The sequence below is a fragment of the Mixophyes fleayi genome, chromosome 3, assembly GCF_038048845.1.
Source record: "Mixophyes fleayi isolate aMixFle1 chromosome 3, aMixFle1.hap1, whole genome shotgun sequence".
Classification (NCBI taxonomy): domain Eukaryota; kingdom Metazoa; phylum Chordata; class Amphibia; order Anura; family Limnodynastidae; genus Mixophyes; species Mixophyes fleayi.
Genome location: NC_134404.1, coordinates 58,705,102 through 58,840,830, shown reverse-complemented (window position 1 = coordinate 58,840,830; position 135,729 = coordinate 58,705,102). Strand labels below are relative to the sequence as shown.

Genomic DNA, 135,729 nt, shown 5'->3' with positions numbered 1-135,729 from the left:
ATTGGTGGTGACTCTGCTGCTGCTGATGGCAATACACCTACCCAGTATGCTGTCACAGTCATGTATTCTTTTGTTTGACCACTACAGCTTGTCCAGAGGGGCGCTGAGAGGGGGTGAGGGGGTGAGGGGGTGAGGGGGTGAGGGGGTGAGGGGGTGAGGGGGCAGGTACAAATTACCACGGCCCAAACCTGCGTGTGGGGCCCAATGTCCCCTTCACTATGTAACCACGTAGCGGCGGCACACATCTCCTCTATTACTATGTGTGGAGGGGGCCCCAAATTCCTCTTGGCGGCCCTGCTTGTGCACATATCTGTAGTCAAGTGGACATTCAGTACAATGGTATTTTCTAGGGAGTGAATTACTTTTTGATTTACCTCACGGTACAGCTGAGGAATTGCTGTTTGGTAGAAATTGAATCGATATGGAATTTGGTAGCGTAGAGACATGAACTCAATTTATTGGATAAAACCTAATGCATTGATGGCGGAAACTGGAAGCACATCCAATGCTAACATTGCTGTCATGACTTTAGAGATCTGCTTGGCAAAAGGATGCTGACTGTCATACTTTCTTTCTTCTTTCAAAGGCTTGCTTCCCAAACAATTGTGTAAAACTATGCTGCTTACTCTTCTTGGTCCTCTTCTGTATGAATGTATTAGCCCTAGCAGCAGCAGCTGTAGCATACAAGGGATGTCTCTTAGGAACCAGGGATTGCATTAGGGGAGCCAATGGAATTGGAAAATTGGATGCTCTACCTACTAATAATGAGGAGGTTGATGATGAAGGTGTTGACCATGAGGATTGCATGAAATGTCTTTGGCTGCTACCTGATGCTGGGCTGCTTGATACTATAAACAATTTGCCACCTTTTAAAAAACTACTTAACTGAACTTGCTGCAAATGATGTAACAAGAAGTGCCTAGATGACCTACGTCCCTATCTCTACTTATTATACTTTCCTCAGGATTCTGCGAATTCCCAAGACTTCAGCCCAGTGCCGGAACTACCGGTAGTGTGGCCGATGGGGCCCACTGCTGCCATCCAGGGGCACAGTGTGATGGTGAAGGGGGCCAGAGAACACAGCGTGATGGTGAAGGGGGCCAGAGAACACAGCGTGATGGTGAAGGGGGCCAGAGAACACAGTGTGATACAGAAGGGGACCAGGGGCACAGTGTGATGGTGAAGGGGGCCAGAGAACACAGCGTGATGGTGAAGGGGGCCAGAGAACACAGCGTGATGGTGAAGAGGGCCAGAGAACACAGTGTGATACAGAAGGAGTCCAGGGGCACAGTGCGATACAGAAGGGGGCCAGGGGCACAGTGCGATACAGAAGGGGGCCAGGGGCACAGTGCGATACAGAAGGGGACCAGGGGCACAGTGCGATACAGAAGGGGACCAGGGGCACAGTGCGATACAGAAGGGGACCAGGGGCACAGTGCAATACAGAAGGGGACCAGGGGCACAGTGCGATACAGAAGGAGTCCAGGGGCACAGTGCGATACAGAAGGAGTCCAGGGGCACAGTGCGATACAGAAGGGGACCAGGGGCACAGTGCGATACAGAAGGGGACCAGGGGCACAGTGCGATACAGAAGGGGACCAGGGGCACAGTGTGATACAGAAGGAGTCCAGGGGCACAGTGTGATACAGAAGGGGACCAGGGGCACAGTGTGATACAGAAGGGGACCAGGGGCACAGTGTGATACAGAAGGGGACCAGGGGCACAGTGTGATACAGAAGGGGACCAGGGGCACAGTGTGATACAGAAGGGGACCAGGGGCACAGTGTGATACAGAAGGAGTCCAGGGGCACAGTGTGATGGTGAAGGGGGCCAGAGAACACAGCGTGATGGTGAAGGGGGCCAGAGAACACAGCGTGATGGTGAAGAGGGCCAGAGAACACAGCGTGATACAGAAGGGGACCAGGGGCACAGTGTGATACAGAAGGGGACCAGGGGCACAGTGTGATACAGAAGGGGACCAGGGGCACAGTGTGATACAGAAGGGGACCAGGGGCACAGTGTGATACAGAAGGGGACCAGGGGCACAGTGTGATGGTGAAGGGGGCCAGAGAACACAGCGTGATGGTGAAGGGGGCCAGAGAACACAGCGTGATGGTGAAGAGGGCCAGAGAACACAGTGTGATACAGAAGGGGGCCAGGGGCACAGTGTGATACAGAAGGGGGCCAGGGGCACAGTGTGATACAGAAGGGGACCAGGGGCACAGTGTGATACAGAAGGGGACCAGGGGCACAGTGTGATACAGAAGGTGTCCAGGGGCACAGTGTGATACAGAAGGAGTCCAGGGACACAGTGTGATACAGAAGGGGACCAGGGGCACAGTGCGATACAGAAGGGGACCAGGGGCACAGTGTGATACAGAAGGGGACCAGGGGCACAGTGTGATACAGAAGGGGACCAGGGGCACAGTGTGATACAGAAGTGGACCAGGGGCACAGTGTGATACAGAAGGTGTCCAGGGGCACAGTGCGATACAGAAGGGGACCAGGGGCACAGTGAGATACAGAAGGGGGTAGCATTTCTGTAGCCTGACTTGAGCACACATAGTCGGGTTCACTCATCAGCACTCAAACAGGTTATAGTTGAAGGGGTAGAAGACTAGAACCTGAAACTTATAAAACAATTAATGAGAACACTGTTACAAAGCTCTAGTCTTTTAGGTGCTACATACAGATGTAGAATGAACTGGGAAAGTGGTAAATGCAGCTCAACCAGTGATCTATCATGTTCCTGCCTTCCGCTTACTGTAAATTACAGCTATGGTAGCAACAATTTCTCCTTTGCATTGTTGTTACCACATCATGAGGTAAATGTATTAACCTCCGGATTGTTGAACTCCCGCAAGTTCGCCGTCTTCAGCGCTTAAATTTAAAGTGGCGCTACCTTGTAAAGGGAAACTTCCCTTTACAAGGCAGCGCCGCTTTAAATTTAAGCGCTGAAGACGGCGAACTCGCGGGAGTTCAACAATCCGGAGGTTAATACATTTACCTCAATGTGTCTATTTCTGTCACGTGTTTATTTATCGCACAGGTTAGTGGTTTAACAGTAGACTGAGAAGAGGCCCAGCAAGTGAGAGGGGGGTCACGTCTGATAAAGACTGGCAAGTAGCAGGGCATGTGGGCACAGACTGGTGAAGAGGAAGGAATGTGGGACACAGAAAAAAGAAAAAGGCCAAAATTTCTACAAACACATGGAATAGCTAACAACCATCTTTACATACTTTTCTTTTTTTCAACACAAAGTTTGAACTCAACAATGAATATATAATTTTTGTGGTCATATGTCTCCATCTAGTGCCCAGTCAGTGTATTGACAATAAACAGACATCTGCTTCAGGAACAATGTAGAAAAGAGATAATACATGCAATTAAATCACCAAATTTGCATTCTGATGGGTGTATGTTGAGTGGCACATCAAGTTGCGTCTGCAGGGCAGATATGGCTAATTTAGAGCTTTGCGTATCTCTCTGCAGATTTTACGGTTGAGTCCAAGCACAATTACTAACACTATATTAGGACACTTTCCTCCTGTCATGTCAGCGCACTATAGAAAAAATAATTTAATATACGTAAAATAAAACAATCAGCTTTAGAATAAAACGTAACATTTATTAATTTAAAAAAATAGCAAAGATCTATAAAACATTTCAACAATCTTGGGCAACCAGCACCTAAATATAATCAAATTTCAGCCAAGAGTATATCTTATGGCACTCAGTTGTTTCTGGATACAAGCACTTTGGCAGAATCCACTCCTCTGTGTCCAGCACCTGTGTATGAGGAGAAGCAAATCATATAGTGTAACATTATACATTGAATGCCTGTACATACAGCATTTCCCTGTGACTGGGTACACCAGGCAGCCAGGTACCAGCTATCACCCAGGCACCAGCCGAATCACTCCTCCCCCAAATAAACAAGTAAAAAAGGTGGAGCTCTTAGTGGTTAATGTTGTAGAAATAAAAGGGCCAAAGGATAAATGTCTGCAGTTACCAAGTTGACCGTGTGACTGCAAATTACTTCGAAAATAAATTAGGTCTTTCCAAATGCTAAAAGTATTGAGGAAGTACAAAATGCACACATAAGACTACTATAGAAAAACGCGGACATGACAAGCACACCGATGCAACAGGTACAGATTCAGTCAGGACTGCCAAGAGGAATTCAGGGATCCGGTACAACAACTTCATGGGGCCCCCTTATAGTTGAGAATGTAAAAAAAAGCTTGCGGCGGCACAACTACTGATTGTGTTCATACAATTGGGGGCGTGGCTATGCATCATTGGGCGTGCCCAGGCCACCCTCCTACAGAAAAAAAACCTGTATTGTTGTGTACACCATTGTGTTCATTCACCAAAAATTGGGATTGGCCCACTAGAATCACAACATTTCACAGACTCTGCTGCTCTCTCCTACCTGTTCTTCTCACTTTCACCACCTGTGGCTGCAGGTTTCTTTAGTTGCGTCGTCTCTGGATCCTGGAATGTTGGGGGCCCTATTTGGAAACAAAAATGGGTACATTTAGAAAATTACAGCCAGGTCCAGCATTAAATCAATACCACCCACAATTAATAATTAGGCCTTCCTCCAGCCCCAATATTAAAATAATAGTATTCACATTTAATATTTAAACCTATTTCCCTCCCAACAAACAGCCCCAGCAATAAATTAATGGTATTTACATTTCAGAAATATACCCATTTCCCGCAACTATCACTGCCATTAAATAATTCATAGGCACATTTAATAAAGAGACCTCATTCTCCCCAAACTCACCCCCACATTCAGTAGCCCCCAAACCACCCCATCTTAAATAGTCCCCACTATTGTGCCTCTCTCCCTCCTTTTCCTCATGCTTTCCCTCTATCCCCCCTTTTCCTCATGCTGTGCCTCTCCCCCCTTTTTCCTCATACTGTGCCTTTCTCCCCCCTTTTCCCTCATGCTGTCCCTCTATCCCCCCTTTTCCTCAATCTGTGCCTCTCCCCCCGTTTTTCCTCAAACTGTGCTTTTCTGCTGTCCTCCCTTTTTTTTTACTTACCTCTCTATTAGCTTCTTTATTTTCTTTTCTTCTGTCTTCTTTCTTGGTCCTCTGACTTGATGACGACATGCCCGACATTCAGTGTAAACCGGCACTGCGATCACGTGAGCATGTGTATGTAATTTTTTTTTATTACTACCCTGCTCCCCCCACCAACGAAGGGGCGGAGCCCCCCACCCCCACAAAAAAACAAGTTTAAAAAAACAAACAAACCCCACAAACACCCCCCACCCCCCCTGGTTCCGACCGCAGTCAAGGGTGGGCACAAGACGCCCTTTTAGCAGTGGGGCATTTTCATAATATGAAACTATTAACTACATGTTTTCCATATATGTGCTTCCATGTGCTGGGACTCAATAGGTGTGTGTCATACACCAGGCTCTCAGGTCCTGTCACTTATCCCTCCGCTGTCTTTCCAAGCTGACCCTGCGGTCCTCAGACTCTGATGGTTTCAGATCTCTCTGCAAGATGCTGCCAAGTCTGTCTCCACTCCAGAGATCCCTTTAGAATCAGTGTATGGATGCTGCCATCTTGGATTCAGTCACATGATTCCTCTCAGCCAATCAGGGAATAGCAGCCTCCACTCCAGGTTTTCCTCCAAAATCAGTTCCTGGGAGCTGCCATCTTGGATCTAGTCATCTGATCCATCTCAGCAACTCAGAGTGCTGCTTCAGCACAGGTGACCGCAGTCTCCAATCATAAAACAACAACCAGTATAAAGCCCTTACCTGTTGCCAGTGGAATGTTGGAGTCTTCAAATGCCAACCTGGTTTTCTTTATTGGTCCAGCTCAGACACTGCAGTCTGCATTTCTGTTTCAGTCCGATTCAGCAATCCAGTTCCTGCCTGGTCTCCTCTGCTAGTCTATCACCACCTGTACCAGTCCTTTCATTTACATGCATAGGAGCATAATCAGGCCACCCAGGCAGCTTTTTGTAAGTAGTCACCAGCCAACTCCAGAGACACAACCCAGTCTGGGTACAAACAGAGCCTCAAGCATGACAGTGTGCTTTTGCGTGCTGGGACTCCATATGTGTGCTTCCATGTCACTACTGATGAAATTGGATGTAGGGATGCTTATCAGGGGCCCAATTCTGCACTATCTTCAGAGATTCCAGAATGAGGTGGAAGCCTGAACTTGCAAATCGCCTGTGTCATATATCCCAAAGACGCTTAGGTGGAGCTTGTAAATGTTCTCCCTGCAACTGGACCTGAGGCTTCCCTGCTGCTGTTGCTCCTCTCCCTCCACTATAAATTGCAGCAAATACACCGATACATGAACACAAAAAAAAAATTGACACAGGTCAAATAAAAACAAAACAAAAACATTTAATAGATGTAAACTGTGTACATAAGATAACTATAATGCAGAGAACTTATGGTGAAGACATGTTTCTCACTTATTCTTCACATTGTGTGTGGTATTTCAAGCAAGTGAATATAAGCACTTATACATATGTATGACATTGTTGCAGCATATATGATATGTATAAAGCTTAGAAACAAAAATGTATCTTCCTATTGGAAGTAACCTTATACAGAAGAATTAAAGAGCTTTAAACAAAAAAAAATAACATTTATCCTATCATAAAGATCTTTACAGACACAGCAAAGAGAAATCTTACCTGTCATATTACAACTACAGCATTGATCATATTTTCCAAATAATTAAACCTCTATAAAATAGAAATACTACTAAATAGCAAGGAGGTTTTATAGGCAGATGCATGCGTTACACCATCACACAGATGTGTCACAAAAAAATGCTCATCTGAGCCTATGTGACTTGTGTGTGATACTGTGATAAGTGGTTAATCATTGTAAGACCACCTTATCTAACTGAATTACTGCACAGCTTTCCCTACTCTGCAATCATCCCTTTAGTGAAAAAGTCAAGCCAGCCATAACTATTTTACCTTGTACAGTCCATTGACTTCAGCTTGTACCTCACTACCCATTCTCGCAGGACTAAGCGGCTTGGGCAGATGTGGTGTGTTTACCCCAGCCAAGTGTTTGGTTCCAATAAGCTGCCAGTACCATAATACATGAACCCCCCCCTGTGAGGTCACTCAGAGAAGCAGTGTATATGCTTTACACAGGCGGGGGGGGGGGGGGGGGGAGGGGCTGTAATTCACACCAGGGTGTGAATCACAGTATGATCCACAAGTTAGAGATGCTGTATAGGCCATAACTCTCTTCTTGATCATCACCTAAGCATCATTTTCCATTCAATGAACAGTGCAGAGAATTACCTATGCACATATAAGAAGCATCCCTGGGGAACATTAATTAATTTGGCACATATTTAATTTCCATACTTCCATTGTTTAGCTGATCTCCAAACGCTATATATTTTGGGTTTTTGTATCCATCCGATTGAGAAAATACAGTAGACATCTCACGTATGAATTATGATCAACGTGGAATTTTCTTACTTGAAAACATAGATCTGACTGGGTGTAGTACCTATTTACGGTACTGACTACCCCGACAGAAGACATGACGACATGAGGACTCCGGCTGAAGAGGAGGGCGACCTGCCAAAAGAAGTACTTACCGGAATGCAGATGTCTTCAGATGACGATTCGCTGTTTTGCTGGCTCCCGAAAATGACATCATCCTCAAGCGCGACTGCCATTTAAGGCGGCGATGGCCAGAGCCGCCTGTCATTTATGACAGGTAAGTACTATTTTAGGGGTTAGGGGTGTTAGGATTAAGATTAGTACCCTAATCTTAATCCTAATATCCATAATATATGGCTGGCCCCATCTACACAGTTAGGGTCTGGTACTGCAGCCCTGGAAGGATTAATGTCAAGCATAGCGGCACAGGGGGGTTTAATAACTGGCACTGCATTGCCTAAAGTGTTAATTTCTTTATACATTGTTCAGGGCTGTACCCCTACTGTAAAAAATGCATACATGTATTTTAGATTTTTAATAAAAGTTAAGTTTTATCTTACCCTGGTAGTGCCATGCAGATGCCAGTTTGAGTACGCTGTACATTAGATAAGCTCTATGCCCTACCTCCTACATTTTCCTATTATTACAAATAAGAAGCACCATATTGGTTTTTCATATTTGTTATAATAGGAAAAATCTGTTGGTAAAGAACACAATAGCGCTGAGGAGTGTCACCAATAACAAGGATCTACTGAACTACCATCTCTATCCAGATGCTGAACCCATTGATCTCAACTGTCATTGCTGTTGCCATCTCTGTTCAACTTCTGGACTCACTGTGATTGCTGTTTCCATCTGTTTGGCTACTGGACCCACTTTGCACAACTGTCAGCTTTCTAGACCATGTGTCCAAGCTGCAGATTCTGCCTACTTCATAATATTAGCCTGGGGTCATCAAAGACGCCTCCAAATCAATCATTGCCCCGCACAACTTGCATTCATTGTTCTTCTTACCTACCCCAGGGGCAAAAGCAAGATTTGTAGAGGGAGGTTTCCACACCACGCCACCAGTGAGCGTTACCAGCATCCATGGAGCATGGTTATAATATTAGACAGTGCTTGGCTGTTCTCCAACTCTTCCTGTCCCCATAATATACATGGGCAATGCTGTGTGGACTACTGTTAGGCGCACGCAGCTCTCCCATCTCAAGCAGAGCCGTGTGGAGCAGGGGCAGGGTCTAGCCACCTCAATTATACAGTGCCCCAGGCTTGGAGGGGTGTTTCCAGGCACTAGGAAAGCCCCCCTCTGTTTGCCTAGGTACCCTAGCTAATCCATATTCATCTACATCTCTCTAGTCGCTTCACCATGCACCTAAACTATTTTATGTTTCCCCTACTCAATTTCACCACACATCTCTCTAAACTCCTCTTTTCTCTCCAGCATCCTATTTCTCCCTCCCACATTATTATTATTTCTCCTTCACTTCTTACCTCTTCTCTAGTCTGTACCCATTAACGGTTTCAATTTCTCCACCCACCACACAATCTTACAGAAGCAGTAACAAACCTCACTCACAAATCATCCTTCTTACTCTCCTTTCATGGCATTATCTTTAGGACTATATCATCCTTCACCCGTCCTGCAACACACACCTCTGTCCACATTGCCCCTTCATCACTTCACTCACCCCTAGTGAACACTCACGATCTCTTTTTCTATTTAAATTCAATAAGTTTAATAGCCTCACCGTCACCAAAATCTTTCTTCCTCCCTGCTTCTATTAGCTGATCCAGGTCCACTTCACTTCTCCCACACACATATCTGAATGCTATCAAAATCCAGCAAACCTCAATCCCATCATCTGTTTCCCATCTCTTCCAAAGTCCTTTACATGTGCCCTTTGGAATGAACGCTTTATTTGCAACAAACTTACCTCCATATACGACCTTGTCTCTCAAACAACCTCAACTTTCTAGCAATAACAGAAACCTGTCTTACACAATCAGACACTGCTTCACTTGCAGCCCTTTCACATGGTGGTCTCCATTTCACCCACACTCCCAGACCTGGAGGCAGACAAGGAGATGGGGTTGGACTGCTTCTCTCCCCACAGTGCACATTCACAGTTCTACCAAATGTTTCATCATTCACCTTCACATCTTTTGAAGTACATGCTGTTAGGATTTTTAACCCATTCTCTATGCGTGTTGCTGTCATCTATCGCCCCCCTGGACCACACCAACAATTTCTTGAACACTTCTCTGCATGGCTCCCTCACTTCCTATCTACGGACATCCTCACCATCATCATGGGAGATTTCAAAATCACTATTTCTAATCCACGTTTCAATGCTGCTTCCAAACTACTCTCTCTAACCTCCTCACTTGACCTCTCCCAGTGGATTGAATCTGCTACTCATCAGGATGGCCACTGTCTTGATCTTGTTTTCTCGAGACTATGCTCAGTTTCTGATTTCCTTAACACTCCTTTCCCCCTCTTGGATCATCACCTTATTAGCTACTCGCTCATGCCCAGTTACTTACCACCCCACTGTTAAACTCTTCCAAGCATCCTCATACCTGCAGGAATATTAACTCTATTGATTTTCAACAGTTTTCCACCTCTGTTCAATACCTTCTCTCTCCAATTTCTGCATTATCCTCCTCTGATAGGGTAGTACCTTATTTTCACCAAACCCTAGCAACTGCTCTCGATCAAGTGGCTCCAGCTACTCTTCATACTCCGCATAGTCTTCGTTGTCAACCGTGGCACACTAAAGTACCACGAAATCGACAAAAACTTTCTAGTAAAGCAGAACGTCACTGGCGTAAATCTTGTACCTCTGATTATTTCATCACATATACTGCTATCTTCCACGCCTATATAAATGCTCTGGACACTGCAAAAGAAACATACTTCCAATCTCTCATCTATGCTCAGACTTCTAACTCCAAATGCCTTTTTAACAAATTGAAATCTCTTCTCAACTCCCTCAACAAGCAATCAGCTCAATTCCTTTGTAGCACCCTCTGACACTCTTTCTTCATTTGATCCCACAAATGAAGAGGAAGTTTCTACTCTCTTCTCATCTTCCTACTCTACCTCCTGTCCTCTTGATCCCATACCATCACAAATTGGTAGGTCCCTGTTTCCTGTGATTATTCCACCTCTAAGTAAAATCTGTAATCTCTCTCTCTATACTGGTATTTTTCAATCACTATCTGAAGCACACAATGAGTACTCCTATTCTGTAAAAACAAAATTCGGACCCAAAATCTCTCTCAAATTACCGCTCCATCACTCAGCTCCCATGCCCCTCCAAGCTTCTTGAGAGAATTACCTACACTCAACTCACACACTTTCTTACAACAAATACCACTCTACAGAGACTGTGCTGACCAAGGTTGTCAATGACTTGATCACAGCAAAATCTAAAGGCAATTACTCCCTTCTAATTCTCCAGAATCACTCTGCTGCATTGACCACTCTCTTCTCACACACACTCTACAATCCCTAGGCCATGAAGGCACTGTCCTATCATGGTTCTCATCCTACCTAATTGCTCTTTCAGTTTTAATTTCTCTGGATCCACCTTTGTTCCGCTTCCTTTATCAGTTGGAGTCCCACAAGGCTCAGTCCTAGGTCCTCTGCTATTCTCTATTTATACCACTTCTCTTGGAAAACTAATAAGCTCCTTTGCATTTCAGTATCATCTCTGTGCGGATGATATATAAAATTATCTATCCTCTCCTGATCTCTCACCATCTGTGTTGTCTCGCGTAATTGACCGTCTCTCTGCCATTTCATCTTGGATGTCCTCTCGCCAACTCAAACTCAATCTTTCAAAAACAGAATTAATAATATTCCCACCCAAAACAAAAAGGCTTCCTGTCTGACATTTCTATTTCTGTTGATAACATGACCATAAAACCCTCCTTTGCTCCCCACATAGTCTCTATATCTAAATCATGTTACATACATCTAAAAAGCATTTCCAGAATACGCACCTCTCTCACACAAGATACTGCAAAAACCTTAATTCATGCACTCATCTCCCGCAACGACTATTGCAATTCCCTCCTTACTGGTCTTCCCCTACAATCTATTTTGCCCGCAGCGGCTAGATTGATTTTCCTTGCAAACCTTCCTCTGCTGAGCCACTCTGTCAGTCTTTACATTGGTTGCCTGTTTTTGAACAAATCCAATATAAAATTCTTCTACTAACATACAAGGCCATCAACAAAAAAAATTGCACCGACTTACATCTCCTCACTCAAAATATCTCCCAACTCAACACCTCCATTCTGCATCTCTATTCCACTCATTACATCATCTCATTCCGGGTTACAGGAATTTTTTCGGGCTGCACCCACGTTGTGGAATTCTCTCCCTCGTACAATAAGGCTTTCCTCTACTCTTCAAACCTTCAAGTGTCCTCTGAAAACCCATCTCTTCAGACAAGCTTATAATATTCCTCAACCACCATCTTAACATACCTAGGTTACCCTATTACCACCCTCTACACGGCTAACACAAGACAACAACCCTCTGACCAACATTGCTGTGTGATTGATCATACAGCCCATTCAATACTTTTTATATTTGTATTCTAGCTGGACCAATGTGCAATATGATGTAGCACATGCCCTTGTGTATCAAACTCCCATTGTCCGAAAGATTGTAAGTTTGCGAGCAGGGCCCTCTTACCTCTCTGTAAGAGGACTCTCCACCAGGGTTTCTACAGGCATATGTCCATTCTTTGCAATGTTTTAATTGTCCTCAGACATTTCAGCAGACCAATCAATAGCTGCCTAATCAATATTACCCAGTATTGTGTTATTAATGTTTGTCCCCAATTGCAAAGCACTACGGAATTTGCTGGTGCTATATAAATAAATGATGATGATGATGCATGTCTTCTTTCTCTCTCTGCTCCTAATGGGTGATGGTCATCTTAACCCTGGTCAAACCCCACTATCTGCTTACGTGTCTCATTCAAACACCTGCAAAAGCCTCACCACACTAAGCACCACTGGAGGATTTCTCTGTGCAAAGCAGATTATCTTCATTATAAATTCATCCTTTCATCTTTCAGCACTGTCCTTTCATATGCCAAGTTACAATACTTAACTTTCCTAACATTTACCAACTCTTTTAAACACCCATTGCCTATTTACCACCTTCCCTCCCTCAGAGCCCATGATTTTGCCACCTGCTTCAAAGACAAAGTTGACACCATTTAACAAGCTAATCACTCATGCCAAAATCCTGCATACCACACCCACCTTCTCCTCCACTTCCCAATCCACCCTCAATTCTCTGCACTCATCTCGCCCTACAGACCTGCTACCTTGAACCTATTCCACACCAACTTCTTGCCTCTCTGTCCCCCACGGCATGCCCGCATCTAGATCACATTTTTTAATATGTCTCACTCCACTGGTGCATTTCCATCCTCCTTTAAACACCAATCATCTCACCAATCCTGAAGGAACCATCTCTTTCTCCAGCCTCTGTCCAAATACAGTCCTATTTTTCTCCTGACCTTTGCCTCCAAATTACTTGAATGACTCCCATCTTGACCTTATGCAACTGGGCTTTCTTCTCCAACATTCTACGTAGACTGCACTCACAAAAGTGATTAATGATCTTATTACAACAAAGTCTAGAGGTAATTTTTTTTCATACTCATCCTTGTACCTCTCTGCTGCTGTCAACACTGTTGATCACTCTCTTCTCCACATTCTTCACTCCATTGGCATGCATGACACTTACTCTCTGGTTCATTTCCTATCAAACCACGCCTTCAGTCTCTCTACCTTTGGCATATCTTTTTCTGCACTTCCACTGTCAGGGACGCACAAGGCTCTGTTCTCGGTTGTCTGCTTTACTCACTGTACACCTTTTCTATTGGTTAACTAATTGACCTACAGCCTCCAGTACTACCTCTACAATGACGACAACTAAATCTACTGGTCCTCCCCTGACCTCTCATTCTGTACTCTCTCATGTAAAGGTATCTCTGCCATCTCCAGTTGGATGTCTCAATACATCCAACATGTCCAAAACTGAGCTCATCATCCCTCCTTCCCTCAAATCTTCCTCATTATTAATACACCACAATTTCATCAGTCTCTCAGATCTGTTGTCTTGGTGTCACAATTATTAGCATTTATTTATATAGCAGAAATCATATTACAGAGAGCTGTACAGAGGATATGTAGTCATTCACATCAGTCTCTGCTCTATTGAAGCTTTCAACACACAGATAGGACACTAATTGGAATCAAACGCATTAGCCCAGCATTATGTGACAGCAAGGTTGACTCCTGTGCCACCATGCACTCCATCTTTTCTTTAATCGTTACATCTAGACTCTCTCCTAGTCCTGTTATTTCCAACTTCAGAATATTGCCAGAATACATCTTTTTCTTACCCAAGATGCTACAAAAAATGTTATCCATTCTCTCATTTCCCACTTAGGCTACTGCAATCTCCTCCTATCTTGCATTCCTCTCTCCCCCATTTATCCCCGCTTTAATCCATCTAGCTCAATGTGTCCTCCAGAATCCAATTCAAATGACTTGCTCTCACCTACAAAGCCCTTAATTAAACCAGACCTTCACACATCTCAAATATCATCTCAAAATGCTCTCCTTCTTGACCTCTTAGATCTACCTCTGACCTGCACCTAGCCTCTGGTTGCCATTTCTCACGCCCGGCTTCAAGGTTTCTGTGCTATTACCCACTTATGGAATTCCCTACCACATCGGATCAGACTTTTCCAAAGCCTTCAAATCTTTAAATGATCTCTGAAAGTTTACCTTACTCCCACATACATTACCCACACCTGTGCACACACAATGTTTCTAATATCCACTCTGAGCCACACTCACTCCTCATATTCAATTGGGCATTCTTCCAATTAGATTGTAAGCTCTTGTATGAGCAAAGTTATCCTTTATCTTTGTTTTCTGTTGTGCCTTTATGTTGTCTAGCTTGTATAGCCCTGTTTTATGTATATCCTGTGTTCCCCACTGTCTCACACTGTAGAACACTGATGCCTTACAAGTCAACACTAAGAACAGCTAATAGTGATATGCAGCTATTAAAAGAGCCATTACATATGATCAATACACACCCCACTTCTTGTAAGAACCTACACAATGCCAATTATCTGCTGTAGTCCTGTGACCTACAGATAAAGGTTAAACAAACTGACTGCTACCCTGCAGTCCTGATTCTAAATACGCAGTCTGGAGAAGCCAGCCAGAGTCATCAGCAAAAATGTGCTGCAGCAGCCATACACGATACTAAGAAGTAGTGGTTTCAGGAGACAATAAAGAAGCATGGTGGTGGCAGCAACAACTCACCAGCAAGTGTCTGTTGGCCGAGTGCACCAGTAGGAGTGGTCAGTAATGACAGGATATGGTTGGTAAAAGGAACCCGAAGAAGAATTAGTAAAACCACTGGTAGAAATGAGGACAGGGTGGCAGAGTAAGCTCACCCTGCAGTTTATAACTGGTAAAAATACAGAGACAAATTCCCCAGCAACACTAGTGTAAGTCAGTAAAAGTTCTGCTTTTCTAGTTTCTAATAAAAATGCAGAATTCTCTGTTACACAATTTGCAAATGCTTGATAAGTCACCCGCCACTTCACAGTGCTTCTGCTAATAGGGTGGTCCTCTCTCTTAACAATGAGATTCACTATATACCGGGTCATATATTCATGCATTTTTAAATTGAGAGCTAACTTGCCAAGAGGAACCCAAGGAGCCTCCAAGTGACAATAGAGGACCAGCACTCCCCATCAGCTTCTGTTACCAGAACATGCCTGTCAAGCAACTTCCATTTCTGTATAGTTTATAACTGATGCAAGCAATGGTTTATTCCCAGGCAGCTTTCGAAGATCGTTTTGAGAGAGCCGAGTACAAAGGAGTAACAGCAGCAAAGTGGGACATACAATGAAATGTCCAAAGCAGATACTGAATGATGAAAAAGGCACAGACATGATTGTATGAACAGCACTGATCAGAGGTGTAACAAGCAGTCGGTGAAAGTGACCAAGAGGACAGCCCAGCAGCAAACAGAGTAAGAGTTGCAGGTATCTCCCAGCTCTTGCTCACAGCTGCTCTTCTCCACAGCATGAACCAGAAGCGCTGGTTTCCTCAAATCCCTATCAATGATAGGGTAGCTTGGCTAAAGATGCAGCTGATGGCCTAATGAGACAAGGTGTCTCTGGAGGAGCAGATGCTTGTTATCCAAATGAGTGTGAATAAGGTGGCACCACAGTTTGCAGAGCCCATTGAGCAGCTACCGGATTAGGATCCCTTCACTTTACTAAGTTTGAGGATGGTGTTGCAGATATTGTTATTTGCAGGTGTTTGTAATGACCAGCATACTACATGATTTTTCCAGGAAGGAATGGGTACAATATTTGGTCCCCGCACTGCAAGGACATAAACACTGGAGTCCCATCATGATTTGGCCATATGGACTTCATGGAACATGAGGTGATAGCAAAAGGAGCAATCCAAAAATTCTATGCTATTACCCCCAGAGACCTATAGGCATAAGTATCAGGATTTAGCCAACACTGAAAAATTTTGTCAACCAGTAGTATTTTGTGGTGAAATGGGTGGATGAACCAGCTGCCAAGACCCAGGATGAGGTAATAGATTTGATCTGCAGTGAATGGTTTAACTGCTGGCGTTCTACATTGGAAATAGCTGCCTGTTTGGCAGACATGTGGTAGATCAGTCACAGTAGTATCAGTCTAACAGCTATATGCAAAGGGCTGTATGAACAGCAGAACCCAGGGAGCTACTTGAGACCATCGGAGCCCATGCTGTTGAGTAAGTAGGTCACCTAAGGATAAACTGTCCCACAGCCCAAGAACCTCAGTCTTGTGCCCCTAATGCAAGTGCTGGAACCCGGCTTGTTTGTCTGACCAGCGGAGGTGATCCTACAGTTCCCACTCTAGTTAGACCAAAGGACTGTGGCATGGAAGTTAGTGACTTTGTGGAGTGTCACTTCCATCACCCAGCACAGACGAAAAACCAAGCTGCCAGAATACAATCACCAGGCACTACCACAGTATCAACCAGCCCAGAGGAAGACTCCAGCTACAAGATCATCAGGACTGCCTCTGGAGAGTTGTCACTTAGCAATGCAGAGGGTTTGTTTCCAGTCAACCTAATCCTGTGGGTTTGCTTAGTGATGCTCCTGCGCCTAGTGGGTTTCAAGCTCCATTGGTGTTTAGTGATAATCACCAAGCCCTCCCTATGACTGAACTTAGTATTTCCTGTAACATTCCTGTAGCTTCCCTTTCTTCTATGATCTGACTCTGGGAGGCCTGAGACTTTCAGGGATGGGGGTAGGGAGTTAGACCTGGTGGAAAGAACTAATGTACAGGGTAGCCAGAGCGATAGAAGGGGATAGGTCTGTCAAGAAACAAATTTAACTGGTGGTCCCAGATAGCTTTTGCATAAAATTGTCAATTGCCAACAAAATACCTATGGCCAGATACCAAACACTTGTCAATATTTCGTAACTTTTTTCAAACAAGTGGATGTGGAGGTTATCTTCCTCTGCAAAGTAGATCAGTGAAGAGGTACATCCTCACTGTGGTGGATTATGCCACATGGTATCCTAAGGCTGTGGCTAAGGCTGCAATCACTCAGAAAAAAAGGTAGTGGATATGCTGCTAGGAATATTTATTAGAGTAGGGTTCCTGATCTCATCAAGGGACGCAGGAGTTAATTGGCCCACTGTCTCTGGGTAAAGTATGTAGTGAACCACCTATGAAGTGTCATTTGAAAGTAATGGTAGACAGCAACACAACATGCAGACAGGTTGAAGGTGTCCACCAAGCATGTGAAATTGATAGCCGTAGTTTGCGACTTACCTGTGGAGAAACCAGGCAATGATTTACTGCCTGACCTCCTCAAGCATACCAAAGGTGAAGTTGGTGTACAGGAAGTCTGCTGGGGTGAGCAACTTGATATGCATAAGAGGGAGCAGCTGGAGTCAGTGCTACAGTCCTCTAGGACCCAGTTCAATAGGAAGCCAGGCCAGACTTCCTTGGTGATGCACCAGGTGGAAACTGGCAAGCATGGGCAGACTATGCTGTCCACATACTGTCTCTCACCAGAGAACTATAGAAGAACAATAGAGCTAGGTGTGGGCATCACACAGTCCATGGGCATCCCATCCTCCTATGTATTGGCACCAAAGAGGACCAGATAATGTGGTTTTCCTTGTGATTAGCATGGGGTGAATGATACAACAACATCCAACATAGATCAATTGCCCCGTATCAATGCTTTGTTAGATGACTTGGTGAGAGCAAAGTAACTTTTCACTCTTGACTTGAGTAAGGTGTTTTGGCAGATACCACAGACTTCAGAGGCTCGAGAACAATTTGACAACGTGCCAGCCACCTTCCAGCACCTGGTCAGGCACAAACTAGAAATTGAGGAAGATCAGCTACAGCATGTAGGGAAATTATTAGGCAGACAAGTGCCAGATGAGAATATTTGAGGTGCAATACCTGATGCATTGTGTGGAGGGAGGAAAGCTTAGGTCAGAACCAACGAAGACAGACGCCCCAGTCCACAACCCAGACAGTTACTGCCATTAATTGGGACTGCAGGGTACTACAGATTTCTCCCTGACCTTCGTGCTCTAGCAAAGCCCCTGAGTACACAGGGAACAGACTCCCCAGAGTTGTAAAGTGGACACCTGCTAGCAAGCTGCCATTCCAATAATTGAAAGAGGCCTTGTTTCAAGCTCCATTGCTGATGGTGCCAAATCATAACAAGACCTGTATGAACAACAATACAGATTTGGAGCTATATTTAGCCTGGAGGGGCTGGATGGGTAGAAGCTGCTCCCTGTGGCCTAGTTGAGCAGAACACTGCTGAACCAAAAACAGATCTTGTGGAAATATTTTGGGTAGGAGCAGGGCCGGTGCTAGGATTCGCGGCGCCCTAGGCAAAATTTCGCCTCCACGCTCCCCGCGCCCCCTGAGCACACTAAATAAAAAAAATAATTAGATTTTATTTACCTTTTCTTCCTCTAGCTGCTCCTCGCGATGCATGCTGGGAGGGGAGGGGAGGGGGGCGTCGGGAAGAACTTTATTCACACTGTCTGTCAGCGACAGACAGTGTGATACTTCAGAGGCACCGCCGGACAGACTATCACATGATCACTGACATCAGTCAGTGATCATGTGTGAGATGCGCCGCGGACATTGAAAAACAGCGGCGGCACCCCGCCGCCGCTGCACTTCTCTCCCGAGCCGCTGACTAGATTAGAAAATCTAGTCAGCGGCGCCCTGCAGGTCCCGGCGCCCTAGGCAACTGCCTAAGGTTGCCTAATGGGAGCGCCGGGCCTGGGTGGGAGATTAAATGTAGCCAGGCCACTGAGAGCAATGTTACCATGTATAAAAACATACAATGATGTTTGGTGGCCAAGTAACAGGAGTAGCAAGTAATTGAAGGTTATTGATGATAGAAGGATCGCCAAGACCACAAGACATAGTGGCAGAGTAAGCCCATCCTGTGACAATTGGTTGTTTGCTGATAGATCACTGCTGCAGATCCGCTGGGAACTTTGTCGGCTTCACAAGTAGTGCGTCAAATAATAATGGTATTTATTTTTAACCAATAGAGTGTAAGTGAAGAAAAATGGAAATGTCAAAGAAAAGGGAGATGAAGATAACATAAGAATTAGGGGAGCAATAAATAATAAAGACAAGAAGGGATTGTGGAGAGTCTATTTCAAATAAATGATAAAAAGGTATTTTATTTCTTTGTACTTTACAATGGGGCACTATAGGTATGTGTGTGGGTTTCCTCCGGGTGCTCCGGTTTCCTCCCACACTCCAAAAACATACTTGTAGATTAATTGGCTGCTAACAAATTGGCCCTAGTGAGTGTCTGTCTGTCTGTGTCTGTTGGGGAATTTAGATTGTAAGCCTCAATGGGGCAGGGACTGATGTGAGCTCTCTGTACAGCGCTGCGGAATTAGTGGCACTATATAAATAAATGGTAATAATAATAATAATAGGTCCTAGCAAGGTAGTTCTAAAAGGGCAATTATGCTCTGGCATCCATGGGTATGCTGGTGTTTGTAGTTCTACAAGCACCAGCATAACCAAGCAATTAACAGTTATCAGTGCTTGCTTGGACGAGTAGTGCCACATAGTAAAATTAAATTTAAAAAATATTTTTTTACCCCAACATCCACTATTTGAGGTGTGGAGATGAGCCCCAATGCTATCAGCATAGGGTTAATTTCTTAAGTTCTTATTTTAACACCAACTGCCCAGAGCCAGGAGCTGGCACAGTGCCTCTACCCATGAACATGTACCCCCTCCAACAGCTGCAAATGTTACATTTTATTTAAAATAAAATCATGAGTTGATGTAGAATTTTGGACCACACGTTTACCTGCTTCCTATTGTTTTGCAGTATAGTTAAAAGTTAAGCCAAGCAGGGAAGTAAGTGCAGCATATGCTCAAACAAAGTCTAACAATAGTCCAAGAGCTACAGGTTGGCAACTTATGGGCATATGAGTTCAAAGCCCTATAATTGCATGAGCAGTGTGAGCCTCACTTCAATTTAAACACAGTTTTATGGCCTAAATGTACACTTAGGGGCATATTCAACTGTCGTCGGAAACGCAGATAATCTCGCTCTCCGCGCACTATTACCGTTATTACGGTAATAGTGCGCGGGAAAAACCGTTATTACAGCACCGAGCTCCTGGCTCTGGGCAGTTGGTGTTAAAATAGGAACTTAAGAAAAAAAAACCGATACATTTCAAACAAAATCAACACAGTAATTTATCATCATATTGTTGCTATTTGTTCAGCTAGAATGCTAATAAACATTTGGAAAAATGTTTTCCAAGTAAATAAAAAAAAAAAGAGTGATGCATTGGCCGGGAATCGAACCCGGGCCTCCCGCGTGGCAGGCGAGAATTCTACCACTGAACCACCAATGCTTTATACTTAGGCTGTGTTCGAGTGTTTTAAACAGCTGTCTTTCTGTGTTCACATGCTAACCATGAAAGCACGCCCACAGGACATTATGGAATGGGGGAAGTTAAGACGCCCGGCTAGCTCAGTCGGTAGAGCATGAGACTCTTAATCTCAGGGTCGTGGGTTCGAGCCCCACGTTGGGCGCATATATTTTTTTTTTTTTTCCTTGTTCTATAGTGAAACAAAAGAGACTCCCCATGCTAGCTGTGGACTTTCATAAAAATACAAAGTCAAACAAATTCTACATCTTTTCTCTACAAGAAGTTTATCACCCAGAATCTGAATAAATGTTTTTTTTTTTGTTTGTTTTTTTGTTTTAAACTTTTGAAACTAATTTTGAAGTGATTTTTTATTGTTCAGCATATTCCAGCAGTATGAGAAGAAAACAGAAAACTGTCCATTTCACAAAGAATATCAAGGAAGGAAAACATAGCAATAGAAACACATGATATTAAAATATTTTGCTCTTTCTTTATTTAATGACCTATAGATGTGGTCACACTTTGGGGGGTTATGGCACAGAACAGAGTAGTGGTTTCTGCAATATCTCTACATTGCATGATCCTGTCTCTGATCATAGAAATTTAAAGAGTGTGGAAACTAGACAAGGTAGAAATTGCTTACATGTAATGGAAATGAGGTGAAAGCTAAATGACACGTTATTCGTCACAGACAAAAATCATCATCCACATTTATTTATATAGCGCCAGCAGATTCCGTAGCGCTTTACAATTTAAAATGAACTATATCACTGCTGGAGCAAACATCCCTGCTTGCCCCTAGGTGGCGTGATGTTATTGCATAACGTATTGACAGAAAATGTGCTTCAAATGCATTCCTTTGATGTGTTTTCTATTTTTGTTGCTGGTGGTGGGTAGGGGTTTCCTTCTATATCCTTTAACTACTTCCTTACATATATTCTGATTAAAGTAGTTGTAAAAACAGCTCTGCATCTTAATACGCACTGACAGACCTTCAGTATATAGTGTTATCTATGCATGCAGAGTAAACTGAGAATTATACAGGGCTGTATTTTGCAAGTCTGAAATGGTGATACTTTTTCCAGCAAAGAGCTCAGACTAAGTTACTACTTACCACCCAGCTAGCAGTTTTTTCTGTGTTTGAGTAACATTTGTACAGCACACAGCAAGATTTTTTTTCTGATATTATAGAAATCACGCAATTCCAACAGCTGTGCTGGTTTTATAAGTGTTGCACATAGCCAAGTTAATCTTGCAAAACAAAAACACACATATAAAAAATAGCCACATTGACAACATTTAACATACTGCTTGCAATAGCTTAAATCACTCAAGTTCAACAATCTTGAATTATTATAATCCTTAATGTAGTACCATTATATTCTGCAACGCAGAACAGTTAGAGAATACTATTCCAACACATCAGCCCCTGCCCTAGTGGAACGTACAGAATACAATTTAATTTGCTTACAAAGGGGAAATTTAGTACAAAGCCAATAAACCTACCAATTACTGTCTTTGCACTTTTGCCAACATTGGCAATAGAGAAATATTAGGCCATGTCAATGTACACAGGACACACTTATGACCTCTCTCTTTTGGCACTGTTCACATTATGGGCATCATTTAGAATTAGGAGTCATGTCTTAGGCCAACTCTAAATTTCAGTGCAAAAATAAAGCTAGCTGTATTTGTGAGCTACACGCAAAAGCATCCATGAGTTTCCCTGCATCAAAAAGATAAAGGCATTTGCACCCCCTTGCACTGCAACATGGTGTGTCCTAGAGAAAATGTGCTCCATTATTTATTTTTTTTTGCTTTGATTCTAACTTTAAATTAGTCCTTATATACCCATCTCATTATTGGTATTATGCAATATCACTAGTGTCACAGGACAACTTTTAAAGTATTTAGTGATAGACTTTATGGAATGTATAGCTATCAGTAGGTAGAAATCAAACATAAAAAGAGCTTTATACAAGCAAATTGTGTTGTTCCATAGATTCACATGGGCTCCATGTTTTTGTATAGTTAACCAAATCCTCAGACTTCTAATAACGTGACCTTAAGCATATTGGAAACATTACTCATGTATAAACTCCATCCATGCATTAATCAGATGTTATGCCACTTGGACGCACTGTTACAGAACTATGGATAATAGTACATTTTAACATGGCAGAAAAAGCAGTAAAACAGAACAAACTTCACAAAAATATTGCAGGAGAATAAGGTTCGCTGTATAAAAGAATGCGTGCCCATATGATTTCATTAACTTTTATCGAAAATGCTTCCTTAAGATAGTCCTTAAAAAAGAACCACCTTCCTTCAAGGCTTTGAAAAAATGGCAGTTCAGTGACCGGGAAAACTTGCGGCTCAGACACTTACCCCAATGGTGCCTCTATAACTGTAGATAGAAGAATTTTTAATTCCAGCAATCCGACCTCTTGCGTCAAGAACACAGATTGGATGGACTGCAGAATCCACTGAAGAGAGTGCAGAGCAATCTGACCTTTTCTAGAATGGACAGGTATACAGGTGGCAGAAGGACAAGTACAATATGAAAAGTATCATCATCAACATTTATTTATATAGCGCCAGCAAATTCCGTAGCGCTTTACAATTGGGAACAAACATTGATAAGACAATACTGGGTAATACATACAGACAGAGAGGTAAGAGAAACCTGCTCGCAAGCTTACAATTTATAGGACAATGGGAGTTAGAAACACAAGGGCATGTGCTACATCATATTGCACAATGGACCAGCTAGAACGCAAAGGTAAAAGTATTGAGCGGGCTGTGTGTGTTGCAATGTTGGTCAGAGGATTGTCTTGCGTTAGCAGTGTAGAGAATGGTAATAGGGTAATCTAGGGAAATTAAGATGATGGTTGAGAAATATCATAACCTTGTCTGAAGAGGTGGGTTTTCAGTGAACGCTTGAAGGTTTGAAGATTAGAGGAAAGTCTTATTGTGCGTGGGAGGGAATTCCACAAAGTGGGTGCAACCCGGAAAAAATCCTGTACCCGAGAATGGGAGGATGTGATGAGAGTGGAGGAGAGACGTAGATCTTGTGCAGAACGGAGGTGTCGAGTTGGGAGATATTTCAAGACAAGTGAGGAAATGTATGTCGGTGCAATTTTGTTGATGGCCTTGTATGTTAGTAGAAGAGTTTTATATTGGATTCATTGATATACAGGCAGCCAATGTAGAGACTGACAGAGTGGCTCAGCAGAGGAATAACGGTTAGTACGGAAAATCAATCTAGCCGCTGCATGCAAAATAGATTGTAGGGGTTCAAGTCTGACTTTGGGAAGACCAGTAAGGAGGGAATTGCAATAGTCGATGCGGGAAATGAGTGCATGAATTAATGTTTTTGTGGTGTCTTGTGTCAGTAATGTGCGTATTCTGTAAATGTTCTTTAGGTGTATGTAACATGATTTAGATATAGAGTTGATGTGGGGAATAAACAACAGTTGTGAATCAAAGATTACACCTAAGCAACGAGCTTGCGCGGTGGGATTTATGGTCATGTTATCAACAGAGAATGAAATGTCAGGCAGGAAGCTTCTGTTTTTGGGTGGGAATATTATTAATTCAGTTTTTCAAAAGATTGAGTTTGAGTTGGCGAGAAGACATCCAAGATGAAATGATAGAAAGACAGTCAGTAACGCGAGACAACACAGATGGTGAAAGATCAGGAGAGGATAAATTTGTGTATCATCCGCATAGAGATGATACTGAAATCCAAAGGAGCTTATTCGTTTTCCAAGAGAAGTGGTGTAGATAGAGAATAGCAGAGGACCTAGGACTGAGCCTTGTGGTACTCCAACTGATAAAGGAAGCGGAGCAGAGGTGGATCCAGAGAAATTAGCACTGAAAGAGCAATTAGGTAGGTAGGATGAGAACCAGGATAGGACAGTGTCTTCAAGAGCTAGGGATTGTAGCGTTTGTATGAGGAGAGAGCGGTCAACAGTGTCAAATGCAGCAGAGAGATCCAGGAGAATTAGAAAAGTAATGGTTATTATATTTTGCTGTGATCAAATCATTGACAACCTTGGTCAGCACAGTCTTTGTGGAGTGTTGAGAGCGAAAGTCTGACTGAAGAGGATCCAATAGGTTGTTTGCTGTAAGAAAGTGTGTGAGGCGAGTGTAGACAATTCTCTCGAGAAGCTTGGAGGGGCATGGGAGCTGGGAAATGGGGCGGTAATTTGCGAGAGAGTTAGGGTCAGAATTCTGTTTTTTTAATATGGAAGTAATCACTGCATGCTTGAATAGTGATGGAAAAATACCAGTAGAAAGAGATAGATTAAAGATTTTAGTTAGAGGGGGAATGAGCACAGGAGACCGGGACATACCAATTTGTGAGGGAATGGGATCAAGAGGACAGGAGGTAGAGTAGGAAGATGAGAAGAGAGTAGAAACTTCCACTTCATTTGTGGGACCAAATGAAGAGAGTGTCAGAGGGTGCTACAAAGGAATTGAGCCGATTGCTTGTCAAAGGAGATACCATTTCAAGCCTGATCTTATCAATTTTGTCCTTGAAATAGGAAGCAAGATCCTGTGCACTGATGTTAGTTCGAGGATTTGGGGCAGGAGGATTCAGAAAAGCGTTAAATGTGTTAATGAGGCGTTTGGGGTTAGAAGCCTGAGCATAGATAAGAGATTGGAAGTATGTTTGTTTAGCAGTGTCCAGAGCATTTCTATAGGAGTGGTAGATATCAGTATATGTGATGAAATCATTAGAGGCACAAGTAGGGTCTCTGGACTGTGGACCTTCACCATTTTCTTTAGTTGGCTAAGCTGTGGTGCCATTTAGGGTCAGGATGCTGGCATTTATTAAAACGACACACACAGTGGGCCCTGGAAATTGCCGACCACAGAACAGTTTACAGCAAACTTAAATACAGAGTCAAACGTACCAAGTTCCATTAGACATGAAGGAGCTGTGCAATTCTATACATATGGATCAGACATATCAAATCATTTTATTCATTTATGTCACATTACAGGGGATTTCCTTCCATCAGACAACTGTGCTGTGCACAATAGTCTTACAAGTTTAAAAAAAATACACTGCTTTATCTTTCTGATTGACATGCGAGTGTAACTATGGATGTTTATTAATCTAGACAAGGTTACTTATCTATGTAATTAAAGTATGTATGCATTCTATGGGGAGACGTATGTGGGGTTAGACGTGTGTGATTTCTGCACTAAGTGGGATTTTCTCACAAAGTGGACGAAAATGCACAGTTAGACAACACAGCAACTAATCCTCATCTTTCTCTTCTCTTTTCATCTTCAGGTATGTTCATCCATGCTGCTACTACTACTACTCTGATCATTATTCTGTGAATTTCATCCCTGCAATCTGTGTTTAAGTATGTTCATCCATGCTGCTACTACTACTACTCTGATCATTATTCTGTGAATTTCATCCCTGCAATCTGTGTTTAAGTATGTTCATCCATGCTGCTACTACTACTACTCTGATCATTATTCTGTGAATTTCATCCCTGCAATCTGTGTTTAAGTATGTTATAGGAAACTGTTATCTGTTTAAACTTAGGTTGGCACAGTCTTTTATTGCTGCCTAATTTATGATAGGTATCTGGCCTCTATCCTTTCCCACAAATGTTTTCTTTTCCTTTGATTAGCTGACCAATTAGCACATCTGTAGTGTATTCCTAAATTAGACTGACTACATCCTAGCTTCATTCTATGGGGAGACGTATGTGGGGTTAGACGTGTGTGATTTCTGCACTAAGTGGGATTTTCTCACAAAGTGGACGAAAATGCAGTTAGACAACACACTTGGACAAACATTGGACAGCATTTGACTTGCTTTTACTCCCAGCAATAAGCAACATCTGCCACAGCCTATTTCTGCACTACTTGTCTATTTATATGGAATACTGCTAAGAGGTAATTCTTAAAATACCCTTGCTTTTTGCTTTTACCCCTTTTATCACAATGTTTCACAAATTGCTTTTCTTAGTCTCATTTCATGGCATGATCTTTAGGACTGTGTCATCTTTCACCCCTCCACCAACACACAAATTTGTTCATATTGCACCTGCATTACTCCACTCACCTCTATTTAACACCCATGAACTGTTGTCCTATTTATTATCTCTAACAAGTACAGCCTCCACCTGTCGCCAGAAAATAAAAGGCCACACATCTTACAATCCCCTTGCCTATCTTTCGCTCACTCTGCTTCTATTAGCTGGTGATATATCACCTAATCCAGGTCCCCCACACTCCTCACACACACATACATCGGAACACTACCGTTCTATAGCAAACCTCAAACACATCACCTGTCTACCCTCTCTTCCCAAGTCCTTTAAATGTGCCCTTTGGAGTGCACGATCTGTTTGTAACAAACTTACCTCCGTTCATGATCTCTTCCTCTCAAAAAACCTCAACCTTCTGGCAATAACAGAAACATGGCTCATGCAATCAGACACTGCCTCACCTGCAGCACTTTCACATGGTGGCCTCCATCTCACCCACACCTCCAGACCTGAAGGCAGACAAGGAGGTGGGGTTGGACTACTTCTCTCCCCACAGTGCACATACACAGTTCTACCAAATGTCCCATCACTCACGTTCACATCTTTTGAAGTACATGCTATTCGCATTTTTAATCCATTCTCCCTACGTGTTGCGGTGATCTATCGTCCCCCTGGAGCACACCAACAATTTATTGAGGATTTCTCTGCATGGCTCCCTCACTTCTTATCTTCAGACATCCCCACCATCATCATGGGTGACTTCAACATCCCCATTCATAACCCACCTTCCAAAGCTGCTTCCAAACTACTCTCTCTAACATCCTCACTTGACCTCTCCCAGTGGATTGAATCATCTACTCATAAGGATGGCCACTGCCTTGATCTTGTTTTCTCTAGACTATGCTCAGTTTCTAATTTTATTAATACACCCTTCCCCCTCTCGGATCATCACCTTATCAGCTACACTCTCACCCCCACTGCTCTAACCTCTCTACTGTCTAACTCTACCAAGCCTCCTCATACTCGTAGAAATCTTAATTCTATTAATCTTCAACAATTTTCCACCTCTCTCCAACACCTTCTCTCCCCTATCTCTACATTCTCATCCCCTGAGATGGCAGTACCTCATTTTCACCTAACCTTAGCAACGGCCCTTGATCAAGTGGCTCCAGCGACACTTCATACTACACGTCGACTTCGATGTCAACCGTGGCACACCAAAGCAACTTGAAATCTTCAAAAACTGTCCCGTAAAGCAGAACGTCACTGGCGTAAATTTCGAAGCTCTAATGACTTCTTCACATATACTTCTGTTTACCACTCCTATCGAAATGCTCTGGACACTGCAAAACAAACATACTTTCAATCTCTTATCTATGCTCAGGCTTCTAACCCCAAACGCCTTTTCAATACATTTAATCTTCTTCTCAATCCTCCCACCCCGAACCCTCCATCTACTATCAGTGCTCAGGATCTTGCTACCTACTTCAAGGACAAGATTGATAAGATCAGACTAGAAATGGTATCCTCCTCCTCAACAAGCCATCAGCTCATTTCCTTCCCACTACCCTCTGACACCCTTTCTTCATTTGACCCCACAAATGAAGAGGAAATTTCTACGCTCTTCTTATCTTCCTACTCTACCTCCTGTCCTCTTGATCCTATTCCCTCGCAAATTGGTAGATCCCTGTCTTCTGTGCTCATTTCACCTCTAACTCAAATCTGTAATCTCTCACTCTCTACTGGCATCTTTCCATCACTATACAAGCATGCAGTGATTACTCCTATTCTAAAAAAAACAAAACTCCGACCCAAACTCTCTCTCAAATTACCGTCCCATCTCTCAGCTCCCTTGCCCCTCCAAGCTTCTAGAGAGACTTGCCTACACTCGCCTCACACGCTTTCTTTCCGCAAACAACCTGTTGGATCCTCTTCAGTCTGGCTTTCGTTCTCAACACTCCACAGAGACTGCGCTGACCAAGGTTGTTAATGATCTGATCACTGCTAAGACTGAACGCCATTACTCTCTCCTAATTCTCCTGGATCTCTCGGCTGCATTTGACACCGTTGACCACTCTCTTCTCATACAAACGCTGCAATCCCTAGGTCTTCAAGACACAGTTCTATCCTGGTTCTCATCTTACCTCTCTAATCGCTCTTTCACTGTTAATTTCTCTGGAGCCACATCTGCTCCGCTTCCCCTATCAGTTGGAGTACCACAAGGCTCGGTGCTAGGTCCTCTGCTGTTCTCTATCTATACCGCTTCTCTTGGAAATCTAATAAGTTCCTTTGGCTTTCAGTATCATCTCTATGCGGATGATACCCAAATCTATCTATCCTCTCCTGATATCTCGACATCTGTGTTGTCCCGTGTAACTGACTGTCTTTCTGCCATTTCATCTTGGATGTCCTCTCGTCAACTCAAACTTAATCTTTCTAAAACAGAGTTAATAATATTCCCACCCGCCAACAAGAGCATACCTGACATTTCTATCTCTGTTGATAACATGACCATAAATCCCACCCCACAAGCTCGCTGCCTAGGTGTAATCCTTGATTCACGCCTATCCTTTGTTCCCCACATTGACTCTATATCTAAATCATGTTACATACATCTAAAGAACATTTCCAGAATCCGCACATATCTCACACAAGACACTGCTAAAACCTTAATTCATGCACTAATCATCTCCCGCATTGACTATTGCAATTCCCTCCTTACTGGTCTTCCCAAAAACAGACTCAAACCCCTAAAATCTATTTTGCATGCTTCGGCAAGACTGATTTTCCTTGCAAATAGCTATTCCTCTGTTGAATCACTCTGTATGTCTCTACACTGGCTGCCTGTCTTCTACCGAATCCAATATAAAATACTTTTACTAACCTACAAGGCCATCAACAAAGCTGCACCAACATACATCTCCTCTCTTGTCTCAAAATATCTCCCAACTCGGCAACTCCGTTCTGCAAAAGATCTGCGTCTCTCATCCACCCTCATTACATCCTCCCATTCCCGGTTACAGGACTTTTTTCGGGCTGCACCCACTCTATGGAACTCTCTCCCTCGCACAATAAGACTCTCCTCTGTTCTACAAACTTTCAAGCGTTCTCTGAAAACCTACCTATTCAGACAAGCTTATAATATTCCTCAACCACCATCTTAACCTCACTACTTTTAGCCTGTTACACAATTTCACACAAGACAACTACCCCCGGACCAACATTGTTGTGTGACAGGATCATTTAGCTTATGAGTCACCCTACCTTTGCAGTCTGGCTGGGCCAAGATGCAAAATGTATACTTAACCTCATGTGTCAATCTCCCATTGTCCCATAGATTGTAAGCTTGCGAGCAGGGCCTTCTCACCTCTTTGTCTGTTTTACCCAGTTTGTTTATTAGTTTATTACGTTTGTCCCCAATTGTAAAGCGCTACGGAATATGTTGGCGCTATATAAATAAATGATGATGATGATGATGATGATAATCTAGACAAGGTTACTTATCTATGTAATTAAAGTATGCTTGATATATCGACCTTGGTGAACATCACATAGGGAAACCAGGACAAACAATGTACTTGGTGACAAGTACAAAGCAATAAACTAACAGTGTCTAGGGGTGGTAAACCCTTTAGTCTATTGATACTGCATTAATGTAATTATAGTTTTGTGTTCCTTGATGTGCTTCAACTGTGTGCCAATAAGCACAAGATATTTAATGTAACTTAGTGGTTACAATAGCAAAGTGGCATTCTGTAAGAGTCAAACCTAGATTTATGAATATTATTAGTACAAATTTTTATTGGTTCTTATAAAAATAAAAAAATAAAAAAAGGGGAATTTCTCACATTTAATTTAAAATGTAAAAGTAAAATCTCATTTTACATTATAGGAGATGGAAAAAAAAAAAGTTTTCAGCACGAGGTCATCATTTAACACAGAGGTGTCCAAAACAGAGTCCCCAATACCTACCGACAGGTCATGTTTTCTGTCTGTAAAAAAACAGGTGGGATAATTACCAAACCAGACAAATAGATTAACTAATCCGTGCATAATTAAAGGAATCCTGAAAACATGGGACTGTTGAGGGAGTTTGTCCACCTCCAATTTAACAGGCACATGGATTTCACAGCTCAGTAACCAAAACCAGTGAAATGGTTAAAGGTCATTCCCACGTAACATGGAGGTGTGCCTGGATCACTTCTAAATAACTTATTGCAGATATTTATTTTAATTAGGAAAGCAGTGCACCACTGTATATCACTGCAAATGTACTGGTATTTTTTTAATACTGTATTTCAGTATAGGAAATGTATTGATTTCTAATATGTTATGCCAGGATAGAAGGAAGCCTGTTTTGCTAAAGGCAGGAAATGCGAATTAAGTCTTTTCATTTCAGAAGCGACAGACACCTGCTTTAGCCTAAATGCTCAGCAGGGGGTAGTTACCTGTATCCTGCCTTGTTCAAAGATAGACAAACTACATGAATAATGCCAACAGCAAGTTTCAGAATATCTGATTTATATGAATGTTGTAAATTAAGTTGTGTTAACTCCACGTCTAGAGAACCATCATATCCTGCTGTTTAGTCATCTGATGGGATACCGACATTTCGGGGCCTGACCAGATCACATGTGTCAGAATCTGTATAAAAAGGAGCTCTGTTTGACCATGTAATGTGTATTATTTTCCATCTGAACTGTGGATGATCACCAGTACCACAAACTGGTGTGTAAAATTCCTTGTCATGACTCTCAAGCATAAAACCATCACTGCTTGAAGATTCTGCCTTGGACTATTACCTGCTGTAGCCTGTGACCAATAGATAAGCACTTACATTCTAATCTTTTCCCCGGCTGTCCTGTGTTGAATCCAGCGTCTGTGCCAATGCTCAGCAATCCTGATCCATAGTAAGCGGTCAGCAAGCACCAGCCGAGGTATTACAGCAGTTACACCAGCTACCCCAGAAGTACGTGGGGTTGCCGCAAAGGAGCCCAGTGGTGGCAGCCGTATTTTCATTTAACTAATGCGCTGTTCGCATTCAAAGCCGGCAAGTGCCTGTGGCAGGGTGAAACCAGTAGGAGTGGACAGTAGCAGTCGATTACTGACGGTGAGAAGGAAGCAAAGATAAACTGTGCAGTAAGGACTCTTTCATTCCCCCCCCCCTCCCCCATACAGACTAGGTGGCAAAGTAAGCCCATCCGGTCACAATCTTTCTATATTACATAAGCGATGATGCTGCATTTATAAGTAAATACAGTAAATATTTGTATAAACAGCAAGTTTTGATATCATTAGGAAAGCTTAGGAATTGCTTGCACCCTACTGCAAAGGGCTATGGATATTCGCAAGATCATCCACTTAAAAGGCAGAAACAAACAATGACTTTTGTATACACATTTTTATTCACAGAAGGCTTTTCATGTAATTTCCTTCAATGTATAATCTTTTAAAATAACTACATGACACCGTGTACAGAAGTCACCTGGGATCCTCTGGCTCAGAGGCAGCTGTAGCCATCAGTGGTGAAGTAAGTACATAAAACTAGTGATCATTGGGAAGGCTATTGGGAATATGAAGCATAAGAAATCTCACACCACCGGAGCTGCCCAACTTCCATCTGCCAGAAGTGTGGGATTTCTCTATAGAACAAACTATTATGTAATACGATATTTATAGTCCTGAAAGCTTGTCCTTTTAGTGACCATGACCGTAACTGGACAGCTCTATACCCTACTGCACCGAGACAAATGAGAGAGAGAGTACACTATTTACATAATGTATTATTGGAAACTAAAGATATATTTTCCAGAACACATTCAGCTGAGATAGAACCACACACTGATGATATGGAACATCTAAAACAGCTGATGATCTCTTTGCAAACAATATACTAAGTAACAAGTAGCTTCTAATGGCTCAGATAGTCTGACAATGATAAGAGGTGCAGTACCCCTTGTTTAAAATATAAAGCTCACAATTGGGCCCAACACAGGTCAGTCATAAAGGTCAACTGACCTCCTGTGTAACATTAAATTGTTCCTGCCCCCTGCATAAAGTCTGGAGACAGCCATTTTGTGGAAACCAATATTCACACAGAATAAGTTATTTTGTGGACTAACCGAATATTTAACACTATACAGCATATCAATTTACTAGGAAGCAGTGACATTTCTAAAGCCCTAAATGCCTGAGTGATGTATCTGGTTCCTAGTAATTCGAGGAACTACAGCCTCCTGAAATGGATTGGTCCAAAAATGGCTGCCTCTACTGTATTTAGATAATAGGCACAATTTAAAGGATTGATGGCCACACATATATGAAATAAATAACCAGTCTCTTCTCAATATAAAAGTTTATTCTTGTGTGTGAATAAATCAGTTTCATATATTTAATTTAAAACCCAAGAAGCGCTGCACCTCCATCATGCAATATATTCTGGGGTTGTTTTTTGTCTCATTCACCAACACACACAAGATTCTGGTTCTGGTCTTTTAAATCAAATAGTAGATACTACAAGGACATTTTTATTTGCTAAAAGCTCTTGACTGAAGGGCAAGTCTAAAACTGAGAACTAAACCTAATGATATGGGTTACATTTTAGAGCAAAGTGAACATAATACTTAGCTTATTAATGGGATTAGAGGTGAGGGCTTTAAGGAGATCAGTGCTTGGTGGGCAATATCAGGAAACCCTCGTCACAGACAGGAAGTAATAGGTAATACAGTGATGTATGTCCATCTGAAGGACTACTTTTGACAGCAATAAATGTACACACAGTGGAGGCAGCCATTTTGCAGGCAGAATGAATATTCATCCTTTCCATTCACTAGGAACTAGTGACATGACACTGAGGCATAAAGGCACCAAGTGCTTCAAAACCATTGTGAATATTGGTTCTGTACACAAAACGGCTGCCCAGTTGTGTGCAGGTGACGGACAATGTGATTTTCAAGAGTAAACTTGCTCCTTCTTTGGTGTTGCAGTTGTCCCCACACAGGAAGAAGTGACCCCTGTTGCTCATTTCAGCATGTCAAGTGCATCTGGCATTGTGTATAGGGAGGGGGAAATACTTGGGACACCACTGTGATACTGCTAAGCTAAAATAAGATGGACACCACCACTGGTAGCATCTACACCATTACAATCATCTTCAGGGTATCTACACAGAATAAGGAACGCCACAGGATAACTACTTTACTACCACTGCTATGTCGTAACAGTAATGTACGTAAAGATTGGGTGGAAAAGATATTGTAATAGTGACTTAAATTTGATAAGGATTATACAATTTATTTTTTTAAATGTAATATTTGATTTATGGTACCTAGATTTGTTAGTGTCTCTCACTAGGGAAGATATTTTAATAGACTAAAGGCTTTGGCACACATTAGAAAAATACAATTAAAAGTAACCAATGCAAATACAAGAAAGTTGTTTGTTTTCTCTGGGTTGTGGAAAAAGTAAAATAATATTGTAGGCCCATGCTATATCAGTGATGTCTTACCAGGTATTAAACTGCAAGCCCCAAAACACCCTGCCAGTCACAGACAAAGGATGATGGGCCTATAGGTTAATAATAGTTAAGGGTACCACGGGTTGCAAAGACGTTATAGAGGTGGCATTTAAAAAAAAAAAAAAAAAAATAGTTATAAAAGCAAAGTAGTAGCAATTGCCAGCAGTGTGAATTAACAATATCTGCTTATCAGAAATACTCTAGAGCTAGGGCAAGCTACAGAAAGAGGTACAAGACCTTGTAGGTGGGTGCATTAAATATTTGAACTAGCACCTGAACTGGAAGGCAGCCAATGCTTTGTAAACAAATAAATATGAAATGTTTTGGATAAAAATAAGAACAGAACTAATGAAGAAACATTGCTAATAACACGGTGCCAGTCCGATACATGGCAGGTAGGGCAGAAGACATGGGTATAATTCCACAGTGAAAACAGCATTTGATCCATGTTGATGATGCCCATTGGATTCATATAGTGGACAAAATAAAAAAGCAGCATGTAGATGTGATATGTGGCGTTCTGGTGTGATCCTCACAATCGCATTGCTTAGAACCCCAAATGCAGAGGTTTTACATTTCTCAGTCTGATATGTTACAATAGTAAGGCAGAATTGAGAAAGAAAAAAAAAAGGGGGGGGGGGTTATGCACAAGGTTGGGGGGTATAGAAAGCAAATAGAAAAATTACATGAAAGAGTATAATCCAATTGATAATGAGGAAAGTAACGATATAGAACACGTCCTTCTCAGCAGGGCGAGGAGATGCCTTTGGTTCTATTTTGGGGGTTTTCAGTCTGTGGTTGTTCAGTCAGTCATTCAGTGAACGCACCTAACCTGCAGTTCCATCCCTCACTTCTCCCCGGCATTCTCAAGACAAAGGCTTGATTAGATAGAGTTTCTCTCCCTGCTCGCTGGTAAAAATTGGGGCCTTTTTATAATGTTCTACCAACTCCTCCATGGTGGTAAACCTGCGTTGGCCAATGCAGTACACATTGTCTTTCATCTGTACTTTGAAATGCTTGTTCTTGCCTTGGGCTTTCAATGACACCGAGAAATCATTTGGCTTTAAAAGGAGGAGAGAGAAAACAATTAGAAGTTGTTGGACAAAGGACAATTAAATCAAAAAACAGAGACAATACTTTGTGAACTGGAATGAATTGGATGTCATCTTAAACCCACAGACTGATTGTAGGGTCGTCCACCTAACATCTGTTTATATCAGCGGTAGTACAGACGTTGCTATGTTAAAGCACCAGAATGGTAGTTCAGATACTACCATGTAAGTAAAATGTTTCTAAGGCTACGTACTCACTGAAGTGTTCATTACAGTGTATCAAAGCTGTGCAGCAACACAATGCACAATAGTAATTTGACAGGGCCCTAAATGAGCACTACCACAGAGATTCATTATATTTACGGAGCATGTGAAGCACTGCAGATAAAGTGAAAGCATACCAAAGGTCCATTCAATCCCATTTTTAGGAGCTCTACTGTAGAATAATTTGTGATTGGTAGAAACAGTTTACAAATATGTTAGGGCTTGTACACATGGGCATTAAAATATTAAACACAATAGTTTTAGAGTAAAGTATATAAATGTTGCCACATTGCAGCATATATCTGGTAAACAGCCAGGTATTTGCAGCACAAAACACGACAGATGCCCGATAATAATACAAACTATGTAGAACATTATCTGTCATATTTGTAACGGAGGTCAGAACATGACTGCTATTGGCCTGTTTTCAACTGCACTAATGTGCCCCAGTCACACTGGATCTTTTCCAATTGGCCACCTACATGTGTCCAAATTAAACATGGATCCTGCGACCTGGAGCTTGCACCTAGCAACAGAACTAGCCTGTGCATGCTTAAGTGTATCTCTGATCATTATCCTTCTAGCTATAGAAGGGAACAGATTTTGGAACCTGAAACCACATGCAAATCAAAGTGCTACTAAATCAAGCTGGGATGTGACAAGGAGCAGCAGGATTGGCACTATGCACCTATCATGGACACTGTGCAAGACAGCAGAGCAGGTATTAGAGAGCAAGAGAGAAATTGGAGACAAATGTGTGCTTTGACCCATAGCAATAAATCAGCTATTAGCTTTCATTAGTCAAACTACATTACACTGCTACATGAGGCTAACCAAATGACTGCTATGAAGTAAAGCACATCTTAACACATGTTAGGGCAAAGAGTAATTAGGGCATCTAGACCCGACAGTCTGCAGGTAACGTAGAGTTTGCACACATGGTCATTTGAAAAAAATGCTAGTGTACAGTGATCAAGAAAACTGTCAATTAGTCCTATGCATTCAATGCACTAAACAATGCATCCGGAACCTTAAAACACTGCCACAGAACGCCACCATATTTTTACCCCACGTTGACACAAAGTGAAGACTTGTCAGGGAGTGTATCTACAGGACCATTTGGCTTACATTCGTATTTGTACAAACAGCATCTCAGTGTATTTATGTGCTTTGAGAACATGCCTTAAAACACTTCAATTTAAGCCCTTGTGTACACAGGCATTAATCTGGATGTACACCCTAGCTAGCTGCTGCTTTGAACAGCATTTCTCTTCTCAAACCCATTGCGGTCAATGACATAAATAATCTACCATTCAAAACAATCATTTGGCACCATCTGTGGCAGTGAGCACACCCTCCTATTCGCTCTTCGAATCAACTCCCAATAGATATCAAATGAAAGAAAAAGCAATGAGGGTCAAGGCTTCTTTAAGGATAAATAATCTGCATTTTAGAAAAAGCATTGCTCCATTTTACTGTGCATTCCCCTATTTTTGAGAGATGAAATCACCAGTCTGCACATCTTACTCTACCCAGCAACTCAGTAAGACTGTACAGGACCTCGCTCCCCACACTCATAATTAATAACCCCATGTCAGCCTGGCTCAGGGTAACCTGCACGTATCCAGGGAAGACACACCAACAGTCTTACCAGCAGGAAAGAGGAGGGGGTTAAAATATTTTAGATATTTGATTCTGACCTATTTTGTAGGATTTTTCTTGAGATTTTTATTTATTTTTAGAGGTTAAATATGCAACCTAGGCACCCAGAGTGTGTGTGTGTGTGTGTGTGTGTGTGTGTGTGTGTGTGTGTGTGTGTGTGTGTGTGTGTGTGTGTGTGTGTGTGTGTGTGTGTATGTATGTATGTATGTATATATATATATATATATATATATATATATATATATATATATATATATATCTCCATCTATATTGGTAATCTAGCAGTGTTTCTACAGGAGCATTATACAATTGGGGGCCTAATATATGCAGACCTTTATTTACACACCACAAACCTATCATAAGGTTTGAACGGAGTTGCTTAAATTGCTGTGTGCTAGTCAATTAAAGCCATCGATGCTAACACGTAGGTGGGAGACAGGAGCAGACAGAGGAATACAAATGGCCGTACCCCAGAAATCATAAATCTGATCAGTAAGGTACTTGTCTGATACACTGCCGTATAGTATAGGGCAGCGGTTCCCAAAGTGTGCACCGCTGTCACAGGGGTGCCGCGGGCCAGCCATAGCAAAAACAAAACCGAAAAACATACCAATCCGCGCAGCCCTGGGACCCAGCATCCACCTCTCTCACGCAGCGTGTCACTGACTATCGACATTCAGTGACACGCTGCGTGAGAGGTAGATGCTGGGTCCCGGTGCCGCGCGGATTGGTAAGTTTTTCTGTTTTGTTTTTGCTATGGCTGGCGCGCTGCAGAGGGGGCAGAGCGTCTGGATGCAGAGGGGGCAGAGCGTCTGGATGCAGAGGGGGCAGAGCGTCTGGATGCAGAGGGGGCAGAGCGTCTGGATGCAAAGCGGGGCATTTTTGCATACAACTAAATAAGTATTTCTGTCCTGACCTAAATACTTATTACAATTTTTTGACACAACTACAAAAATAATAACTGAGCAGTCCTGTTTTAGGAGGGGTGCCTTGAAAATAATTATGGAGACTAAGGGTGCCGCGAACTGCAAAAGTTTGGGAACCACTGGCATAGTGGCTAGATATACTGCCATATAGAACACAGTTTAGATTGCAGAGGGTTTGCTCTTTGATTGAACTAATGGGTCTATTCTGCATACACCTTCATAAAGCCTTTTATTGTAATGCTCAGCTGAAACAAGACCTTGAAAAAGTTAAATAAAAATAAATTACAAGTTATATATGGACCTACAACACAATTGTGTTCACTCCTGCTTTCTTATTTAATCATAACTTAAGACAATAGATGTAGCGTTAAAGAATATAAAGAGCAGTACATGGCTGTCTTATCTGCTATAAAAATCAATTACAATACAAATATAACAGCTTTAGCATTCAAGAAATGCTATTTACAAATACTGGTTAGGTTATACCCAATATTTAAATAAGGATAAATGTCCCCATCCTTTTTTCTGGAACAGGTGTGTATGATAATCCGCTGACTCCCCAAGAGAATACAGGTGTTTTCTAGTGAGGTGTACTTTACATTGATAAAAACATGCAGAAACAGTAATACAAGTCAGAAAATCGGACATGGAGAATTTGAAATAAATTAAAGAGTCATATGATTAATTTGTTGGCCTGTACTTGCCCTCCTGCAACTTGTACTAAATGCCAGATTCTTTCTAACTTTCTTCTGTGTCTTGCAGCAACTAGTTTATGATTTGTTATCGTATGTATATATTTTTGGATCCAATGCAGAGAGTACAGTATTGGGGAGTTTGACTGGGGTGGTACACATGTCAAACCGTAACGCAGGTGTCCTAAGGCGAGCTCAGGGAGGACAGAAACCTTCCGTGGAGCATATTTAATAGGATTATTTAATTAAGAGGCACGTCTGAAATTTAGATACAAAAACTAGAAAGAAGCATAAATGTATTTAGTAATAGTTGCAGAAATGTATGTACAAACCAATACATTAAAGTCACTTGAAAGCATTATGGAAAGAGTGGAGCTTAATAGCATAACACCATGCCTGCTATCACAAGGCCCACACCTGTGCAGTGAGAAGGCCCATCCAACCATGTAAATTTACTATTAAATACTCTGGGTCAGATCAGTTACCATACACAATGCACAATGCACAAAGCTCTACTGGAGAAATGGGCTCTTCGGCTGCTGTTGATCCACAATGTCCTAAGGCACCACTTACAAGTCATGTTTGGAGTCTGGGCAGTATTAAGGTAGGGTAGGTTTGGATCTCCAGCTGCCGGTAAACTCCCAACATAAACGTGCAGCTATAAACCAACCAGCTTTTTAATAACGAGATAATCTAGACTAATAGCAGGTATACTTACACACAATACAATGTATCTGCTGAAACAAACACAATTCTTCTGTTTAACAATGTACATTATATAGATATAGTAGTTATGCACATTACCTATTATAAAATTAAGCACAAAATGAACTCTGACCACTTACCGAAGACTCACTATCTCTAATTAGGAAGTCCCCCTCATTTCCTCGCTCGTTGAGTGCCATTTCTGCCTGGTGTCGTGTTACCTTTCCATAATACCACTGGTTGCCAGCAAATCGTCCAGAGACAGAGGGTCCAATGTAGTCACAGCGTGGCGGTAACGGCTCATAACCCGAACTGGGCTGAAGGTTCTGCATTATAGTGACGTAGTTCTTTGGCACCAGGCCTACAAGACCATTGCTCTTCCGGCATTTCCACCACTCTGGGTCATTCTCTGGCTTCTCAATAACATCCATCATTTCACCCTTCTCAAAATTGAGCTCTTCCTCATTGGACGAGCTAAATGGATACAGGGCCTGGACAACATGGAGTGAGCGGCCATTATTGAGGTTGTTGACCACTGCTGCCAGTTTTTCAGACAATGTGCTCACTTGGTCACCAGAAGGGCTATCGCTCTCTTCAGTCACATAGTTAGATGGAAACCAACCTACACGTCCATTGTAACTACCCCGCCACCAACCGTCACTGCACTTTTCCATTACAATCACTTTCGTGCCTTTCACCAAGGACAGTTCATCTTCCCTCTCCGCCGAATATGTGAACTTCACGTAAGCTGGCATGTTAAGGTCATACAGGCGCTCCGTGTCAGGGCAGCTTTCATCAGCAGTGGAAGAGGAATCAGGCATGTTTGGTTTCCTTTTTACTTTTCCAATACCTGTAAATAAACACAGAGTCAGAATACTTTTATGTATTAAGCAGCAGTCTTCTATATGATGCAACCACTTTAAGGAACAAATCTTGTTTCCTATTAAAGGTGTGATTCACACAGATTCAGTTATAGGATGCATATAATAAATGGAGTCTCTCCTACAGACGGAAGCATCCCATCTTTCATAACAGATCAGAGCAGCATTACTACACATTAAGAATACTGAGGGGGAAAAGAAAAAAGTTTGAATAAAACTAAGCATGTACTCTTTAGTAAAAGGGAAATAATAGTTGCTTTATGCAACCATAGATATCATTATATAAAGCAGAAGCCGAGCTGCATAGGACAACATTTTGAATTTATTAATTGCGTATGACCAAAGCCCTCACTGACACGCTCGTGGAGCCAGCACATTCTCAAGCCAGAGAACATACACACAAGTATTCAGCTTCTTACTCCCCTCAGCATGAGTTTGTGTACACCATGAGCTGAAAGTATCCTCTGATCTCTAAGGTAGGCAAAGTATTTATACACAGTCTCACTGGCATGCACCAACTATCCTGATTTTGGTGTTTTTAGCTCTTGCAAAAAGTGTCAGGAACCAAAGCCCTGACACCAATGTTTATATAAGATTACTGGCATTAACTGTTCACTTTAGGCTGTTTTAAGATGGAACCATAGATTGTAAGCTTTCGAGCAGGGTTCTCTTACCTCTCTGTCTGTATGTATTACCCAGTATTGTTTTATTAATGTTTGTTCCCCCATTGTAAAGTGCTACGGAATTTGCTGGCGCTATATAAATAAATATTGATGATGATGATGATTATGAACTAGCATCTATTTCACGGGTGCTCCACCGGGCTGTTTTTACTTGCCACCCCTCTCTTTGAGCCAAATAGAATCCTAGTATAATATAATAAACCATTGTTTCCCCTAGTAGAACATGCACTATGTAAGCACTACAGCCAGCAGTGTCTGTGTGTTAGACCACAGGTCTGACCAGTCCTGGTAGGTATGGCCAATACCCTCCAGCATTTTTCAATATTATTATAACAATTGCCCCCACCCGGCTTCTTAATGCCACCCAGCTCACAAAATTTTCTGGGGAGAACACTGAGACTACTACTAAATTCTATAGCCATGAGTGCCAAAATTCATTGACACAAAAGGCACAGAAGAGATACTAAAACATAAACTTGAGATATCTGCATGGTAGAGCTCTCTGCACAGCGGGCATCTAGATCACTGATCCAGATAACAGCAACCTCATACCACAGCATGCTATTAATCTAACCAGCCCAATGCCATGGACGTTTGTAACAGAAGATCAAAAATCCTGATGCCCACTATTTTCAGTGTGCTGAGCAAGCCATGAACGCAGTAAACCACTGTCACACCACAAAGCATGCACATTACACTTCTGTGTAGATATCTCAAAGAGCCCTCATGTGCACTTGGAAAAAAAAAATCATGAAAAACTAAAAGCACAAAGTTCTTTAAAAATTGAGCAAGAATCCATGCAACTGAATCAATGGGTAAACACTTGTTAACACACAGGGAACAATACATGCTGGTGCCAGAAAGCAGTGATATGAAGTGAGATGTTATTTTTATACTACGACTATTTTCATAGATTATTTAACGCACATAAAGCGTGCAGGTTGTGAACTATCCCTTAAGGTTTGAAGAGTTGAACGTGTGAACATTACATTACAATTATGTTTAAGATTTCAGATCCTTGCCTGAAAGCAAATATGACATTGGAGCGTTTTAAAATTATGAGCCATAAAAGGAGGTGGGGATTTTTTGGGCAATGCATATAAATCAAATGAGAACATGCACTTTTTTCATTTGTTTTTAAATATAAAACAAAATAAAATGTCACAATTTATAGAAATTTTAAAGAGCACTCAAAATGCATATAAGTGTGACAAAAAAAAACTACAAGTCAAATGCATTTCACTATGTTCATTGTAATTTTTGCATATGGAAACGTGCCAAACATTAAAATAATGCAAGAAACAGTCAATGATAAAAAAAACAAAAAAAAAACAGCACTGCGAGTGCAACTATAAGTGTGTTTATGATTAATACAGCTTGCTGTGCACCCATGTGGACGTTCCCTAAACTTCTGTAAGGTCAGGTCATATGCACTAATAGCCATCTGCTGCACTAAACTTTATCTGATAATCTTCTGTATTTAGGCTTGAAAGCATCCACAGCCAGGTTTGAGGCTTCTATCAGTCAAGACCAAGCTGGGCGTTCAGCAATATGGATGAGCCATTAACACAGTCACTCCCTGGTTTGTATTGACATGGTTCTCAGCAGTGTTCTTACAACTGATAATCACGCACTAGAAATCCTGCCTTCGTGTCTTAATCAAGCCGGATGCCTTTCAGCTGTTTAACATTCAGTTGCTGGAATCATTTCAAGCATTCCATCCTGAGACTTTAATGTCTTCTTCCTGTTGTGCACAGTGGCATCCTGCTTGAATCCTCAGACAGAAAAGGGTTTTGGTTTTTTTTTTAGTTTTTTTCTAAGAGACCTGTTCTTAGCCTTCAGCTGTGCTAGTTTGTGTACAGGTACAGCCTGTGGATTATGGAACCAGCTCAATGTATGAAATTCCATTCAGTGTGCGGAAGAGCTGAACTGCACCAGCGGTTTTGATCCACTGTTGCATTCATGCAATATTAACCCACAGTTGTATCTAATTTACCTGCCAAAAATCACCAGTGTAACCCAGCCAACAATGTTGTGCAACATGCAATCTTGCCAGGGAAAGCCCGGCCATGTCATCACTAGAGTTTCAGTAAAGATAAAAAAAAGCCACAGTTTTAGCAGTCTACTAAAACACTGTCCATGAGAGCGCTGAAGGACGGTTCTTATGGCACTTGGTTGGTGTACTAGAAAGGGGACTGATCTAGCAGTCTGATTTAGTTTTTTGTTTAAACAGATACAGGTGTCCAGCCATCACATTTTCTATGTAATTGCATGAGTGCCCTTAGGGATCAGAGGTTACCTGTGTAGTGCAGCCTAAACTAACATTTACTCATTCACTTGATTTCCACTAATGAAAACGTGCACAGTTCTACCCTATGTTGGCACGAAAGGTGGTGCTTAGACACATTTGAGAAGCTGTTCCACTCTGGCTGAACTGCATCCCTCAGAAGACAGCACACTGGACCAAAGGTTGTTCACCACTGCCTTTTACTAACAGACTGCCAGGATTTCTACTTATAAGGCTTAACACTGTCCAGTGGATATCCACATACATAACTTGGTAGTTTACTGCCCAATGGACAGCCAGTAAATGCTGTTCTTTCGATGTTTGATATGATTTGCTCCAGGACATATTGGAGGGGGGGATTCAATTTGGCACGCATTGCAACAATGTGTCTCCGGAAGATTCCGTGGTGATACATTGTGGCAGAGTTTCTCTCGAATCCCTGCTTGTTTTCCCTTGCAAGGATAAAAAAAGCAGAGGTTCTGCACCGTATTGGCCAGCAATGTGTGCAGCTGGACACCGGGGTGATGTCCAACAACACTGCATCAGCAATGGACTTCCCCCACAGAATGCCGATTTCACATAGACTGGGGACCTCCCCGATTCCTGCTGATCAGGGGATTACATGTTCACTGGTTGAATCCTAAAAAATTGTCATGTATTAGTCTGGGAGTGTCATTGATACTAAAGCCAAAAGAAAGCCTCACCAGGACTCAACCACTAAGCAGGTCACCAGCTGGTACTCTGATATATAGTCTAAATAATCATCACAATTTATTTATATAGAGCCACTAATTCCGCAGCGCTGTACAGAGAACTCACTCACATCAGTGCCTGCCCTATTGGGGCTTAGTCTAAATTCCGTAACATACACACACAGACTAGGGTCAATTTGTTAGCAGCCAATTAACCTACCAGTATGTTTTTTGGAGTGTGGGAGGAAACCGGAGCACCCGGAGGAAACACATGCAAACACGGGGAGAACATACTAACTCCTCACAGAGAAGGCCATGGTCGTGAATTGAACTCACGACCCCAGTGCTGTAAGGTAGAAGTGCTAAACACTAAGTAAATAATGCTTCTATATCTGATACCAAGATCATCCAGATGGCCTTCAGCAGCTACAGTATGTTGAAGCAATATTAAAGACTAGTAATAGTTACTGTGAATGTTACAAGTCCATTTTTACTTTTTAAATCTAATGTATATTATTTTTCATAACAGCAGATGTCAAAGTGCCCAGATGTAATGAATATATGTGGGAGCCCTAAAAAAATTCTCAGTACACATAAGGAAAATTATCTTCTACTGAATCTCCATACAAACTTCACATTAGGAGAGTTTCGTAATGAAAATTTGGTTATGGGAACCTTCATTGTTTCATTTATTTCTGTGGGCTCGTCTGACATGTGAACTCTGCTACTCTGCTCTGGGGATTAATAGGGTAGAAGTTTCTCATGTCCTTGTGACAGTATGCTGACACTGGGGGTGAGCAGACTCGAGAAAGCCATAGGGACACGTTGGGGGAGGATCACAATTTTACAAGTGTGCAGGAGCTTGGGCAGATTTAGGAGAAAATGTCAGCTTAAGAAAGTCCCGGACTTCCAATGTAAAAAGCAGGGTTTTTTTGGCACTTAAAATTGCCTTAAGATGTAAGTATTAAAAACAAAACAAGTAACAAAAGTGTTAAAGGACTGCAACTAAAAAGACAGACATCTTAAAAACAATTGCGTCTAAGTACATAACTAAGGGGAACAGAAAACGAAATAAGCCAGAAAAGCTAAGCAGTAACTGTACACCATAAAGACCTTTCCTAAGACTGAAACAGTAGAAAAGGGGATGGGTACATACAGTAATCTACAAGCGGTGCTGAATACAAAAAAAATAAAATCCCTGTCCAAGTTTATCAAGTGGGCTGCATAAAGGTTATAACTAAATACATACTTGAAGGCACTAAAATTATAATTTAGTGTTTTATGAAAGAGCTACTTTTACAAATACATTTAAAATTGGTTACCCACTGACATTGCACTTGAGTCAAAACACAGGTATAAAATCGCATAATAAAAAAACCTCATATCATGCAAGGTGTAAATGTGCCCAGGATGCAGCACTTTTCATTTCAATAGTCTATTTCAATGGGATCCCCAGCAGGTGCAGTACATAAAGAAGCCCAACGTAAATTAAAAGGCAAATGAAAATATTGTGAGAAGCACAAGTTTAAAACGAACACAAAAACAAAAACCCTAAAACAAAAAGGAAAAAAAAACAAACACACAGGCACAATGCAACACTCTCCACAATTTCTACAACCAGTTCCAGCGCAAGACAGTATGTGCTGCCTCCCCATTAAAGCAGGGTGACCATGAGCGTGGGGCCCCCCCTGTATACAGTGGGAGCCCCAGGCTAGACAGGCCAGTCTGTTTCCCAGGAAACCCTCAGTGTGGTTGAGAAATGTGATTTTGCTAAGCTGACGCCATCTTGTTGCCTAATAGCCATTTTGTTCTGTTATAGCTTAAATACAATTAGATGCACCTGTTTTGTAGGAGTAATTCATTATTTGCAAGGCTAAAGCTTATAACCTTGGACATACCAGACAGGAGATAAGCCAGCACCCCCCTTCCTGGGGAGTTCTAGTGTGGATAATGAGAGAATATACTAACATCTGTGTGAAGGGAACATGAGTAGTTAAAACCTTTTGGGGCGTAGTTTTCTGTAATACGTGATTTTTGCTATATAGATAGGAACTTGTAACTAATAAAGCAGAGTTTATTTGTACACTCAAACCATGCAGTGTATTTAATTCTCTCTAGCTGATAAGCTCATAACTAATAATCTGACACTTACAGGTGAACAATCTGATATAGATTAGACATGGTGAACCCTTGTCACAGCAAAATCAAGGTAGTAATAAAATGGAAATAAAAACAGACTATTATAATAACGAAAGTAATACTCCCCAAACCATCGTTCACCAATAATAAAATTATTCTTGTAACCCAAAATAGAAAACCACTGCAAATAAATAATCCATAAGAAACAAGACAAACTGCTCTGCTTGGAGCCCCACTGCAAAATGAGAGAAAAATTAACTAGCCAGGAGTGTCAATAGCTGCTCGGCCAATCGCAAGAGGTTTTAGACAATTCCCACACTATGCAGGTCCATTCATGTCAATGGTTAATTCATTTCCTTGGGGTCTGTCCATGTAGAGTACAACTCCATGGAATTAAAAGGGTCATAGGAATGAGTAGTCCATTGATATGAAGAATACAGCACAATACTAGTTAAACCCTAGTGGGTAACACACTGCATACTCAGATCAAGGGACTTTTTCCAAGTGTGGTGACAAGTGTCCACAGCAACAAATATGCATGCAGAAGGATGGAAAGACCCGTCATTTTGGGCCCATGCATGCTACAATCTGCGACCAATTAGCCCAATCACTTACCAAGCTATGATGCAGTAATAGGACTTTTGAATATACATCTGTGAATGCTACAGAACATACAGGAACAATCCAGGCAAGCAAATAATATTTAAGTTTTTTAGTAGTTTAATATAACTACCTAGAAGACTGTCTTAAGTCTTATTTATAAAATATGTCATTTACCTTTGTACTAAACCTGAAGATCAGCAATTCTATAACCTTGCTAGAGAGCTATAGAAAACCACCTTGGTACAATTACAACTTGTATAAGTTCTGCACAACATTTTATAGTATTTATCCTACCCAGAACTGCATATAAAACTAAGCAGCAGAAAGGGACCTTCCCGTCATAGTAGTGTTGAGACTGCTGCATTCTGATTTCTGGCCAAATTTGGCATGTACGTTATACCCCGTCCTACTGCAAGTAAGGTCATAATACTGGGTTATCCAAAGTTCTGGAATCAGCAGCCTCAGTACACAAATTCCAGGGACTGAAGATCTTGGCCAGGGAAGCTCGTGCATATCTACAATGAGATAAAGGGTGGAATTGACCTACAATGACAATGAAGAAAGGAGAATGGACCTGAACATCCCCAGAGGCAGGGTGGGCAGGAGGATGGGAGGCAGGAGAAGTAAAGTGAGGCAGCAGGAGAAGTAAAGTGAGGCAGCAGGAGCCAAATGGGAGGAGATATCCTGATGGATGCAGTCAATAGGTATTGTGCATGTCTAATTTGAGGCAGTTAAATTAATAATTCACACCTGTTAACACATTTTTAAAAAATGGCATGCAATAGTCCAACAGGTAAGACTGAATTTGAAAATAAGCCAACTTATCTAGCCAAAAAAACATTGGTGTTGGTGGGAGACAATCATGCCTTCACATCTATATGCACACTATGCCCAGAAATCCGAGCAGCTTAGGAGTGATGTGGATTGAGGTACCAAGAGCACATACTTATGTAGGCCCTCTGACATACCAGGTGAGCACATCATACACAAAAATACGAGAGCCCTATGGAGGCAACGATATTTAGCATCTAAAAAACTACATAAAAGCCTAAAAAGAGGGAAATCCAATTGTGTCAGATTCTGGGGATTCTGAAGGTCTAATTTTATTAGAAAACTTATGGGAAGAAAATAATGTGGAAAATGTCAGTATGCAGGAAAGCCCTATATTTAATATCTCGAGTCAGGTTACATGCACAGAGGTGCCAAGATTTAAAAAGAAATCAGAATTCAGGTCTTTTACCAGGATACCCTAAGGGATTTTAGGGATATTTGCAAGAACGGTGTGTCAATTGGGAGGAAGGCCATGGGGATAAAGAATTTGTCTAGAAGAGAAAGGAAGGCCCTTAAAGACCTTCAAGAGGACTCATTACTCACTGTCAAACAGACTGACAAGGGGGAGGAGGAATAGTTATTCTGAATAGAACATATTATATTAAGGAGGCAATGCGACAGTTACAAGACTCTACGTTTTACCGTTTATTGAAAAAGGATCCCACTACGATATTTCAAGTACCATTGAAATCCCTTCTGGATGATGCTTTAGTTGAAGGTATTATCACAATGGGTGAGTGTTTTTTTGGTTCCTACACATCCGATCAGTCCTATTTTCTATTTACCCAAGATTCACAAGTCACTCACTCATCCGGTAGACCTATTATCTCAGGTCTAGGTTCACTTACGTCGAATCTTTCCTCCTATGTAGATCATTATATCCAGAAATATGTTACTATGCAGAGATCTCATATTAGAGATACCATGCCTATTTCTTAAATTAATACAAAATGTTCAATGGATAGCTGGTTTGGCATTTTTGACCCTAGATGTACAAGCACTTTCCACTAATATTCCACATAAAGAAGGGTTGGAAGCCATCAAAAGAGTATCGGGAAGTGATGAACAAACTTAGGCTAATCACAATTATTTTCTTCTTATGGCAATACAATTCATTTTGACTCCATTATTTTCTTTTTGACTCCATGGTATATTTAGTTGATGGGAATGGTCATGGGCACCAGGTTTGCACTGAGTTATGCCAACCTTTACATTGGGGAGGAGGGGGGCGGCGTGCGAGGAACGCTACCAGTGGGGCAGGCCATTCAGGGTGAAAAGGTGCTCTATGGCCGTTATGTTGATGATCTATTTATTATATGGGAAGGTGGATATGAATTGGCACTACAGTTTGTTGCATTTTTGAACTCAATCATAATTTGAAATTTACTCATCAATATAGCTCAACAGATACATTTTCTGGATGTGACATATTCAGTTCAAGATTACCAAATTATATTCACCAATTATCAAAAATTGGTGGATTCAAATGTATATCTTCACTATAAAAGTGGTCATTATCGACCCTGGTTAGATAATATCCCTAAGGGACAGATGAACACAATACATAGAAACTGTACAACTAGAAGACTTTCAGACTCAGGCCAATATTTTACAACAAAATTTTATAGATAGGTTACCCTAAAACATTGATTGAGGAAGCCAAACAATCAGCACAGAATAAAAACAGATCAATTACTGGTTCCCAAGAATCAAAGGGAAAAGAGGAAAACATGGAAAGATGATAATCTCCCATTCATTTTAAAATTCAACAGTAAATCTTAGAGTTAAGAAAATCAGAGATAATGATAAGATCCTACAAAATGATAATGTTTTACGGAATGTGGTAGGATATGAACCAAAAATTGTGTTAAAAAAAAAATTACATTTTGAAGTGCCTTCTGGTCCCAAGTTTTCTAAGACCTCAAATTGAAGTTTTCAGAGAGGACATGGATACCAGATCGACTGAATGGTTGCTTTAGGTGTAATAAAAATGCTTGCCTCACTTGCAAGCACATTGAAAATGGAATAAAAGAGGTTAAGTCAACCACTAATGGTACTGAATATAAAATCTCCCAATTTATTAACCGTGTAATTTATGTACTGAAATGCCCCTGCAGCCTTCAGTATGTGGGCAGAACCACTCGCCCTTTAGTAATATTTGTTTGATGTACTCAACCTATTTTTCAAAGGTGTTATGACACATGGACTTTCAAGACATTTCACTGAGAAACATAAGAGGGATCCATCCAGAATTAAACTTAAAGGGTTGGAGAAAATCATTGCTACGGTTGGGGGGGAGAGATAGTTACAGGAAATTGTGCCGTGGTGAAGTTATGTGGATTTTTAAACTTCAGACCTTATTTCCAGAAGGTCTAAATGAGACAAATGAATTCAATGACAATGATCATGCCCATACTATCGTTTAATGATAACTGTTTAGAATGAACAACAAAACACTGACAAATGGTTTTACATTATTAATGTTGAGTGTAGGTTAAATGAGTTTTTGCTTTTTTTTTTTTTTTTCAACTATATCTGATACAAGATTCAGTATGTGAAAAGATGATATTTAGCAATATACATAATGTTTATATAGATATCTGGCACAATTAGATATATATGTTTTAAAAAAAAAAAGTAGAATTTATATAGATATCAAAGGCAATATTTGTGTTTTCCTTATAAGTTATAAAGTGGTTATTTAATATACGAATGAGAATGTAATACTATTGAAACTATACTGGGACGACTCGCTGCTTCCTGGTGCTTGGACTAATTAAACTTAATTAGGTACCAAATGATGAAGATCCAATCAAATTCAAGGATAAGCAGTATTAAAGGAATGCTACGTAATGCAAATAAAAGGCTTGAAAAAGTCCACAAGCAGGGTGGACGAAACGCGTTGCCGTGCTACATTGTGTCCGACCTGGTGTGCAAACATATCGGACTAATTGTCTAAAACATTATCGATGCTGCCATAGCCTTATCTATTCGATACGGTCTGCAAACTTGAGAAGAACTATTTTTTGTGGAGAGCAGTTGTATCCGGACAATCGGTGCGCACCTACTTCAATATTGAATCGATCGGCTGGAGACAGAGACAGAGGAGACGAGCTGTGATCGGAACAGAGATCACTGTGAATGATCGGATATATAAGTGCAAGTTGATGCTAACATCTGTACTTTTCAGCATGTCTTTGGACAAATGCTATTATCTCCGGGCAGTGAGACACTCTGGACTATAAGACTATTAATCCCATGCTATTTGCGAATTTATTAAGGATATTATATTGGCGTTTCACCTTGATACTTGTTTGGACCTATCAATGTCTGTTATGGTTTCATGATTGACACCTAATTACAGTGCTAGTCGGACCATTATTTAACCCATTTCGAATAGGGTTATATCTATGCATATATATGCACTCAGTATTGTGTATGCCCCTATATTTTTATAGGGGTATACTGTTATACCCTGTATAGTCTACTGTTTGTACTATGTGCGGCACAGCGGAAACCTTGTGGCGCCTAACAAATAAATGATAATAATAATAATAATAATATAGGTTTTTTATAGGTTTGTTATGCATTTTTTTACATGTTTTTATGAGTGAATAAACTGTTATATTTTAATATTGCCTTGGATATTATTTTTATTCAATCTATTGATATACATCAATTGATATACACCTGATGTACTCTCACCTTTCAGCGCTGTACACACCCAGTTTTTCCTTTAGATCATTTCCAAATGCACATTCTAGTTTTACTGAATCATAGCAGCAACATGTACCTAAGGCTCATTAGTTAACTTCGTAAAACATAGTCAGTCACTCACTCGTGAGGGCAGCCAGTTGTTCACAATTGATCTAGACTAACAATCTGATATAGAAACAGTTATAAAATACAGACTATTAGAACAGAAAATAGATTACAATGTTGAAACAATCATAAAGCAGTGTAATCAAGAATGGGCGCTGATGTATCGCCAAAAAGCAGCCTGAGTCAACATATAAAGAGCCACCTGCTCCCCAAAAATATGTATGACAAGGAAAATGATAACTCACAGTGCTGAAAGGTTCACATACATAAGAATGTCAGCATCTAACATGGATAGCTGTAACATAAGAAGAAAATATACATAGAGCAGTAAAGTCCCAATATTTATATGGGGATATTAAAGATGTCCTCAAAGGTGATCCCTCTTCCAAATGTGTTCTGGGTGGCCAATTAGTGGACATGTGAGGGGGTCCCCATAGGGTATGTGCTTACAAGATGGTTTCTTTAAAATCTGCACATCAACCAAATTCCTGGTGGGGAACACCGGATCCGTCTCCACTGTGGACTCCAGCAATAAAACACGTGCACAAAAAATAAAATCATAGCATAATACCATTTATTGCAAATGATTCAATTTATATAATAAAGCAGAGAAAGGTCTGCTTCTAGGAGCGTACCTCACAGCAAAATATAAACAGCAATGTTGCCTATAGACAGGTGGAAAGCATATTCCACAAATACTGGTCATAAATGTTTAAACATAAGTCTCCACAATTTTCAAGGTCCAACTTTAAGTTCAAGTAATGTTCTTTACAAAGTAACAAATATATGTCAGGAACCCCTCAGCAAGTGTGAAATCAGTGTAGCAAATACAAGTTAAACTGTGGCACTAAAAAAAATGAATAAATGAATATTTCATGAATTAAAGACAAGCCCTTGGTTTCCTTCCAAGGTTTCAGGCTCTCGCACCTGACCATTTGTCAGACAGATTAGCAGCAATATAAACACCTGCAAGCAATTGGACTACTAAAATAAAGTCTTTACACTCATAATTGGTGTTATGCACACAGTAAAGATACAAACAAATACATGGCTGTGGGTACCAGGGTGACAAAGGAACAAGGAGTGACCAAAATAAACAGACACTCAAATATGAACACAAATAGGTATGGACGCATAGTACAAATTGGATTTTCAGAGAGAATTCAAACGATAGTGGGTAATATCCCTTAATGTGACATTACATACAGTCATGACACAGTAAAGGCCTATCCTCAAATATCATATCAAAACAAATATGAAACAAAATAAAATGTCACAATTTATAGAAATTGTATAATAAAGAGCACTCAAATGCATATAAATTGGACCAAAAAAACTACAAGTCACATTCAATATGTGGCACACACAATGCAATATGTGGGTTCAAAATGCTTCGCTTTACTTAATATTAACAGTGTCACCAACTCTAACTAGATGTGGACATGTCATTGTAAATTAAGTGTTAAAGGTAATAAAAAAAAATAAGGGAATATGTAGAGAGCATCCCATTGTAAATTTATACACATTGCAAGCCTCCTGTGTACTTTATGGAAAACACTAAGAGACATCCCACATGTAAAATGCGCTCGAATGAGGTAAAGCTTCGCCTGCGTGTGGATGAAAAATGTGATTATTGTAACATATTAAAGCACTGTGCACAACCTAAGCAAGGGAATGTCCCAAACAATGGTTATCTAAAGAATAAGTGTGCTTTACCCAGAACACTGTAGCGTTTAAATGCCTAGAAACACAACCCATAACACCATAAGTTTAATGTATATTCAGGCAAAATATGCTTTTTAACAGCCACACATTTAAAGCCATAATTGCAAATTAAAGTAGACATGAGAGATGGTGGTAAAATACATTACTCAGGGTTGAGCTGAATATAGAAAGTGCATCTGGTCAAAAGTATTAATGTCACACTGCAATACAGACAGTAGAATCCCCATCCTAAGGGCATATGATCTCAAACAAGTAAAAAAAAAAAAAAAAAAATTGAGTTAACTGGTCTGTGTGTAAGAATCCACACTGTACATTTCTGCTCAGCAGGTATACAAAGCAGTCATTCAAACGCTGTCTGTGCAGTTAGAGATGCACCTCCCTCTTACATGGCAACCTGCTGCAGAGGAGTGAAACAGCATGGACGCATTTAGTTAAATATAAGCACTCAAGTTATTTCATGTATATTGTTCAGTTTAGTAATAAATGTTAGTTTTAAATGATGGTTTTGATTGCTGTTAAAACAGATATGAATTTAAGACCATATAGTAATACTTAGGACAGAATGTAAACATTTTTTTCCAGCTTTATATTGGTAATGTGAACAATCAGTATCCAATTAAATCTATGAATTTGGAGACTTCCAACACCAACGGTGACCACCTCCCCTAACTACAAAGAATTATATGCCCATGACATTGTCCTCTGTCACAATGGTTGAAACTGTGATTAATCCAACATTCTGAATAGTCTCTCTGCCTCCTAAACTCAGCTCATCTCTAGGACCACACTCACAACTTTCAAATTTGCTACATACACAAATTGTGCAGAAGTGCCAGGTTACATAGTAAAGCTTCTACCCCCCCCCCCCCACCCCCAATGATCTGTCACCCTCAACATATGTGCATTATGTCCCATATGTTATATGCAAATGTATCCATTTCCCACCACTGCCTTTCCTCCCCCTCTAAACAGCTCAAATACCAGCAGCACTTGCAGCTTCTGGATTCTAAACAGTTTCATCACCTGCTTCTGATTGGTGGCACAGTGTAGAGCCAAATTTGTCCTAGAAAACGGTATACTGGATGCAATTCACCAATGTTTTAGTTACTCTCCACAATTTCTGAAATCATATTGCAGTGACGCATACAAAGAACAGAAGACAGCAAGTATTTGCAGGCATGCAAAGCAGGCCATGGCAAGCTATTACAGGACAAATATTAAACTGCAGTATAGTTAGCGGCATATCAGGGCAGAAGATTGCATGATAAAGCATAATTGATGTGCTGTTACTGAGTGGAGTAATAAACAGTGAAAATATTGACTGTGATAAAACCTGAATTTACGCATCGTGATGCCACAGTGTCATGCCCAAATGCACAGCAGGTTTAATCTGCCTGGGCTCACAGATTACCCACTATGACCGAATTTCACAAAGGGGGGGGGTCTAATTACCTGGTATTATGGACCTACCATCCTCCCTCAAGAATCTCATGAGGAGCTGCTACCTGGTTTGACCATGCTCATCCACTAAACATTGCAATTCCAGGCATGGCTCTCCAGGACACACTGGCTGACTGCCTATTTTGGATCAAATATTCCTATAACAAAAGACCCTGTAGAACGGCATGCTGCGCTTACACACGTGTTAAACAAGCTTCTAAGTTGTGCTTCTTTATGTTCACCCATGATACTGGAATTGGTATGGCAATATTTTTGGAATCCTTATTTGGACACCACATCGCTGTCATCATATTGTTGGTTAGAAAACAAACCTTGACTACAGTCCTCGCGCTCAGTGATGTTTGGACCATCAGGCAGGAAATCTATTATGTCATAATAGAGTCCTATCTCAATCAGGGGGCCATTCATTGTCCCAGCTGAGTGATCCCACATTGTAACTCCTTTCCTGCAGCCTACAGATGTTTCCTGTTACCGAGATAACCTCTCATCGGTTACTTGCAACAAACTTATTTATGTCTCTGCTCAACTACTGGTTGTGTTGTGTATGTGCTCATGCCATAGTGTGAATATCATTTTATAGAGTGCACACTGGTAATAGAGGACACCTTTGGAGAACTGAAAGGCAGAAATCCTATCCATCTCCTCACAGCAGGGCTGAAACAAAACAAAACATGGGGGCCAAGTAAGCACAGACCACCGACAGGTGACTGCCAGTGCATAGCTTTAAGGTAATATAACTATATGTTAATGCAGGGGTCAGGGAACTTTTACACCTTTAACCCCCAAATATATTTAGATACGCCAACGTTACCCCCTTGATTTGAAAGGAAGGAAATCGTATGTTAATTATTGGAATTAAAAATTTTATTGAATCTATTCAAAATTTCTTTGAAAGCTTCAACTTCAGGTTTTGGAGAAATGATGTTGCTTCATTTTTGATGCGAGAGCATCAATATTGGGGCATTTTGATGTCAGAGCCATTTGGATACAGTCTTCAGCGTCCAATCGATTTCTCCGCTTTGTTTTTATGTTCGTTAGAGTGGAAAATCCTTGTTCGCAAAGGTAGGTTGTTGCAAAAGGCAGCAACTTTTTGACTGCCTCCTCATGTGCAATTTTGAATGGCTTTGCAGCTGTTGACATCCAAAAATATGACAGATCTGCTTTGTTTTCAAATGCAATACGTGCTTCATTATTGCATTGAAGCTCAAGAAGTGCCTCTGCCAACCCTTGAGGCTCTTCTGGTACAACAGCAATTTCACATTTAAAGGGGTCTACAATCCAACTGACAGCATGTGACTCGGCAGCATTACCCCCAGGAATTTCATTTTTTCCCCATTTGGAGTAATTTACCCCTGTTCCCTGACCACTGTGTTAATGGGTACCACACACTACCTCTCTGAAACTACAAATGGCTCTTAGATTATGCTACTTGCTGCTTTGCTCTACATCAGAAGGCGGCTGGTATGTCAGGGCATTGCTGGGGCTTGTAGTTCCACTACTTCAGAAATCTCATTTTTCCCCCCATACATACCCACTTTACACACAGAAATCCGTGAATGGACAACTGGAGCAGAGATATGAAACAATATGTATTTATCTCTCTCTGCCGAGGTGTAATTAAGAAAATTAAGGGAGACTATAAACATGAAGCCAAAGAGAGAAAAAACAATAAACAAAAAAAAAAAAAAAAAAGAAAAAAAACCAACCAGTACAACTGATCTGGTAAATGAATAAACAGTCCATTTAAATTGCCAAATATATACAGCTAGTAAAATTCTCACAATAGCACATTTGGTATCGGCAGAACGCGATCACTGGCAGGTTAGGAGCCAGCATTAGGATCTGCACCATCACCTCGTCCATGCGTGAGATCATAACCAAGAGCTATCCAAAAATGCATAATAACAAATTATTTCCAGTCTGCTTCTCCACCTCATGTCAGAACTGGCACTATTCATTGTTTCTACAACTGCTGTTCCTGGGAGCCCTATGAAAGGCAAAGAGTTCAGTGTGGGGGGGTTGTACGGAGCTCTGTCCACTGGAGGAAAGCCATATGTTACAAATTACTAATCTGGTTGAAACTTCCTCATTGGGGTCTCTGTCATAGTGAACTGTACAAAGCAGAATTAATCCTAAATAGTCTCACGCAAAAATTGCTTAACCCCTTCTCTGTGCCTCTTAATCCTGCCAGGAGCTCTGACTTCACATCCACTTCCTGTCCACAACTGGCTGCCAAAGTCTACTGGAGCCTTGCTCAGTGTCTCAAAGCTTTAATTAAAAGGACCTGGGTACTGCTGAATTAACCCCTTGTGTGCAACCCCAGCAATCTGACAACCTGCACTACAGAGGACTGATAGATTTGTTATTGCAAATGCTGAAATCGTGTAACAGCAGTAGCAGGTACATACTTTGAGGTCAAATAATGGTGTTGTGCCCACCACTGCATAATAAGTGTTTAAAATGTTAGAACGCAGAACAACCTATTGTTGAAAACATGTTAAAAACACATGACAAACATTTTCCCCCAGCACATGTGAATGAGTCCTGTCTGACTGATCCATATTTGTCTAGCTACAAAAAAAACTCTAAATAGTTTAGATAAGATAACAAATCCCACCACACAGAACTGTCTGCAGAAATTCTAACCTACCAGAAAGCATGACTCCACTCTACCTACTCCCAAGAGCTTGTATAAAGAAAATACAACATTAACAGTTGCAGATCCAGCTAATGACATTTCACCTGCACTCATTTCAACACAATATGTGACATTCTGCTCTCAGCACTAAAACAAGGAGGGACATTCTCAACCACAATGCACTGGGAAGGCTGCGATCAAACAGAAGCTTTGTTCAGAGGGTGACGGGTGGTTATAGAATACAAATGAGCCAAAGGCAGTATATGCTGAAGAGAGACTGATTCTCAAGACGGGCTGACTTACTGAACCAGTGTCTGAAGAGGTTTGGAAGATCCATCCTTTCTATCCACAGCGTCTGCTCTCTGAAAGTTGTGTCTCTGGAGCACAGCCTGAAACTTCCTGCTCCTGGGGTGGGGGAAGCTGGAGAGCAGCAGTCACATGACCTGGCCCTTCCTACGGAAGCACAATCAATTCTTTAGCCTATCCTACCCCTAAATTAACCCTAGAGGTTTCAGGATGGCCAAGAAAGCATTCTTAATTGGATATGCTGTTTATAGGATTTTTTTTAAGGATCAGTAAAAAACTATTTCTTTTATTCTAGACTACAAAAAAAAAATAAAAAAATTTTTTTTTTAAAGCAGGCGGAAAAAATATGTGGTACTCCAAGCCCCAGCATGCCCTTGTCATCTGTAAGTACACGTCATCTACTGTTCATTTATTGGTTTGAGCATTTAAAAAACACACCTAAATAAACGGTTTGCATATGCTACAATACTAAAGTGTTTTCAAAGATCCCATACACAAGATAATAAATAAAAATACATATTTTTTTTTCAACCATCTACTAATCCATGCCAGCATACCAAAATGTGATGCGACTTGTACCAAATGAACTAAGAGGTTGACTGATGTGCAACCTACAAAATATCTAGCAAAAGCGTGCAGCGACATAGACACTACTATAGAGCAGCGACATATTGCAAATTACTGTGATAGCAAAGTTTAACTATTCACTTCAGTGCCTGCCAGAGGAGCTTACAATCTAAATTTCTCTACCACAGGTAGCTGCACAGACACTAGAGCCAGTTTAGACAGAAGCCAGTTAGTCAGGATGTTTCTGGACCATGGGAGGATCCGAACCACTGTGCCCCCAAAAATTTTAAGTTGTAAGCCAGTTTCTGTATTACAGATGTAGGATATTATTAATAATTGTGCCCAGGTACAATAACCCCCTCCCCTTCTCTAGATGATAGTGATGCTTCTGATCTAATACAGTTCGTATTATGTCAGGTACTTCAAGCGACAATCTTGTGTCAAAACCATTAGATTTGCATGATTAAAATTGCTTTTAAAGAAATATACGTTTTAGTTGTGTCCCAAAAACCTTACAACCGGGTCTGCAAAATTATACAATCTGGCCATACTGCCAATAGATCTATTCATTAAGTAACCCAGCTATATGTGATTTTTTGTTTACTGGAAGGGTTGCACTTGGCACCTTTAGCAGTATGGGCTTAGCATTAAAAAGGTTAAAAAGAAAACATGTTGAACAGCTCTGCTATTATTTCTGACAACTGGTCACAAATATTCAAGGGGGTAGGAGGAGACCGTGCAAGGTCACAGGATGCTGACCTCCTGGAGGTCTTGCAGCTTGAGGCTGGAGGCCGACTTGTATAAACAAGTAAGATAACAGCCTGGATGCACATGGCCTGGGGGAAACCAGAGGATCAGTCAAAGTCAAACTCAACATTAACAGGGATGCCGATTTGCATGGCTTATTTGCATGATGTCAAGCAAGTGCACAGCAGGTATTTACTAACACAATGCAGAAACAATCCAAACCAGTGATCGACAAAGCTGCTACCAGAATCTGTATGTGTCCAGGCAGAAAAACAACTTACCGTATATACTCGAGTATAAGCAGAGTTTTTCAGCACATTTTTTGTGCTGGAAAAGTCCCCCCTCGGCTTATACTCGCGTTATGCTCCAGGACCACAATGAAAGACCAGACCAGCGTACGGAAGGAATCTGTGGAGAGTGACTTGCAGTCTCACCTGAGAACTGAGAAGCAACGGCGAACTAGACTATTGCAGGACGACTCACACCGAGCCACAGCACTGTGTACGGCTTGTTACCTTGGGGACGCTCAAGCGTCCTGATGCCGGGCGGACGTCCTGATTCTCCAGTGGTGGAAGTGCGCATGCGCAAGCGTGTGACGTGGTGCTGCTGATCAAGCGGTTGTGAAGCTAAAAGTCCACAGTCTGAGTTTGCGTAATGAATACAATCCAACGAGTTTTACCCTGGCGACTTCCTCAGGGATCATTGTGGAGGATATCAATGTCTCTCAACATCTGACCAGTTTATGGAAGGAAATTGTGGAGAGTGACTCGCAGCGCTATCTGACAATTGAGCTGTAACGGTGGCACAGATTCTATTACCAGGCAGTCTATGCGGAGTAACAACACTTGCCCACTATTCACGGAGGGAACCTACGATATTTACTTATTGATGTAACTGTATTGTAACCTTTTGTTAATACCGAGTTTGGATATAACCTCTGATACTGAAATATACACAGATCACAATAACTTAGCTCGTGGGTGATAAGGACTCAATCGGTTAAACGAGGAGGACTCGAGTCATCAAACATACTAGTAGCATTTACTACTCATTACTCAGGGAATTGGAAACTCAGGATTCCGTGCTAGGACTGTCTTATTATTAATCAGTTTATACTATACAAGTTTTCTATTTGAGGACTGTCAGAATTTACCAGTAGCTGCTGCATTTCCCACCCTAGGCTTATACTCGAGTCAATAAGTTTTCCCAGTTTTTTGTGGCAAAATTAGGTGCCTCGGCTTATATTCGGGTCGACTTATACTCGAGTATATACGGTAACACATGCTTAATTTGCACTTTGAAAGGGCGTGTTTTGTGCTTGTAGGCATGCCAGACCAGTTGCGTTGTGATACACCAATACTATAGGCACTAGAACCATCTATTACATGTCATACTTGGGGCTAACTTAGACGATTCATTTAAGACTTAAATGATGCAGTGCAGTATTTCAGGAGGTGCAAATAGGGGGTTGGCGAGATGAAACTCATGGAGTTATTAAAAATAAAATCCCTTTCAATTTACTACAACCATTTAGAACACTTTCCATCATGCACATTTTCATATATTATTCATTATAATATCCATCATTGTTTTACCACATACTGCCATTATTCTCTAATTGGCGTATCATATTATAATTTCATTCATAACATATACCTTATTCAATTTATTGGCAATAATAATATACACTATATTGTTACCCATTTCCTCATATTACTTTCAGTATCGGTGTTCTCCCCAGAAAATGTTACCACCTGGGTGGGGGCAGTTGTAATACTTTGGAGGGTATTGTTTAGACCTGCCAGGACTGGTCAGACTGGTGGTCAGTGGTCTAACATACACTGCTGGCTGTAGTGCTCACATAGTGCATGTTATACTAGGAGAAACAATGGTTTATTCTATTATAATAGGACTCTGGTGGGCTCCAATAGCTGGGTGGCAAGTAAAAACAGCCAGGTGTAGCTTCCGGGAAATAGGTGCTGGGCAGAACGCTGAACACACACACACACGCCGTTAAAAAAATAAAAAGCTTGTGCCTCAGATTTGCTTATTTATTCTGTATTGGTATAATAAGGGACGGGTCTTAGGCTGCCAGTCCAGGCTCCGGTTTTCTTTTGCTTTGTATTATTACACTGGTACACAACAATTTAACATGGGGCTGGGATGCTGTGGGAGGAAGGGAACCCACTTTTTGGGTCCCCCACCCCATATAGAGGGGCTCTAGGGATTTAAACTAAAAATTAGAACCATTTATCCTAAGTTAATTGTGTCAAACTTTCCATTTGCTGCTCATTCTGGTAAACATTTTCAGAGCCTATTCATTTACAGTGAATTTCTGTGGTTGCAATAATTGTGCAAAACTACAGGAAGAATCATAGAAAGTTGTAGGTTTGCCTGTCTTTACCTGCATAACGTCCTTAAATAAAAATATCAAGATGCTACTAAAAAACCAAATCTCTCTCTAAACAGAAAATAGCAAAAGATTCACTAAAGGTAAAAAAAAAAAAAAAAAAAAAAAAGTTTAAAAACACAGCAAAATGATGAAATGTGATCTGGTCACAAAGATCATCCACTCAGTCATGAAGGGGTTAAAGAACCCCAAAATTTGCCTGAGAATCTCCTAACACTTGCATGTCCAGATCCTTGCACCATGTTGTACTAATATAAGCATTGTATACAATATTGTGCTGTTCTAAATAGGATACCGGCAGATTAATGGTGCACCATGAAGAGAAGGCTGGATACCTGTTTTGGTTTAAGTGTGCCAAAGACTAGACACAGGACATTATAAACCCTGTTCATTTAGGAACTTTTTTTTTTTTTTAGGGGATTACAATTTCTTGACAAATACAGAGGACAGAAAAATGCACCTGTATAATGTATGCAAGCACTAACCAAACTCCTAAATCCTACTGTCCATAACATCACAGGTTTCTTTGGGATGATTCACGGCTTGGTACATCACAGCAACACATACCTCAATATCCTGTACATAAATGGTTCTCTAGCGCCTTCACAGGACTGTTGTACAGTAATTCATCTGGAGAGCACCAACATAACACACATACAAAAACAGCCACACTAAACCACAACAGGCTTTCTCCACTCTGCTTTACCCGCAAAAAGGACATGTTATGGGGATTCCCATATGTGGCAACAAGTTGACTAATAACTAACCCAGTAAAATCAGCGTGGCTGGATCACTTATAACTTATTGTATAAATGTATTTAAATTATTAGCACAGTGCGCTAATTTATATCATTGCAAATGTTCTGATTTTAATACTGTGTTATCTTTGTATATTAGAAACATATTGATTCCTGATGCAATAGGCGTGTGTGTGAAGACGTGTTTTTGCAGCTGTCTGAAGAAAGGACCCCATGTTAATCTCATGTTGGACATTTTTATCTCAGTAGCCAACAGGTCTCTTCAGCCTGAAAGCCCAGAAAGGGGATAGTTACCTGTGTCCTGTCTTGTTAAAAAGACAGACAAACTAGATGAATAATGCCAACAGCAAGTTTTAGAAAATCACAAATTAATGTGAATTTTGTAAGTTAAATTGCATTAACTCCACATCCAGAGAAATATCACAACCGGATGTTAAATCATCTGATGTGATATCAGACATTTCGGGGCCTGGTCGGATCAGGGGGCGGGGCTACCCCTTGACAGCATGTGTTTTAGAATCTGTATAAAAGGAGCTCTGTTTGACCACGTAATATATAATTTTGTCATCAGAATTCTGGATGATCACCAGTACCAAAATCTGGTGACTCTTGAGCAATAAATATTCACTGGTTGAAGATTCTGCCTGTGACTATTACCTGCTGTATCCTGTGACCAACAAATAAGAGCTTACATTTTAATCCAGTGGTTCCCAAACTTTTGCAGTTCGCGGCACCCTTAGAGTCTCCAAATTTTTTCAAGGCACCCCGCCAAAATAATTACAAAGCAGTCCTGTTTTAGAAGTAGTTGGGTAAAAAAATTGTAATAAGTATTTAGGTCACGACAGAAATACTTATTTAGTTGTATGCAAAAATGCCCCCTCTGCCTCCAGGCACACTGCCCTCTGTCCCCCCTCCTCCGCCCCGCGCCAGGCGCCAGCTATAGAAAAAAAGAAAGCAAACAAACTTACCAATCCGCGCGGCGCTAGGACCCTGCAGCCTCCTCTCTCGCGCAGCTGTCACTGACGTCGATATTCAGTGACAGCTGCGGGAGAGAGGAGGCTGCAGGGTCCTAGCGCCGCGCGGATTGGTAAGTTTTTGTTGGCTTTCTTTTTTCTAGGGCTGGCCGGCGGCACCCCACTGACAGCGCCGCGGCACCACTGGGAGCCGCGGCGCACACTTTGGGAACCGCCGCTCTAATCCATTACCTGTCTGTCCTGTGTTGAAGCCAGCGTCTGTGTCACTCTGCCCGCTACCCAGCAATCCTGATCCATAGTAAGTGGTCAAGACGTACCAGCCAGCCCACAGCAAAGAGGCTTTGCAGCAGCTATACCAGCTACCACAAAAGTAAGCAGTTCTGAATGCCGCAAAGAAGTCCAGTGATGGCAGCCGAATTCTCCTACAACTATTGCGCAGTTGGCATTCGCAGTCGGCGAGTGTCTTATAGCAAGGTGACATCAGTAGGAGTGAGTGGTCAGTAACAATCAGTTACCGACTGTGAGAAAGACACCAAGATAAACTGTGCAGGAAGAACATCCCTCCATCCCCCTACAGACTGGGTGGTGAAGTAAGCCCATCCGGTCACAATCAGATTTAACTTATCCACAATTAAGGAAATGCTCTGAAAATTGGGGTTACTTGAGGACTGGTAGCTGTCAAAGTTGCCATTAGAGAGACTTTCAGCCATACCTAGTCCCATTAGGATACAATCAGATTATCTTGCGGACACCTATGTTACAGTAAAGGAAGAAAAATAATCAAAATACAGTTACACTACAGGCTGTCCCCAGCGATACCTAGACTTAGGTACTCAGAGCAAAAAAGATTACTTAAGTTTAACATTTCTGGGAGTCATTTTATAGCTTGTTAGACTTCAGCAACCAATCAGATTCTGTCATTTTGTAACATGTACTAAATAAATGATAACTAGGATCTGATTGGTTGTTATAGGCAACATCTCAGTTACTAACCCACAGTTTAGTAAACATACCCCCAGGTCTTCACTTTTGAATTATATACATTTGGTTTAGACAGTGTTTAACAAAAATAAGTATGTGACATCCAATTTTACACACAAATCAGATTTTATGAACATGTACAAAGGTCATTCCTAAAACTGTCATCAAGAACAGAGAATCGTTCACATCCTACGTTGTCATTTACTGTCCCTGTGAGATTAGGATTTAGAAAAAAGCAGGCACATGGGAGACACTGACAAATGTGGTCAGATGTCAGCAGAACAGAACGATCTGATCTCAATCACAGCCTGGACTTGTTACATGTCCCTTGGTCACCAGCATGTAGCGCAAAGTACAGTAGTCACTGGATGCTGATAGCAGCCATATGGAAGTGCTTAGTGACAAGTCAACTGTTCTCCATGCTGGCCAGTTAAAAGGACCCAACCATGTATATGGCCAAAGGTATTTTAATTCAAGCTACAACATGCATGTAAGTGGGTTTCTTTGAGCAGGTAGTAATAGCGATGGGAAGCAACATACAGCGTTAGCATACGGACTATTACCACTTCGTAATAGGGAAAGATGATCCAGCCTTACTAACGCACAAAATGAGCAATTGCTTTGTCTGCATCATCATGGAAAGTCTGGCTTGGTATGTGGCAGTAAATGTCATGTATTCATCTTTCAGTATTAGATTTATGTACATCAGTGTTTATTCTTTTGTTTTTTTAGTTCTGGACCTAAATTTTTCCCTCAATTGTTTAAAATTGCATTTTTATGGTTGCAAATACCAGAGCAGAGCAATCATTTTATTAATTGTTTGCCACTGTACGAACAGAGTGTAATAATAAAACAACGTGATTATCAATGGTTGGACTCACCCAACGTGTCCTTCAAGTTTTTCACAATGGAGGCCTTCCGGGCGCTGTTTTTTCTCTCTACGTAGTTTGAAGGCACAAAGCCGGTTTTGTTCATGGAATTGCGCACACGCCACCAGGATTTTGAGTCGTCCAGGAGCAAGAGCCGCTCATTCTTTTTTATATCAAGTTCCTGATCTTGCTGGGCCACATAGTCAAACTTAGCCACCACAACCACCTCTTCTGTTGTCATCTTGATGGAACTGTAATGGGGCACACAGAAAATAATCTGCAGTGTCTGTATCATACATATGCATAGAGCTGAACATGTAGGTCATGAGCTGTATATTCCCTGCTTAATAAATTCCACAAAGCACAGCTTTGAGGAGCACTGGAAACAATATTGCTGCAGTATCGGAAAGTACTGCTCTACAATCTAGGTTCTCAATCTGTGGCACATGTACCCCAATGGGTATCAGAGACTCAAGGAGCACTTTGGGCTATTAAATAATATACAAAAAACACCACTGACCAAGGGGCTACAGGGCCTAATGGAACACAGATAACAGGGTACCTGGAAAGATTTTGTTAAAGTATGTGTGTCACCATAGAGTGCAGGCAACAATTTTGCGGGCTGAACAAATATTTCTAAGGATGCAACCTGTCCGTTCACTAGGAATTACTGAAAACGCAGAAGTCTTCGGAACTTTGCTGATGTCATTACTTCCTAGTGAATTGGTGGCCGCGTTCTTAGAAATATTGGGTCATCGTTTCATTGCTTTATTTAGGTAGGGAAGTAGAAAGTATTTATTAAAAGAAGGTGGGGGTGGGGGTGGCAGTGGAGAGATAGACAACCAATAATGTATAGCAAGTTTAAACCTCCAACATTAAAAATGTATTACATAAAAGGAAGTAGAATAAAAAAAATAAAAATAAACAGGGGCTTTTTCTTTAACCTCATACATTCTTCTTTCAGTATGGGCATTACTTAAACTACATAGTTCTAAGCCAGGCGTTAATATATTTTGATGACTATAACCATGCTCATCTGTAGGGGCCCTTTCCCCTTTAGCACCTGGGGCCCTTGTTATATGGGTGGAGAGGGTTACTGAGCGGTACGCTTGTCTGCCTTGCCCTATCCCAGGATTTCAGCGAGGGACCCAGTTTGTTGGAAGGGAGGAGTAACCAGCCCGTTTTCTTCTTAGCATTGTTTGCAGTGAAATACAAGTGTCTAAGTTTCCTGTTTCTGAGGCTAATCAGACATTACTGAAAATAGCTGTCTCGGGAAGTGGGGCAGAGGTTCTCAAATTTGCTGTGTAACTAAGGGCACTATTAAAATTTTATATCTGGAAGGAATTGCCATCGTCACCAAATTAACAAAATAAGCCTAACAATTACTATAGCGAAAAAAACTTGAGTAGGCTTTATATAAATATTTATTAACATTGGTATACTCAAAAGGACCTTATTATTATGCTGAGAACTTGGTAATGGTTTACCTTGGCTATAACACCCCACCCTCCAAAAACGGTCACAGGTTTCCTAGGATTTCTCCCGTGTTAGAGTGCCCTCCGGTTGTTAGAGCCCCCGGACCTCCTATTTTTTCTCTCAATATGTCAAACCTGAGACAACCGTCTTGCGACACTTACTGGGGACAGAAGCCACTGCGTTGCAAAGGATGCTGGCAGCGTCCCCGGCCATTGTGTACAACTCTAACTGCCCATCATGGCTCCTGCACCATGCCACTATATGGAAGTATTAGCCCATCAGCATCACCCAGACTCTGGCTGCACATCTCTGTTGTATAGATGTATAGACACTTGAACCACACACTCACATAGTGCACGATAAATAGGATAGAAGCCTATGTAGTTCTATATGAAATACAGAGGGCAGAAGTCCTTATACAGACAATTTCTAACATGCTATGTGAGGTGTAATTTTACTCTGCAGTAAACAAAATATATAATACGACCAATGACCTACAGTCCCTGCTTCACTTTCCAGATTGCTTAACCTCCACAATTTTCTAAGAATATTTTCACAACATGTGGATAGATATCTTAAGGAAGTAAGACAGTGTGCTGGAAGAACCTAAACCACAAGTTGAGCAATGCAGTAATGTAGAGGGGAAAAAACACAATGTATCAAGTTTGTTTCAAAGAAATGCAATTGCACACTGTTCTGTCTGCAATGAAGCCCATACACAGAGTAGAGGTGGCTGAGCAGCACTCCATTCTTTGAACTGAATGTAGTCTTGCTTTAACAATACAGCACATATTTCAAAATTGTAATGAAATGGACATAGTCTAGGATGTGAGCACATTGTGCTCATTTTCAAGTAACAACAAACTTAACATTAATGAAATTATGCAGCAACACAAAATATTATCTGATAACATGTGTGAAGAAAATGAGCCACTCCATAGTTAAAGGATACCTCCATACAAACAAAATAAAAAAATAAAAAACCCCACACATGTTAACGCTCAGTTGATCTTATCTATTCGGGCCCCCATTCTCTGTTCCCCACACTTCATTCCACTTGCCGAACAGGTATCATTGCCCCTCCCAAGTGAACTCTGGATTCAGCTGACTGGTAGCAGTGCATCAACACAACCTGGCTTTGTTTCAGACATGCCGAGCGAGAAGGGGAAAGTGGAGTGTGGCATGGGATAGTTAGAACGATCAGGGACCCAGGCAGCTCCAGCAAACAGTGCTGGAAGATAAGCATGTCTAACTTTAGTTGGGTGGCGTTATCCTTTAAAGCCTCATACACACTAGTTAAAACTAGCCAGTGAAGAGCTGGATGAACCAAAAACAAAATCTTCTTATATGCAAAAACATAGGCTTTAGATTCAGTGACATTCTCCAACACCTGCTCTAATGCTAGAGGCAGTATCTGGAGAAGCTCTTTGCATCTTACTAGAGCCAGGGACTCTACCTCCTCTATGGAAAAATCAGGCAATTAAATGCCAAGGTTTGCAAAAGGGGAAAACAATCATCACCTACACAGCAGAACACAGCAATTTATTGTGGCTTCCAGCTGTTACACTGGAATCAGTGAGGTCCTTGTTTAGCAGCACACCACTGCAAATTCCCCAAGAAGTAACTGTACAGTTTGGTGCAAATGTATGCTATACCTGAATGAAGCTAGTACCAATCAGAAGACAGACTAGAACTGATCCGATAATATTTAATCACATTGGGTAAATTAGCTTCCGGTACATCCAGCTAGAGAGCACTTGCTCTGCAAAGGAGTAATTTGCTGTGACATGTAACTGCTCCCTCCCCACACAATCAATACAAACCTCCCAATAGTCCCGATCTGGTGGAACAGTCCTGATTCTAGTGCCAGTGCATGGCCTACTTGTAAAAGCATGTGGCTTTGAGATAATATGTGCGTAGTTTGTAGATCTGGGTGTTGCTTTTGGTAGAGCAAGAGTATATTTTAATCCAGTTTTGCCATCTAAAATGCTGGGAGGTATGCTAGCACACAGATTCAGTTAGCAAATCATACACGCAAAGTGTTTTTAGTGAAATATCCACAGATTTTTTAGCAAAAATAAGTGTATATTTTTACCATACTACCAGTAAAAATGCACAGTCGCGATGTTCTCAGGAATAATTGAATCTACCACAGAGTATAAAAAAAAAAGGCATCTTTCCCCATTCACTCCTGCTTCCTGTCTCCCCTATACAGTACTTAAAATAATACTACTACCTAGCCCTGCTCCCACATAACTTGAGAGCTAAGTGACAGTTCTTGTAAATGCCAAGTCATGCCCCAAGTGACTGTTGTGCAGGGCCCAGCTCCTAGAAAGCGCTTCCCTGTTATGTGGTGCGAACAGTCACTTTTACACACAAATATATCCAATATCACACAACACTACTTACAACACAGAATCCCCCACTACCAATCACAAAAATACTACACACTGAACTGTCACCCACTTCCTGCACTAATATCACTAACCCGTTATATCAGACATAATACCATATACTTATTCTGGTTATTATTCCCCAAACACTGATGTTTACCTATAAACCTACATGTCAAACTTATATCATACCACATCAAACATTACACTGTACTGGTTCAGAGATCAGTGAAAGCCACTGAACGGCTGTATTAGGCCATGTAATAATCGCAGCATGTTAGTTATGACCCCCTCACCATCCAGTTATCCCACAGGAAGACAACTGGGTCACATCTGAAAGTCACAGAACTTCAGTTATCATTACATTTAAATTGCACTACTATCCTACATTTAACCTAGCTGAAGTCACCCTTCCCCTGGATCTATTGTTAGCCCAGGCACTTTAAATATTCTCCACGCTCGGAGTATATACCTAGCAGAGGTAGCAGCAGGGTTCTCTGGCAAATGGGAGCATCCCAGGAAGGAAACCCCACAGTAACTAGTTTCCGGAGAGAGCTGTTGGAGGGAAAAAAAATTAAACTAGACCAAAAATGAATTGTCTGGACATATAACCTAACTAATGAAACGCTGCACACTAAACAACCACCTGCCAGTGAATCTGGGAATATAAAGCTGTAAGTAAACAATTAAATCTATACAAAACTTCCACTCCACTTGAAGCACCGCTGTGTCTAGTTACATTGTCTTACCATAGCAGATTAACAGTTACAAGTAGAGTAAAAACAACAACAATATGGGAACATTTATCTGGACAGCAGATACTCAAAAAGACTCAACAGAAAGAATAAAGTAAATAACTGCAGCTGTTTGGTGCATGTGTCACACACAGAAACTATCCCGGGGAGTTTCCTCCTACAATTACTATGAGGAACACAGATATACTTGTTTTGAGAAAGGGAATACCAGAAGCAGTGTGGGTAGAGACATGGGGCAGCATGGTGGCTAAGTGGTTAGCACTTCTGCCTCACAGCACTGGGGTCATGAGTTCAATTCCCGACCCACGCAAACACAGGGAGAACATACAAACTCCACACAGATAAGGCATCTGTTCTCCCTGTGTTTGCGTGGGTTTCCTCCGGGTGCTCCGGTTTCCTCCCACACTCCAAAAACATGCTACTAGGTTAATTGGCTGCTATCAAATTGACCCTAGTCTCTGTGTGTGGTAGGGAATTTAGACTGTAAGCTCCAATGGGGCAGGGACTGAGGTGATTGAGTTCTCTGTACAGTGCTGCAGAATTAGTGGCGCTATATAAATAAACGATGATGATTATGGGTCATTTTTAACAATTTTATGCATGTTCCTCCAAATAACAGAAAAAATTGTGCTAAATGTTTTGTTTTTTTTAAAAAAACCCTCAAGAATTCCAGAAAATACTGTACTAGTAGTATTTTCGTTGACCCAAATTAACCCATAATAGAAAGGACAAAAAAATAGGCCTTAGAAGGGCACAAATCAATTACTCATGGACATAAGATGAAAGGAGGCCTTCAAGCATTGAAGCAGTGTTTGTTAAATTAGGTCACCAATAATTATCTACAAACAGTGATTTCAACAGATAGAACATTGGATGCGCTCTCTCAACAAAATATCAAAGCCATCATTATCATTGTAATGAAAGACAGAAAATAGGAAAAGCATAAAAAGTTTGCAGAAATGTGTAGTGTCATTGAGAACCAAATTACACCCCTAATGTGGTGTAAAACACTAGAGCAGGGCTACTCTGAATCATGTATTCCTTTATGATGGTAAATGTTTAACAAATACCCCACTACTGTGAATCCATTTGTCCAGTGTACCCTGAATGTGTATGTAGGTTTGCTATGTAACCCATGTCTGCCTAATTACCACCCATCTAGAGAGGTCAGACATGTAGCCTCTTTCTATACCCCATACATTATTGTCATCAGGAAACTGCTCAACACCACCATGAGAAGTAGGGAGACTGGGGGGGGGGGGGGGGGGGGTGGAAGATTTCATCTCTGGAGGACAGTAAGGCTGCTATCTGGGGTGTCCTCTGGAGTGTGAGATTCCTGGTGGTCACTGTCCAGCATAGGGGAGGTGTGACATGATCCCCAGATCTGTGTATGTGTGGGCACTACGAGATCAGGCATACTGACAGCAGGACATGACCCGGCCGTACTCATACAGTTTCTTTGTGTGATGATACAATTATATTTATCAATGAATGATAAAACTTGGCAGTATGAAGCATTGGCAAGTCCTAACTATAGGGTGTATTTTTAAGGGCAAATCTTACATTTCATATAAAGCTTTGATAACTAACTCTTTAGACCACTTTGATTAGTATTGATCTAAGGATGATACAAAGAGAACCCGGTGGCCACGAGTAAAATGAATGTTGTGAAATCTGATGCATTAGTGACATGAGATGTAGTGTGTCAAATTGACATTAGTATATTGGAAACCAGGGTGCTAAAGTGAAATAAGCCAACTTGTATCCTAAAATACCAAACGATGTGTCTCCAGACTACAAATTATCAACTGACCTGAGCAATCTAGCTTCAAAAAAAAAAAGAAAAAAAAAAGGTCAGGAAAGCCGCCAACACGTTTAGTACATATCTATTACTTTTGTAAACGTGTGTATATGTTGTAATGCTGGCGACACTCAACATTTTTTTGGCTTGTAATATTCAACGTCTGGCACCCACAGACAAAACTGTTGCCTACCCTGCTATAGATTATAAGCTTGCATACAGGGCCCTTTTCCTCCTTGTTCAAAAGGAAACAGGAATTTTATTTTAAACAGATCTGTTTTTATTACATCAATTTGAACTAAGGATTAACTAGTAAATGTGGGTGTTTAGTGGTATAAAGTACAGGACACTCTTCCCAGCACCCTGCATTCCATTTCTCATTAGAAAACAAAATCCAACACAAATGTGTCTGGGTCTTTCAATGATGAAGGGGGGGGAATAACCAACCTGAGCAGTTATATCACTTGCTGGTAACCCAGACCTGGACAAATATATCCAAGTTAGAGCCAGGATCAGAGATTCAGAGCAATCAGTTCTGTGATTAAATATTTGCAAACCATGCATACATTGTTGGTGCTGGAGCTGCTGAGCACTATTTTACTACCAGATAACTCTTAATTAGAAAACTTTGGGCCCCAAGACACTAACCAGCCCTACACTCATTTTTTAGTCAATGTTTTCTTAATCAAGGTAACTGTTGACAATGATAAAAGTAAACTTAATACCGCAGCTGTTAAAATCATTATAGAGAAAAGTATTAAACTAAATAAAATCGGTCAGACTAAAAGGTGCCCATGCCCTCTTCAATTTTTACAGGCAAAACACAACATCCATAGGTTCAAAGACACTGCAGATTCCAAATCATGAAACTGATGGTCAGTCACCCAATGTTGTCAGGATGAATGGTAAATCTTCAAAATATATTTGTAGTCTTGCTATACATTAGTCAGTCTCTATGGATATGTTTAACCAGAATAGACTGCAGAGCAATAAAACGCATACCTTCGCCACATCAAATCTTCCACACTTTCAAATTCAAAAGACCACCTACAAAGAAAACGGTAAGGATAAATAATCTTCAACTGAACAAAATACGCAACACTACTTCAATCCGTTAAGATTCATCTTAATGGATTGAGGAATATTTTTTTTTTTAAAAAAAAATAGAAGAAAAAACAATGTTTATTAAGCTGCAGTGAAATAGCTCAATGATTACAATTGAACAGTTAAACTATACTAGTTTCATTGTGTGCCATGAACACGCAGCCTATCAGTTCACTAGGAACTAATGACATCACCGAGACACAAATAACTAATTCTCATGAAGGCTTCAGTGCACAAAGTGGTTGTCTCCACTGTGTAAAGGAGACTGGGGCACTATAAAAGTTTTATTAAGAATTTTGCAGTTCATTTGTCCACCCTATATCATAACATTGGCAGGGTAGAAGACAAGCCTCACTATGTATGCATTACGGTTCACTTCAGACATCTCATTGCCTTACACTGTAAACCAGAAGGCTGCATCGCTATGTCCTGCTCATGAATTGTGTGATCTGCAGGATAATTGCATAGGTGTGTGCTCAGCTTTACTGCGTCCTAACTTACAAGCCAGTGTACACCAAAATAAAGAAATTGTCAATTATTTGTTTAAACAAAATTAGTTTATTTGGACAGCACACAGTGGCACAGCAGTTAGCATTGGTGCCTCTGCTTTATGGGTTTGACCTCAAACATGGTGCTATTACTAATTATCATCATCTTTTATTTATAAAGTGCCAACATATTATGTAGCGCTGTACATTAAGAGGGATCATGATACAAACATACAATGACTTCAAACAGAAGGCACAAATGGCCCTGCCTAATTTGGTTTACAACTCTAGAAGTGTGGTGAACAGTGGATGTATAAAGCCACAGAACAACAAGTGTAGCTGGTGGCGGGGAAAGTGTGTGTGGCTGCTACCAGCCACCAACAACACAGCCATTGGTATTTCTATGCAGCTACTGGCATTATACAGTTGGAATGAGGAGACCGTGAAAGATGGAAACATGCCCTTTGTATATAGTGTGAATCTCCTCAAGGAGCTGGGGTTTCCTCTCACAACCCAAATACTGTTCGCTTTAGAGCTAATTTTGTCAAAGGTATTAGTGTGTCCACCTAAAAGTATGTACATTTTTATTCCCAATTGGACAGAGCTCCATATGTCTGAATAAAGTTATCTGCTTATAGAATTTGTTGCCACAATGAAAGGATGAAAATGTAATCATGTAACGTGTCCTAGTTTAGAGAAGTATAAAGTATTCCAGGAGACATTTATTCTCCCCAAACACAAGCACTTTCTGATAAGCCCCATCCGTTTAACTAGGTATTACTACACACAAATATGTATATGTACATAGCCCACGCAACAATTATATACAGCACTCAGTGTCTACATAGTAAAACGTTAAATAACTTTTCTTCACAACCACCAGGTGGCGAGAATTCACATAAAGTAGAATACGAGACATTTAACGAATGCTAAATTACCAAACTGGGAAGATTATACAGAACCCAAAAATAGGTTTTGTTGACACTCTGCAGGTTGTCGAAAGACATTTACTGTGCACGAATTAATTTGCAAATATAAATAAGCACAAAACTATTTTCAACAAGAATTTTAGCACTACCACCATCACTGACATTATCCCTGGAAAAATGGATTGAAGGCAGAATTTACACACAAAAAAAAAATAAAAAAAATTATTTGCCCCTTCCTTCTCAGGAAACAGTGGTTTTGCTGACTAACATTTCAAAATGATATAATGGAAATAATTTTACACTAACGATACATTGACTATTGCGAGCATCTCTAAAAATTGTTGGGAAAACAAAAAAAAGGTGTGTCAGAGAAAAGCAAATTCTTAGCCCCGTTTCAAATGACCTAAAGCTTGTTGTTCAACAAGCCTCAGCACGACTTGTCAGCCAGTAGCCCACAACGCATGCTGCAGAAGCAGGTAACCCAATTCTGTTCTACCATTATTATTATCTTTTACTTATAAAAAGTTCTGCAGCTTCATTCTAGATCCGTATTCTTCAACGCTGGTCCTCGAGAACACCAAAATATATCATTTTCAGGATTTGCTTCATTGTCAATTTCTTTTCTGCAAATTTCCCAGCTGTTACCAAAGAAGGAAATTTTGAAACCACGACATGTAACGAGAGCTATAAGAAAGGATCCCAGAAACCCCAGCACAGATGTATAGAACCTTTTTTGCTGCTATAACTCCCAAAAACATGACCAGCATAGCACAAATACCTGCAAAATTGCTCTTCTGTAATTCACTTCCATTTCACCAGACAATTCTGACAGCGCCGAGTCACAAAAATGAATTACTGACATCAGATATTGGCAGGTGTCTGACATCACACAGGCTGTGAACTACTAATAGAAACAGTTCGACAACATCTTTATCAGAAGTCACAATAGAAAAATTTTTCTTTTCTCAGTCATTTAAAAACTTCCATTACCACTTCTCCTACTCCTTTGTTCAATGAAAACCTCATCCGTTTACCAATCCCCCCTCCAGAAGTGTGTGCTGATAGAATATCACTATATATGCACATGGGTGACTGGATTATGCAAATCCAAAAGTAGAAATCAAAAAGTACAAATCTAGCCTTACCCACACCCTTGCAGAGTTGGCGGGTACCGAGATGGCTGTAACAGGACAGAACTGTAAACCATGCTGAAAAAGCAAGAGAGACAATCTTCTCCACTGGACGATTATAGACATTGAATCTGGGCTTTGCACGAGCGAAGACAAGTATGTTTATGTACATTTATGTATTACCTGAGCTTGCAAACTGCAGCTAGGAGACCTTCACAGTCTACAAAGCGAGATAGAATGAAATAAGTGTTTAACCACAGGAACTCCCACCTTCTGCCATGCTAGCATCACCCAAAACGCAGGTGCAAAGTAAAATGAAAACTGGGTTCACAAATGCTTCATCATGCACCTGCACTTACACATTACTCAAATAAAAGCAGGAAGATGTGATAGAGGAGAGGCATTCGCCACACTATGGGCATGGCCTGCATTCCACACTAAGACTACACCAAGGGGGGTATTTAATTGTTAGCGAGATCCCCGGAAAACGAGCGCTCTAAAAATATTAGCGTTAATACGGTAATTACTCGCTGAATTTCATCTCACAGCTCAGGGAGCTGCGAGATGAAATTCAGCGAGTAAACTACCGTATTAACTGTATTTACGTGCATATTACCGTATTAACGCGAATATATTTTGAGCGCTCGTTTATCCGGGGATCTCGCTAACAATTGAATACCCCCCCAAGTGTTTCCTTCCAACAGCGACAGAACCCGGCTCCTATCCAGTTCTCTTTTTTGTGAAGTTTTTTTTTCTGGTAAGGGCAACAGGAAATAACTGCTTCACTTGATTACTTGTACATTCTCCATACACATTATATTTCTTAGAAGAGATTACAGAAGAAGTTACTGTAAACTCAAGTCAGCTCGTGCCATCTCATTTCAAATCTATGATCAAATTAGACAGTATGATAAATTAAAAGGAGCTATTAATTGGATTATAGTTCACATTATCTTCAAAGAGGCATGAAAGAGAAATTCATTTTTTTTCTTATACAGCATTTTTTTATAGAAAATTTTCTAAGTATAAAATGTGAAAACAAAACATTTAATAGTGTAGAAATACTGCTAAAAGGTCCCATATCCAAATAAAAAAAAAACAAAAAAAAAAACCAAAAAACGACATGACAGCTAAGGATCTCTACATCTATGTAACAATGCGTTCACCGTGGCCAAACTGCACCATATTTACCATCTTCTATTGTTGCAGTTTCCCCACTAGATGTCCAGCAGTGTATAAAAGATTTTCCAGGGCCAGTGTTTAATAGATGTGCACTGTATTAGGGATGTTATGAGAGCTACTAAGTTAGTATAAGAGGTATGCAGGACCAGGAACAGACTGCCACAAATGAAAGAAAACCCCTACATTCCAATCATATGAGAGTCTACTAACAGCTCATGCCCTGCAATAGTTCATATATTTACTGCTCAGGTTTATTTTATTTTTACTCACATGTTTTGTTCTCTCTTTAATTAGTAAGTTAAGTACATTTTAAGCATGCATCATTTTCACCTTCATCTTCCTGCAACTCATCTCCTTTTCAAAATCACTCTGGAGAGATAACAAGTATGGCTGCCAGACACAGGCTCTTAACATGGCATGTCATGTGATGGCAGAGGGGGGGGGGGGGGAGGATGTAACAGTGAAAACAGAGCTCAGAGAAGGGGAGATATGTTAGGAAGAAGGTTGCATAGCAATAGTCTATGCATACCATTAAATGTTACTTGTCAAACACATGAAGCGGTTCAGTTACACCAAAACAATCTTAAAGATCAGTCACATGACCGAGATAAACAAATATAATATAGTATAACAACATACAGATCACTATTTCTTACATTTGTGGTCTCCATCATCACCAGATCAATGCCACAAGACTGGCAGAAAGCAGATATGGAACCAATCTTTGAAAAGGGATCACAATCAGTACAAAGAAATTACAGACCTGTGAGCTTGACATCTGTTGCGAGTAAATTAAAGGAAGGTATGCAGTTCTAAAACATACTGTAGAAAATAAGTGTTGGTATAGTTTCATAAAGGACCAGTAATGCGTAACAAATAGGATTACTTTTTTTTTTTTTTTTTTTGAGAAGGTAAGCTTGAAACTGGATCTTGGAAACCAACAAAAGGTAGTTATAAATGGAACAGGTTATACGCCACCCATAACTCACTGTGGACAAGTTTCACTATTGGGCCTTGTTCTTAAAAATTGAATGTTGACCTTGTAGATCAGTGATGGGCAAACTTTTTCAGGAGCGGGCCAATATAATTTATTAAAAAACTCAAATATCTAAATATATAATACAAATTTTTTGAATGGGACGGGAGGGTGTTATACAGCAGTGTTACCTCTATAAGTGCAGCGATCGTACGGACACAACACTTATTTTAGCAGGTTGTTGCAAATCCGTCTTTATGGTGAGCCACTAATACCCCATTCATACTGCACCAAAAACCCGGGTTTTTGCAGGGGCACGCTGAAATAGTCCAACCCCAAAATCCTGGGTCTAAAATCCCAGGACTTAGACCCGGGATTTTGCGAGGGGTAATTCCCGGGTCTCACCATTCATACTGTAAAAAAAAAAAATGTCAATGTAAAAAAAAATGATTTTAATTAATAAAAAATACATAACAAATGTTTACTTTACTTATTTTCAGGGTTGTCAGGGTTACCTCTGGGTACTAAAATGAGTGTAGTCCATTAGAAATGACGTCATTTTAGTACCCAGAGGTCCCCCTGACAGCCGGCAACGCACCGGAGACACCGCTGGCTGAAAATAAGTAAAGTAAACATTTGTTATGTATTTTTTATTAATTAAAATCATTTTTTACACTTTTTTTTTTTGCAGGTGCAGTATGAACCCGCCCGTCCCGGGAATCTTCTTATCTATACTGCCCTGTTAACCCGGGATATTGCCGGGGCGGCAGTATGAAAGTGGTATAACTGACAACACAGCAGCCAATCGAAATCCGTCTTAGTATATAGCCAAACCCATCTCTTCTCACATGACTTTCAGCCATTAGGGGACGGGCAAGTGTTTGAGTGATTGACATACGAAGTGTCCTTTTAGGAAGGAGGATGAAGTGTAATGGAGGAAATAGCTGGGAAGGCATAAAAATGAAGGTTCTGACACACAGGGTCGGCCCTAATAATTTTATGCATATTTGAATGAAATTTTTTAGAATATTGGCGGGCCGGATAGAACCTCTAAGTGGGCCGGATCTAGCCCATCACTGTTGTAGATGGTCTAAAAAGCAAGGTATCCATAATTGCTGATGACACTAAGCTATTTAGGTGTACCAATGCTGGCTAGAAGAGTAACTTGATACAAAAATATTTTGGTAGATTAGGGTTGTGAACAGTTAGGTCTTGGTAATAACTATACTAATTACATATTAAATAGGAAAACAGGAGATGGAAGAGGACTGATAAAGGGGAGAAGCAGCTGCAAAGGTGAATAATAGAATCTTGGAATGTATACGAAGAAGTTAAAGTAAAATACCACACTTTAAATATATAAATAATCAGAACAGGATATTATGGGGGGTGATTACTATATTTGTGAGAGGTTTTTTTCTAATTCTGTGAGGTTAAATTGACAAGTGCTGCACTGGAGATTTTGTTTTCCTTCCTGTGGACCAATTACAACACAGTTGCAATTTATGAAAGGCAACACTTGATTGACATGTATCTTTTTTTTTAACCATGTAATGGCATGCAACGGGAATATGTACAGTGCACTCTTAACGCACTACATCTACAGCTGAACATAGGAGAAATACCAAGAAAAAAAAAGGACGACTGGACTCAGCAAAACATGTTACAAGTTAAAAGCGCTAATAACATACCAGTAAGTCTTACATATTACTTGCTCATACTTCAAGGAGTGGTCTATGCTCTGTACTCACTAATTACATGACAACAATGCTAGAAATTCAGGTCTGAATGTAAACACAGTGACAGTTTATTACATTCCACGTATATCTGTCTATTTTATCTCTCCATAAGGAACTCAGCAAATATCACGTACAGGAAACTCCTTTCTGTTGATATACAGTGTAGAATATTTAAAAAATGTAAGTTAGAAATATAAATATATCTTCTAAGATCTTAACATGATCAGCATCATCACAGCTGCAATCACAATTTAAGAAAACTGCTACTAGAGAAACTCAAAAGCAAGGAGACCAATACTGCTGCTAGTAGAATGAATATATTATATATACACACACTCACGGCGTTGGTGAGGAATTTGTTGGAAAGGTCTTCAGTTATTCTGTTACTATTTCTTCAATAAGATGTTTAAAAGCTTTTAAATAATGAATAAGGCAGTGGTGGGCAACCTGAAACACTAACTGCACATTACCCTTAATCTCAACCAAAATTGAAAATACATTTAAATCAAAGAAAGACACTTATATGTAATAAACTAGCAGGGGTTTTAAACACGTGTTACAAGCTATAACAAACAATTCCAGGAAGGAGCTGGGGCCACAGGTGAAGTCTCGTGGCTCTAGGCCCCCCTGTTGCTTATTACTGGCGAATCTATGTAAAAAAGTGTGTTTTAATAAATGTACACTGCAATTAGGATTTTACTTAGGCTGCACCAATGTTGGATTTATTCTAGAACTACATAGCACAGACTAAATCTAGTTGAATGCACACAAATAACTTTAGGACATTTGCAAGACCATCTATATTTTGAGGCAGCCATAGTTTCTCTCTAATTTACATGTTGACCATTACTTCCTTGTATCCACAAGCTGATTTAATAAAAAAGTGTGTGTATTGATGTATTCATTGTACAGAACATGTAGCTCCCCTCCTTGATTATTTCACAAGCTTCAAACTTCAGAAGCACGATGTAATACAATTAGATTAAGTGCCCCTGTTTAATTTAGGATATAACTGTGCTGCAGTGGTCAGCGACAAACAATAGACTGAGGAGGAAGTAAAAACATATAGTTCAACCAGACCAAACACTAAGGAGTGAGTGTGTCAGATAGATATGAGAGACGGCACCCTGTCACTATCCAGCTACAATGGAACTACAAGTCCCAGCACAGTAGTTCCATAACAGGGGAGACAGGTTGCCTCTGTTGTATATAATGCTGTCTATCCACTCTTTTTCCATTTGTTTGTGATAGGGGTGCATCATGCAAACAAAAATAAATAATGACCGCTTACCCACCTCCTACAAACTCAACAACTAGCCTCAGAATTAGAGGTCATAGGGATCCATAGGCAAACAGAGGGGAGGGGGGGTTCCTAGTGCCTGGAAACCCCCGCTCTAAGCCTAAAGCACTGTATAATTGAGGTGCTGGACCCTGCTCTCGCTTCACACAGCTCTGCTTGAAAAGGGAGGGCTACATGCACCTAACAGTAGTACATGCAGCATTGCCCATGTATATTATGGGGATTGGAAGAGTTGGAGAGCAGCCAAGCACTGTCTAAAATTATAGCCACGCCCCCATGCATGCTGGTCACGCCCACTGGCGGCGTGTTGTGGAAACCACCCTCTACAAATCCTGTGTTTGTCTTTGGGATCTGATAATGAATATGACACCCAGAGTATCAAGTTTCCCGTAGCTCCTATGTTTTCTCGGACAGCCAGGGAAAGGAATGGGTGTGATAAGGCGGGCCAACCCCAACCTGCAGTAGCAGTCTGTGATTGGTCCTCCCGCTCACACAACAATACATGATCCCGGGTGAAGCTGCAAATGGCTCATTAAATCTTTTTAGTGTGTGATAACGCTGCTTTAACAAAACAAAATATTTATAGTACCAGGATGTGTGTTTAAATACCTTAAACAGTGAAAATATGGTCAACGGCGTGGAGAGAAGCAAAAGACTCCTTTATTTACAAACACTGTAAATCCATCTGTAGAAAAAGAACAAAAAACAAATATGTTGCTATGATTCTGTGAACATACAAACAATCCTCCATGAGATTAAAGCTCAATCTGTAAAACTTCTATTGTAGTCAAAAATTACACATTAAATGCATTTCACACAATACTCCATGCCAATATTAAGGGTAGTTCTGGATCTGGAAAGGTTTCACAAAAACAATTGTTAACAGGGTTTTTCACCTTTATATTCTAAGTATAATCTAATGCCCTAATTCAACTGTTATTCCACTAATCGGTGTATCCATGTCTTTCACCATAGCCTTTACATGATCAAGGTAGAGGTGTTATTGTTGTTGCTTTTGGACAGTCTTGTTGTTAACCACAGCGAACAAAAAATAAATAATCCAGGAAAAAGCATAGTACTTTTTAAATAATGCATAAACTAATAGCTTTACATTCTCAGAAGATGGGAAACTCTTCACTTGGTTAAGTAAATCAAGTAACGTTCCATTGTTTGTAACAATGTGGCCTCTGAAAGGCAGTTTCACTGGAAAGGATGGATGATATTGAAGCCATATGAGAGTTCTACATACACTAAATACAAATATGCAGATAAATAAGGCTCTTTGCACAGAAAAAACAAAAAAAAAACAAAAACCAAAACATTAAAATATGTCTTACTGAACGAATAGTAAAATAAAATGGTGGCTTCCTTTTTAAAACATTAAATGCAATCTATCTTTACTCAAACAATGCTTTAGTGAGGGTCCCAAACCATCATCCATCTCATTTACAATTGCTGACAGACTGTCAGAGTTGGGACCCTGCTCAATACAAGAGATGACGGAGGGTCCTGGGGTGGGAATCCCACCAAATTATACTTCAAGGGAATAGAAAGCAATTATTTTGAAAATAGGAAGAACCTCTAAAATAAACAAAGGACATTTAAATAAAAAAAAAAAAAAAAGATTACATTATTTTATTGATCTTAAATAAATGAGACAGTTAATCTGAAAATACAATCTGTTTGTAGGTTCTCTCTTTGTATAAATGCCAGGAGACTGTTCTCACATAGCTGGGAATCATGAACGGAGCTCCATGATCACTTCAGCTATCCGCCAACCCATCAAGTCTGCACTCTAGATAAATCTCATAAGAACATAATGAACTTCTACCTGCAGTTTAGAAGTAGAATACATGGGATGAAGGATGGGGCAGGGTGAAAAAACATATTGGAGCGTTCGAGGGCCTAGATAAACCCTCTGACAAAATCAGTCCAGATTCTCAATGCAGCCAGATGACTTATCGCTAGACATTGGCCCCTCCTTACAACATGTGCATAATAAAGAATAGCATATGGTCACTATGGAGAAAATATCTGCTAACCTAAACAGAATATCCCATAAACGTTTTCACGTGTAACCTTTGTTACTACAATACCAATTTATTCCTCCAACTGCCACTACCGGACTGTCACCTTCCTTGGTAGCATTTACATATTTTCACTCACATATTTTTGTTGATATTACTTATGATACATTCATCTACCTCAGGCCTGCAGGGACCGCAGTCATTAGTTGCCCTTCCCTTCCTCATACGTCTATATTTGGCATAGAGAGGCATTCAGCACTATAGTGTGTGGCACCATTTCTTGTCTTATGATTATCACCTTTGCTCATATTCTCACTATTTGCCTGTTTATTTTGGTTTTCAAATATTAAGTTTAATAAATACTAAGTTTATAAAATAAATCTTAAAATAAATATTTAAAAATTGTGTTTAGTTTAACTAATGAAAAGCAAAACTGCAAATGAAACGGTGTAGAGCTTTAAAACTTGCACACTGGGAGAAAGGTCATTCCACAAGAGGCATTAGATTGGGATTTGTACAGCAAGGCTCATATTCTTTTGCACTATACTGCTGCACTTATTTTATGGAGATGGAGGTCACCAGGTATAATGTTAAATGGACGTCTGCACGAGCAGGGTCTTCCTGTAACACTGGACTTATGTGGAAGCAATACAAACAGGGGGGTCCATTTTCAGGTGTGTCCACCATCATCATGTGTTTGGTAGACACTTTATCTTGGTCTCTCCTCTGTATCTATTTCCTCACTCTGGTAAAGAGAGACTGGACAGAGAACAGCTCAAACCAGAATTGCATGGTTTCTGCACTCATTACAAAACTTAAATATAAAGAAAGACATGCTGCAATATCTAACCTAGCTAGTTGCATAATGTCACTTATACAAGCTACATTACCCAGTGCGTGTAGCAATCTTTCTGTACTCTTAACAATAGTCAGGTTGAAATAGAGGGAGCTGTATAAAGACATAACGAATTAAGCCTCCAATTTAGCAATAAAAATAATGTATTACAGTCACAATTTCAAAGCTCGCCATGTTACCCCGAAATAGTAAGAAGCATGAAGTTACTGCACTACACTCGCCATCATCATACAATCAGGCATATCTAACACTAGGACAGCCTATGATGAACCACCATCCATTCTACCACACAATGCCATTCTAAAGGATCTATAACATATTCCGGTGTCATCACACGCTAGTAACTGCATGTAACATTCCATTGTGTTGTGCATGTCTGGATTTATAATGCAGTATTGGGAAATTGCAGCATTTGCCAAATTGTCAGAATCTGCAAAAACATCAGAACTTTGCCTGAGGACCTCAAATCATGACATGCAGGATTTGACCATATTTCTTATTGAGCTTTGTTAACTCGCAGTGCTCCCTGGATAATGGAGGTGAAAAACAAGTTTTAATAAGTTTCACAAATATCACACGAAGGAAACACAAGAGACTTCTTTCTCTCCACAGGCCTTCCAGTGTAAACCTGCGATAAACAAGTTGGTAGGATATACCAGATTTGCACTTCACAGGTATCACTCAAAAGGAAGAGGTCCCAGACATCTGGTCATGTGACTCTGAAAAATGGTGTGGGGATAGGGGGGGGAAACTATTGAAATATTTAGTATGGATGGATGGACGGACATTTAAAGGGTTAGCTGCACAAGCTTTCATGTCCTGTAGCTGGGGCTGTTTGTGTGGGATACCTCACACACCAAACAATCAATTTATACCTTTTAAAGCAGCTTAATAAAAAAACAAATGCTTTCTTTGTGATCTATCACTGCAGAAACAAAAGCCAAAACTAAAAATGAAAAATGTATTATATTACAATGGAGCAAATATGTTCTAACCATTGCCTTCTTTGTAGATTAGAACACTATGATAAGAAGTCATTAAACAATGAGCAATTTCATATAATCGTTTACATTGAACTGGAGGGCAAGCACTTGTCAGTAATCATAAGATTAAACATATACCGAAAGAAATTAAAGTCCTGCATTTCAAAGATGTGTACAAGCCACAACAAGCAGAGGGAAGGCCAATAGTGATGGGCAACCCGATATACTTGTGGGGCACTCCAACCTTCAAAACCCATCGCTCATTCAAAAATGCCCCCACTTGCTCCTCTATTTTAAAATTCCACCAGACACTTGACCTCTCACTTACCACAAAATGCACTCAGATGCCCATATGTAATCCAAACCCCCCCCCCCCATGTGCCCATCAGAACACCCACACTTTCACAGCTGAAGTCTGCAGAGGAAGGAGGGCGCACATACAGCACAATCCACTGCCACCTCCTTTGGCATGCCATGTTACCTCCCTGCATTGTGCAGAGCACGCAGAAGACTGCTCCTGTTAAATCTTATTTTACGTTCTATAACTTAGCAGGCTAATAAGTCATATTGGGAGAAACCAGCTGGGGATGCAGGAGAAGGCACGATGGGCCAGCTGTTGTCCACCACTGTTCTAAATTGTAAGGAAGCACGGCTGGACATACTTGTTCAAAGGTTACAAACCACAAACTTCTACGGGGGGGGGGGGGGGGGGGGGGGGTAACCTTGTGCCAAACGTACGTGCCGATGTACAAACTTGTTAGAAGTGCGTTTTCACAACACATACCAACAGTACCCGAAACATGTACTAGCAGCGTAAAATTTTCCCTGGAGCTTAGCAGCAGTGCCGGACATTTACTTGACATTAACTCACAGCATCTACCCGTCTGTGCCAATATGGTGCCCAACAACTCTGCCCACCTCTGGCGGCGAGCATGCCTGCAGTGGTCAAGACACTTCAGCAGATCTCTATGCACTCACCCTCTGCTGTGCTTGCAGTGCATTCCAACCACACCAGCAGCACAAAGGCAAACCTGTGCATTTTGTCACTTAGACTTCATCAGGGGTGTGGCTTCCCGAACCTGATAGATCTCATAGTGTATGCTATGCAAAACAGATTTATCCCGTTATCTCTACCACTATTTAAAATCAGACATTAAATAAAACGAACATAACAAGTAATTGCTATTTCATTAAGTTGAAAATGTTATATTTTTCACTTTAAATAAAAGCCACCAATTACACATGCTTTGATTTTTGCTTAAACCAAGATTAATAAAATTGATGTAAATGGACAAATACTACACTACATTATTTTATTGTATTTGGAAAGCAAAGTGAGATATAAAGTAAAATAAGCCAACCGGACCGCACTGGTGAGTATTCTGGCACTATGCAAATACATCTTACAAAATAATGTCACATGGACATCCCAGTTTTATGATTTGATTTAATTTGACAGCTTAATGACTGTAAGTGATCAGATATTGTATTTACTTTGGTAAATGAGCTTAAAGGGCAGGCAAAATAAATATACCATCCATCAAGCTGCTCACTATGTCCATTCACATTAAAGATTCATTCATAAACTATGGTGACAAATATAGATATATATAGCTTTTTTTACATTGTTACCAATGTAGTGTACGTGAAAGAATATAGTCCCCTTATGTCACCTTTGCGCAAACCAGGATAGAGAATTGTCTTGGTGTCCTCTGTGCTCCGTTCTGCTCACCCACAGGTGGCTGTCTCTCATTGTCACAGCCCCCTGACTATTAAAGTGGGAGAGTTGGTTCCCCCTTCCCCCACAGAAATTGCGCACAGGGAACTATGTAAAAAGTACTTTAACACAAAAAGGAAAGTGTTTTTGTAAACTGTTTTGTATTTGGGATCCGATGCATTATTTTCTTCTATATTATGGGAAAATGTCCAGTGTAACTAGAAGTCAATTTTTACAGCTGCAAACCAAAAATAATAAACGTTCATTGGAAATGGTTTCATCATGGACACGTGGATATTAATCTCAGCAAGAAGTCTGACTTCACTCAGTCTGGAGTTTATTAGCAGCAGGAAACACATCTTCGATCAACACACCATAAACCATTTACTCTTATTAAGGCTATTCATTTCTTAATATATTTTATTTAAGTTCACTTAACTGTAAACAAAAAAGCTTTCTGAAAAATCTGTGCAAATTTCTAATCTTTTGTGCAAACACAAGGAAAAAAAAAATGAAGAAAATGTGACGATCAGCCAACAGCTAAGTTACTAGAAACGTTAGAACGTTAGAGCATTAGAGCAAATTTGCGTTCACCAGATACTTGAACATCTTAACACCTTCAACCCTGCAAGTCTGACTTCTATAGGAAGTCACTGGTGGCATCATATGGTAAAGTGAGTATGACTGCCTGTACAAACAGAGCATCCCGTTTGAACACTGTATATAACATGCTAAACGTTTCTTCCACAGTCATCATACCCACCAGCTGTCAGTGGCACGTAGAATTACGCAAGAGCACGTGCAATATGTGATCCTGCACATTTGTGGGAATGGCCTCACATGGCTCACTGTTTCACAACTTCCTGCATGAAGACTGACATGCCTCATTAGGTATGTTTTAGGTTTCTGTAAAATGTTCCAACCCCGGACACAATCACATTCATTAATGAGTGTGCATACCAACATATTACATAGGAAAAGCCCTTAGAAAACACAAGGTGGTTAACACAAAACCCTACTATAGGAGCTTACTGCAACAGAAGCTTTAGCCCATGGATAAAGCCCTCTGGCCTATGTCTTATACAAGAGCACTGATAACATTCACGTGAATAAACGTTAATCATTCAGGAAAGTTGATTTGGTGATGTCACACCTCAATTTCAGGCTATTTTTTGCACAATGACGAAATTGCCTAATGAACATTTAACGTGGCTTCAATCTGAAATAGCTGATGGCAATATCTAGCACTCTGTGGCATAGCAAATGTAAATGCAACTAACAAGCACGGTCACGGAATGGGGGGACATCTCTACATATTTGTCCATGTTGCAAGAGGACGTAATATTGTATTAACTGGAATTGCAGGTTTACTGTTCGTCTGAGTGGCGACTGTAACAGCTGTTTCTTATTGCACATAATGACAAAATGTTTCTGAAATACGGTTTGTGTTACGTGGCATTTGCAGTGTAAGCATTCTTAAAGTTGTAAAACAAACAAGACTGCTTTTCTTAATCAAATGACAATGAGGCAGTTAATTATGGGCAGAGTCTGCAGCAGAAATCTAATACTCTAAGGCTGGCAGTGACCAACAACTCCTAGTACACAAATGACACTGCTTTGTGGAGCAAGACTACTTATTTCTATTTCTTCACAATTTAATGCTGGCCTGTCACAAGCAGATCATTCAACTGAATTGTCAAATGGTCATTTATGGGCCATTATTCAGAGGAAAAGTGCAAGTTGCAGACTCCGATGTAGCAAAGTCAGCTAATGACCGAGTGCTCCTACCAATGTCAGTCAATCCAATATATCAGCATGTCTGATTACATTTCTAGCCACAAATAGAGCAGTACTGAGATCTCAACAGATAAGATTACCTTCACTGGTGATGAAATGAAGGGTCTTATATTCTCTAAAAACACTCCATTGTTCTGGCACTGGTGGGTTAATTTTAAAGGTCCAATATCATGAGATACACTTATCTTGTACCAGTAACTTGTACTATGCAGTGTGATCTTTCCAGAGATAAGATTGTCTGCTACATAATCTTAATTCTGGACTGATTTTGCTAAACTTTAGGAGCAGCCCCCCTCCCCGTAACTTCTACCCCATCCCTACCAAGAATAGTGGATATTGCGTACAAGGAAACCTGTGCAGACTCAGGACATCTAAAGCAAAGAAGCGGAATCAAAGCAACGGATAAAAATGTGCTCAGTCTTCGTATATGTATTATACAAGTACTTATCTGTGCCACGGGAGCAGGCTGCTGCATTATTCTTTCCAAGGAGCCAAGGAGGTTGTGATTAATGAGTGGGGGATAGAATGATTACAATCAGGGGTAAATAAGGATGAGGAGGAGTAGGGTTGGAGGGGTGGGGTAGTGATGAAGACTTGGGATGGAGAGGCAATAGTTGGGGATAGGTATTAAGGACAGGTAAGTAGATTAAAAGGAAGGTGATGGATATAAAATATACACATGTACATTACTCAAGCATAAAAAGAAGTAGATGAAAAAAGCAATGGAAAGTTTAGAAGTAGAGCCCACAAATATATCACTTTGCTTCCTTTAGTAGAATCAAGTGTCACTGGATAAACCAAAAAATAAGTATTTAAGTGTGAAAGGTCTAACAACTTAAACCTGTTGCTTACTATGGGAGAGTGCAGATTAATTATTGGTGCGTTATGTGTAGACACCCTTCCACACCCCTACTTAATATAAATACCATAAATATGACAGCACAAACTTTTCATGTGTGTCATAGACAGCCAGTAAAAAGCTATTTTTCCCATTGCTGCTACCTTCCCAAATTGAGAGGATTTAGACTACCAGCACAAATCTATTAACACTGACTGACCATGTAATTCACCCAACGTCCAGAAAAGAAAAGTGTTAGAATAGATATTTACACAGAGTCATCTGCATAAAGCTGGATAGAAAAGGTTATTTAGGTTTGAGAAAAGCTCGTTTTAAACAAGTTGCTAAACTGGAGTTGGCCTTTAAATGTAATTACTTAGTAAACAGAAAAGAAGAAGTGGTGGTAGGAATTAAGAAAAGCACAGACTACGTTGGGGAGAAAGCGGGGCATCCTCGTGTATGCTGAGGGCGACTTTCACAACCTCAGTATCCATTTTCCAGACATGACAAGTTCACAAACCGCTGATCTTCGATGAAAAAATGTTTAGAAGTGTTTGTTAAAGCAAAATTTGGTTTTATTATTCTCTCATGGCATAAACCACTAATATGTCCGATATATATATCTATATATCTATACACCCACCAGAGTTTCTGCTTTATATCCAAACACCAGTGGAACACTTAAGAATGAGCCTGGTGTAGGGGTGTATTAGGACACCTACCAAACCATGGTCACTACCTCTCTGTCCAGATATTGAAGATAAGATTTCTGTGGCATAGTTAAGTAGTCATGTAATCGTACCATAATTTCACGGCAGCTTCTCTTCCCCTTCCCAGCAATGAACAGTCTTCTGTAAGTGCAGTCATGTAATTGGGTGCTCCATACCAGCAGCAGAGGTTATCCTCTACATAGTACCATTACATTTCCCTGTTGGAACATTCGTAATATTTTATGGGAGGAGCATTACAAAGGAGAAATCCTATGATGTCACTACGACCTCCTCTTTGTAATAGACGAGACCTGAAAAACTCCTATTCTGTCAGTGTGCAGTAATAGATGATGCACACATTGGATCTAGAAGTACTGGCAATATGGAGGACAGTCCTAAAGATTTCACCTGATTTAAAGAAAAGAAAAAACTCTAGCCTTATTTTTTAATACAACTCTATCAAATATTTTATTAAAAAAAACACAAAAAAAAAAAAAATCACTATGCAACTAAAAGAAAGAACTATAAGTTCCCCAAAAACATCTAAAATCCACCACCAGATTATGAAATAGTAAACAAGCTCAAAGTAACCTCAAAAGATGAAATTTAGCCTGGTTAGGGGTAACACCATAAACTATTAGCTAGTAAGGAATAATGAACAGTTCCAAACTGAAACTTAGCCTCGACTCGTACATAGGCAACAATCACCTAAAATACTACATGGAAGTCGGTCACCCACGTACAGCATGGGGATAGCTTTGATAAACCTCTGCTTGCTCTCCTCAGAAGATCTATGCTTTCCAGGGCTGTCTAACCACAATGGGGGTGGGAGGAAACGGCCAAAAGACTGAGCAGACAAGTTCCCAGTAATAACAAGGGAGCCTTCCAGTGTAGATTGTTATTCCTTAATTACTAGAAGCAGCTACAATTACATTAACTGATCTGTGTATATGAAAGCATTTCATTTGAAAGTAATGATTTTTACAAAAAAAAAAAAAGGGAAGAGACCGTTGATGGCTTTAACAGTCCAACCAACAGTGCTCTCTTCTCAGACTATGTGCCAAATACCCCCGAAGGACCCTCCCAGTCATGCAGCAAGTTTAAAGGTGACATTTCTTTCAGACGTGGATGTTATTTGCTGCCCATAAAATGCATGTAGCAGTGTTTCTCACTACTGCAGATAAGTATGACGACCTGCTTGGCACTTTTCAATTAAAATGTAACAAAACACTAACAGAAAAAGGTCATGACATGAAAACGATAAACTGCTTAACATGGATTTGCAGGATATGTAACAGGTTATATGTTGTAGTATACACTGAAGTTAACAGGGCATTTTTTTATTCACCCTACTACATCATGAAGATTTCCTTCTGATTTAGTAGAACTTTAACTTGACAACCATACACAACTATTTAAAAAGAGCATTCAATGGACATGGCCAGTGTCATGCTGCCTTATAACCCTGCAGGCCCTATTATTTATGTGTCGGATGTTCTGCCTATATGTAGCAGGACAGTGTTATGTGCTGCATATAGTACTAGGAAACAAGCTAGCTGCTGAGCTTAATGGTGTCTGCTCAGTGGTTGATTTTAATGTACCCCTCACCAGTACGGTCTGGCAGCTCGGCTACCACGTAAAGGCTATACAGCAGGCTAAGGTGGGAGTGCGGGATCCACGAGATCGACTCTTGCACCCATGTGCTGGGAGGTGGAGAAAAAAAAAAGTTGCATTTAAGAACTCACGGGAATGAACAAGCCCATTAAGACACCATTCATCTTATTTTTCATGTTCCTTTTAGGCGCTAGCAAGCGGCTGACAAGTACATGAACAGCGGATAGGTGAACGAGCCTTGGAGAGTGCTTCAAAATGGATATAAAATTGTAATATGTTTAACTATAGTAGTGTTATCCAAAGCCAGTTACTCAAATCTAGCATCCAGAAGGATTGTATAAGGACAAAAGGAAGATATGCCTCAAGAGAATTGTATTAAAAAGTTAGGCACCAGCAGTAATTTTTCAGGCACACATGCTACTGGGCTTGGAAAATTGTCCAGCCCTGTTGTAAGCTCTCCCACATAGGACAGCAACCATGGAAGAGACTCTGCCCTGCCAATGCTTTAAAAAAAAAACAACAAAACAAAAAACCCTAGGGGTCAATGTGTGACGTCCATAATGTGACCATGTGTTGCACGATGGGACCATGTGACTTTGACAAAATTTATGGGTGTTAGTCATTCGGCAGAAGCAATTGAATAAACAGGCAATTGTTAAAACATTTGTTTGTATAGCAGACTGCAAGCTCAGTTATCACAAATGAAATACAATTATGTCAACTATTTCACTGTTTATACTGCCAAGTAAACCAACTTCAACAAAAAAATGTCAGCTCACGGCAGTTTTTTTCTGTCTTAAAAATGCCATAAAAGTATGTAACTGTGCACAAGATACATTTCTACGCACAGAAATAGTGAAGCCTAAAGCAACGGTCTGAAATCGGCCAGTGAAAGATCATTGTACTTGTCAATCACATGATTTAACGTCTCCTGTTGTCCAACCACAAACACACAGCACTGAGTATTAGATACATCTCAGCGATTCATAGATATAAATGATCATTATACCAGGCAGCTGCAGCACCAGAGTGAACGGATGTGCCTCACATTTGAACACCTTAAAGCAACTCCTTTTCAGGTAACACTTATCAAAAGCTGTAAATTGGTTATATTCCTATTTTAGTAAACCAGCCTACCCTCCATGTCTGTATCTTCCGTGTCAACTCTATGTCCACGATATTTGAAGGCTATTGTCCCATTACAATAAAGTTTGGTCTCCACAAAGGAAGACTATTTGTAGCCCACAGCAGGTCAGGCCCGCCTCAAACCCGCCAAATTCTTGTAATTGGTTCACTGTACTAAACAAATCTATACATTCTAATTTAGATTTTATTCACATACTTATGCTGTAATTTCTAGCAAGCAGTGTCCTTACATTTCGTTTCATTATACTGTTCCTGTACTATGACCTGTTCAGTACAAACATTTCGCTGGTAGTCAATAAACAAACTACGAAATTATGTAAAAAGGTCTCTGCACAATGGGTGTTATTTGATTAGTTTATTTTTTTATAGAGACGACATTGGAATTAGGGGATTGGGTCAAAACCTGTAAATAGTTTACTAGAGTGAGGCTACATCATCCTATGATACACAAAACAAAAAGGTCAAATTACCCATATAAAACAAACAACGCTTACCACCTTACACAACTCAGTCTAGACTCACATATAAGCTTACATCATAAAACTCAGACAGAACTAAACTCATTTATCAATTGGCTCACAAAGTGGTGTATACAGTATGAACATAGAGTCAAGAAACATATTTACCACTGATTTCTAATAACAAACTGTACAGAAATCTACAAGACAACCAGAAAACACAAATTAAAAGCAGATGTGATCTGCTCAAAAACTATTTATTTTCATAGGCTATTCTGCACCTTTAAGATTTTTCCATTGGCTTAAAATGTACTACTCCCACTGGAAGAGTGATCAGATCCCACAGTTCCCGGGAGCCAATATAAAAATAAACTTGACGAAACTAAACTGGCTGAAGGCAGGAGAGGCCCCAGCTTGCAACTTTATAAACCATGCATGTTTCTCCCCCAATCTGGAAACAGAAGTACATCATTGTTCTAGCAACCAACATTTTATTAAAACACATCCTATTTCTTTTTTGGAAAAAAAATATGATCTTTTCAATAAGCCACATTGTTCTGTGCAAGGTCACTAATACTTACCATTTAATGATTGTCTCAGTCATCTTTAAAGACAACAGTGCATTATGCAAATGAGAACAAGATAAGGGAAGAATTAATAAGCCATGTGCCATTACTAACTAATGAGAACAGAGAAACTGTAAACATAAGAAAATGTTTATATTTATTAGATGTTCCAGGCAAAGATTGATTTCCTAGTCTGGAATGAAAGCCTATCCCTGCTACAGCTCCTGCAGGTCTCAATCTGGGTACGCTACAGAATATTCCACCAGCTTTTTATGCCGATCGATTTTACATCCAATCGATGGTCCGATCGCTCGGTCCATGGACTGCATACACACTAGCCTTGTTTTAGACGATAAAGGAAAGAGCGGCCGTCCCAGAAGCGACTTTTTACAGCCATGTTGTCGTGAACAATGATTTTAATTTCGTACACACTGAAGCAACATATGCGGGGCTTTCCCTATAGTTAACACCCACAAAACCCTAAAAAGAAAAGACACACTGAGAAGACAAAACTGTCTCTCTTATAGTTAAAAATCTCCATACACAAGATTATTATACACGAACAGGCACCACCTACAATGCTCCATTCTGTGCGGGCATCATCGCTGATTGGTCCACAGCAGAAACTAACGCCCATGTCTGAGGGTATAAAATGACAGAGGAGCCTGTCTTGCGCCGAGGAACGCGAGAAGATGGTGTCAGTGTGGGTTGGAGCTATGGAGACGGAAACAGAGTAAGAGATGGTGCTGGAAGGCCCCAAAATGATGAAAAAGTGAAGGTGGAGGATGGCGATGCTCTAAAAGACAAAGACATTTTTTTTATTGCAGTTAAAAAAGCAAAGCCAATGAGCCCAAGAGAGGTGGAGATGATGGTAAAAGTATTGAACCAGTACGACTGTCAAAAGCGTAAGTACAGAAAAAACTTACTAGAAAGGAACTGTTAATGCAAAAACTACTGCAATTACTGAAGGAAAAACTTGGAAAGAAAAGAAATAAATTCCAAGTTCAGAAGGGGTGGCCGGACCTTAAGAATAAAGGGGAAAGGAGACTGGAGCGAAGTCATAGAAACATTAAAAGTAGTGAGTAGCACGTGTAGTGTACATGTTTTAAGGACTTTATGTATTTCATTCTAGTTTCACACGAAGCAATGCAAACGACTGATTTGTAACAGATTTTTTTTTGTCAGAAAGAAGAATTAACAGTGAGAAGACCTGTTTATATACCACTGATACAACCAATGTAACACCTGTTATCAAGCAAGAAAAAAATTATGTTAAATACAAAAATATAAAAAAAGTTATACACAAAGGTATCTCAATGAAGATGTGTAGACAACTAAATACTTTGGGCACATACCTGTACCGTTATAATAACCAACATGGTGTCTGTTTACCAGAATCTATGGAGGTTAAGCTCACTATTGTTGCAATTGTGCCAGAGTGACCACAAGATAAACTGATCTCGAACAGTGTGCAAGGTGAGCAAATAAGACTATTTCTGGTGTTGGATTAAGACTTTTGTTAACTTTATTAGATATAGAAGTTTAATGCTAAACATTTTTAATTACCTTGTTTCGTAGATACCATCGTCAACGTTCTGAGGGAGAAACAAACGTTCTAAAGCTCCAGGATTATTTTAAAGCAATCAAAAGGGAACATAAGCGACTTCAAGAAAAAAAATATTAAAAACCTTGAGAATAAATTTGTTGAGATGAGTATGCTGTTTGGAACTGTTCTGCCACAAACCACTAGCACCTTTAAAGTGTAATACTATTTTTTTCACTTGTCATTCTACAATAAAACTGTTGCAGTAACACTTGTGTGGTTTATTCTGGGTATTTTACAAATATTAAAGTTTAATGAGACTTTATAAGTTAAATAGTTTATAAAAGGGTAAATATGATTTGGATTCCCAATATAGATACAAAGGGTACATGCTTTACACAAGTAATGATCTGCAACCAGACAGGTGCAATACACATGTATACAAAACAAGTCAGTGATGTGTAGATACCGCACCACGTGGGATAGGTGCAGGATAACAAATTTACATACACACGCCCTCAACGAAGTCTCGGGTCAAAGAAGCATCGGAGGATTGTCGTGGATCGGTCAGAAGTTTATACACACACACACACACACACACAACACAATGGAAAGGAGATTGGAAAGAAAATATTGAACGGTACGACCAACCAAATAAGGCGACAGTCTTCCATTTGGGCAGACTTTCGACCATCGTGTCACTACACATACTGACCAGACTTTCGAACAAGCGGTCCTATGTCGGCTGGTTGAGCCGATTATTGGACGAAAACCCTGTAGTGTGTACCCAGATTCACACAGCAATAGGAAAGGTATGATAACTGATCTTAACGAGGATGTTAAGGATATTTTCTCCCACAGCTTTTATGGCCTGGGTGTACTTCACGGTAAGTTAGGAGCAGGGGACAAATCTAGGAGTCAGCAATTTGCAGTGCACCAACAAAAACATGCAAAACACATATTAGCCAAAATAACCTGTATAGTATAACCAGTTAGTGAAATAGACTAGCACCAATGTCGCCCTCAGTATACCAGCATGACCTCAATTTATCCCTGTTACCACAGTGTAGTAACACCTCCAGAAACCAGCCGTTGCCCGGCAGTACAGTATACAAGTACCAATAACGACACCAGCCTGTGCCCTAGAGGGCAGTACCACCTAAATATCTAGTGCCCACCCATAAACCAGTCAGTGCCTCCCCCATTTCAAAAGGCATAAATAACATCACTATAGTCTTTGTTTTCACTAAACTGCTGCCATGAGCACTTACAGAGCACTATGTCGGCTGCTCCCAGTCTCTCATACACTTAACAGTGTCACCACCCCCTGTAAATCCCTCAGATAGTAATCTGGTGAATATAATACTGGCACAACCAGCCACCTGTACACAGTCAACCATGGCAGTTTTAGAGAAGGAACCGTGTTCATATTGCCACTAAGCACTATGCTACGTTTTGTGGCTCTGTTGTAGTGGACATTCCCATTAATGTGTGTGGTTAGTATAGCTTATTCAACAGCTCTTGGATAAATAGTAAGGAATTAAAGAACAAAAAGTGTCACTTAGGTAGAAAATTAAAATACTCTCAATTAAAGAGAATTCTTATGACCAGCAAAGTGCCATGTAATAATCAGCGTGCAAAAATATATTAGTAGCCATTTTAAAGTACAAAACAGTCACTGTTAAAAGTTGCACTCACCAAATGTATCTTAAACGAAAGCATTAATGAAAACATGTATCCAAGAATAGACAGCAGTCTCACTCACAGAACCAAGCAAGAGAAGCAGTGTACAGCAAGGAGTTTCTGGATAACCAATCCTCCCAAGGAGCTTTTAAGTGTACATTTGAATTTTTATTGCTGTATATAATGAAATTCAGCACACAACCTAATGCTGTACTACTGCCAAATTTGTACCAACATGTTCATGCCCACAAACGCAGCCCCAGGGGTTGCTCCTTGAAGCCCGTTTTCTTGGGGATCCACCGGTTCTGTAAAACAAGCCCAACCATTTCATTTAGTTTTCCACTTTAGAATAGAAATGCAGATGGGGGGGACCAAATCAGAAGCCGCAATCTCAAAAGAGCACCACATGGTCCTGGTTTTCGTCTTGGGCTGTGAAAATAACCACAGGACCCCAGGAAAACAGCTACATGAAGGAACCCTCAGGGGCTCCATTTCAAAATTTTACTAATTTTAAATTATATATACATATACACATACACACATAGATCAGCCACATTAAGTCTTTCTGCCTAATATTGTGAAGGCCCCCCTGTGCTGCCAAAACAGCTCTGATTCATCGAGGTATGGACTCCACAAGACCTCTGAAGGTGTCCTGTACTATCTGGCATCAATGTTAGCATCCTTTAAGTTCTGTAAGTTGTGGGGTTGAGCCTCCTTGTTTTTCCAGCACATACCCCAGATGCTCGATCAGATTGAGATCTGGGGAATTTGGAGGCCAAGTAAACACCTTGAACTCTTTGTAATGTTCCTCAAACCATTCCTGAACAATTTCTTGCAAGTGTGGCAGGGCGCATAATCCTTCTGAAAGAGGCGACTGCCATCAGGGAATACCGTTGCCATGAAGGGGTGTACTTGGTCTACAACAATGTTTGGGTAGGTGGTACATGTTAAGGTAACATCCACATGAATGCCAGAACCTAAGGTTTCCCAGCAGAACATTGCCCAGAGCATCACAATGACTGCCGTTTTGCCTTCTTCCCATAGTGCATCCTGGTGCCATCTCTTCCCCAGGTAAACGATGTACACACCCGGCCGTCAAAAAGATGTAAAAAAAAAAAAAATGACTCAGACACCTTTCTTTGATTGTTCTATGGTCCAGTTCTGGTGCTCACGTGGCCATTGTAGGCGCTTTCAATGGTGGACAAGAGATAGCAGGGTCACTGTGACCAGTCTGCGTGTTCCCCATACACGGCAAGCTGTGATGCACTGTGTGTTCTGACATCTTTCTATCATATCCAGCATTAACTTTTTTCAGCAATTTGTGCTACAGTAACGGTCGTGTGGGATTGGACCAGAGAGGCTAGCTTTCGCTCCCCATGCACATCAAAGAGCCTTGTGAGCCTATGACCCTGTCGCACTGCATTGAACCATTTTTGGTAGGTACTAACCACTGCATATCGGGAACACCACACAAGATCTGTTGTTTTGGAGATGCTCTTACCCAGTCGCCTAGCCATCACAATTTGGCCCATGTCAAAGTCACTCAGATGCTCACGCTTGCCCATTTTTCCTGCTTCCAACACATCAACTTCAAGAACTGGCTGTTCACTTGCTGTCCAATACATCCCACCCCTTGATAGGTGCCATTGTAACGAGACAATCAATGTTATTCACTTCAATTGTCTGTAATTTTAATGGTGTGGCCAGACAGAATGGGGGGTGGCAGTTTATGTTAGTATATATTTAGATCTGCACACACACACATACAATCTTAGATAAAACGGACAGTATCCTTGATTTATGTATTATGTAGATTTGACATGATTTATTAAAAAGTTCTACAAAACTAGTAAATTATGGCTATAGTTCGCTAAGAAATAACCAGAGAGCAGAATAGTCTGTTAAAATGTGAAGGTAGTTCATAAAACTATAATATAATAGTACTTTACTCACATTAAGCAGATGGCTACAGTATTAACACACACACAAAAACCTCCTTTAGCTCCAAAAAAGCTGAATACTCTAGTAGAATGTCAGGCTCAACAACACAAGATCGAAAATAGCTTCAGCTCAGACTAGCATTTACTATGACAGACACTAGCAATCTAAACACACTTAAATGAATCTTCTTGTTCAGTATTATTAACATAATTATAACAAAATCAGACGTAAAGAAACACAAGATGCCACAATATCCAGAGCTGTCATTAAAACGCTTGGCAGCCAGAGGAGTTGATTAAATAGGTTCCCAAGACACTTGATAACGGAAGTAGCCCAGGATGCACTCAAGGACAGCTTGTAAGCTAAACATTCTTTAGCATTCCACGTAGCTGGATGTATTTACAAAAAGCTGACTTCTCCATAACCAATTTAAAAACACTTTAGAGCTGTGTAATCCCAATACTACAAGAAGTTCTCACACTCCCTGTGCACTAAACACACTAGTTGTAAAATCCAGAATGAAAGGTGTAAAAGTATTAGGGTTCTATTTACAAAGCACCGCAAAATATGAATGAAACTTTTCATTCCTCATCGCATAGATGCAGATTGAAAGATTTCTCATATTAATTGAAAAAAAAAAAATCAACACAGGAACAGCCATTCCGAAAAACATCTGTTCCTGAGAAACATAACACTCACTGTACACCAAGTCTTCTCCTGCGGCCCTCAAGTGATGATCTTTGGCTTCTTAGTAATCCTTGTGCGCATGCGCGACCGCAAAACTCGCGCATCTGCACAGGGAAGCGGGATGTTTAATGAAAGAAGACACACAAGCATGTGACAAGGAGGGATCCCATGATCCTTTCACACATGCGCTGTGCAGGAGCAGAGCTGTTTTCAGTGAAATGTTACAATTATGTTAATGTACACCAGCTTCAGCTGGCGTACATTAACATGGTTTTTTTTTCAATTCGGCTCTTGGTAAACAGTGTTACTGAGCAGTGCCCATACACTTATGGGGACTGCTCATTAAAACGATGATATGCAAAGCAGCTGCTGCGATGCAGTCATAGTAAATAACAATTTTGCGATTAATCCAATCATGTTTCATAATTTGCTCCTTCCACGCCTTTTACTTGTCTTAAAAGGACAATGACACACAAACCTAAACAGATGAAAGATATTTACCCTGGATGCACCATTTACCAGATCTGCCGGGCTCCTCGATGGCTCTGAAGGTCCAATGCCTCGGCCCCCTGCTCTCTTACAGCAGACCTGTTTCAAGCAGACCAAGCAGGTATTGATGCCCCTCCAATGTGAAGTTTACAGGGAAAGGGAATCAACCCGTTTTAAAGAGACTGAGCTGTAAGTTTAGAGATAAACACAGCATGGGACCATTCAAACCATCAGAAAACCCAAATGCTGCAGCCAACAGCACAGTCGAAGCATTCTTTCATTTTCTATGCTATGTAAAGGTGAATTCAACCAAAACTGCATCCATACATTATACAGTGACAACACATTGCATACCTGGTGCCCAGTTTTACCACCCTCCATTGTAAGTCACCCAATGTCTGCCGTAATCCAGTACTGTTCTACTTGCTCCTGCTGAGGTAGATTTTTCCATACAGTCAGAATGTTTATCAAAAACATACTATCAGAAAGAGAGGGGAGCACTGACGGACTATGGCAGACATTTGGGGATCCCAGTAAAATATCCTGTGACAATATATCATTTAGTTTGGTTACAACGCATGTCAAATGTTTGTTTTTTTTGACACGCAGTGGCAACTAGTGCTTTCACTTGCCATCAGGGAGGGGTACTACACTGATCCTCCCTTCCATTCTTTAACAAAAAAATACTAGTAAAAGCATGATTTAAGTGGGTAAGGAGCCTTCAGGAACTCACCCTTCTCTACATCACTTCCTCTTATCACTGTATTGCATGACATGTTTCACCTATTCATTCTTCTCCACATAAGCCTGTTTTCTCCAGCTATTCCTACTAAAAAAGGTGTATATATATATATATATATATATATATATATATATATATATATATCTATATCTATCTCATGAGTGTTTACAGTTAGTGACTGTCTACAGTGTTGACTGGTCACAAATATAACAAACTAAGTACAGTTCTATTGAGGACCACTAGTAAAGAAGTGCAATTTCCATTTGTAGCAAGAGTGGAGAGGATTGCATTTCGATAGGTTCATTATAGGGAACTGTGCGATAAACTATTACACTACAAGACTTGACATACTCTACATGAGACAATACTAAAGTATACCTACCAACACCCAAGGAAGATAAGGAAGATTAATTCAAGTGTATGGTTCATTTGTTTTGTTTTTTAAATTACTCCTATCAATTCCTAAATCCACATCCAAGATACTTGCCTAGTCTTGTATGATAACCTGACCAGAGTGGAGGATGAATCTTGCTTGTTTAAATTAATTGATTCTCTTCATTCTCATAATAGGAATAGGCTTTTCCTGTGCCTTAAAAACCTTCAAGCATCACTACAAATGCATGTGATTTCCTTTAGGGGCATGATGTCCACAAGACAAATACACAACTGAGACCATTATGAATATAATAGTAATGTTTGCTTGTGTTTTTGTTTTTTTCAAAGTATGTAACTCCTACATCAAACATTATCGGCTATATCCGAACTTATCCCAGTGAAATGTGTGCTTCATGTCAGTGCAATAAGTAACTTGTATATGACTGCAGTCACCGGGAGTACAGCAAGAGTATATGCAGAGGTTAAGTATAGCATTTAACTTCCTTTAAATTTACTTTTGAGTTCCTGCTTAGCCAAGACCCCCTATCAACTACAGTGGACTATAATATGGTATACTGGAAAAATATTAGAATTTGAGTTACAATGAGTGCTCATAGTATAATATAATTAGCAAAGGAGCATGAGACAGCCAAACTTCAGGAAATATTAACAGCTTACTTCCAAGTGTGAAGGGCCATTGGTGGTAACAGTTTTATCTGTCTCATACAAAAATAAGCTACTTTAGAAAGGTGCAGGGTATATAGGAAACATTCATCTTAAAGAGGAAAGCCCATATGGATAATGTAGTCAACTAAAATGTAGCCTTAGATTAAAATAAAAAAATATTTCACATTCTTAACAGTTTCCTGCCTCTAGGTGAAACAGCACTATACTGTAAACCTACAGACAGTAAGGGCAGTACAACTGTGCAAGAATTAAAAGACAATTTGTTACCATCACAAAAAATACGTTAAGCCTGTGAAAATATGTAAACATTTAAATGTAGTACACATGTAAACATGCTTGTTCTGTGAAGGATGATTAAATGACATTAAGAGCAATACACCCTATAGTGGCAATATAAACACAATACTGAACAAAAGGCCAGGCATGTGTGTATAAAAATAGGTGAAATGTGGGTCAAACTGATTCACTTATTAAACATATGGTAAACATACATATAATCTACAAATTAAAATACTATTTATGGTACACATCACCTCACCCATTAACATGTATATATGTAAGCAAGTCTCTCAGTGAGAGGTTATAGGTGCATTTCTAGCTCACAAATGACTGACAGATTACTATGAAAAAAAAAAAATATATATATTTTTTTTTCTATCTAACACACATACATAAAAACATACATACACATTTCTAATATTGGACTGAGCACGGTGTGTGTGTGTGTGTGTGTGTGTGTGTGTGTGTGTGTGTGTGTGTGTGTGTAAAATATATATATATATATATATATATATATATATATATATATATATATATATATATATATATATATATCAGACAGAATCTACCACCCTATGAGGCTGAGCTTGGCACCTAGACCTCCAGTCACAGTGAGTGTGCTGCTCCCCTGTCAGCTCCACAGGCCTCGCACACTGTTCCCTGGACTCCCTCTCCCCTGTCCCCCTCTTACCGCCTCCCCACAGGCCGCAGGGCTGCACACTCACCTGAGGGCAGAGCGGGTCTGTATACGAGGTGTACCGGTTACCAGCGCTCCTGTCCCCGGCTGTACACCGCCCGGAGCGCCGACCTCAAACGACTAGAGACAGCGGAACCCGCCTAACCCCGCCCACCACGACAAGCGCATCCACTAACCACACCCACCCAGCAAACGTACACAATGACCACGCCTAGTGACTCGCCCCGCCCCTGGGATAACCACGCCCATCCAGCTTCTTCATATAATGGACTAGGTGACGCGATGGAGCGCTCACTAACCTCTTTCTTTTATGCTCCTGGCAGGGTCAGGGCCGTACGCTGCTCATGGAAGCAAAATGTGACTGCTCCTGGCCTGACTCTACCGTCATCCCTTTCCCGGAGGGCGTGGTATGGATATGTCAATCATTTCTAGCAGATGACGTAACGTGCTGGCATTCTATTACCACGTCCCTTGAATTCTTTTCTTTCTTACTTTCTTTTCCCGGACTGAATGACTAGGTGACGTCGGACTAGGTTTCTGCGCATGCGCGACATGTAATGTAGACAATGTGGTTCTCTGATTGTTGTGAAACTAGACTTGGAGGGTATTGGTAAAGAATCCAATTTCATACCAGCAGCAGGAGAGCCGCAACTGTATATACAGCATATTGCAGACTTTTATCACAATGTTTTTAACTGATATCCTGGTACAATACTATTTTTTTTTATTTCTATGTGGCATTATCCTTGCTGTCTGTATGCTTTTATTATTATTATTATTATTATTATTATTATTTATGCAGCACCATATAACCAGCACTGTACACAGAATTGTGTTCAATTCTGTATTCAAAACTAATCATTCACATCCATCCCTGCCACATTGCAGCTTGCAGTTTAAATTCCCTGCCACACAAGCAGAGATCTATTTTGACAGAAGTCAGTTAGCTACTAGTATGTTTTTGGACAGTAGGAGGATACCAGAGCAACCGGGGGAAACCCATGCTAACACGGGGAGAACATACAAACTACACAGAGATTGTGCCCTGTTGGAATCGCACACATGACTTCAGCACTGTGAGGCAGCAATGCTAACCACTATTATAATAATTGGTGCATACACCAGCCCTCTATAAAGACCATACATGGTAACAACGAGAGCACGACAAGAAGCAGAGAAATAGACTATTTCCATTATTTTGTCATGTCGAGGCAGACTGGCAAGGCTGCAGTCCAGATGTACTGATGTCTGATGCAGAACGCTGCTCAGCCTCGACTGCTGCCCAGGCTCAAATACAGTATACCCAGGGGGGATGAGGGGTGTTTTCAAATGTTAAATATTTCTAGTAATATAACAAATAAACATTGTTTTTCAGCACAAGTGCATATATATGCCCCATTAAGCGCAAGCAGAGTTCATGGCATCCTTAAGGACCTGAGGATGATTATGGCATCACCATATCAGACATGCCACCAGTGTACTTGCATATGCCCTTCAAAATTCCATGTGTCCCTTATATACAAACCACTGTACCAGATGCCTCCTACTGTATCAGATGTTCTCACGTGCCACCTAGTGTCCAAGCCATCTTATGCCACTCAATACCAACAGATGTTATTAATGTTAAGAACTTACTCACTGTTCTCTCCACATATCGTTTGTGCCTGGTGTCTCTATATGCCATTCATATGCTACCACCCCCACCCTTCTTCCCACACAATACATAAAATCCACCCCAAACCACTACCCACACATTGCATCTACACCACTCCTTCCCTGTCCTCACACGCAGCACCAATGCTACCCTCACCACCCTCCCCACACACTACAACAATGCCACCCCCTCCTCTCTTACTGCACAGTACACCAATACCGCCTATCACCAACCCCCTACACACACACATTACACCAATGCCACCCCCACCTCTCTCACACATTACACCAATACCACCTACCACCCCCCCCTACACATACATTACACCAATACCACCCCACCACTGTCCCTGCACATTACACCAATGCCACCTACCACCAACCCGGATACACACATTTAACTAGTGCCACCCTCACCCCTATCCTGGGCCGGATTAACCATAGGGCTAACTGGGCTACAGCCCAGGGGCCTATGGCATCCAGGGGGCCCTTGAAAGTGCTCAGCAGCAGTATTGATTGGTCGGGGGCGGGGGCGCCCCCGGCGTGATCAGTGCTGCTGAGCACTTTCACTGCTGTCCTTCCCCGGCGTGCTGTAGTCTCTTTACTGAGGAGATCTTGCGAGTCTCACTCTCACGAGATCTCCTCAGTAAAGAGCGTACAGCACGCCGGAGAAGGAGGTAAGTGCTGGGGGGGGCGGGCAGCTCGGATCACGGGGGGGGGCCCTCACGGGGAATGGAGGCCCCCTTAGCCCAGGGGCCTCCATTCCCTTAATCCGGCCCTGCCCCTATCCCTACATATTTCACCAATACCACCCTCGCCCCTTTCCCCATATATTACACCAACACCACCCTCACCCCTCTCCCTGAACATTACACCAATGTCACACACATACACTTACCTCGTCATAGAGTCGGCATTCCCTGCTGTGTCTGCCAATCAGCTGTTTGTCACTCTGCACTTCCTGCTCAGAGAGGAAGGGAGCATCAGACTTCCCTCACTCTCTAAGAGCTTCCACTTGAAAGCCCATGCTGCTGACCTTTGACACAGCGTGGTGCACACTGTGGCGCTCCCTTCATATCTTGGCACTTTATGCAACTGCTTAACCATAGGGATGGGCCTGCACACACTGAACCGATTTGGGTGGCACTCAGTGGCATCCCTTAAATCCCAGGACTCTAGGCAGCTGCCTAATTCTAGCACCAGGCCTGCTTGAATCTCTTTCATGAAAAACCATTGTTACTTAAGCTACTTAGAAAAAAAATTTTTTTACTGTTTACCAGTATCAACTGTAGTCAGCGACAGAAACTGTAAATGCCGAAACTCCACACCATGCAGCGTGTTATAGTGCTGATCCTGTCATTATACAATATTGTGCCAAGGTTGTTACATTTAAATCTTTTGTATGGACATGCATCTCATGTAACATAGTTTTAGTTACATCAATGATAAAGTAAATTTAATTTACAAAAGTACTAACTGCAGGTCCACAGCACAAATCATGTTTTTTAAGGTGCACTTGTCATACAGTTTTGGAAAATCTGACAGTTAAGGTTTGAGTAAAAGCCTGATTGCAGTGTAGAGTGATTAATATGTAAATCCATCTTATTCTAAAAATGTGCCACTCCCTCTTTGTCTAGCACTTCTTTCTAGTACAGGGATGGACAACCTTGTCTTCTTTGAGGGCTTCTTCAACCTTCCAAAGTGCCGCACAGAGGAAGGAGGGAGAGCACACCGCAAAGGTCACGTGACGCAGAAGATGGCTACCCCATGTCTGCCTTATTCTTTGGTTTATACAAACCAGAGAGCAAGATCTGCAGCAGCTGGCCAAGTTGCCACAGGTTCTAATATCTGTTAAGCATTATTTAAATTAGCTGTTGCTGTCAGCTTGTACTAACATTAACCTCATGTGATCATTCTGAGCCAATGTATAATAAAGTTGTCAGCCTTCAAAAAAGTTTGATGATGTCAGAAGCTTTCTTGACAACTCAGTGAGCATGCTCCTGCCAGTACATGGGATCATCACTCCCTCATGAATACCCATGAGTACCTGCCAAGAAATAGCCAACTTAATTCAGACATTTAAATAACTGAATATAAAACAAAGATGTAACAAACAGTAACTATAGAGTATATTTTGTTGTATTGTTTAGGTACAATATCTTTTAATGTGCGTTTGTGTGTAACAACAATTGGTGTTGTACTCTTAAAATGTTATAGTGCGTTGGTTAGTGTATGAGAGAAACCCTGCCCTCATATTGTGTCTATGTAATCAGAGCTTGATTTAGCATTCTACTCCATTAGTCACCCTGCTGCTGCTGTTGATTGTTTTTTCCTGATTACTGACAATTTCCTGTTAAGATAAAGTACATGTTTGATCAGTCTTCTAGTGTGTATATTAATGGTATCCATAGACATATTAAATATCCCCAGTGCATAAAATAATGGCTTCTACTCTGCCCATATATTAGCTGACCATGGAAGTTACAGTTGGTCTACAGAAGCTTAATTATGTATTGATTTTTATTTTTTACTCTACTGTATTGATATAAATATTATAGCTTTACTGCAGCTAGGATTTATAGCTAAGAAGATATAGTATAACAGTTGTAGTGTTATAGTTCTGCTGAATATGATGAATGGCAGCATGGTGCCACAGTGGTTAGCAATGCTGCCTCACAGCACTGGGACCATTGGCTAGATTCCATCCATGGTCCAATGTGCATAGTGACTGTGAGCCTGATTCATCAATGCCGATATATGCTGTATCTTCCGTACAATTGCACTGTGCATGCCCAGTAATGGACTATATGTAGTGAACAAAAGTAAAACCAATTAATCTTCGAACGCAAATTACACTTCTGATAGCCTATGATTTCATGGGCAGAATAGGGGAGGGAGGGGGCATATGCACATAATCAACGCAGCAGCATATCATTCAAGCTTTTTCAGTCATACCATTTGCACCAGCTACAGGGGAGGTGTAAGTGCCCATTCATACTGATGATGGTTTTTGCATTAATTACTATCATCATCATCAACATTTATTTACACTATATGGCCAAAAGTATTCAGACGATTGACCATTACACCAACAAGGACTGTAATGACATTGTAGTCAAATACATATTCTTTGCTTTGTGCACTGGGTGTTACGCCTATTATTTGTATCTAGAAGCAGTACCTCATACCACCAGAGGTGCTGCTGTTCTGTTCCTGAACTCTTCAACATGCCTGAAGGAGTTAATCTCTCTTGCCTGATGCCTAATTAGAACTGCACCTGTTGCACTACTTCAAATACCTGCCTCAAGCTGTGCTCAGTGCAGTTCATTCTTTTATTCCTGGCTGCTGTTGGTTTCCCCCTGTTCCTGTGTTTGCTCCATTGCTGCTTGATCTTCTGTTGTGACCCTCGGCTTGATTCCTGGACCCTGCTCGTTTGCCTGTTGCCCTGACCTTCGGCTTGACTTTCGGACTTTGCTTATTCTTGTGACCCTGATCTCTGCCTGGCTATTTGGATTCTGTTAACCTGATCTCTGCTTGATCCCTGGACTCTGTCTGCTTCCCTGGACAGTCTTGTGCCTCCTGGACTGGAGTAACTTATATTACCTGTTCCTGCCAGTTAACTGTACAGTCACTATTTGGAACCTGTTCTTTTCTGTGGAATTGAGTTATCCTTGTTTATGTATTTGCCTGAATAAAGACATTTTGCTTTATGCTTCCATTGCTGCTTCGTGTATGCACTAGGAATCATAACACTGGGGCACATTCATGTTGGAATAGAAAAGGACCTTCCCCAAACTCTTGCCACAAAGTTGGAAGCATAGCATTGTCCAAAATGACTTGGTATGCTAAAGCATTAAGATTGCCCTTCACGGGAGATAAGGGGCCTGGCCCAAACCCTAAAAGACAGCCCCATACCATATGTCTCCTCCACCAAACTTCACAGTTGGCATAATGCAACCAGGCAGGTAACATTCTCCCGGCATCCGCCAAACCCAGACTCACCCATCTGACTGCCAAACAGAGAAGCGTGATTCGTCAGAATGCAAAAGTCTGTCCAGGAAGCAAACAGAGTCCAGGCAAAGTATCTGACACAAGCAAATAATCAAGGTCCAGAAGTCAGGCCAAAAGGTCAGGGCAACAGGCAAAACAGCGTGGTCCAAAGTACAGGCAAATGATTCGTGGTCTCAGGCAAGCAGGCAAGGTCCAAGGTACAGGCAAATGATTCGTGGTCTCGGGCAAGCAGGCAAGGTCCAAGGTACAGGCAAATGATTCAGGGTCTCGGGCAAGCAGGCAAGGTCCAAGGTACAGGCAGGGGTCATACACAGAAGTTCAGTCCAGCAGGTATATATCAAATAACACAGGAGCATGTTAGCAGCAGCCAGGAACAAATGGGATGAACTGCACAGAGCACAGCTTGAGGCAGGTATTTAAAGCAGTGTGACAGGTGCAGTTCTAATTAGGCCTCAGGCAAGAAGATTAACTCCTTCAGGCATGCTGAAGAGTTTAGGAACAGAAAAGCAGCACCTCTGGTGGTATAAGGTACTGCTGCTAGATACAAAACACAGGAAGAGTTGTAACATGGCCAAATACTTTTGTCCATATAGTGTGTATAGCGCCAGCAAATTCTGTAGCACTTTACAATTGGGGATAAATATCGTAATAAAACAACACTATGTAATATACACAGAGAGGAAAGAGGGCCCTGCTTACTAGATTACAATCTATAGGACAATGGGAGTCTGATACATGAGGTCAAGTTCCATACATTGCATATTGACCCAGCCAGAATGCAGAGTTAAAGAGTGGCTAGTGGGCCATATAATCCAGTAACACAGCAATGCTGGTCAGGGGCTCAGAGGGCTGTATTCTTGTGTAAACTGTGTATAGAATGGTAATAGGTTAACCTTGGGAGGTTAAGAGGGTGATTGAGGAACTTTATAAGCTTGCCTGAAGAGGTGGGTTTTCAGAGAATGCTTGAAGGTTTGTAGACCAGAGCAAAGTCTTATTGTGCGAGGGAGGGAATTCCACAGAGTGGGTGCAGCCCGAAAAATTCCTGTAACCGGGAATGGGAGGAGTTAGTGAGAGTGGAGGAGAGACGCAGCTCTTGTGCAGAATGGAGGTGTCGAGTTGATAGGTATGTTGAGATAAGTGAGGAGATGTATGTCGGTGCAGTTTTGTTGATGGCCTTGTAGGTTAGTAGAAGAATTTTATATTGGATTCGGTAAAAAAACAGGCAACCGATGTAAAGATTTGCAAGGAAAATCATTCTAACTGCTGCATGCAAAATAGATTGAGTCTGCTTCAGGGAAGACCAGTAAGAATGCTGTTGTAATAGTCATTACAGGAGATGATGAGTGCATGAATTAACAGTTTTGCAGTTTGTGAAAGATTGAGTTTGAGTTGGCGAGAGGACATCCAAGATGAATGGGAGAAAACAGTAATGCGGGACACCACAGATGGCAATAGATCCGGGGAGGATAGATAAATTTGGGTATCATCCGCATAGAGATTATATTGAAATACAAAGGAGCTTATTAGTTTTCCAAGAGAAGTCTTATAGATAGAAAACAGCAGAGGACCTAGTATGGAGCCTTGTGGTACTCCAAGGTAAGGGAAGGGAATCAGAGGTGGATCCAGAGAAATTAACACTAACAAAAGCGGCTAGATAGGTAGGATGAGAACCAGGATAGGACAGTGTCTTGAAGACCTAGAGATTGTAGCGTTTGTATGAGAAGAGAGTGGTCAACAGTGTCAAATGCAGCAGAAAGATCCAGGAGAATAAGAAGAGAGTAATGGCCTTTAGTTTTAGCAGTGGTCATATCATTAACAACCTTAGTCAATGCAGTCTCTGTGGAGTGTTGCGAATGAAAACCTGACTGAAGAGGATCCAATAGGTTTTTTGCGGATAGAAAGCGTGTGAGGCGAGTGTAGGCAATTTTCTCTTATATTATTAACAGGTGACAATATTTGAATACTTTTTTTTCTGTGATTTCTGCTGGAACTTTATATTGCACATATGTATTGTACGTATCTAGCAGTGTGTTGTGTCTGCCTCAATACAGCAAGTGCCATATAAGCAGAGAGTTCCTAGACCCCTATTAACAAGATATGTTTCTTCAGATCCTCTTGTAGTTGAATATGGATGTGTGTATGCCCAAATTATGTGCGTTTTTTAAAAAAACACACAATGGCCCTGATACTTTAAGAAAAGTAAAAAGTAAAACAAAAAAAATGAGTAACTTTGCACCTTAGCAAAACCATGTTGCATTGGACAGGGAGATACATTTAAAATTTGGGTACAGATTTATAGTTGGCGTAGGGCATGTCATCATCACCATTTATTTATATAGTGCCACTAATTCCACAGCTCTGTACAGAGAACTCACTCACATCAGTCCCTGCCCCATTGGGGCTTACAGTCTAAATTCCCTACCACACACACACAGACATACAGAGAGAGAGAGACTAGGGTCAATTTTGATAGCAGCCAGTTAACCTAGTAGCATGTTTTTGGAGTGTGGGAGGAAACCAGAGCACCCGGAGGAAACCCACGCAAACACGGGGAGAACATACAAACTCCTCACAGATAAGGCCATGGTCGGGAATTGAACCCAGTGCTGTAAGGTAAAAGTGCTAACCACTATGCCACCGTGCTGCCCTGTATGTCCTAGATCGACTTTAAATGTCAGTGTACAAATAAAGCTATCAAGTATTTGTGTGCTAGATGAAGAAACAGCCAGTATTTAACTTATGTGCAAAATAATAAACTAATAAGCACCCCTTGTATTGTAACATGGTTTGTCCAGGAGAAAACTCATTTTATTGCCTTTCTTTCATTAATGAATCGGGCCCAATATGTTCATTTTGCGTGCCTTAATGAATCAGGCCCTGTATGTTTTCCATCTATTTGCATGTGTTTTTTCCCAAGGTGCTCCTCTATCCTCCCACACTCCAAAACCATACTGACTTCTGGCAAAATGAACCATGTGTGTATTTATGTCATAGGCAAAATAGATTGTAAGCTCCCGGGGGCAGGGAGTGAATTATATATTCTTCTGTAAAGAGCTGCATAATATATAGGCAATATGTAAACAAAGATTAGTAAAGTATAAGAATTTAGAGATCTAACAGTAAGGGAACACCTCCTGCCTACCTAGAGGTTCTAATGGGCATTTACAACAATATTTTCTGACATTGTGCACCTTAGTTTGTACAAATATGTCTGTATTTACCGGTAACACACAGAACATCACGCTAAGATAGTGGCAGTCAAAGAGGGTGTAAAACATAGGACCTTCTGATGGGAGACGTTCATACTAGGTGCGGGAAAATGGCCTGCTCTCCAGTGAGTCAGGAGACCTACCCAGGATTCTCCAGCCTCCCGGAAACTCCAGGAGAGTGGGCAAGTAAGGAGATGTTGGGTTGATTAGAGATTTCCTTGCTGAACTAGTGCAAGGTTTTTGTGGATTTAAATAAAATTCAAGAGGTGGAGAGGGCACATTCTAGGGGTAGCGGATGGCTGCAGAGCTTCTCTCTCCTTGCAAAGGGATTGGGGGTTTTCTTTCAGCTGCTTAGTTGTTGCAGGTATGTACATCCGGCTCTTACAGTGCACAGCCCAGGAGCATTTAAAACCGCCAAACGCCTTTATAACACATTTCATAAAAATATTCAAACATACAAAGCGACACATTCCCATAATTGAAGACTCAAATGAGGCAACAGCAAGCATTATTTTAAATGCAAATTATTTTATTATTGAAGGGGATTATAAAGTGGTGGTTGGCTGTGACAGAGTTATTTTGACAAGGTGGATTAATAAGGGAAAATTGATTTGTGTAATTTTTACACTTTTGGAAACGACCTTTTCTGAGATCTTATAATTCTGCTTGCTCAAGCCTCAATTACCTTTAAATAACTCATGAGAGTAAGGGAACAACAAGACTGTCTTTATTGTGTGGGCCACTATCGTCAGGTTTATTATTTCTATTACATTGCTAGAAATATGTGTCTTCCCATATATAGTGTACCTGGAAGGTGTAACAGGCATCCCATGGAAAGTGTAGGCTTAGCCCCAATCTTATGGAGAACCTCAGGTTTAAACTAACTAGTGCAAATAGCTATTCATGCTTGTAAGGTCAAACCTGATGATGTTGGGTATGTGACATGGCAGGGTAGACATACAGAGAAGATAGCATTCCAAACCTCTCACCGGTCTAGATTTAGGTGCGACAGTGCCGATTTGAGCGTTCTGTCTCGCCATCCTGATCACTGGCGGATCCAGAGGGGGGGGGGGAGCAATCGCCCCCCTAGCAGCAATCTTCATCCCATTAAAGTGCAGTGGAGAGATCCAATCACTGGGGGGTCTTAACCGAAACCAACCAATCAGAGTGAAGGAGGGGCATGGCTATACAACATGCCCCCCCCCCCCCCAAATAAAGGTCTAAGTATGCCCCTGATCCCAGTGAGGACAGCTTTGTCATGGAGGTGGGAAATTTGGGAGTTGTGTCTCGTTCACTGCAGCTCTGCATAGCAGAACAGCGATGAATGGGGGCCGATATTAAACTATTCCCCCCCTAAGTTATAAAAGTATTTTGGAAAAAATTGTTAAGGTGTTATCAGATACAGTGTTTAAAGAAGACATCAATTTATCAACAGATATAAATCATTAAACTTATAGGTGAAACAAGCAAGGTTTTTTAGTAAATCTATCCCTAAGTGATGTCTGGGAAATGTTTTTCACTGATTCCAAGCCTTCCGTAGGCTATAATTCAAACTGTGTTTTAGGAGAGAAACTGAAACCTTTGTTTAACTGAAAGCGGTGGTTGTAAAGTGGTAGATGATTGGACTTTTGATGAGACTTTTACACTCCTCCAAAGTGCACCTCTTGATATTTTGCCACTTCACCCCACACTTGGGTGTTTAAGTTGCAGAGAAGTCTCCGGAGAGTGGAGAGTAGGCGTGTACCTTGGTGTGCACAGGGTGGACCATATATATAGGTGCACCAGTGCAAGAGGAAGACATTTTGTGCTGCACATCGTGCACCTAGAATACCACAAATCACCTGATTGTCATTTGTGATGGTATAAAAAGGTATTTTATTTGTTTGTCTTTTATTCTGTGTTTTAATGCAGACTGTTAATATAAACTCCTGTCCGCCCACTTATCTAACATTAGTCATTTTTGAGAAAACACTTCATGGTGGAACGTGCAAATTAATAAGTGGATTGATAAAACAACACATATGCAGACAAGCTAATTTAACCACTTTGTGCATCTAATTTGGAGGAAAAGAAAGTGTTTTGACTGATGATATAAGTAGGGATGTGCACCGGCGACTTTTGGTGTCTCGTGTTTTGTGTTTTGGATTCGGATTTTCTTGATGTTTAGGGTTCGGATTTGTTTTGCAAAACACCTGCCGAAAGGTTTTGGTTCGGATTTAAGGTTTTGGATTCGGATTTTTTTTGAAAAAAGCATAAAAAGTTCAAAAATCAAGTTTTTGGGCTTATTTTCACTCCTACGCTATTATTAACCTCAATAACATTCAATAACAATCATTTCCACTAATTTACAGTGTATTCTGAACACCTCACAATATTGTTATTAGTCCAAAACATTGCAACGAGGTATCTTTCTGGACTGCGTAGTGGAGTGGTCCCCACAATATAATAAGAAAACCATCAACTGGTCTTAATCGCGCCAAAAAATGTACCTGGACTGCGTAGAGGAGTGGTCACCACAATATAATTTAAAAACCCTGAACTTGTATGAATCGCACCAAAAAATTTACCTGGACTGCGTAGAGGAGTGGTCACCACAATATAATTTAAAAACCCTGAACTTGTATGAATCGCACCAAAAAATGTACCTGGACTGCGTAGAGGAGTGGTCACACAATATAATAAGAAAACCATCAACTGGTATGAATCGCACCAAAAAATGTACCTGGACTGCGTAGAGGAGTGGTCACCACAATATAATTTAAAAACCCTGAACTTTTATGATTCGCACCAATAAATGTATCTGGACTGCGTAGAGGAGTGGTCACCACAATATAATAAGAAAACCATCAACTGGTCTTAATCGCACCAAAAAATGTACCTGGACTGCGTAGAGGAGTGGTCACCACAATATAATTTAAAAACCCTTAACTTGTATGAATCGCACCAAAAAATGTATCTGGACTGCGTAGGGGAGTGGTCACCACAATATAATAAGAAAACCATCAACTGGTCTGAATCGCACCAAAAAATGTACCTGGACTGCGTAGAGGAGTGGTCACCACAATGTAATTTAAAAACCCTGAACTTGCATGAATCGCACCAAAAAATGTACCTGGACTCCGTATAGGAGTGGTCACCACAATATAATTAATAAAAAACCCTCCACGGGTCTGAATTCCCCAAAAAAAAATTCTGGACTGCGTAGTGGGTTGGCCCCGGTACCCAATTTGATACCGGGGCCACAATATAATATATACACCCTGCCTCAACTGGTCAGAATTCCACCAAACAAGTATCTGGACTGCGTAGTGGGGTGGCCCCGGTACTAAATTTGGTACCGGGCCACAATACCTCCTCCAAGTTCCAAGTGTAGTGTTTATAACATATTAACACTACACTAATTCTAGCACGTCAATACCTCTTGTTTTAAATAATGACAGGGCATTTAACTTTTGATTTAATTTTTTGAATTTGTTGACATTTTCTTTTACTTTTTGAACATGGCAAACGACTGTTGAATGGTCACATAATGCCCAAAAAATAGTTGCAAGATGGAAATGTCCTTGGGCCCTCCCACCCACCCTTATGTTGTTGAAATAGGACATGCACACTTTAACAAACCAATCATTTCAGCGACAGGGCCTACCAAACAACTGTGGCTGAAATGATTGGTTTGTTTGGGCCCCCACACCAAAAAAACAATTCATCTCTCCCTGTACAAACTAAACAGGCTCTAATGAGGAATGATGTCGTCCTCATCCTCAACCTCTGATTCCTCTCCCCCTACAGTGTGTACTTCCTCCTCATCACACATTATCAATTCGTCCCCGCTGGACTCCACAACCACAGGTCCCTCTGTACTATCTGGAGGGCAGTGCTGTACTTCATTGAGGAATTGATTATTCATTTTTATAAACATAATTTTTTCAAAGTTGTGAGGAAGCAACCTCCTTCGCCGCTCACTGACCAGGTTCCCCGCTGCACTAAAAACTCTTTCCGAGTACACACTGGAAGGGGGACAACTCAGGTAAAATAGAGCCAGTTTGTACAGGGGCTTCCAAACTGCCTTTTTTTCCTGCCAGTAACAATATGGACTGTCTGACATGTCTATTTGGATGGTGTCAGCAAAATAATCCTCCACCATTTTTTCAATTGTGACAGCATCCAATGCAGCGACAGTAGACATGTCTGCAATGGTTGGCAGGTCCTTCAGTCCAGACCAGATGTTATCAGCATCCCCGCCAGCGGCTCTTTTAGGAAAACTGAGCTTTTTCCTTGCAGCCATAGATGTGGAAGAAAATGAGGGTGGAGCTGTTGGCATGTCACGGTCCTCTTCAGAGGACAATCTCCTGACCAGCAGGTCTTTGCACCGCTGCAGACTTGTGTCCGCCGGAAACAGAGACAAAACATACGCTTTAAACCGAGGATCGAGCACGGTGGCCAGAATGTATTCCTCTGACTTTAAAAGAGTGACCACCCTCGGATCCTGGCAAAGCGTACGAAGGGCTTCATCCACAAGAGCTACATGCTTTGTTGGAACGCAATGCTTTAACAGCTCCTCCCTCACTTTCTCCAGCTGCTTCTGCAACAGCCTGATCAGGGGAATGACCTGACTCAAGCTGGCAGTGTTGGAACTGACTTCTCATGTGGCAAGTTCAAACGGCTGGAGAACCTTGCACAACACGGAAATCAGTCTCTACTGCGCTTGACTCAGGCGCATCCCCACGCCTTTGCCTATGTCGTAGGTGGCTGTGTAGGCCTGAATGGCCTTTTGCTGCTCCTCTATCCTCTGCAGCATATAGAGGGTGGAGTTCCAGCGCGTCACAACCTCTTGTTTGAGGTGATGGCAGGGCAGGTTCATGTTTTTTTGATGTGCCTCTAGTCTGCGGTAGGCACTGGCTGAATGCCGAAAGTGTCCAGCAATTTTTCGCGCCACCGCAAGCATCTCCTGCACACCCCTGTAACTCCTGAGATAATGCTGCACCACCAAATTAATGGTGTGGGCAAAACATGGGACGTGCTGGAAATTGCCCATATTTAATGCCCGCACAATGTTACTGGCATTGTCTGACACCACAAATCCCCATGAGATACTAAGTGGGGTAAGCCACTGGGAGATAATTTCCCTCAGTTTCTCTAATATGTTGTCAGCGTTGTGCTTCTTATTAAAGCCTGTAATACACAATGTTGCCTGCCTTTGCACGAGCAGCCATTTTGTAGATGCTGCTACTGATGCAGCTGTTGCTGTTGCTGCGGAAGGGGATGCATCGACCCAGTGGGCTGTCACAGTCATATAGTCCTTCGTTTGCCCAGAACCACTTGTCCACATGTCCGTGGTTAAGTGGACAGTGGGTACAACCGCATTTTTTAGAGCACTGAGAACACTTGATCGTACTTCTCTGTACATTTTTGGTATCGCCTGCCTAGTGAAGTGGAATCTCGACGGGATTTGGTACCGGGGACACAATACCTCCATCAACCCTCTAAATCCCACTCCACTGATGGCGGACACCGGGCGCACGTCTAACACCAACATTGCAGTTACAGCCGCAGTTATACGCTTTGCAATAGGGTGACTACTATCGTATTTTGTGGTCATGGCAAACGACTGTTGGACGGTCAATTGTTTTGTGAAAGACTTAGCGGTCTTACGACTTCCCCACTGGGAAGATGACCGACTAACAGCAGCAACAGCAGCAGTGGCAGTAGTAGGCGTACCGCTGCAGGATTCCTCGGATGAATCCCGTATTGAAGAGGACTCAGTCTGGCTGCTGACTTGGGCTGCAGGACTGAATCTGATGGAAATCGTGGAGGAAGTTGTCGAGGAGGGTGTTGCTGGTGTGTATCCAACTGGACCACGGGATTTAGGTGTCTCTGTACCGATGACGGTCCTAGCCCCAGTTCCTGAACTAACCACTGAACTATGAAGGTTATTCAGGTGACGTATAAGGGAGGATGTCCCTAGGTGGGCAAGATCCTTACCCCTGCTTATTTGAGCTTTACATAAGCTACATATGGCCATACATTGCTTGTCCGGATTTGGATAAAAATAACTCCAGACCGAAGAGGTGCATTTTTTGGTCTTCTGACCAGGCATGACGATGGGCTTTTTCATCCCATGGACATCAGCTGTTTCCCCCCCTGGTGCCTCATTTTCAATAACCACATCACCATCCTCATCAAGTTCCTCCACAGCGCCAGCTACATCATCAATAGCCTCCTCCCGAGCCACCTCTTCCCGTACAGTGATGGGAAGGTCAGGCTTGACAACCACCAACACCCTTGGACTCGCCTTGGGGATTTGTGATAATTTCTCTTTAGAAGGCAGAGTTGTTTGCTGTTTTGTTGCTGACAGCATAACTCTCTTCAATTTTTTGTAGGGGGGGGAGGAGGAGGAGGGCTAAGATCCTTGGGTGAAGCTGAACCACTAGTCATGAACACGGGCCAGGGCCTAAGCCGTTCCTTGCCACTTCATGTCGTAAATGGCATATTGGCAACTTTACGTTTCTCTGCAGATGATTTTAAGTTTCTCTTTTTGCTACTTTTTGAGAACTTGGGCTTTTTGGATTTTACATGCCCTGTACTAGGAGATTGGGCATCGGGCTTGCCAGACGACGTTGATGGCATTTCATCGTCTATGTCATGACTAGTGGCAGCAGCTTCAGCATTAGGAGGAAGTGGGTCTTGATCTTTCCCTACTTTATCCTCCAAATTTTTGGTCTCCATTATATGTAGCACAAGAGACTGCAGAATGTGTGAACTTGGTAATATTGCAGTACCAATGGACTTATACTGCTGGATTGGTTATGCAAATTTTGTTATAATTACTTTTTTTTTTTTTGTAATTTTTTTAAAATTTTTAAAAAACTCTTGGGAATAATGGGGAAATAACTATGCCCTTAGAAGCACAGAGCACAGGCCACAGCACCACTGGACTGAGCAGGACACAGCACAGGACCCAGCAGCACCACTGAACTCAAAATTGACAGAGCACAGCACACAGCACCACTGGACTGATACTGCAGAATGTGTGAACTTTGTAATATTGCAGTACCACTGGACTTTTACTGCTGAATGTGTGAACTTGGTAATATTGCAGTACCAATGGGCTTATACTGCAGGATTGGTTTTGCAAATTTTGTTGTAATTAATTTTTTTTAAAATTATTTTTTTGTATTTTTTTTTATAACTTTTTTTAAATTTTTTTGAAAATGGGGAATAATGGGGAAATAACTATGCCCTTAGAAGGACAGAGCACAGGACACAGCACCACTGGACTGAACAGGACACAGCACAGGACCCAGCAGCACCACTGAACTCAAAATTGACAGAGCACAGCACACAGCACCACTGGACTGATACTGCAGAACACAGCACAGCACAGAACTAAACAGCACAGCACGAGATCTACCAGGACAGAGGACCACCTAACACACCCTCCCTCTACCCTGATCAATGCCCGAGTGAAGATGGCGGCGACTAGCGGGGAATTTATAGGATCCGAGTATCGCGAGATCCGACAGCGGGATTATGGCTCGCCAATACCCGGATCTGTCTCGGATCCGACTCGGATCAGCAACGTTCGGGTGGGCTCGGATTCAGGAAATCCGAGTGCGCTCATCTCTAGATATAAGTATATGTTTTTTCCTTTAAGGTGAATTTTATATACAGAATAACTGCTATGTAACAAAGGCCATAACTAGGGATGTGTAAGAGAGCAGGGAAATGAACAGTTTAGGTTAATTTGGTTACAGTTGAGGGCAGTGGGTGTCAGTTTTCTTTCTTGCACCATCAGCTAAAATTATTAGTGACCCAACTATTTAATGATTGCCTAAATTGTTCCATTAACATTCCATAGTTCTTAAGGGGAGTCTATATAATTCTGTTAAATCAAAGCAAAGAGTTTATGCTTTGTGTTTAAGTCACCCAAGTCTTTATGATATATTTACTAAACTGACGGGTTTGAAAAATTGGAGATGTTGCCTATAGCAACCATTCAGATTCTAGCTGTCGTTTTCTAGAATGTACTAAATAAATGACAGCTAGAATCTGATTGGTTGCTATAGGCAACATCTCCACTTTTTCAAACCCGCTGTTTAGTAAATATACCCCTATGTGTGTAATGATTTTGAAATTAATATACAATGTTTGTTCTCGTTGAACCTTAGATGAATATACAATGTTTGTTCTCATAGAACCTTAAATGAATATACAATGCTTGTTCTCACTGAACCTCAGATGAATATACAATGCTTGTTCTCATTGAACCTTAGATGAATATACAATTCTTTTTCTCACTAAACCTTAGATGAATATACAATGCTTTTTATCATTCAATAAATACACATTACATTGTTGATTTTTTTTATTGTGCAGATAACACTCATAGACAAGAACATGGCACTTGTTCACCAGCACAATACAAAAATATATTGGCAGGAAGTATTTTCTCTAACATGGCAGTGAGATGATGTCTTCATTTAGTTATTTCTAGTAATCCTGCAAACAATACAATATAGTTTGGTGACATAAGAGAGTTTTCTCAAAGCCGTGCGCTCAAATGGGAAAAGTTAAAAGCAGGACTGTGTATGAAAAAGGCAGCACTGTTCTGAGCAGTAGATTCTCAGGTCACAGAGGCACTATGGCTTTTTTCATAAAAGTTCATTATTAACTCTTCCATTTACAGAGCACACTGCTTAGAGGAAGCTTGGCTTCAAAACCCAGAGATCCAAAAGTCCAAAGCTGAGTATTACACCTTGATGTGCTAAACGTTTGTTTTCGGTTTCATTACACAGGCAGAAGTACTCCTAAATTTAATAATTTGTGCTATACCAAAAATATTAATCATAATGTGATGAGTTGCTGTGAGGTTTACAGTAGGTTATCATGATCAAAGATTAGATTGCAGTGTGGGCTGATTTTGCAGTATTGCTATAACCTTATTTTGGGCTTCAGCTCTACTTTAAAACAATATAGTTCATTTGCAGAAAGCAGGAAGGCTTTTAAAGAAAATAAATTATTAATACAGAAAGCAGCTGCATTGTTAAAGCTGCATTATCACCTAAAGCGGGGGACATTTCCGTTCACCAATATAAAATTGCTGCGGAAGGGGTGTGTGAGCGGGAGGACCAATCAAAATCTGCAATATCTGTGACTGTGGCTTTTGATTGGTCATCCCACACATACAGCTCTGTCAATGTTTCCCAGCCCTGGTTTTCAGCCAGTACTACTAAGTGATGAACCATGGAGTACCGGGAATAATGGTTGCATAGAGTAGCCCAGAGGCACCGGGGAGGGTGAGGAGCTAATTAGATCTAGCTGGTAATGCAGCTTTAAGTAAAAATAAAAGTAACAATAAATCACAGCTAAAACATTGGTTATAACTGATCTGTGAGACATAGCTGAACCGTGGGTCAGGAGGCTTGCTCACTGATTTAAAGGATAGTTTAGTTTGGGTGGAATATCCTAAGTAAAACCCAGTTACTAAAGCTCACTTTCCTGGGGTCCAGTGTACAGGATATCTGGCATATTCTTCTCACTCCTGCATGCTCCCATTGGCTTCATGAAGCAATGGATAACACACTGTCTGCTTGGAAGAAGACCAGTTTAGTAGGAGCAAGGAGATTTCAGTGATGTCTACCACACCCGTTATTTGCTCATGCCAACCTGCTCTTTCTTCAGACTGGCATCGTCTTAACTATGGGCAACAGCGGGAGCAAGCAGGAGCCAGGGGAGCAACGGTGGGTATATGCAAGCCTTCTGGGCCCCGCTGGATACCCTGAACACTGAAATGCTGGCAAGGAACACTTTTTGGACCCACCCCCCGGAAAAAATTAAATAAATGCAATATCTAAAAAGTTCTGAACTATTCAGACCAAAAAGGTTAAGACCACAAACCAAACAGTGGGCTTCTCAGAATATTTCTTACCACATAACTTAATAATGTCTGTAAATATTTACCTAACTCCCTGTAGTGTTAGTAAAAGTTACCAAGTACTGTACAGTACTCGTGGCAAATAGTTAATTATTATTTTAAGTTAAATTTCGCTAGTTAACATATGCCCTAAAGTTTCACTTGAGGGTATATGTAGCACAGGTTGATAAACTGATACAGAATGTATAGGTTAGCCTGTGGTCTATCATGTGTCTAAAGCCTGACATATTTAAAGCATTTCTTAAATGTTAACCTATAACCATAGGTCTGAGATGAATGAGCTTCAGGTGTACAGCAGGGTTATGAATCTGGTGCAAGTTCCCCAGATGCAGATGAATCTGCCCATCTATCAGGTAACATAGACCTTATGTTGGCATTACTAGCTGCGATCATGCAGGCTATAGCCATTTAGTTACACTATATATATGTTACCACTGCTCTTACAGACCTTGATTGACATATTCATGTTTTAGTATTAGCTTATATATAATGTATCATATCTGTCTACACCTTATCCAATCTGTCCAATAAGGTTCTCATTGTTTGTTATTTTTTTTTGCTTTCTTTATTAGAACATAGCCCTTGTTATTATTACCTTAGGAAATTACTCTTTTCGGTATTTGACATTAGTTTGCAGCTGATCACGTTGTTTCAAAAGAAACTATTGTGGAATGTATATATCCATGTAGATCAGATTAAAAATGTTTACAAAGAAACCACCTGACTCCTATAATGGGCAGATCTAAGCTTCATAATATCAGTGGTAGATGTTCTACAGCAAGATTCATCTTCTGGTCTCTGGCAGCGGCAGATTACTACAACTCCACATATACGGAGACAACACACAAACATCAGAACGTGACATTTGTTTCCATCTATAGTCATTGGACATGAGCCGAGACACATATTGTGATAATAACGACAGTAATGATTCTTCCTTCTTTTCCTAATAGGCTTATATTTTAAATCAATATTCAAGCACTATTGAATTAGTAGTCTAGTCAATATGCACAGCAAGCCCTAATTACACACAGCATTGAGGAAACGACCCATTATCCAATTCAGTAAAACATGGTATTATCAAACTTCTGCACAAGTACTAAAACTTGAAGGGCCTGATTCATTAAGGAAAGTACGTTAGGGAAAAAAAAGTAACTTTGCACCTTGGCAAAACCACATTACATTGGAGGGGGAGCTAAATTTAAAATGTGGGGACAGATTTATACTTGGGGTAGGGCATGTCCTAGGTCAACTTTAAATTTCAGTGTAAAAATAAAGCTATCAAGTAGTTGTGTGCTAGATGAAAAAACAGCCAAAATTTAACTTATGTGCAAAATAATAAATGAATTTCACCCCTTGTATTGTAACATGGTTTGCCCAGGAGACATTTTACTCATTTTTTTTTGCCTTACTTTCTTAATGAATCAGGCCCCGCAACTATTAATGGTTTTGAATATTTTTGAACACTGGTGATAATTTTATCAACCCTCCCAGATCATGACTGAAGCCATTATTTTCTAGCAAAAGTAATAAAATGAGCAGATGATATGAAGGTTTTGATGAAAACACAGAAAGGGCATGTATAGTAAATTAAAGTTGTCTACAGATAGAAAACCTCTTTATTAACATCTATAATTAGAATCACACCAAAGGAATGTCGATATGAAATAAGATGTACCTGTTCTACCTGTCTGCACTATCATTTGCCTGGTTCTGTGTTACTAAACCACAGCGTGACGAAAGGTTGCAAAATATATTATTATCATTAAATGACAGCTATCCAAATCCTTTTTGAGGCTTGGAAAAACATGACAATACTACTATGCAATGAAAAAAGAACACAGTTCCCTGCTGACATAAGTCGATCGTAATTTGGAAGTTTGCAGAGCACTGACACATTGGGGCCTATTTATGAAAGTAAAAAAGTGTGTTCAATCCCTGAAAAACGATTAACCTCTAAATTCTTATTTACTATCACTGCATCGCAGCAGATATCATAGATATCTCTTTGTTTTACTGAGCAGTCCCCATAACAGTGTATGGGCACTGTTCAGTATCGCTATTTACTAAAGTTTGCTTAAAAAAAATTATCATTCTTTTAGCATGTTAATCATAATTGAAAACTTTCAGTGCTGTCAGCTCTGCTCTGAAGAGCAGAGCTGGACAGCGCATGCGTGGAGGGATCACATGATCCCTCCCTCTCACTCACCGCTCTGTCTCTGCAATTGTATAGTGCAGAGCTGTTTGTGCGCATGCCCAAGGTTTTCAGTCGGCGCATGCGCACTGGAGTGAGAAGAGGATCACATACTTCTTCGGAAGAGAAGAGGCCGTGGTAAGTATGTTTTTCAGAACTGCTGTTCCTGTGTTACTTTTTTCATAAATATGAGAAATAGTTTAATCCTTATCAATGTGATAAGGATTGAAAACTACTTTTCATTTTATGCAGTGGTTGATAAATGTGCCCCAAAAAAGGAAACTATCCTCAATGTTTTTCTATAGTATAGTTTTATGTTTCAAACAAGACATAACAATGGTGTGCACTGCTTTACATGAACACATATTCGAGTAAGTTTCTATTGTATTACAACAAATGTTTTCAAATATGAAGGTTTTCAAACTTTGGGATGATGTATAAATAGGGAGGGAAATTGCTCTGCAGATGCCCAGAAGTGGGAGCATGCTATGCAGACTGGAGAAGCGGGACGGGTAGGGGAGGGGGCGGTCTAACGTGTCCAAGTACAATAGAGGCATATTCATGAAAATGCGACTCGTGCAAACCTGCATAAAAACAAACAAACAAACAAACATATCCCAGTTAGGAGGCATATCTTTTATATCTGCTATATGGCAGGTACAAATACTAACTGATGGCAACTGATGTGAGGCAGACACATCTCAGGATGTGTACGCTCCGCATATGGGCAATAATACGCTATTTTTCTGTTCTAGGTTTTTTTTTTACCTTATTCCCATTTTGCCGCCAACTTCACAGAAGCCCCTTTATCTCTACAACTTTATTCATTGACTTTTTTCGCTTTCACTGCTTGAAAACAGAAATTGGCTATTTACTACTAAATAATTGTTAGTGTTAGGCTGCCCTCGGTTGGCCAACGTCACCTGCAATATAGAGACGTTGGTAAGAAAACAAAATCAGAATCAGATGATTATCCTACACGCCAGAGAACTCAGTGAGCCAATGAGCCCTGTGTTATGTAACGCTGAATGGCCAGATCCGTCTAATTCAGGTGCTTGGTGTTGGGGCTGAGTGGCAGGATCAGTACGTGTGTGCCACGGTTTATGAACGCCTAAATTCAACTTGCTCATACAGTAATAGACCTAGTGGTTTATTACTAGGCCTAGTGGTCTATTACTAGACCTAGTGGTCTATTACTAGGCCTAATGGTCTATAACAAACAACTACCTTGACCGATTAGAATACATCACATATGTATAAATAAAGGAAATGTTGGCACTTTTACTTTGGATGTAATAAGCAAAAGTGGCCCCAAGATTAAAAAGTCTCTTTAATGGACCATGAAACTTAAATTACAAATATCTTTATAGTAACGAATAAGTTTTGTTAATGTACATGTAGAATTTCATCAGAACTAAATCTATTTAAGGTAAGGATTATACATACAAGGCTTCCGGGCCATAGGCAGGTGCGGATACAGATGTCTGGAATGCCCCCTCTAGACCAGATGTACTGCTTAATATCTGAATAAAAGCTGTTTCACTGACATTTATAACACTGTATATACATAAACTGACATTGACACCTTATTTCTGTGCAGTGTGATCTGTATCAAGGCCAATATATAATATTTGATATGTAAACTGAATGTGATAAACATAGATAATGTATATACATAGCATATGTATGTTTGGTCAAAGGCAGAACCCTGAGCGTTTCCTGCTGTCAGTAAGTCCTTAAAAGCACTTTCACAATCCTTTTAAACATAAAGGGCCTGGCTCATCTTCGGACATAAGTCCCATTGTTTGCCACCCTAAGCAGCTTGCGCTACATTATCCGCAAGAATAATCACAGCAGGTAGCTCCGTATGTCGGCACTGCGTCGTGCTAGTATGTGAAATAGCGCTGCGCGTGCTCGGAGACAGACTATTACGCCAGTGAATGCAACTGCATCCAATTCATGTCAAACACCAATGACCCATCTGACTGCCTACAACAAGAAGGGCAGATCGGGGGATGGAAGGGGCGGACACACGTCAGGAATGTACAGTAAGCGTGTGCCGAGCTCAAGCTCTGAGCGTTCCTTAGGTGCGTGTCTTTTAGCCGTATCACTTGCACCAGCTACAGGTCAGGTGTAAGTACCAACTGATAGTGATGACTCACGTAGGTATGCCGGACCATGTGTTTGCAAGTATGAGAAACTATAAAATGTATTTTTTGTACAGTATGCATTAAGAACATATAGATTTATGATTTCATGTTAAAATATATATATATATATATATATATGTATATATATATATATATATATATATATATATATATATATATATTTTACATATATTTTATTAATGATTATAGTATTAATAGTTGTAAATTAATCTTATTGAAAAATGCTTTGCATGAGTTCTGATGGGACTTTATGTGGCACATATGCATGTGCGTATAATGCACTCTGTTCTGTCAGTCTACATATGACAAGTAATGTATAGACAGAGTGAGCTCATACCCCTATTCACATGGAAATGTTTTTGAGATCCGCTTGTACTTTAATGCGCACGTGCACGTTACATCCAAATATTTTAAACGCAAGTTGTGTTCACATTGTGTTTGAAGATGAATTAGGCCCAAAATAACAGGTACCAGAGGATAATAGCTTAGTGAGAGGTACATTATAGGGCATACATACAGTATGAAAAAATCTCTTACCGTGGTATGGAAAATTATGTATATACTGTATATTTATGGATGTTACAATATACACTTTAAAGGTTAGATAAAATGTCATTTTAGAATTCATTTTAGGTTTAGAGACACTTTGAAATTGAACCTAAAACATTTTGTGGGGCCGTGTTCTAAACCTTTTACAATTGATCTGCGTTGGGAGAAGTTCAGCTGTTTCGGGGTAAAGGCATCTTTTCTTCCTCAACCTCTGCATACAGTGACATGCACAAGCCAAGGGTTTTATAAAAGCCCTTGAGCTGTAACAGAGCATGTTACACATGACACACTTTCATGTCCAGTCTTGCAGTTTCTGAATGTCTGTAGTTTATTACTAGAAAGTTTTCAGAGTTTTGTATCCTATGCTGCCTTAGTATGACAATCCAGAGTCATGTAGCGTTTGGGGATAGAAGAATGTTTTCAAATGAAGGTTTGTTGCCTTCTAATAATTGTAATTTGTTTAGCATGAATGGTTCTGCATTGATATCTATCCTTGTCATGCATACCTTTTGGTAATAGCTGGTTCACAAAGCTGACAACTTAGTTACAAATGGGTTAGGAGACTGCTTGCGCCTGTGGAGTTTGTGCTACCTTTTATCATCATCATCATCCTCATCATTTATTTATATAGCGCCACTAATTCAGCCAGTGCTGTACAGAGAACTCACACCAGCCCCTGCCCCATTGTAGCTTACAGTCTAAATTCCCTAACATACATACACACCGACCAAGAGAGACTAGGGACAATTTAATAGCAGCCAATTAACCTACTAGTATGTTTTTGGCTTGTGGGAGGAAACTGGAGCGCCCGGAGGAAACCGACGCAAACACGGGGGGAACATGCAAACTTCACACAGATAAGGTCATGAATAAAAGTCCTGTAAATATAGTACTTTTTCCGTCAGGACATCTCCTTCTTTCCTCCTATTAAAGAGGGAATCGATGCACACAGGTTTACTAGAGTGAGATTCTTCACTGCCCTGCTCTGCCAATTACCACTTAGCAGGGGAAAACCAGCCAATCACAAGTGTTTCCCACGCAGGACGCTTGTGATTGGATGACCAGTAAAGATGAGCCACAGGGATTCCCAGTTATAGTAATTTTGCACTGCTTGTTCGTAATAAGGGGTTGTTGTTTTCTTACAGGTATTCAGGGATACTATTTTTTACTATATTATTATAATGGGGAGAGGTCTTACGGAACCTCTGTCAATTATAGTGGGACCACTGGATTGGCAAAGTTGCCGATTCAGAGGTCCAAATCTTGTTAATCACCCGAGAGGCGTCTGAAAAGTCCCCAACAGTTTTAAGGCCAGGGCTGGTAGCGAGGTAACTGTTATAGAAGAAACCCGCCCATACTCTCTAGCACTCGGGCTAATTGAGGAGTGGCCGGGCCTGTTGCCCATCATTTCAATATTCATTGATATATTACATAGTGTGCTGTACATGAAGACTTTTGTACCACAGGTGTTTAGGTCACCTGCGAAAAGTGCTTCTCTGCCATACAGGTCTCATTAAAAGTACAAGCCTTTGGCTGAGCAGGAGCGCACTTCTAGATGCCCTCCAAACTATATAATAAAGCAGCTTCACAGACACAAAAGTGACACATTTAATAAAAACAGTATCAATGTTTTATGACTTTTATGCAGTGCAGCTTCTAAAGAGTTTTCCGTCTCTCCGCACATCGAGAGGCACTTTTACTTTTACAAAGGCTCCTCCCAAGTGCGCAGAGGCGATATGCACCATGATGTGCGATGGAACGACAATCAAGGGCAGCAGTGCAAAACCAAGGGGTTTTAAGGCATGTGCACTTTGGAAATGAGGTCCAGCATATCTGATATTACAGTACGGCTCTTAGGTGGATGATACCGTGGAGTCTGCAACCTGCATTATGCCTGAGATTTACTGCATTTTAAAATCAAAATGTTCAATTTGAAAAAAAGGGTATTTTGGCACGTAAAAATACTTACAGAGATTACAGTGGTCAAACAACTTATACTGTGCTGTTTTCCTTTATAAAAAAAAACAATGTTACATATTTTATCACTGCAGTGATAAAGTGTAGTGTAATATCTTTCCAGAAAGATATTACACCAAAAATATAAGTTCCAAATATGGCTAAATAAGGTTCTAAATACAGTCGAAGTAACATTTTATAGATTAAAAATACATGTTTAATTCGCTTAATTTATGAAATTCACGATGATTTAAAAATCAATGTTATTAATTTTTCTGCTGTCTTTTGGTGGAAATAAATCACTTAATAATGCTGCTTTCTTTTAACTTGCTTATCTGCAGAAAACAGACAATTGTTGGGGTTTTCACAGCTCCACTCACTTGACTCATTCATCACATGAGACCTTGGCAGGCAGCCATCTGTAATACTGCAATCAGGCTGTGTTTATGTTTAGGAGCATAGTTTGCAGAAGATTATAAGTGTAAATGCTGTATTCTAACCATAAGGTAACAGAAAATGAATCATGATGATTTCCTAGTAATCCTATCAGCTAGTAAATAAATAAATCTGCCCATTATTTTAGCCAAATGTTCCTCTTTTTAACAAGCAAGTGGTTATAGTCATCATATTTCCATCATATTCATCATATTTTACGAACATTAATTATATTTGATTATAAGATTTGCATGTAGCAGAAAATAAATAATGTAAAATATATCTGTAAATTTATGTTTGTTTCTTGATCAACTTGTTTCCAAGCCTTTGAGTGAAATGTGGGTTTGGTCACCTCAACTGTTAAATGTGTGGAAGGCAACACTATTACAGACACAAAACAGTCAGCAAATAGACATCAGCCCTTATTTAATTGGAGAGTCCAGTATTTCTTGATAATCTTGTCGCCCCAATCTCCCTAAGTAGAGTTTGTAACCAGCCAATGCAAAGACACTGATCATGATGACTGCCCCGCCTATGATGTCATAGACGCTGGGGAACATGCGCAACACAAGAAGTTGGAGAACCATGGCCACTACAATCTCCAGATGCTGCACTGTGCTGACCAACGCTGGGTGGAACTTGTACAAAGCATAATAAACACCAAGGAATGCTACAGTAGAACACAAGCAGATTGCAAGTAGGTAGCCCCAGGTTTCTCCATCCAGAGGGATGATTGGTTCTTGAAGGACAAACATAGTGCAGGCTCCCCACACACTTCCAGTCCACCCAAAGGTAAAAAGTGCTGTCCACATGCTGACCTTCTCTTTGATAGACCTGTAGACGATCATGGAGAGTGCCGTGGTAAGTCCAGCCATCACTGTCATAGTGTAACCAAAGGCTTCCTTCCAGACACCAAGAAAGGAATTCTCTTCATTGACAATATTTGATATCATGACCAAACATGCGCCAAATACACTGCAAACAACAGTGATTAAGTCAACATATGCCATGTGTTCGTCTAACAACAAGAAGGCCAGTATGGCACTGAAGACAGTAGTGGTCGCTCTCCACATGATTGTTCCATTGCTTGGAGGAACGATAGAGAAGGATGTGTAGGCACAAGTAATGGAAATAACATTGCACACTCCATAGAAGAATAACCGTAGTCTGTACCCGGGAGGTCCAAACGGAGCCTCATTATAGTAACAAACCATTATCACAGAAAAAACTTGCATAACAGAACGGATGAATAGTAACTCCAGAGAGGGCACTTTGGAGCGGTCAGAAACCAACCTGGTAATAAGTGCTACACACCCATGAGCCATTGCGGAGGCAAACAATACCGCCCATATTTTCCGAGATTGAAAGATAGAGGTGTCTGCAAAACTTTGTAGCTGCTGGGCAAGATCATTATCGGGATCTTCCATTTGTTTTGGCCGGGCATCCATAGTCCCAAAGAGTGTCCTTCCCTTCTTTTTGGCATCCCCTAATAATCTTTTTTTCGGGTTCTCCTCCACAAAACCCCCATTGTCTTCACTGGTGTCTTCATACCCCTCGTCTCCAGGTTGGGGGTAATGGGACATGTATTTAACGGTCACAGTGTTGGGATGTATTTTTACCCTTTTCTTTGTTGAGTATGGTTTGGATGGAGAACTTTCCATTGCTTCAAATAGTACTCTGAAAAGTGTACAAAAAATGATGTTATATAATTGTTTACAGTTTTATTTAAAATCAAGATTAGAACAAAACATATACAAAAAAACTGCTAAGGGAAGAAAGTGTTAGACCCGTTAGACATGTTATTATTGTTACTTAATGTACGTTGTTTTTAACTAAAACCAAGCATCGACCTGCAGCCTTTCAGGGCCTTCCACACTGTACACCAACATTTAAGCTAGTCTACCTCCCACCAACACTGCTCTTACACAGAAACCAGTGTAGGAGCAGAGCACCCACTTCTTGTTTAATCTGTACTCTAAATCATGGTGGTATCAGGACTCTTGGAAGATCCCAGGGAAATCCCAAAAGCCCTTCTCAAACACAGATAAAGGATAATGGATAGCAGTGCCTGAGGGACCTTAGGTTCTGTAATCTGAGAGCTGCTAAGAATATAAGGTAACCAACCTTTCAAATACACTAACGATGGGAGCAACCAGCGCTCAGTGTTGCTGTCTAATACGTTCACACACGTTAGGGGTATCTGTAAGCACTAATGTTTATAAGCATTATACACTTAACTATATACTGATGGGTGTTAATGTATTTATATTATATTTATTTATTATATATCCTACATTAGTCAGCATTAGTGTATACTGATATCCCTAACACATGTGTGGACACAGGGCCGGATTTACCACTATGCAACCTAGGCACCTGCCTAGGGCCTAGCGGCTCTCAGGGGGCCCAGCAGGGGGGATGGCAAGAGAAAATATAAAAAATAAAATAAAATAAAAAATGTGGCCCCTCCCCTGACACACGGGGGGGGGGGGAGGGCGGATTGTGCGAGTCGGGGGAGGGGGGTCAGGTGCCACCAGAGGGAGGAGGGGCTAGTGTGGTGGCTGATCTCCTCCCTCCTCTGTGTGGCCTGCTCTGTGTCACATGGGACGTGCACCACATGACAGGTGCCATTCCATGTGTGAAGAGAGGGAAGAGTGCACAGCTGGTGGATGCAAAAAGGTAAGTTGGGGGGTGTGTAATATATTGCTAGTGTGTGTGTATTATGTGTGTGTGTGTGAGGGGCCACTGTGTGTGTGTGTATTATGTGTGTGTGTGTGAGGGGCCACTGTGTGCGTGTATTATGTGTGTGTGAGGGGCCACTGTGTGCGTGTATTATGGGTGTGTGAGGGGCCACTGTGTGCGTGTATTATGTGTGCGTGAGGGGCCACTGTGTGCGTGTATTATGTGTGTGTGAGGGGCCACTGTGTGCGTGTATTATGTGTACGTGAGGGGCCACTGTGTGCGTGTATTATGTGTGTGTGAGGGGCCACTGTGTGTGTGTGTGAGGGGCCACTGTTTGTGTGTATTATGTGTGTGTGTGTGAGGGGCCACTGTGTGTGTGTATTGTGTGTATGTGAGGGGCCACTGTGTGTGTATTATGTGTGTGTGAGGGGCCACTGTGTGTGTATTATGTGTGTGTGTGTGTGAGGGGCCACTGTGTGTGTGTATTGTGTATATGTGAGGGGCCACTGTGTGTGTGTATTATGTGTGTGTGAGGGGCCACTGTGTGTGTGAAGGGGGGGGGCCCAAACCGATATCTTGCCTAGGGCCCCATGAGGTGTAAATCCGGCTCTGTGTGGACATATTAGACAGCACCACTGAATGTGATTGAGCACTGGATACTCTTATCATTAGCTTTCTAGGGGTCCCCCCAAGACTCTGATCTCTGCAATTAGCGGTCATGATAAAACACTAAGTGGATGCGTTTCTCTTATATCTGAGAAAACATCGCTAAAGTGCCAGGAATGAGTGTGTGACTGGTCCGTCAATACTGGGGGAATCCTGATCACCACACTTATTAATACAAAGGTGACCCCAGAAAAAATAAACAGGGACACACTAATTCTAATCCTTTTGTAATCATATAGAACATTTCAATTTAGACTCTCTGCAAGATTCTATTGAAAAAAAACTATATTTTTGTTATTTTTTTTATTAGTGGAACTAAGCACAGAATGTGAGAAAACTTATATTAATACACCATGTAAAACATTCTCAGGTCAGCTGTACAAAAAGCTTTTTAGTAAATGGGTAAATAGGAGTGTCAATCTAGACACCCTCAGTAAGGGTGCTACCATTAAACTCATTAGATTCATAATGATACAGCCTAAATAATAAACAAAAATCCAACTGGTAAATTAGAAATAATAATTTTATACTTCAGGCGATCATAAGATATCCAGGTGCAAATAAAAAAAATTTACTCAATCTTATTTTTGTATTGCTTGACTTAACCAAATCCATCATTACAATGTTAGGGGTAGATTTAAAAAGTTCTAAAATGTAAAAAAAAAACCAATTATAGAATTTTTGTGTTGTATTGAGATCTTATGAAAACTTGATGTACTGTAGTTTAGGGATACAATGGCAAGTGTCTTGGAGAGGGTTGGCTCCACCAAATGTGATATTTGCCCAATTCCCATTAATGTTACAATAATAGAAATGATCTTCCCTTATTACCTATTTCTATTAGAGAGAAACACAGGTAAAGAAGGGTACGATGAGTCATTATGTAGTGTACCTTGCCGCTAGCAGGCATTACCCATCTCGGAGACTATGGAGGTGTGGAGGCATTTATCACATTGCACACAGTTCTCATACATTTGGGACACGTGAAAGCTCATTCAGGACCACTAAAAAGCACAAGTTGATAGCACAAATGCTCCTTTGTGATGTGCAATTGCGCCTACATTTGTACTGGTCTAGGAGTTGGGCAGATCGGAGAGACATAGTACACCTAGTTTTGAGGGTAAACCAAGCAGTATTTTACAAGAAAAACGGAGAAGTTTAATATAATGAAGGAATGATTGTAATCTGGAAGTAGGTTGCACTTACAAATGACATTTTTACTATTTGCACCCTCCCGCAAAGCAAAGAGCTGCCCTCTAAATGCACACACACCGATAGTGGTTACCTTACAAATACTTTTACCAACATGCCCAATAACGATTAATTTGTGACATTTTTGGCCATCTTAAACCCAGGCTTGGGGCCACTCACATGGTGATTTCGTGCACATGATATTGCAGTGTGTATGGATAAAATAAGTCATTGCCCTCCACCCTGTACTTTTTTGTGCCTGGGCACCCACTGACACCTTTTTTTAACTCTTTAATGTCCATTCCAGACCAATTATAAGTTTAATAGTATTACTAACATGCCTCATACACCAAATATTTACAAGTAAGTCAAAAGACTATTGAACTTCATTGCATTATACAGCAAGCTCCTCACTACAAATAACACTATATCTCTGTGTAAGATCATGTTTAAGGGGTTACTCAACTCAAAATTATTTTACCGAATGATCAATTAGTATGCTGGAAACTGCAACCAAGTGGAATAACTGTTGATAGGACTAAAATCAACTGTTGAAAGTTCAGAAACACTCTGTTGCTGCAATCTGACAGAAATGTTGTGAATAACTGACCTTCCTTAGCAACATCTGTGACCGTGGATCCCACTGATTGTTTCCATGGTTACCAGTTTTGCTAGGGAAAGTCAGTTATTCACAGCGACATTGGAGATCATTTATGAAGCCTTAAACGGCTGATGCACAGTGCGAAATCAGCTTTTGTCCTGCCATGCGGAGAACTTTGCATAGGCCGAGAGGGGAAGTTGGACGTAGTGAGCGCGTTCCTTGCAAAGCACGTAGCAGGTGCACTAGTGAGCATCGTTTTGTGGAGCAGTGCAACAATGAGAGTTACTGAGTGTCTCTCAGCTGCAGCATGTACTGTACATGTAATTTAATAACTCCAAAATAACCACTCACTCAAGGACTTAATCTTGCTGTCACTCCTTTTTTGTAACTCACATTTAGGGGTATATTTACTAAACTGCGGGTTTGAAAAAGTGGAGATGTTGCCTATAGCAACCAATCAGATTCTAGCTGTCATTAATCTAGTGCATTCTACAAAATGACAGCTGGACTCTGATTGGTTGCTATAGGCAACATCTCCACTTTTCAAACCTGCAGTTTAGTAAATATACCCCTAAGTCTGAATGAAAAGCAAGAATATTGGTCATATACTTTATATATACTCTCCCACATAATCTACTTTTATACTGTCCTCACTAGCCCACCTATGCGTAGACTCTCTACTCTACAATTCCTTGTTTAGTTCTGTTACATTTGTAAATCCTTGCAAAGATTTCCTGTATAGGATAGAATTTGTAATAGGATTATTCACTATTTAGGGGCATATTCAATTAACTCGAATGTTCCTCCGAATATTGCAGCAATTTTTTTTCAGTACTACGGTTCCTCAACAATGCAGACTTCTCTTTGCACCCCTACGGGTGCCTTCGTGACCGTTCTGGAGGCACTCCGCGGCTAATTGAATATGGGCCATAAAGCCGTCGACATCAGTGTCCTGATCTAACACATTTGTTTAAAAATATCGATAGATCTGATCTCACCATGGCATACTCCTATCCTCCTCTCTCATTACTCCCCTTCAGTTCTTCTAAATTTTCTCTTACACATTTATTACACTTTATGCTAAGCTTCAAACTTTTAATTGCTCCCTCAAGGCACCTTTTTAGAGAGGGTTACTAATCATTCTTCAACAAGAACGGTATCAAAATTAGCCTGACTTTACTAACTGTACACATCAGCCAGCATTCTTATTCTTCTTGTAAGACTGACCACTCTATTCAGGATTCCTGATACATGCTCATATTAAAGCTAATGTAGGAACCGTAAAAGTGCACAGCAACACTGGAACACTTTTGTGATGTCATGTGCTTACTTTTGCAGAATTGCATTGGGTTTTAGTGGAAAGCACATGGATATGAGAGCCAAGATGGGAGCACCTCTGTTGTGTAAAACTTTGCACAGGCTAATGGGTGGAATATCGCAGATTTCTGTTCACCTTCTAGCTGTACTTTCATGAGAGCAGGCATTTCTAAGCACTCTTCCAACAATGTAACAAAAACTGTCAAACACAGGTGACGTGTAGCAAGTACAATACCAGGGATCAGGAACCAGAGAATAGCCAAATACAATGCCAGAGATCTGGAACTAGAGAGCAGCCGAATACAATGCCAGGAATCAGAAAGCAGGGAGCACAGCAACCAGGAAGCTTGTGCATAACGCTGCCAGTGGCAAAGGTATGCAGGCAGGAGAGGTCTTAAATAGTGCAGTTCACCAATTAGCTATCAGAGGAAGGTACACCAGCACCACAACTCAGAACTATTTGAGAGCAAGGATGCAGAAATCAGTTCTTCAGAGGGAGACACACCAGCTCTCCAGCTCAGACTTAATCAAGCAGCTTATCCCTAACACATTTTGACCTCTGACTTCATTGACATAGGTGGCGTGGAAAGTACTCAACTGGAGATTTTGGTAGTATACTATGCTGGCAGATCAAATACAATAATTATTATCAAACTAATTACCATTACACATTACAGTGGTGGGGGTTATAGTGATAGATATTGAATGCTTAAGTAGCAGTCACGACAAGTACTGCCCTATCTACTGCTATTAGTTCTCTGAAAGAGAAGTTTGCACCAATGTTTATTAGGGTTTATTTGCTATCATAGGTTTAAATATGCACATTACATCTTCTGATCTACGTGCCCCATGAACCAACTGGAGATGCATGAAAATGCAGCGCAGATTAATTGTTGTTGATTTCCCCGGCATAAGCCCCGCCAGGACTAAATACACCAATTGGCCAACAGAATTAAGACGTGTGGAAATAAGTTTGGCTAGAATTTTGACATCTGAGCCCAGGGGGTAAATGTATCAAGCTGCGATATTGAATTTCCAGTGATTTTGTCAGGCGAGATTAAAATTGCCGATTTATTGACTGGCGATTTGATGTAAAATCGTCAGAGATGTGTTTCTTTCAAAATTGCCATTTTCAAAATCATTACAAATCACAGAGCCAATTCTTTACCACTCTAGTTATACAAATTACCAAATGTATTAAGCTGCAATTCAAAATCCCCTAATACACCACGCTGCTTTCTATAGAGATTGGCAAACGCTTCACTGTTACACTGCAGGGCAATGTTATTATTACAGCAGGCACAATGGAAGTTTAAATAAACCATCTTTTTTGTTGTAGAGAGGCAAAAA

General features: G+C 40.8%; 2 protein-coding genes and 2 non-coding genes across 9 annotated transcripts in view; 1 reads left to right on the top strand and 3 right to left on the bottom strand.

Annotated features, from left to right (window-relative positions):
- Positions 1-20,399: 20,399 nt before the first annotated feature.
- Positions 20,400-20,470, bottom strand: TRNAG-GCC (transfer RNA glycine (anticodon GCC)). Its single transcript has one exon. It is a non-coding gene; the product is annotated as a tRNA-Gly (tRNA).
- Positions 20,471-20,578: 108 nt separating this feature from the next.
- TRNAK-CUU (transfer RNA lysine (anticodon CUU)) lies at positions 20,579-20,651 on the top strand. Its single transcript has one exon. It is a non-coding gene; the product is annotated as a tRNA-Lys (tRNA).
- A 12,200-nt stretch (positions 20,652-32,851) lies between these two features.
- On the bottom strand, positions 32,852-102,255 carry NCK1 (NCK adaptor protein 1). Of its 6 annotated transcripts, none has more exons than XM_075201540.1 (6): positions 102,110-102,255; positions 80,585-80,660; positions 72,130-72,174; positions 64,715-64,953; positions 39,469-40,178; positions 32,852-35,088 (listed from the first exon to the last, which is right to left on the bottom strand). In XM_075201540.1, the coding sequence occupies exons 3-6, from the start codon at positions 72,138-72,140 to the stop codon at positions 34,894-34,896; spliced, it is 1,155 nt and encodes a 384-aa protein (XP_075057641.1). In that variant the 5' UTR covers positions 72,141-72,174; positions 80,585-80,660; positions 102,110-102,255; the 3' UTR covers positions 32,852-34,893. The 6 variants fall into 6 exon arrangements, with proteins under 6 accessions (XP_075057641.1, XP_075057640.1, XP_075057644.1 ...); XM_075201539.1 differs by lacking the exon at positions 102,110-102,255 and adding an exon at positions 101,839-101,974; XM_075201543.1 differs by lacking the exon at positions 72,130-72,174 and having other exon boundaries at positions 102,110-102,252.
- Positions 102,256-127,641: 25,386 nt separating this feature from the next.
- SLC35G2 (solute carrier family 35 member G2) overlaps positions 127,642-135,729 on the bottom strand; it is a 19,903-nt gene continuing 11,815 nt past the window's right edge. Inside the window, exon 2 of the mRNA XM_075200512.1 lies at positions 127,642-129,599. Coding sequence (XP_075056613.1) covers positions 128,345-129,583 — 1,239 coding nt within the window. The 5' untranslated portion in view covers positions 129,584-129,599 and the 3' untranslated portion in view covers positions 127,642-128,344. The remainder of the gene's footprint in view (positions 129,600-135,729) is intronic.

Excerpts from the sequence above, each read along its gene's own strand:
- NCK1 (XM_075201540.1), bottom strand. Across the intron at positions 40,179-64,714 it reads AAACTTGAAGGACACGTTGG|GTATTGGAAAAGTAAAAAGG; the intron begins GTGAGTCCAACC and ends GTTTATTTACAG. Across the intron at positions 35,089-39,468 it reads TTAGAGATAGTGAGTCTTCG|CCAAATGATTTCTCGGTGTC; the intron begins GTAAGTGGTCAG and ends CTCCTTTTAAAG.